At 31.5% G+C, this 118,266-nt stretch overlaps 3 protein-coding genes across 3 annotated transcripts; all 3 read right to left on the bottom strand.

Moving 5' to 3' along the window:
- Positions 1-52,692: 52,692 nt before the first annotated feature.
- Positions 52,693-57,879, bottom strand: LOC142320599 (uncharacterized). The gene is made up of 4 exons (XM_075358575.1): positions 57,564-57,879; positions 56,841-57,239; positions 55,489-55,580; positions 52,693-52,991 (listed from the first exon to the last, which is right to left on the bottom strand). Exons 1-4 carry the CDS (start codon positions 57,600-57,602, stop codon positions 52,859-52,861), a joined length of 663 nt encoding a protein of 220 aa, XP_075214690.1. The 5' UTR covers positions 57,603-57,879; the 3' UTR covers positions 52,693-52,858.
- Positions 57,880-65,168: 7,289 nt separating this feature from the next.
- On the bottom strand, positions 65,169-87,326 carry LOC142320600 (putative defense protein 2). The gene is made up of 4 exons (XM_075358576.1): positions 87,121-87,326; positions 86,398-86,796; positions 79,262-79,353; positions 65,169-65,563 (listed from the first exon to the last, which is right to left on the bottom strand). The coding sequence occupies exons 1-4, from the start codon at positions 87,157-87,159 to the stop codon at positions 65,443-65,445; spliced, it is 651 nt and encodes a 216-aa protein (XP_075214691.1). The 5' UTR covers positions 87,160-87,326; the 3' UTR covers positions 65,169-65,442.
- A 2,429-nt stretch (positions 87,327-89,755) lies between these two features.
- On the bottom strand, positions 89,756-114,582 carry LOC142320598 (uncharacterized). The gene is made up of 4 exons (XM_075358574.1): positions 114,360-114,582; positions 111,971-112,333; positions 103,002-103,093; positions 89,756-91,031 (listed from the first exon to the last, which is right to left on the bottom strand). Exons 1-4 carry the CDS (start codon positions 114,396-114,398, stop codon positions 90,737-90,739), a joined length of 789 nt encoding a protein of 262 aa, XP_075214689.1. The 5' UTR covers positions 114,399-114,582; the 3' UTR covers positions 89,756-90,736.
- Positions 114,583-118,266: the final 3,684 nt, after the last annotated feature.

Below are 118,266 nucleotides of genomic sequence, written 5' to 3'. Positions count from 1 at the left end.
TGACAATATTTTCTTTGTTTTATACTGATGTTTTCGCTTTCTTCTAGAACATCTTTTTTATCAAATCTTCACCAAAAAATATTAAATAAAATTGATGGTAGGCAGAACTCTTCCTTATTCCAATTTTGAAATCAAAACACTAAATTTGAGCACACTTTTTTCAGATTAATTAAAGAATTATACCTGAATCAGAAAATGAATCTTCTATTTTTCTATTACACTGTTTGACTTTTTAATAGTTCCATTAATTTTTGCGCTACTTGATATGATTAAATCCTTTTCCAATATCTACAAAACTTATACTTATTTTTTTAATTCTATAGATACCTCTCACCAAAAGTTAATCCCCAAGAGAAGAGCTCAATTCTCCTGCTCCTTGTGGCTCTCCTACTTAAACCCCATAATGTTCTTTCATTATCATTTGATCTAATTGTTTTATTCAGTTTTCTGTTTAAAATTCTCAGAAGGAACTTTACTGAATGCAAAACTGATTTACTGATCTCTATCTTGATGCTTTGCTGTAGCATGATTTTTGAGGTTTGAAATCATAAATGTTTTTTAAAAAAGATTTTCTGCCCGCATCCAACTACTATAGATCACATTACACAATTCCATTTACTCCTGTAATCCTTCTTCTTTGAAACTTAATCACTTTAAGTTAAGAAGGACTGACGCAATAAAAAAAAACCATTCAAGCATCATTAGCTTATAATTCCTTCATTGTTTTCTAACTACAATAAGATCAGATGACAATTTTTATAGCATCACATTTATCTTTCCTAAGACAAGCCCTCACACCATGATTGTCTTCATTCTCCCTTATTCCTAACTAAACTTACAAGTTATTGTGTTTACCACTTACAAGTGGTTTGTTCAACCACTACAAGTGGTTGTGTTTTTAGTAGCTGTTTATCTTAGGAAAGATAAGTTAATTTTATATTGTTATGTCTTAAATATTTTATAGCTCTGTATATTAACGAATTAAACATAGATATTTTTTGATTCCAAGGATGAAACAAATTATAATGACTTACGGTATCCTGTTTAGTGGATGGAAAATATGTTTACATACTTTAATGTTGGAACTGATATCTTTTTTAATTTTTTAAGTAGGATCCTTAATTTCCTTAAACTTATTTATTATCTTGTATAAATTTATTAGTTTTTTCTGTATATAGAAGATTATTGTTAATTATTACAGGTGTATTAGTTTTGTCTAACTTGACAATACATGAATTACTTTCTTTTAATTTATTTTTTATATATATGATAATTTTTACTTGTATGTTTAAAATAGTGATTAAAATTATTATTATACTTAATATTATGAATGACACTAACAAAGTGATTTCTTAATTTATTTTGATTTCAATATTATTATCGATTTTAAACATTATTCTCCACATCTATGATGGTATTTTTAATAATTTTATTTTTATTAAGGTAGGAATTATTTTAATTAAGGGGTAGATTAAGCTTATATATCTGTTTAATGATGTTGGTTTCCTTGTCATTAAATTCACTGTTAGTAGTGTTGATTACGTCTGATCCAAAATTATGTCCTGATTAAACGCATTATCGTGAATTATATTCTTATTATATTTAATATTTTCACTCATCAAATCTATCAAATTTCTTATTCATATTGGAATAATTAGTATTCATTAATTTTTTAATATTACAATCAAATATATATTACACAAAAAATCACATAACCCAACTCAAAGATCAAATCCGCATGTAAGATGTAGTTGTATAACTGTTTTAAAAAAAAATAAGTTTTATTTTTTGTTACATTATGTTTTAATTTCATTCTTTAACCATTCTATTTCACATTTCTATTTAGTAATAATAGCAGATTTAGTTTTATTTATTTATATAAATATACAATAACATTATAAATGAATTAATAAACCTATTACAATTATGTTGTAAATACAACTATTTCAAAAACAATATGACCAGAAAGAGAAAGGTCTCATTATGGGATCTCTTTCAGCTGTTTTGGCTAGAATTTTCATGAATGAATTAGAGAACAATAATCTACAACATATATTTAATAAACAAAGGATATTAGTATATAAAAGATATGTGGATGATATATTGATCACATATGATCAACAATTTAAAGGTGAAGAAAATACAATAATTGAAGAAATGAACTCCTTAAATAATGACAAATTCACTTTAGATTGAGAAAATAATAATGGCATACATTTTTTTGATATAAAAATTAATAAAAACTATAATACTAATAAACTGGATATCTATATATATATTAACCCACTAAACAGGACACTATAATTCATTATAATTTGTTTCATCCTTCGAATCAAAAGACATAACATAAAATTAAACATTGAATTAAATAATATTAAACATTCAAGTATAACTAATGCATACAATGAAGACTTAATAAATAAATTATATGTTAAAATAAAAAATAAAATGTATATAAAAGATAATATAAAACTAACAAATAATAACGGATACAAATATACTAAGACGGAATACAATATAAATTACAAAAAAATTTAATAAAATATTTAAATTTTTTGAATTAAAAACTGCATATACAATGAAGAATAAAATAATGAACTATATAAATAACAGAGATCCTGCTAGAATAATAGAACATAACAATAAATTTAATTTGGATAACAGGAAGTATATAGTTTAAAATGTGAAAAATTGTAATTTTCACATTTTATTATTCCAAATTGTAATTTTGAATATATATGAATGACAAACCGATCTTTTTCAATCAGAATTAATGAACACATAAAGAAATAAAGAAAATAAGAATAATCCAATTTTGCTAGACATATCTTAGAAAATAATCATAATTACAACCCAGATAATTGTTTTAATATTCTTGAATATTCCAATAACTTTCATAAAACAAATATTATTAAAAAGTATTACATATATTTACAACTTTGATAAACAAATGAAATTTAATAATGATGTATTATTTAAACAAATATTAAACAATAATATTGTTTCTTAGGTTAGTTATACTGATTCATATTAATAACCATAACAATTGAGAGCTTCATACTGACATGACTGACAATATCAATATTATTTTTACCTTTTGACGATCAATTGTTGCAATTATAATTTTAGTTTTTAAAATTCAAAATTCATTTAGTATATCAATTTGTGAAGGAAATAATTGTAATCCACAACACATAAATGTTCCTGATGATGCTTGGACGTAATAATAATAATAGTTTGTAAGTGGAAATTATTATATAATTACTTTATATCAGTACAAACAGGCCATGATTAAAATTAATCTTTTTTGATTTCAGCCCTTTCGTAAACAAAAAGATCCTTTTTATCAAGCCTTTCCAGGACATTTTGGTTTTGGTTCATGCAGTCTATTGTAGGGCCTGACTCTTCTTCACTGGGTAATTTTGTTATCAAACCAGGATAGTGTTTTCCTGTATATCTGACTATAACAAAGTCACCTTCTAAATTACTTTTTACAGATTCTGGTTCCAGCAGATCTTTGTTAGGCCCACTGCTATCAACATCTCCAAAATCTTCAGATTCATTTTCATAAAAGTTGGACATCATCAGAACAACTACAATCATGGAGACTGTAAAAACTGGGTTGTTCAGATTCAGTTTCTGGTGTTTGATTTCTATGTGGGCACCCTCTTTTCTGCTTAGGCATAGACATTGGTACTCCTTCCAAGTCCATGTCATGTGCACTCGATTGATCAAGCAATTTTGAAGAGACACTTTTGCCAGCTGTTACATCCAATTTCTTTCGTTTCTTACTAGGCCCTTTTTTGGTCAAATCCTGCATTTTTCTGCAAGGTTTTGCAAGAAACTGTCTCCTATCAATTGTTTTAGAGGCCTGCTTACATCCTTTTTGAGGCAAGTGCTCCAGAACTTTGGGTCTGTCAAGAGGTATGATACCTGTTTTTTTGAACCCAGATATCATATTTTTCTTCTTGTCTGCATTCAAATAATCAACCAGCTGTTTTAAGAGTTTAGGGAAGCGATCCTTGTGCAAGTTTGTCATTGACTTATTTTTTCTTTCCACCAAGTCAGTATTTTATGCCACTCTCTTTTCAAAGGACCATAGTAGGCAATATCCAATCGCTGGGGTGAGGTGAGTAGGATTTGGAGTTAGGCACACAAATCTTTTATTGTTTTTTCACATGCTTTTAAAACTTCTGGGTTGATATGAGACATTAAATTTTCTCCTATCACAATCTTGAAGTCAGGCAGCTTTTTCAATTGAGGAAGATGGGTTACATTATTTTTTGAATGTCCTCATTGAGGTAAACCAATCTTCAAATGTCTCCATATCAAACCCACTACTTTTGGTTCTATTATACCTACATTCCACAGGTCCACCCGTGTTCAGACTTGTAAACCACATAAGGTGATGATAATATGTCTCCAGTACAATTTCCACAAAACATTAGCGAGGTAAAAGATTTTGTAGACTCCATAATGCATTGTACATATGTCAGTCCTCTTTTACAAATAATCTTACTTGACTCTGGGTTTTCTTGTAGTTTTGTCTCATCATAGTTCCAAATATTTTCATCTGGCACACAACTGAGGACAGTTCTAAGTTGTCAAAATAATCATTGACTATTTTTTCATCAATAGCAGCTCTTACTCTTATGAACAAGTTTTGCATTTTCAATCAATATATTTGAGAAAATTTGAGTAATTTTTTATTATATAATTGTTTATCTCCCATTATTTCTCGATTTCGTTTTTGTATTATGTTAAAAAAAGTTGTATCATTTAGTTATAATATCAGTATAGCAAGAAGAAAATATTTAACGGTGTATATTTTTGTGTTTGAGTAAATGAAGTAGGAAAAATATATAACAATTATCTCGCCTTTCATACATATCTATACTTTTTTGATTTGGACAATGTCTTTTTAAAGAACTATAAATAAATTGTTGAATTTTGATGTTCGATTTTTAATGTTTTCAATGACGGCAAACTCTCGCCGAAACCTTAACAATTTTATTGTTTTTGGAGATTAGATATCATCTGTTTTTTTGTTTTCTGTTTATTCGTTAAATTGAAACTGGCTTTATTTTTATATCAATGCTTCAATGAGAATCTGCCGAAAATCTCTGAGAATTGATTGTTATGCTTCAACAAGAATTCGTATACGAAACCGAGAAGTTTTACGACCGCTTTGCGGAATACGTATACGAAATACCTGAGGCAAAAATTTAGCTAATACTGCGACCTGAAAAAAATGAAAAGTATTGAAATCAAAATATAATTTTCACGATGAAGTAACGCTTTTCTAATTTCAAAATTAGTCTTTATTGTATTTATTTGACAATGCTTAAGATATACCAGAAAAGTCAATTCATCTTCAATAAAGTTTTGAGGAAGATTAAATTTTTATAGTGTTCTCTATTATACAATATATCATGAAAGTGTTCCGAAATTGTTACAAAAGTTATCAAACGTTTACGAAGTTATCCAACTTTATTAAAAATAAAACCATTACAATTGTACAATTTACAACGTCTGAATATGATTATATTCAGACGTTTTTAAACCACGATATATAATGATGACTAAAAACGTGTTAAAATTATGTTATTTGCTAGAATGTATTTCATTTTATAATTAATTATGTTATTTTAAGAATTTGTTTTAGTTTAGCCTTATATCACTTAATTAATTTTTAAAATTATAATAAAGGTTTTACTTGGAAAATATGAATTGGACGAAATTACTTGAAAAAATATTCGTCCAATTCATATTTTTTCAACCTAATTCATGTACAATAGCAACCTAATAAAGACCTAATTAAAAAACATTAAATATCACTCATAGTTAATTACTTATTTATTCAAAGGTAAAAACTTCAAATGAGGTATTATTATGAGTATTATTTTGTTTTAATATTGTTAAGAATGATAGCATCAGAATTATAATTCAAATTTAATACATGTAGCTGATGATCTATCTGAAAAGATTTTCCCAAATGCACTGAATTTAACCTAAATTAAAGAGAAAGATTCAACTCAGTACACCAGGAAGAATATACTAAATCTGAAAACATTCAATTGGTTGATTGGACGACATATAAAGTCCAGCCAACAACTAGTCATCTGTTAATAATAAGGTTCTTCTTATTTTTATGAAAAAACAACTTCAAAATTCTCATCAAATAAAGCACTTGATCGTCATGAATGAAAATGTCTTTTTTTCATTTTTTTGCAAAAATATGTCTTTTCACATAACTAACATATATTCAGAATATGAGCTAAATCGGACCATACATACAAATTTCGAAATATCACGACCCCAGCGCCACCTAACAGTTTTGATTGTAGAATAAAAATTTTAACATTTTATTTCTGTTTTATTTATTCTATTTTTATTAAAACAAGTATAATGTCTTTTAAATTTTATTATTTGAAGTATACACTACCTAGTACTATCCAGTAGTGCTGTCTAGCAACGTAATTTGTAAACGGATTAGGAAAAAAAAATCAGGTTAAAAGAACAAAGACTTAACATTTTCTAATTAAAAAACATGAAATTACGAAGATTATCACATATTTAACGAAAAACCCTATATCCATTAAGAACATTATTTCTACGATGTGTAACTTTATTTCATGAAAATTATTAATTTTTTAATATTTTAAACAGTCGATTTGCGAGTTGGTCAGAGTATATGTCTTCGGTGTTTTCGCCGTCGGACAAAATCTCAAAGGTGTCATTCTACCGAACGACTTGATAAAATCTTTCTCAACTTCATCTGGGTCTTCGACACCAATTACACTTTCCTTCCACTGCCGTATCTGTTACTGATCACGTTCTGACATTTTCAATACAAGTTATACTAGGCCCAGCCAATATACGAGCTTGTGACGTCACGAGCAGACTGCGTATTACTACTCGGCCTGAAAACATCAACTCCGCGTATGATATCAAAGTATTACTTATCATATTGTACGTGGTAATAACTACCATATTTACATTTACTAATTATAAACAATACGTAATTAATTCTTTTATAACATTTATTTGTACTAAATTATTCATTTTTAATAATAAACAAAAGATTACTTGAATTTCCTTCATGCATCTAATTCAAACTTCTAGCAAGTTCACCATCCTCCCTAAACGAATTACTATCACTGTCATTTTCATTTTCACTTTCATATTAGAGTCAATGGGTATAATATAACGTTCTGTCATTTCATCTATCAGTGGTTCCAGTTTTTCATATTCTTTTGTAATATTTTTTTATTTTTCCACAATAGGGATTCCTGTCATCTTCATTCATGGAATTAATTTTTCAACATCTGTGAACGAAAATGTTCTTTTATGAATCACCACATGTCTTTTTACAGCTGACCATACCATGTCGATCGGATTCAAATTAGGGTAGTAGGGTGGGAGTCTAAGAAAACGATGCACTTGTTTTTTCAAAAGTTCATCCAAGTGTTATTTTTGTACTTTAGTTTTATACAGCTTTACTAATTCATATAACTGTGGTATCAGCATTATTGAACTATACGGAATATGGGTTTTCTCCAGTCGGTCATATCTTTTCTTCTGGAGTTAGAATTTGGCCCTTTAACATTGCCTACATTGCGATAAGGGGCGTTGTCAACAACTACTACTAACATTGGTAGAAGATTTAGAATAAATTTTTCACGCCCCCATTTCATGAAATTGTTTGTGTATTCATGTTGTCATGGTAGTCGCCACTTTTCGAACTGACTTTCCAAGTTACTAATGCGTTCAGAATAAAACCGATTTATCCTCCAGCATAAATTACTATTAAACGGTCACCTTTATTAATCAGCACATGAAGTCCCTCAACAATGAACAATAGACCACGACTTTGTCGAACTATGCGAACTTAAAACATACGTTTCATCCAAATAAACAATTGTATCATTGCTTTGTCTATTTAGCTATTGTCTGCAATTCAATTCTGTTCCACCTGATATTGTATTTCTCAAGTAAAGGTTTTCTGTTATTTCAGTTTTACTCCATTTGAAACCTAACTCTTTCAAAATAACAAATAAAGTTGATTCACTGCCTTTAAAATGAATAGATGACTGAAGTTCTTGTCTTATTTTTTTATAGTAGGCTAATTCATTTTTCTTTGAATAAAATTAACTCTTCTTTTAACTACACCTAAATCAAAACTGTCCAGTCTACTGATAGGTTTCGAACGTCATTTATACTTTTTCGGCGTGTTGAAAGAACACGATTGGGAAGTTGATTGAAAAATCATATCTTTTTACTCTTCTGATTTTTTGAACCTCTGCTCTTGATATCCCGCAAGCAGCAACAGTTCTTTCTTCACATTTTTGAATGTCAATTATATATTTGTCGTCAGTTAATCTACATACTTTTAGAGCTTCTTTTTTCATGGAATCATAAACATTACTGATAAATTCACGTGCTTGACTCCTAAGTTTTTTTCTTAATTACGGATTTAAATTTTCCCATAACAAACCGCACTAATAAATAACACACGAACAAAAATTAAACAAAAAATAATAGATTAAAAAAAAAATTGCGAATAATTATAAAATAATATGACCACATAAAAACGCTATCCGAATACCTTCACTGAACACTATGTAAACTGGTCTAAAGTTTATTTTTATACACACATTGTGTACTACGAATGACGAATCTAAGTATAATCGTGACGAAAGACATCTGTTAACGTTTTGAATGTCATATGTTAATAAAATGTAAATAATATGTATTAATATGTTTAATACATATGTTTCTATTTCATTGTTGTGCCAGTTGACTAACGACAGAGGTTTCGCACAGCTGTGTGTAAACGTTGTGTTAAACTTATGTTAAAACTTATATTTTTCTGTTAAACCTATACATTATGTTAAACTTTTATACTTAAGCTGTATACTTTATACTGTCATCTCAACCTTAAATAAACTGTGGAATTTAAACTGTGGATCTTATTACATATTTGCCTATTTTACTAACAACATCATTTCTAACTGGATGTATAAATTTTTATAGGCAAATATGTAGGAATTGTTAAAGTTTACAAGATTGAGTGATTAAGCATTTTTATACAGTAATCAACTCAAGTGGAAAGAATTGAACACACAACAATTTAAATGTATTGTTTGGGCGCCTGTATTATTTGTAAGTCGAAAAATGAAATAAAAACAATAATTATGCGCAAAAATGTTTTTGAAAACAGTAATATGAGATGTCACACATGATGTCACAAGCTCTTAGATTCGCTTGGGGAACACGGATTTGAATACTAGATCGTGGATACCGTTGTTCTTTGGTGGTTGGATTTCAATTAACCACATATCTCAGGAATGGTCAAACTGATACTGTACAAGACTACACATCACTGAATGGTAATTACCGTTGACTCGCTGGGTCAACTATACAACACTGTTTATACAAAAATAATGAAAAATAACTGAGATTCGGTTATTACGTAATTAGTTACGTAATGTACAATGGTAATCAATTGGCAAACAAAAACACTCAGCACTATGTGAGCAAAAACAATGAAATTGCACTGACATACCCAGTGGATACCGAAGGAAAGGTAGATTACTTCTCATGGTCATACATACATCAATTGCTCATGGTGACGAAAACAACACTCATGGATTACAACAGAATCCGTGCGACCACACCAATGTTAAAAGCAATAGGCTAACAAAGCCAACAAGCTTTATGTTGTTTTGAATTGTATCGACATGATGAAGCTTGTTCATATACCCCACAAGATAAGATATCATAACAAGATATCATAATATATATGATATAAGATATCATAAGGTAAGATATCATAACATGTGATGTTTGTATTATCACTTTAGTTATTGTTTTATAGAGTTAAAAAAATGTACTAAGCACATAAACATAAGTAAAAGTATAAAATAAAAAACATATATAATCATAATCATATAATGGCATCAATTTTCAAAATATAAATCTGAAATTTTTCAAAAACATAGTGATGGAAAAAAATTCTGACTTAGGTTAATTTTCAGCAATAAAGAAAATACTCTTGTATCACATGTTATAAACAAAAATTGTGTTTATCATTCTTGAGTGCAGGAATTACTTGTATTACCTTCCTCAGGAAATTTATAGAAGATTAACACAAACTCTGTAATGCATGAGCTTCAAAATTACTTATGAATGAGAAGTTCTAAATGATGAAAAGTTCTTACAAAGAGGTAAACACAAATTAAAAACAAAATTTATTTTTTACATTTTTCATTTACAAAAATAATACAATTAAAATTTTACTTCATTTAGATGAGGTACTACTTAACATTAAAATTACTGTAGAAATTATATTTGAATAACCATATAAAAATAACGTTTGTACATGTTAGTCATCAACAACTTATCTTGGATTTTTATGTTTTTTATGAAATTTAGCATACTATCGTCTTCTAAGTAAAGTTGACGAGTATATGTAACTGTAACAAAAGATGTTGCTGTAGTCGGAACTGCCAATACATGTGATTTTCTTTGTAAACAGTGAAACGGAAATATAAAAATGATGAATTATTATAAACTAAAAAGTCAATAAATAATCACTGTTATTACAATATAAATAAATACATTAACTAAATACAGAAAAATGATTCATACACCTCAATTTGAAATTGTTTACTGACAATAAAGTACAGAATTATGTTTTTGGTTAATCTAGTAGACATATTCTAGTAGAATATGTTCTTAAAAAACATTATATAGTCATTTGATAATAAATAAAGTTTACATAGATATTTTTATGCTTGTATTGTAATATAAAGCTACATATAGAAAAAGATGTTTAATTACGCATACATATATAAAAATGATGTCACACCCTTTTTATATATACACCCTTTTTTAAATGTTATTACAGCATATAGCCACATTTTAAAGTTGATCAACTAACAAATTTGAGAGATATGTTGACAACTCAAAAAACAACCCCACTGCATTCTCAATAAAGATTGTAGTATAAATTCAAATCAGAATCTACTGCCTCATAACATGTGAACAAAATTGGAAACCTGTCAAAAGAAACTTTAGCTTAATGCAGATATAAAATGTGTAACACCCCTTATTGATTAATGTAATAAATAATTTCAGAAAAAAATTTCAACACGGACACAATTTTGAGTTATTTTTATTAAACTTAGAGTACTTAAGTCATTTTAAAATTAATAGAAATGGAAACTTAAAAATGGATATAAAAAAATTTACAGATCTGTTTCAATGTATTTTAGTTTCCTCACTTTATATATTCTTGGAATCAATAAAGCTAATGAATTATGAAATACATTTTATTTATCAGAAGCTCAAGCCTGAATGAAATTGCAAAAATATTTCTTCTAGTATTACTAAATATTTTTTGGGATTTTGTTTGTATAGTTTTAATTAATCTTGAATTCACCCAAAGTAAAAAAATCTTTAAAAATGCATACTTATTGCTACTGCTTAGTAGAGAATCAAGAAGATGTACATCAAGATAGAATCAAGAAGTACATCTTCAAGATTACTTGCATTGTTGTTGCTTTATGAATAAAATATTAACTGATCAAAATGAAATTACAGGTTTATTTGCAAAAGTTTCTAAACATTAAGGTATAAAAAATTATATTGTAAATGTGTAAATAAAAATTAGATTTCACAGATGCAGCTATATATGGCATTACAGATATCGCAGGTATCGCTATATGGCTATGTAAAACCACTCTTGATACTTTTTCTTTACCTATTTCATTTTCAGCACAGAATTGTTGATAAAATAAATACAACTTAAATCAGGACTTAAAAATGGTTTCTTAGTTTTCAAGTGTGAATAATGGCTCTCATTTTTCAGGATAACATTTGTGTGTTGAATAACATTTTGAATTATCTCCTCGGGTGTTTCATAGCAGGTGTATGCCATTTTCTTTTTTCTATTTCTACAATTCCTCTAGGTTCTTGTTTTTTAATTGCATTAACTATGTATTAGATATGTTTAAAATATAATGAAAAGAATTTTATTTTGGTTTTGTACATCCGTACCTCTATATCTTTCTTATAGTGTTACTTCAATGTAGGACGTAATGAACTGTGATTTTAAACTGTGACCCTTTCTTGAATCCCAGTAAGCCTTAAAAATGTCATTCTGTTGTAATTCAGTAATTTTTTGGTAACAGTTAGTTATACACATATATGGAGGCATAATTTCTTTTGTAGTCACTTTGCTCTTTTTATTTGATTGCTTTCACCAGAAAAGTACTTCTGTTTGCTAATATTACAAGTCTCTGTTAAATATTTCTCTGTCATTTTTGACCTTGGTGTTCAATAACTGTTTTACTTATACTTTTCAAATAGATTAATGTGTTTCATTTTCTGATTCAGAACTTACATCTGAAGATGGTACATAAGCTTCATCCACTTAAGTCACCTAAATACAAGTCTTTTCTAACAAATATGACTCTGTAACTTAAAATTTTGAGAGCAACTGGGAGAAGCTGACGTTCCTTCATGGGCTTGTTAATTTGAAAATAAAGGATAAGGTTCATTTACATTAATTTTCTACAGCAATGTTTTTACCTGTTTTTCCACAATTACAGTTTCAATAAACCGAAACCTTGATAATTGTGCAGCTAGCCGAAAAATTGAGTATTTTAACATGTTTGTTAATTAAAATTAACAATTTCAAAATACACAATATTGAAAGCCTTCAAAAAACAAGAATAATCAATAAGATTGAACAGCATTTACAGTAAGATTCTTCCCAAATGCCAGGATAAAATTACCCACATTAAAGCAAGAATATATATTATTATAACCAGCTGTGACCACAGTATGGATAATGTGGATGTTATAATATAATTTCTATAAAAAAATTTCCTTTGATTTCTTTATTTACTTAACAATAATTCTGAGCATATATTTAATATTTTGTTTAAAAGCTGATTTTTCAATTTCATTTATTCAACAATCAATTTCATGATAAGCTGCATATTACTGGCCTTGTAATTAGCCATATTACTTTGGCCCTTGTAACAGGTCAAAGCTGGAACAGAGGACCTAATCTTTGAGTGTAAGCCAAAGTACAGTTGCAATTAGCACATAAAACATCATGTTGAGCAGTCCAGTGGAACTCTGACATCATCAAAACTACTTAAATTATTCTAGTGAAAAAATATGAGCATTAGGAAAAATTAGCACATTTAAGAGTTTCTTTGAACAGCTATTGAAATATTTATAACTAAAGACTAAACCTAAGAGTAGAAAAATGTTACTTTCATCCTGATTTGATGTTACTTCATTTATTATTAACCAGGGGCATAACTTTTTCAGCCCGTGATGTTTCAACTGTTTTATCTTTTAACATATTTTAAACACTAATTAAAAACTATTTTAACAAAACATATCCCATTCAAGAAAATAAATATAATTATTACTAATAATAATAATAATAATTAATAAATAATAATAATAGAGAAATGTTTATTTAGAAAAAAGTCTATAAAATTATTATTGTGAATGTTAGAAAGTTTAGATAGGCACTAATATGAAATGAATACCATTATAGTTGACTTAAATTAATTACTTTATTTAATTTGAAATACAACAATATTGTATGTTATAAAATTCATTCTTCTATCATATGTCACACCTTGTGACTCATCTCACACTAGCCACATCAAAATTATAGATACAAATTAGAGGTATAATACACCATGTGCACATGATGTAATTAGACTAATTGTTCTAAGAGGTATATATATAATGATATCTGCATTTGGTGTTTACCTCAGTAAAATTTGTACTTTTAGTCATTTTAAAAGTAACAATCTCATTTATTATTCGCAACTGGAAATAGTGTTGTATACCTCTGGAAAGAGTGCCAAAAATACTATATGAATCATTGAAACCCATTTTCAACAAAAATGGCAATGGTGTCCTTTACCTCCAGGCTACAAAGCTGGTAAACCTGGTATTTTTTTGTACACCTGTCATAAATGGAATGAGAACCTGCTTTATCCCAAGTATATCTTCTCTTCTGCAATCATTAAACGTAGCGAACTGTAGCGTATTTGAACTTTGGTACATATTTTGTTGTGATAATTTGAATCCATCAATTTTTTATAAGTGATGACATTAATTCTTTCTTCTGGTTCACTATTGTATTTTAACTACAAATGGATTCTAACTATTTCATGAGATTTTTATTTTATTTCTCACACTGAGTTGAGGTAGTATGTACCAGGCATTGTTTCACAGAAAAAATGTTACAAAATGAGATAGATTTGCTTACTTTGAGAATAATGATGCCCATTTTACAACCATTCCCACTGGTGAACAAACTGGTAAGAGCTGAATATTCACTTTATTTTGGTGGATTTATGAAGAGTGAATCGGAGAAGAGAGAAGTTTACAGCAAAGTAAACAAGACTCCACAAGTCTTGTGGAGTCAACCAAGGATGGTTGGTTGGCCTATTAGTTAATTTAGTAATACAGGGAAATGTAGAAGATAAAGGCCATAGAGGAAGTCAGACTAAAATGTATAAAGCAGATAATTGAGGAGGTAATTTGCTAAATTTTCTAAAAAAGCAACATAGTTAAGTTAGTTTTAAAATCAGCAAATAACAAAACAAAAGAGAGAATAGCATCAAACTAATTGATTAACTCCAAAAAAATTATGTAGGCTTGTACATTTTGGTTGGAAACACCATTTTACTATTAATTTTGTCTACTAAGATTAACTCTGATACTTCCTTTGAAATTATTTGCTCTGTCATTCAGCAAAAAAAACCCACAATATACTATATTATTATTATACTATATTCTATATACTATATATAGATAAAAAACTTAGATCTCATAAGAATAATTATAGTAGGTTGGTGACCTGACAGGACTACAAAAACAGCATAGACAGTTTTTTTGCTACAATATTTTTTTCTCAAGAATAAGATACTTCCCATGTCTGGCTTAGTACAGAATTATTAAATATTTCAGTATACAATTAAATTTTATTGTAAAATTCTAACAGTTTTCTTTTCAATATTTCAGGACAGGCTTGCCCTATTCTGTTTTATCAGACTGTGGTAAAAGTTCCTGGTATGATTCCAAGTACACTTAAATTTACAATTCCTCTCTACAACAATAATCCAGGAGTTGCTGTCACTGCAGATTGTTACCACAGGTACTATTTATTTTTGAAAAAAAATTAAGAAATAGATATGATTACATAAAACAACTCAATGGGGTAAGTAAAATCAGATGGGGATAACATTTTTTTTATTACAGGTCTTTATTTTAGTGAAGAGTAGAAATTAATCATTTCATCGAGCAAAATAAAAATAAGATCTTTGTGGTTATATTTGAGAGATTCATTTTCATATGTAAAAAAAAAAACAAATACTGATTTCTTTAAAAACAGATTATTCAGATTTCAGCAACTGTTATTAGAAACAATTTAATTTCTTAAACATATTTGATTTTTTAAATATTTCCACGTCATCCTCATCGCATTGTGAGATTGTGGGAGGGGGGGAGGGTCTGCTTATTGTTTGTTCCCTAGTTTAACAGATTGCAACATACACACTTTGAAATAAAAGATCAGTATTATAAACTTATATAACATTCTCATTACCCTGAAGTTTCTGGTTCAAATGTGGCTGCCTTTTCAGTATATTTTGTAATATCTTTGTAGAATACTGAAATAAATATATATATCAGAAAATTTTGTTTTGTGACTGTGTACTTTTTTATCTGATTAATGATTTTAGAAAAATGAAAAAAATGTTTTGGTAATGAAATCATGTCTGGACCTTCTATAATACATAGTCTAGACAATCATTTCCATTTTTTTTAAATTTTATTTATTTTTTTTTTGGAGCTTATTTATAACACTTTTTTTTATTCAGCCTTACTAATAGGAAATGATATAGATTGATCCAAATGCTGATCTTTTTTTTGTGGACTTTTCAAAATTTTATTCTCCTAGAATTTCATTTTATGAATATTTATTTAGGTAGATGGTATTTCTCAGCTCCCATAGTTACTAAAAGGAATAAATAAGCAAAATAAAATTGTTTTAAATTAAAATGTTTTTAAGATCATAATATATCATGAAATTGACATGTGATTTAATGTTTCTTTTACAATTTAATTGTGTTCATTTCATAAGTGAGAAGATCAAAAAATTACATCTTAAGTAATAAAGGTGATAAAATAAATTTTTAAGTGAGATCATACTTAAAAAGAAGGCTTTTAAATGAGTGAACTAGAGAATGATTGTTCAAAATGAATGAATGAATGAATGATTGAGCAAAAAAGAGTATCAATGAATGCCAGGAATCAGAGCAGCCAGTCAGTCATACTTTTTTATTAATTTTTTTTTAATGATATAAGTAATGGGCATCAAGAAAAAAAGATTTAGTGGTGTCTTTCAATAAATTAATGTGTGTGGATATATATATATATATATTAAATGTTAGAATAGCATCAAAATTTAAATACAACTACCTTTTTTTTATTTTAATTTTCTAATACAAAATAAATTATAATACGATTTAACTAATGTGTGAATAATTTTCCATATCGCTTGTTTTCGTTTTTTCAGGTATTAATGATACTATATTTGTGAATTAAAATTGGTAATCTCTATAGTAGTATGCTGGAATGGAGAATAATAATAATAATAACAACAATAATATTACATCAAATTTTAACAATAATATTAACCTTAAAGATCTTGTCTGCTGGATCGGATCCTCTGCACGCCTAATCTAGTCTTCACAATCAAAGTTCCTAAAGTTAGCTGAGTCAATTCGGTGGGTCAATTCGGTATGTCATGTTCGGTGGTTCAATACGCCTAATCAAGTTCTGTTGTCGGTCTATTTCGGTGGGTCAATTCGGTATGTCATGTTCGGTGGTTCAGTAAGCCTAATCAAGTTCTGTTTGTCGGTCTAGTTCGGTGAGTAAAGTCCAGTGGGTCGAATTCGGTGGGTAAATTCCGTTGGGTAAAGTCCGGTGGGGAAAGTTCGGTGAGTAAAGTTCGGTGGGTCAAGTCCGGTAAATCACTTTGCGTCTTGAGTCGATCAGGTCCTCTCCAAAAGACAAAACTGAAAATAAAACATAAGAGGTCAGTATTCCGTTATCAGTTTGTATAAAAAGTTATTCTTAATTTGTATTTCATATCACATAGGTTAAAATAAACGTTTCAGTTGTTTTGATGGTATTTTAACATTTCATACTGCTTATGTACAGAGTGATTCAAAGAAACGGGAAATTTTGGAAGTTGTGTTGGTAGCCGTGGGCGATTGGTACCACTTGATGTGGCACCAGCCTCTCTAACCTAACCTGCCATTTAGTTGTCATGGATCCTTGGGAGTGGTGCGCAACGTGCATTTGCTATCAAAGCGTTTTACAAAAACAATGACAGTCTGGAGGGAGCGCGTAGAGAATTTCGCCGTCATTTTAATCTGGGACGGCACGACCGTGTTCCACCAGCACATGCAATTAAAATATGGATATCTAATTTTGAGGAAACTGGTTTGACAATGAAAAAGAAACCTCCAGGCCGTGAGCGAACCGTCCGTACACCACAGAATGTTCAAGCTTTACAAGATACTGTCACACGAAGTCCACATCGGTCAATCCGTAGTCTCTCAGCATCTTTACATCTGCATAGTTCAAGTGTTCGAAGAATGTTAGTGAAGAACTTGCAATACCATCCATACAAGTTGCAGATCGTCCAGGAACTGAAACCGAACGATGCAGTTGTGCGAGCACAATTGTGTAACGTAATGCTTCATAAGATAAATGATAACGAAGAGTTTGTTCACGAACTGTGGGTGTCAGACGAAGCGCATTTCCACTTCAGTGGATTTGTTAACAAGCAACATTTCAGATACTGGGCACAAGAAAATCCTACGCAGCTACACCAGCGTCCGTTGCACAGCCAGAAAGTGACCGTGTGGTGTGCTATGTTATCTTACGGTGTTATAGGCCCTTATTTTTTTTTGAGGATGACAACGGTCTTGCGATTACAGTGACGTCGGCTCGTTACGTAGCCATGCTTGAAACCTTTGTTGTGGAACAACAAAAGAGATTTCCACCAATTCTTAACACAGCCTACTTTCAACAATACGGAGCAAACTGCTTCAGAAGTCTTGATTCTTGCATCCTTGTGATATGTCCAAAGAATCCTAGTCTCCTCTTATGGGTGACATCAGTGATTGTTTCTAACTTTTTGTACATAACTTTGTTGGACACAATCCATCACTGCCTGTCTTTCTGGTATTTTTATTGATGCAAGTTGTTCCAATTCTTCCAATTTTTTGGAATCTTTCTGTCTGTTTGTCTGATTGTTGGTTCAGGTGGATGAGTGTTTCTGCTGCATGTGACTTCTGGTTTTATAAGTGTATTTTAGTGTCGTATTTTTGCATTTATTGATAGGCAATTTTTATTGTAGATGTACCAGGTTAATCTTTGAGCTTGGTTCTTCTTATTTAGATGGAGGTTTTTTCGTTGTATTATTTCTCTTTGATATTTAAACTAGGTTATTATTTTGATTTTATTACCGTTTATGTTTACTTCTTTTAATTGTTTGTTTTTGGGGCATAATTTCTGTCTTTTTGAACGATATTTTGTGACCAATTTTATTTGCAATGTTTTGATAGTCTAATATCTGTGATTTAGTTTTGTTGTTGTCGTTTGCTGGCAGTGCCAAGTCGTCGGGAAAACCAAGATAATTAGTTTTGATTTTTCAGCCTATTTTTACTCTGGGGGCGGCATTTTTTGAGCCATTTCCTCATTACCACTTCTGGAGCACGGTTGAATAATAACAATGGTAGCCCATCGCCTTGGCTTTGATCTCAAATTGTTTCGAGAGCTCGCCTCTGAATTTTACCTTCAACTTAGTGTTTGTGAGGTCAATTTTGTCATGTTTATTAATTTGGTAAGTGTTACTGGTATGTTAGTAATTTGCTATATCAGAGGTGTCTTAGAATTTTTAGTAGGGATTCTCTGTGGATGCAGTTATAAGCTTTCTTGCAATCTACAAATGTCATTACCTTGTCTGTTTCTTTTCCTATTGTAATCCATTATTAGCTAATTATTAGGATCTGTATATGTCTCATTTGTGTAGCAGATAAATTAGAGCTGTCATATAGTGTTCTGGTAGTTCTCTTTGATCCAGATGTTGACAAGCTAAGGAAAGTTTTTGCTGATCTTCCTGCATGTTCCCAGATCTCTACAAAAGTCTTATCTTCTTCCGCTGCTATGTAATTTTTCATGGTGGACTCCTTTTATTGTGGAGGGTTGATGTTTTCTGATGGTGTTATTGGGGTGTTTGGTGTGTGAAATTTAGGTATTCAGTCGGTTCTTCGCAATTTAGAAGTTTGTTGGAATATTTAGCTAGGATTACCATGTTGTCTTTATTGTTATGGGCCAGTTTACTGCTTCATTTTTTATTAGCATGGTTGGGGTTCGAATTTTTTGAGCCAATTTTTGAAGGTTTTGTAATAGTCTCTCAACTGTGTTTTATTGAATTCTTCTATTGACTACTGTGTTTCTTTATGGTGTCTTTTTATTCTCGTTGGTTCAGGTGTAAGTTTATGTATGCTTTGTTTAAATAACAGTTATTTTTTTTGTTATACTGAATATTTGGAATATGAGCAGAATATTATTCTGCACACACACGCGCTCGCGCGCGCGCACTTCTGGAGTTTTGGTGCGTGTATTCTTCACATGAATAACTAATATGAGATTTCTAGATTTTTTGAAAGTCAACCTTAAAAGTGATGAAGAAAGGTAAAATAAATTGCACCTGCCTCTGGTTACTTGGCTAAAAAAAGAAATAAAAAAATTCTTTAAATGTGAAACGAAGTACTGTCACCTCCTATTGGTGTTTGTAGTGTAACGCTAAGAACCGGTCAAAATACGTTTTTACCTGTATGAAGGACGGATAACCAGCTATAACCACTACTTTTAAAATAAGGCTGTTATTTTCAAACCCGCATTCTAAAGATCATTCAAAATTTTCGGCTCCTGTTGCTCTGAAGAAATTACAATACACTAATTTGTTTTTATTGAAAACTATAATTGAAAAACAAATGTTTGCTAGTATTGAATATTAAAAACTTGATATCAAAATTATATAAAAGAATTAATATTTAAATTAGCCAGGCATGGCACATTTTCATACGCTACCAAATTTCACCGAGCTAATGTCCATAGATGTTAATGCCCACTCTTTCATTAGAAATTAAACTATTACAATTAAATCAATTTTAATAAAATTAACACAAATATTTTAACTATTTATTTTTTATATAACAATACTATATTATATTTCTTTTACGTATCCAAAGGGGTTTATACATAATAAGGTAATAATTTTCTTAAATCTATTTTCCATGACATTTTTAAAATTATACATAAATAAATTATATATATTTGAATGTTAAAATACCATCAAAACTTAACTTCAATGTTTCTTCCTTATTTATGCATGTTCAATAAAGTAAGTCACTGCTGTCTATATTAATTAACACGTACAAATAGAGCAATAAAAAACGTTTCTTACCTTTTTTAAGTTTAAATTCATTCGTCATCACCAAATATTATAGCTATAACTCTTATGGCGATGATGACACCTACAAACATCCCGACCTGGGTCAGGATGTTTTGAGCCTTTTTTTCAAAAAAAGTTCCTGGGTCAGGACCTTTGCCTTTTTTTTCGCGTGGACTCTTCTGTTTTGGCATGTGGATGAATTTTCACTTTAAGTTTACGAGCCGCGTCCCTGGTTCGACAAACCCACAATCATCTTTGTGAAGTGAACTTTTTTTTAACGCCGATTTCGGCATATTAATTTTTTTTTTAAATCAAAGATTTGAAATTCCACAGGGTAGCCATTGTATTTATTTTTTTCGCTGTAAAAAGAATTTAAATCAAGGAATATCTTTTAAAAATTATGACTGAACTTTAAGTATTTACGTACATAAACTAAATTGCAATTACCACAACAAATATTAAGTTTAGCTGACCAGACTTATATTAAGCACAGAGTCAATCTAGTTATAACGGTAGAAACATTATAAACCAAAAAAAAAGTTACAAACACAGTATCGATTAGATATATTAAATGACCTCAATCTAAAGTTTTTTCTGATCACATCAAAACAGACATTGTAAGTTATCAGGCAACTACAGTTACTAGTGATGGAGGTAAATATAAACTTTTAAAAAACTTTTTTAAATGGTCTTTTCGATATATTTTTTATTTGATCCTTTTTTCACATTCTTTCCCATTCATTTCTTTTTATGTGGGAACATTATTTTAATAAAAAATTTTAATTTTTAACAAAATTTACAGCTTGTAAAATTTACTCACACTTTCGTTTCAGCCTTTTTAAATTTTGACCTAGTCCTCCACCTCTCTATTTCTTAATAAAAATGTCTTTTTTTATGAAATATACTATATATCTAAGAGAGGCGAAGATGGTAATAAAGTAAATTCTGCGACCGGTAAAGAATTATAACAGTTAAAAATTTAGATGATCTGAAATGAGACAACAAATTTCCAAAAACTACAAAAACGCTCAAGATCAAGTATACCGAACTAAAGATTTCTACCAAGAAAAGAGAAAAGTGATGTGGCTTCCCATTTGCTTCTTTTACTGAACCAATTATATCATTTACATCAATTTGGCAAGTGAAGTTAAGTCCAGATGACGTTCAACTTTATAAATTAACCTTCATTGTATTCAAAACAGGAACTAGCTTTTTAATAAACACTTATTCTAAACGAATGCAGCTCTCACTATTGCATCTTACACATGAGATGTTTATAAGCTTAAAGCCCATTATGGTAAATCCATAATGAGACATGCACAAATAGCGTGAAGTAATCAACTGTAAGTGACTTACTGACAGACGGATAGCAGTCCAATAGATCACCTTCCAAATAATCAATAATCTGTTTAATGTCAACACTAATTGGCAATAAACGTGGGAAAAAAATTTTCCCAAAACGAGTTAAGTACAAAGAGAAGAGCCGAAAAGACAAGGCATCCAAGATTAAGTACAAAGTGGCTGATGAGATTTTGTAAAAAAATTTTATATTGTCTAATAAGATAAATAAGGTGTCAAAAAAAGCTGAGTCCAAGGTATAAGGGACCATTTATAATCGCTAAGATTTATGACAAGAGTTATTTTGAAGTTGTAGATAGTAAAACTGGTAAATCTGTTAAAGTTAATCGAGCTATATTATTAAAAGGTTCAATGTGTAATTTTTGTTTTAAGAAAGGCAATCCTCAAGGTCAGGTTGTGTGTTTATGTGCCAACTTTTGAGATGGCTGATGAGAGCGCACCCACCCCATAAAAATGTATTTTCCAAATTTGATGAGCCATGTGTGTTTTGACAGAGTTTTTTGTAGAATCATTTTTGTTTTATGTATCACAGTTTGGTTGATTACCAGCTAAGAGATAGCTGTTTATCAAACTGAGTTTTGTAAAGTTTTAGATACCACTATTGATTATAAAGAATGCAGTAATAATAATTCGATTAACGGAAGTATTTTGCCTTTTTATGTAAATTTTTACTTTTGCAATTTGTACCACTGTAAATTAAATGAAATAATATTAAGATTTAAAGATTTTAAAATAAGTTTTAAAATATATTGTATAGAAAAATTAATCTTAAGTTGTACTAGTAAAAGTAAGATGGATTGATATTCAGACGTGTTGAAACACGAACGTAAAATATTGCCACAATATATATAAAAAATTGAGACAGACTGGTGAGACATGTATTGTTAACGTGTTGCGAAATCGTTACTAATAACTGCTGTCTGTAAATAACTAAATTCATTTAATTTAACTAAACTGATGTGCATGATAATTGAATCTTTGTATTTGTCGAATAAGTTAAATATTTTTCTGATATTATTTTTCTAAAAATCATTCATACTATTATGAATTAAAATGTTGCATTTCAGGTAAAATAAAATAAATATTTTAAAGGAATTCTGTAGTAAGATAAATAATGAGATATTAATTTTTAAAGATCTTAGAAAATAATATATTGCTTATAAAGTTCTGTAGTTTGAATAAAACTATTTTTTTTTTTTTAAAGTTATGAACATGAAATCAATAAAAAACAAAAGTAATAATAGATGATATTAAAGGTGTATTGTGAGATTGATTATTGTAATTAAAATTAAGATTCTGTAAGCTAATTAAGATTCTATAAAAGATGGAGAATGATGATAAGGTGTTGGAGAAAATTTTATAGAAACTGGTTCAGTAGTAAGCTAGAATGGAATTGTAAGGTTTTGTGAGGCTTTGAGGCAAGCATGATGCAAAATGAATAATTTTTATATATATGTATATGTATATAAATATGGTATTGAAGAACATGGAAATGAAGTGTTTGATATTTTAGCCCAAAGTTGGCGTATCGACGATTTTATTGTTGTTTTGTAATTGTGCGTAAGAAACCAAATGTTTTTTTTTTAAATTTAATATTGCATTGGAGATAAACACAGACTCACAGGTTGCTTAAAATCATGTAAAGAGATGAAAGAAGGATCGGGTAGGTTAGGATAAGATATGAGTAGAATTCAATGTGGGTTATATAATGTAATAAGATTGGTTAGATGTAGTTTGATCAGATGAAAGATTAAAAAAAAATATATTATTACAATGATCTATGAATAAGTTTGAATAATTATTATGAATTTATGAATCTGAAAAATAATAAAGGTTAGATGTATTTTGATCAAATGACGGATTGGAAAAAAATATTATTACAATGATCTATGAATAAATGTATTGATTTCAGTGGAGAAAATGTAAGTTTAAATAATTGTTACGAATTTATGAATCTGGAAAATAATATTGGTTAGATGTAATTTGATCAAATGTTAGTCATTTGTGGCATTATGAAAGGCTAAAGGTTTTGAGTAATATAAAAAAAAATTGAAATAGTATATGAGGAACGTGTTAATTTGAAAAAACCTTTATTCAGTGAATGTAGGGAAATAAATCATATATGAAAGGTTAAAGGTTTTGAGTAATATAAAAAGTTAAAATAGGGTATAAGAAACGTGTTAATATGAAAAAGAACCTTTTGTGAAACAAATCATATTAGTTTTAAGAAAAAACGTTGGCTGTCGGGTAGTAGTAGGACTCAGGTCATGTGCTGGTGTTATGGTTGCTTGTGCAGCTGTTGACCATTTATTTTAATGTGTTTTACTGTTGAAAATTTTAGTTTTTTGTGTCAACAAATAGGCATTTTTTTTTATTTATCGTGTTTTATAATTCATCAGTGTTATTTTGAAATCTTAGGTAGACATCCACATTAGTTATTTAAAAATAGGTTAGGGTAGGTTACTAAGGCTAGAGGTTACTAAGGTCACTTACTATAAGAGGGAGCCAAATTCCCGGATATTCTGTTGCTTGACAGCAACATAACGAGATATATATTTGTTTTTTTTGTTGTTCTTTTTTTCCTCACTGTTTGTTGATTTAAGAGCCTAATAAATGTTATCATAAATTATAATGACTTGCTATACTATAATTTTCTTAATAGTTTCTTTTTTTGTTATTGTATCTTTTATAGTTTCAGAAAGTAAATTAGAATACTAAATTGTAAATTTGAAATGAATGTTTAAAAAACTTTGTTGTTATTTTTACTAATGTAATAGTTTGAAAAAGTGAATCAGAATACTAAACTGTAAATTTGAAATGAATGTTGTTATTTTTATAAATAAAGCCGTGTTACTTGACTTACCTTGAAATTCTAACATTTTCATGCAAAATTTCAATGAGCTAGAAATGGAGGAATTTGAGGTGTGTCAAACCTCATGAATAAAAAGTAAAGCTGACATTGTAACTTCTATTGTATGTAATTGTATGACATTGTAGAGATTTAATATAAGTAACTTTTTTTTCACATTGTAACTTGAATGTAATTATGTGACATTGTATTAATTAGTGTTAAGATGTTGGAGTTCTCGCGTATGCGAGCTGTAACGTAAGAAACTTTGTTGGAAGGGGAAGGTGATTATATTTTCTCTCCAGCCGGCTAGTAAGCGTTTGGAAATGGCACTGGCACTCTCACTCTGGATTTGGAAGGAGCAGGATCCAGACATTAAGATCGGCGACCGGGTATGCTGTGAACGGCGGAAGGCGAACGACACAGTGAAGAGTCGAATGCATATGAAGATGACTTTTAACTACCTTTCATGATGTAGCGAGCGTCCGGCCGGCATCAAAGGGTGAATCCCAACATAAAAATTATTAATTCTAAGACAAATTATGTCAATAAAATTTAACTTTATTCAAACATTCAAATTTCTTAGCGGTATTTCAGTTCATATAAAAAAAGATCCTTCAAAAAACCAAACAAAATCAGAATTTTAGTAATCATTTCGTAAAACATTTTCAATTTTCATTTTTTTTTTTGTCGTTTTGGCACATCATCGGTGCAGGGCGAAGCGTGGTCGGCCGAGGACGGCGCATAATATAGCATTAATAAGTTACCTGCTCATTCTGTTGTGAAACAGCGGTCAATCACGAGAATGGAAAAAAGTAATGTTCATAAAATTATCAATGGCTGTAAGAAGAGTTTATTATTCTTTTTCTATGAAACATTTTTATTTATTTGGTTATCTTATATTTTTATAAAATAATGTAACAAAGCTACTTGGTAATTAGAAAAAAATGGAGTTCCTTCTTGTGTCATTTGTTTCTCAGATGAAAATTTTATCAAAACCAAACATACATTGAAACCAGGTGAATTCTCTTATAGCTTATATTATTTAAGAATTGCTGGCTATTATAACCTAATTTGAATGCACCGTTAAGTAAATAACAGATATAGTTTTTTAAATGTTCTTACATTTCTGACATTTAACGATTAAAAAAAAATTACTTAAAAAATTAAATAATTTTTTCGTGTATGCTATATTTTTTTAATGTTCGTTTATGTTTTTGTTGAGTATTATTTTTTTTTAAACAATAAAAAGAAACATTTATACGTTATTTCGTTTGTATATAAGATTTAAAAAAAATAATATCCTATTATAGCTATCGGTAAATTTGGGAAATATTTTTTTACAATGTTTTAGAAATATTGATTCAGTACACCGTACAATTTCAAAATTTACAAAGAATTGGAAAAGGAGATTTGAATGAACGAATAATTTAAAATTATTGAAGTAAAAATGAACGGAAAACATATAGTAAGGAATAATTAAGGGTCACTGAGAATCATTACTTTATTATATTTTTTAACTTTAACAAAAAATAATTCGATGTTTGAATCCCGGTTAGGTATGGCATCTTTTCATACGCTACCAGTTTCCAACCGGCTAATGATCATTACTGTCTGCTCTTTCATACAAAAAATACGTATTTTTTTCAAATCTAAATTAAATATAAAATTCATAATCTAATTTCTCAAAAATTTATGATTTTATTTTATTTTTTTCGCTTAACCACATTCCTGAAAAACGTATTTTTTTAGAAATTTTTAATTTCTTGCATATTTTGATATTAAAAAAAGCAGATGTGTACACCACATGACTTGCTTATACGCCTATTAAAATTTCATATACACATTTTCACAGGTTACCAAAATTCATTCATCTCACCCTCTGAAGCAATACCTAACAGTGGTCAGCCACCGGGAGAGTTAATGATGGCTATACTCACGAGTTAGTGGAACCCGTACTGTATTTCACCATGAGAGAGGAGTACGAGTTGTATTCGGTTGAGATGAGTAGAAGGGAGGCGTTAGAGAAGTTCTTCGCACGGGTAGGCATTGTTCATTTCTGTCATGTTTGCCCGTTATATGAAAGCGAGTACGGGACGGTGGAATCAGCAATTCCCTATAATAGTTTCCGCTTACGTCCAAGTCCGGTGGAGAGGTTCGAAATTGTTCAGTTTTCATTGTTTTTATGTTCGTTTCATATTCGTTTTATGTTATTCATATTCGTTTACGTTGTTTTTTTTTTGTGGTCCACTTGAAGCATCAGGGGTAGTCTGTAACTTATGCACACATAACGTAATTATATTTATTTTCCTTATTTATTATATTACTTTTCACCATTAGTACTTACAGGCTTTCTACATACCGTATTAAGGATCAAGACATTTACTTTATTAAGATGATGCTTTCAATAATGTAACGGAAAGTAACTGTGGGAGGGGAAACGTTGAATCAATTCTTAAAAACTGTATATGTGTGTTTACGGAATGCGCGTGATCGATAATTGGATGTAATAACATTATAAGTGATAACAGTATCTCTCGCTTGACTACTGTAGAACGGATAGCTTTCAGTCGCTCGCTGTTATAGTTTTTATTAAATATTTATTTTTAAGAGGCTTTACTATTTTACCAGGATTCAAACCCGAGACTTCCGGATTATAACCGGTTATATCCAGTTTTGGTTAGGGGGTATAAGTAAGCTCAAAACCTCCTACCATACATAAACAACGAATATCTATAGTTTGACCTTGATGTCACGATTAATAGGAACACAACTGCCTAAAGTGCCACACCCAAACCGACGTTGAAGCCACGTGCCTGGTGTCTACAGTAGTGGTATCAATTACGAGCAATCTTGAACAGAAATCAAAAAGTTCTCTATTTTTAAAGATTGTGTATTCCCCCCTAAAAAAAATAAATAATTTATTAAACACTCTTCCTCACCATTTGTCACATAACCTGATAGTAGATAAATCTATTACCAGATCATGTAACGGGCCTTGGAACCACTACAAATAGCAATTCTGAAAACTATAATTTTAAATAAAACAATAGTTTGTATAACATTTGCTGTATGGGAGTTTAAAGTGTTTTTTGTTTTGTGTATAATAAATTGAATGTGTGTTGAAGTTTATGTTGTACGTGTTGTGTTGTAGTCCTGAAAAGGACTATTTTCCTATACCTCTACCATCTCCACCTTTTGAATTAAATACCTATTCGAAAACGACATTGTAGGTTTTTCCTGCAATCCCCTTGAATATTAATTTTGTCTTATTTGCCACCAGCTGGTTAATCTCATCGTTGTCTAGACGATTGGCGAACCGTTTTGGTAAAAAGGGTGCACATTATAAAAGTACCGTATTTAGTAGTCCATCGATTCATTGATAAAATCTCATATTTCTTCTCGATAATTAATTCACACATATATACACACACACATATGCATGCCCACACCCACCCACCCTCACACACATGCCCACACCCACCCACCCTCACACACATGCCCACACCCACACCCACACACCCACACCCACACACCCTCACACCCATACACCTACACACACACAGATATTTTATTTTTTATATACAGGTATCATATAAACAATGTCTTAATGCTGAATGAATGTGTGGATGGGTGGATTTAGGTGGGTGTGGGTGTGGGTGTGGGTGTGGGTGTGGGTGTGGGTGTGTTATGTAGGTAGGTAGAACAGCTTATGTAGAACATTTTTCACTCATTACATCAAGGAGCCACTGCAGCCCATTGGTTTAAGGCGTCAGTCAGTCGCGTATCGTCATGACCGGGTTCGAGTCCTTGCCGACCAAGTTGTTTTCACTTCAAATAATATTCATTTAATTCAAACCGACCGCTACAGAACAGCTGTTCGCCAGCGGTACCGAATTAATTATTATAAATAATATTCAAAGTTGGAATCCCTGCAGAATTTCAAACATCCCGCTAAGGGAAAAGGGAAATTCCCATAGGGAAAAAGGGAAACTCCAATTTGGCGCTGACGGGCTACTAGCACCAATGACGTCACAATCCAATATGGCTGACCATATTGAATTCGTGACGTCATTCTAAGATTGTGGATGCCGCCATCTTGGATTTTCATGCAGTACTCCTATTTCCGTACTACTCATGGCCTTTGATAATGCACCCGTAGCATATTATTTGCACTGAATATTTATAGAAACCCTTAACATAAAGTGTTTCCCTTTAACAAACATAAAGTGAAAACTTTTAACATAAACAGTGTCACCCGAAGTCAGGTGACATTTATTAAGTTTATTTATTCTTATTTTTATACTCTGTCAATGAGACCTTATTACACACATAAATATTATCCTGCCCGATAAGAGGACCATATGTTGATGATTCTTAAACCTTAAAATCTAAGTTCTATTAAGCGGACTGTAAATCCAACGGGTGGTTCATCCGTCGGGAGAATAAATAAATAAAAGGTAACACACAAGTACATATTAAAGCATTATATTCCGAATGTGTATCGTTCGGAATCATGGAAAGGTTAACTCCGTTCGAGCAACGACTTGCCGCTAGCACATCCCGCAGCCGAGTGTTGAGTAAGCACTCTCCAACCAAGCGGCCAAACTTAGAACTAGCAGGATGCGAACTACGCTTCAAAAAATATAAAGGGAAAATGTAGTTAAAATCTGTAAAATTAATAATTTTGCATGGCCATACCTGTGTTGGATGATCTCACTGATTCTTTTCTTTTATAAATAGTCTCAAGTCACATCCGGAACTAATGTCAAAGATTAATCGGCTAGCATGTTAGTATTCACTGTGAGGTACGGGCCTGATTGCAGATTGCAATGAAGGATATTTTACACTGTGTTTAGATTACACTTTAGATTTTTTAGAAATTCCAGATGCACTTGTTAAACAAAAGAAACAATCGGTTACACGATCCTTGGGTTCAAGCCAAACCATAGGTATACCAAATGGCAAAGCCTTCCGTGTACCTTTCAGCCATCCTCTTAAATATACAAAATAATTAGCGCATACTATACGAGGAGCCGGTGTTTTATCCTGATCACCAATTTTACATTAAAACTACAAATGATATGCTTTTTTAAGTAAAGATGTAATGTATTTTCTGTTTTATTTTACGGTAAACTCACCACATACATGTGGAAGGAATCCACATTATTTACATAATTTCAAGTCATTATGACATTGCACTGTTAATAAACTTAAGACAGCAATAATACCAAACAAAATTAATTCATTCCTAAATTAAGTGCTTTAGACATGATTTATCTTGTCAATGAAGGCTCACTCTTCAGTATATGATGTCTAAATATGAGACTACATAATTTAATTCTTTGTCTAATATTGTTTATTTATAGCTTACAAATTATGGTAACAAAGTTAAACAATAAAAAATGAGCTAACAAAATTCAATATAGCAGCTTAAAATGATAACTATACGTTGAAAATGAAAAAAATTAATTAAAATTTAAAATTTTTCAAAAATGGTGAACGATAGAAAGATTATGAGTTCATATTAATTTTCAGCATAAAAAAAAAAAAAAGATTAAAATCATGTATTGCATGTTAGGAAACAAAAATTATGTTTATTGTGTTATTAATAAAATATTAATTTTTAAATGGCCCCCAAAAACTTTTCAATGGTATTTTAGGCGTTTTTGGCAAGTTATTTTAAAATCCAAGAAAGTTTTGTCGCTGAACTGTAGACTGCGAGGGATTCGAATCTTTTTGACTTCTTAAAAAACATACCTATTCTCCAAAATAATATTTCTAGTACCTCGTGTACTAGAAGAGTAATGCGTGACTTTCCAGTTACCTTAATCGTCGAGCCGAATACGGAATCGATTATTTTTAGATAATATATCTGGTTTTTTGAGGCCTTTCTGTAGTTAACAACAGAAACAAAACAACAAACGACGATCTACTCAAACTATTTATAAACATTCACACCCAGGGTTTACTTGAAGCTGCAATAATTATTCTAGCAATGGAGCCAAAAGATTCTTTATAACATAAAATAACCCTCTGAAAGTCAGTATTAAAAATAATAAAAGTGTTTATAAGTCAGAAATAACACTAAAATATTCACAAGATATTGGGAAACAAAAATCCACATACTGTATTTTATCTATCCCAAAGCTGTAATTTAGGTCTTTCCTGAAAAATTATTCTTGATTTAAGGGGGGAAAATGATAATGAAAATAAATTACTAAATTTTGTGTACCACCTCCACTTAAACCACTATCAATTATTTTCAAGCACAAGGTATATTTGAAAGGATACATTGGTTAAACTTTAAGCAGTATAACTTTTTTTTAATCTTCAGATATTTGACTGATTTGATGCAGCTCTCAAAGATTCCCCTATCTAGTGCTAGTCGTTTCATTTCGGTATACCCCCTATATCCTACATCCCTAACAATTTGTTTTACATATTCTAAAAGTTGCCTACCTGCACAATTTTTCTCTTCTACCTGTCCCTCCAATATCAAAGCGATTATTCTTATTCCAGTCTAAGTTATCGAATACCTTTTCTAGGTCTATAAATGCCAAGTATGTTTGTTTGTTTTTCTTTAATCTTCCTTCTTTTAACTATATTTTTCCAAATGCTTCTTTCTTCATCAATTTACTGCAACACCTCTTTATTTGTTACTTTATCCACCAATCTGATTTTTAATATTCTCCTGTAGCACCACATTTCAAAAGCTTCTAATCTTTTCTTGTCAGGTACTCCGATCGTCCAAGTTTCACTTTCATATAAAGCTATAGTCTAAACACATATGTTTTCTGACGTTTAAATTTTAAATTACTTTTTGATGTAAACAAATTATATTTCTGACTGAAGGCTTGTTTCACCTGTACTATTGGGCATTTTATATCGCTCCTGCTTCGTCCATTTTTAGTAATTCTACTTCCGTAATCTTTTCTCTTCTTATTTTTACATTCAGTGGTTCATCTTCATTATTTCTACTACATTTCATTACTTTCCTTTTATTCTTGTTTATTTTCACGCGGTAGTTCTTGCGTAGGACATCATCCATGCATATCTTTAATTTGTCACATCGTTATACCTTTAATTTCTTCCGTTTTTTACTAGGTCCTTTTTTGGTCAAATCCTGCATTTTTTCTGCAAAGTTGTTTTAAATCAGTTGTTTTAGAGGCCTGCTTACATCCTTTTTGAGGCAAGCGCTCCAGAACTTTGGGTCTGTCAAGTGGTATGATAGCTGTTTTTTGAACCCAGATATCATATTTTTCTTCTTGCCTGCATTCAAATAATCAACCAGCTGTCATTGACTTATTTTTTCTTTCCACCAAATCAGTATGTTATGCCACTCTCTTTTCAAAGGACCACAGTAGGCAATATCCAACGGCTGGGGTGAGGTGAGTAGGGTTTGTTTTTTCACATGCTTTTAAAACTTCTGGGTTGATATGAGACATTAAATTATCTCCTATCACAACCTTGAATTCAGACAGCTTTTTCAATTGAGGAAGATGGGTTACATTAATCTTTGCATGTCCTCATTGAGGTAAACCAACCTTCAAATGTCTCCGTATCAAACCCACCACTTTTGGTTCTATTATACCTACATTCCACAGGTCCACCCGTGTTTAGACTTGTACACCACATAAGGTGATGATAATATGTCTCCAGTTCAATTTTTAACGAAACATTAGCGAGGTAAAAGATTTTGTAGACTCCATAATGCATTGTACATATGTCAGTCCTCTTTTACAAATAATCTTACTTGACTCTGGGTTTTCTTGTAGTTTTGTCTCATCATAGTTCCAAATATTTTCATCTGGCACACAACTGAGGACAGTTCTAAGTTGTCAAAATAATCATTGACTATTTTTTCATCAATAGCAGCTCTTACTCTTATGAACAAGTTTTGCATTTTCAATCAATATATTTGAGAAAATTTGAGTAATTTTTTATTATATAATTGTTTATCTCCCATTATTTCTCGATTTCGTTTTTGTATTATGTTAAAAAAAGTTGTATCATTTAGTTATAATATCAGTATAGCAAGAAGAAAATATTTAACGGTGTATATTTTTGTGTTTGAGAAAATGAAGTAGGAAAAATATATAACAATTATCTCGCCTTTCATACATATCTATACTTTTTTGATTTGGACAATGTCTTTTTAAAGAACTATAAATAAATTGTTGAATTTTGATGTTCGATTTTTAATGTTTTCAATGACGGCAAACTCTCGCCGAAACCTTAACAATTTTATTGTTTTTGGAGATTAGATATCATCTGTTTTTTTGTTTTCTGTTTATTCGTTAAATTGAAACTGGCTTTATTTTTATATCAATGCTTCAATGAGAATCTGCTGAAAATCTCTGAGAATTGATTGTTATGCTTCAACAAGAATTCGTATACGAAACCGAGAAGTTTTACGACCGCTTTGCGGAATACGTATACGAAATACCTGAGGCAAAAATTTAGCTAATACTGCGACCTGAAAAAAATGAAAAGTATTGAAATCAAAATATAATTTTCACGATGAAGTAACGCTTTTCTAATTTCAAAATTAGTCTTTTTGTATTTATTTGACAATGCTTAAGATATACCAGAAAAGTCAATTCATCTTCAATAAAGTTTTGAGGAAGATTAAATTTTTATAGTGTTCTCTATTATACAATATATCATGAAAGTGTTCCGAAATTGTTACAAAAGTTATCAAACGTTTACGAAGTTATCCAACTTTATTAAAAATAAAACCATTACAATTGTACAATTTACAACGTCTGAATATGATTATATTCAGACGTTTTTAAACCACGATATATAATGATGACTAAAAACGTGTTAAAATTATGTTATTTGCTAGAATGTATTTCATTTTATAATTAATTATGTTATTTTAAGAATTTGTTTTAGTTTAGCCTTATATCACTTAATTAATTTTTAAAATTATAATAAAGGTTTTACTTGGAAAATATGAATTGGACGAAATTACTTGAAAAAATATTCGTCCAATTCATATTTTTTCAACCTAATTCATGTACAATAGCAACCTAATAAAGACCTAATTAAAAAACATTAAATATCACTCATAGTTAATTACTTATTTATTCAAAGGTAAAAACTTCAAATGAGGTATTATTATGAGTATTATTTTGTTTTAATATTGTTAAGAATGATAGCATCAGAATTATAATTCAAATTTAATACATGTAGCTGATGATCTATCTGAAAAGATTTTCCCAAATGCACTGAATTTAACCTAAATTAAAGAGAAAGATTCAACTCAGTACACCAGGAAGAATATACTAAATCTGAAAACATTCAATTGGTTGATTGGACGACATATAAAGTCCAGCCAACAACTAGTCATCTGTTAATAATAAGGTTCTTCTTATTTTTATGAAAAAACAACTTCAAAATTCTCATCAAATAAAGCACTTGATCGTCATGAATGAAAATGTCTTTTTTTCATTTTTTTGCAAAAATATGTCTTTTCACATAACTAACATATATTCAGAATATGAGCTAAATCGGACCATACATACAAATTTCGAAATATCACGACCCCAGCGCCACCTAACAGTTTTGATTGTAGAATAAAAATTTTAACATTTTATTTCTGTTTTATTTATTCTATTTTTATTAAAACAAGTATAATGTCTTTTAAATTTTATTATTTGAAGTATACACTACCTAGTACTATCCAGTAGTGCTGTCTAGCAACGTAATTTGTAAACGGATTAGGAAAAAAAAATCAGGTTAAAAGAACAAAGACTTAACATTTTCTAATTAAAAAACATGAAATTACGAAGATTATCACATATTTAATGAAAAACCCTATATCCATTAAGAACATTATTTCTACGATGTGTAACTTTATTTCATGAAAATTATTATTTTTTTAATATTTTAAACAGTCGATTTGCGAGTTGGTCAGAGTATATGTCTTCGGTGTTTTCGCCGTCGGACAAAATCTCAAAGGTGTCATTCTACCGAACGACTTGATAAAATCTTTCTCAACTTCATCTGGGTCTTCGACACCAATTACACTTTCCTTCCACTGCCGTATCTGTTACTGATCACGTTCTGACATTTTCAATACAAGTTATACTAGGCCCAGCCAATATACGAGCTTGTGACGTCACGAGCAGACTGCGTATTACTACTCGGCCTGAAAACATCAACTCCGCGTATGATATCAAAGTATTACTTATCATATTGTACGTGGTAATAACTACCATATTTACATTTACTAATTATAAACAATACGTAATTAATTCTTTTATAACATTTATTTGTACTAAATTATTCATTTTTAATAATAAACAAAAGATTACTTGAATTTCCTTCATGCATCTAATTCAAACTTCTAGCAAGTTCACCATCCTCCCTAAACGAATTACTATCACTGTCATTTTCACTTTCATATTAGAGTCAATGGGTATAATATAACGTTCTGTCATTTCATCTATCAGTGGTTCCAGTTTTTCATATTCTTTTGTAATATTTTTTTATTTTTCCACAATAGGGATTCCTGTCATCTTCATTCATGGAATTAATTTTTCAACATCTGTGAACGAAAATGTTCTTTTATGAATCACCACATGTCTTTTTACGGCTGACCATACCATGTCGATCGGATTCAAATTAGGGTAGTAGGGTGGGAGTCTAAGAAAACGATGCACATGTTTTTTCAAAAGTTCATCCAAGTGTTATTTTTGTACTTTAGTTTTATACAGCTTTACTAATTCATATAACTGTGGTATCAGCATTATTGAACTATACGGAATATGGGTTTTCTCCAGCCAGTCGGTCATATCTTTTCTTCTGGAGTTGGAATTTGGCCCTTTAACATTGCCTACATTGCGATAAGGGGCGTTGTCAACAACTACTACTAACATTGGTAGAAGATTTAGAATAACTTTTTCACGCCCCCATTTCATGAAATTGTTTGTGTATTCATGTTGTCATGGTAGTCGCCACTTTTCGAACTGACTTTCCAAGTTACTAATGCGTTCAGAATAAAACCGATTTATCCTCCAGCATAAATTACTATTAAACGGTCACCTTTATTAATCAGCACATGAAGTCCCTCAACAATCAACAATAGACCACGACTTTGTCGAACTATGCGAACTTAAAACATACGTTTCATCCAAATAAACAATTGTATCATTGCTTTGTCTATTTAGCTATTGTCTGCAATTCAATTCTGTTCCACCTGATATTGTATTTCTCAAGTAAAGGTTTTCTGTTATTTCAAATTTACTCCATTTGAAACCTAACTCTTTCAAAATAAAAAATAAAGTTGATTCACTGCCTTTAAAATGAATAGATGACTGAAGTTCTTGTCTTATTTTTTTATAGTAGGCTAATTCATTTTTCTTTGAATAAAATTAACTGTTCTTTTAACTACACCTAAATCAAAACTGTCCAGCTGATTTTTCAATTTCATTTATTCAACAATCAATTTCATGATAAGCTGCATATTACTGGCCTTGTAATTAGCCATATTACTTTGGCCCTTGTAACAGGTCAAAGCTGGAACAGAGGACCTAATCTTTGAGTGTAAGCCAAAGTACAGTTGCAATTAGCACATAAAACATCATGTTGAGCAGTCCAGTGGAACTCTGACATCATCAAAACTACTTAAATTATTCTAGTGAAAAAATATGAGCATTAGGAAAAATTAGCACATTTAAGAGTTTCTTTGAACAGCTATTGAAATATTTATAACTAAAGACTAAACCTAAGAGTAGAAAAATGTTACTTTCATCCTGATTTGATGTTACTTCATTTATTATTAACCAGGGGCATAACTTTTTCAGCCCGTGATGTTTCAACTGTTTTATCTTTTAACATATTTTAAACACTAATTAAAAACTATTTTAACAAAACATATCCCATTCAAGAAAATAAATATAATTATTACTAATAACAATAATAATAAATAAATAATAATAATAGAGAAATGTTTATTTAGAAAAAAGTCTATAAAATTATTATTATTGTGAATGTTAGAAAGTTTATATAGGCACTAATATGAAATGAATACCATTATAGTTGACTTAAATTAATTACTTTATTTAATTTGAAATACAACAATATTGTATGTTATAAAATTCATTCTTCTATCATATGTCACATCTTGTGACTCATCTCACACTAGCCACATCAAAATTATAGATACAAATTAGAGGTATAATACACCATGTGCACATGATGTAATTAGACTAATTGTTCTAAGAGGTATATATATAATGATATCTGCATTTGGTGTTTACCTCAGTAAAATTTGTACTTTTAGTCATTTTAAAAGTAACAATCTCATTTATTATTCGCAACTGGAAATAGTGTTGTATACCTCTGGAAAGAGTACCAAAAATACTATATGAATCATTGAAACCCATTTTCAACAAAAATGGCAATGGTGTCCTTTACCTCCAGGCTACAAAGCTGGTAAACCTGGTATTTTTTTGTACACCTGTCATAAATGGAATGAGAACCTGCTTTATCCCAAGTATATCTTCTCTTCTGCAATCATTAAACGTAGCGAACTGTAGCGTATTTGAACTTTGGTACATATTTTGTTGTGTTATTCTTATTTTTATACTCTTAACACTGTCAATGAGACCTTATTACGCACATAAATATTAATTATCCTGCCCGATAAGAGGACCATATGTTGATTCTTAAACCTTAAAATCTAAGTTCTATTAAGCGGACTGTAAATCCAACGGGTGGTTCATCCGTCGGGAGAATAAATAAATAAAAGGCGTAATTGCTCAAAAATCTGGCTGAATAAAAGAATTAATAAAGGTAACACACAAGTACATATTAAAGCATTATATTCCGAATGTGTATCGTTCGGAATCATGGAAAGGTTAACTACGTTCGAGCAACGACTTGCCGCTAGCACATCCCGCTTGAGTAAGCACTCTCCAACCAAGCGGCCAAACTTAGAACTAGCAGGATGCGAACTACGCTTCAAAAAATATAGGGAAAATGTAGTTAAAATCTGTAAAATTTATAATTTTGCATGGCCATACCTGTGTTGGATGATCTCACTGATTCTTTTCTTTTATAAATAGTCTCAAGTCACATCCGGAACTAATGTCAAAGATTAATCGGCTAGCATGTTAGTATTCACTGTGAGGTACAGGCCTGATTGCAGATTGCAATGAAGGATATTTTACACTGTGTTTAGATTACACTTTAGATTTTTTAGAAATTCCAGATGCACTTGTTAAACAAAAGAAACAATCGGTTACACGATCCTTGGGTTCAAGCCAAACCATAGGTATACCAAATGGCAAAGCCTTCCGTGTACCTTTCAGCCATCCTCTTAAATATGCAAAATAATTAGCGCATACTATACGAGGAGCCGATGTTTTATCCTGATCACCAATTTTACATTAAAACTACAAATGATATGCTTTTTTAAGTAAAGATGTAATGTATTTTCTGTTTTATTTTACGGTAAACTCACCACATACATGACAGAAGGAATCCACATTATTTACATAATTTCAAGTCATTATGACATTGCACTGTTAATAAACTTAAGACAGCAATAATACCAAACAAAATTAATTCATTCCTAAATTAAGTGCTTTAGACATGATTTATCTTGTCAATGAAGGCAGTGAGCCTTCATACTGAAGAGTGACTTCAGTATAAGATATGTCTAAATATGTGACTACATAATTTAATTCTTTGTCTAATATTGTTTATTTATAGCTTACAAATTATGGTAACAAAGTTAAACAATAAAAAATGAGCTAATAAAATTCAATATAGCAGCTTAAAATGATAACTATACGTTGAAAATGAAAAATATTAATTAAAATTTAAAATTTTTCAAAAATGGTGAACGATAGAAAGATTATGAGTTCATATTAATTTTCAGCATAAAAAAAACAGATTAAAATCATGTATTGCATGTTAGGAAACAAAAATTATGTTTATTGTGTTATTAATAAAATATTAATTTTTAAATGGCCCCCAAAAACTTTTCAATGGTATTTTAGGCGTTTTTGGCAAGTTATTTTAAAATCCAAGAAAGTTTTGTCGCTGAACTGTAGACTGCGAGGGATTCGAATCTTTTTGACTTCTTAAAAAACATACCTATTCTCCAAAATAATATTTCTAGTACCTCGTGTACTAGAAGAGTAATGCGTGACTTTCCAGTTACCTTAATCGTCGAGCCGAATACGGAATCGATTATTTTTAGACAATATATCTGGTTTTTTGAGGCCTATCTGTAGTTAACAACAGAAACAAAACAACAAACGACGATCAACTCAAACTATTTATAAACATTCACACCCAGGGTTTACTTGAAGCTGCAATAATTATTCTAGCAATGGAGCCAAAAGATTCTTTATAACATAAAATATCCCTCTGAAAGTCAGTATTAAAAATAATAAAAGTGTTTATAAGTCAGAAATAACACTAAAATATTCACAAGATATTGGGAAACAAAAATCCACATACTGTATTTTATCTATCCCAAAGCTGTAATTTAGGTCTTTCCTGAAAAATTATTCTTGATTTAAGGGGGGAAAATGATAATGAAAATAAATTACTAAATTTTGTGTACCACCTCCACTTAAACCACTATCAATTATTTTCAAGCACAAGATATATTTGAAAGGATACATTGGTTAAACTGCTTGACTTATTACTAAGCAGTATAACTTTTTTTTAATCTTCAGATATTTGACTGATTTGATGCAGCTCTCAAAGATTCCCCTATCTAGTGCTAGTCGTTTCATTTCGGTATACCCCCTATATCCTACATCCCTAACAATTTGTTTTACATATTCTAAAAGTTGCCTACCTGCACAATTTTTCTCTTCTACCTGTCCCTCCAATATCAAAGCGATTATTCTTATTCCAGTCTAAGTTATCGAATACCTTTTCTAGGTCTATAAATGCCAAGTATGTTTGTTTTTCTTTAATCTTCCTTCTTTTAACTATATTTTTCCAAATGCTTCTTTCTTCATCAATTTACTGCAACACCTCTTTATTTGTTACTTTATCCACCAATCTGATTTTTAATATTCTCCTGTAGCACCACATTTCAAAAGCTTCTAATCTTTTCTTGTCAGGTACTCCGATCATCCAAGTTTCACTTTCATATAAAGCTATGCTCTAAACATATATGTTTTCTGAAGTTTAAATTTTAAATTACTTTTTGATGTAAACAAATTATATTTCTGACTGAAGGCTTGTTTCACCTGTACTATTGGGCATTTTATATCGCTCCTGCTTCGTCCATTTTTAGTAATTCTACTTCCGTAATCTTTTCTCTTCCTATTTTTACATTCAGTGGTTCATCTTCATTATTTCTACTACATTTCATTACTTTCCTTTTATTCTTGTTTATTTTCACGCGGTAGTTCTTGCGTAGGTCATCATCCATGCATATCTTTAATTTGTCACATCGTTATACCTTTAATTTCTTCCGTTTTTTACTACGTCTTTTTTGGTCAAATCCTGCATTTTTTCTGCAAAGTTGTTTTAAATCAGTTGTTTTAGAGGCCTGCTTACATCCTTTTTGAGGCAAGCGCTCCAGAACTTTGGGTCTGTCAAGTGGTATGATAGCTGTTTTTTGAACCCAGATATCATATTTTTCTTCTTGCCTGCATTCAAATAATCAACCAGCTGTCATTGACTTATTTTTTCTTTCCACCAAATCAGTATGTTATGCCACTCTCTTTTCAAAGGACCACAGTAGGCAATATCCAACGGCTGGGGTGAGGTGAGTAGGGTTTGTTTTTTCACATGCTTTTAAAACTTCTGGGTTGATATGAGACATTAAATTATCTCCTATCACAACCTTGAATTCAGACAGCTTTTTCAATTGAGGAAGATGGGTTACATTAATCTTTGCATGTCCTCATTGAGGTAAACCAATCTTCAAATGTCTCCGTATCAAACCCACCACTTTTGGTTCTATTATACCTACATTCCACAGGTCCACCCGTGTTTAGACTTGTACACCACATAAGGTGATGATAATATGTCTCCAGTTCAATTTCCACAAAACATTAGCGAGGTAAAAGATTTTGTAGACTCCATAATGCATTGTACATATGTCAGTCCTCTTTTACAAATAATCTTACTTGACTCTGGGTTTTCTTGTAGTTTTGTCTCATCATAGTTCCAAATATTTTCATCTGGCACACAACTGAGGACAGTTCTAAGTTGTCAAAATAATCATTGACTATTTTTTCATCAATAGCAGCTCTTACTCTTATGAACAAGTTTTGCATTTTCAATCAATATATTTGAGAAAATTTGAGTAATTTTTTATTATATAATTGTTTATCTCCCATTATTTCTCGATTTCGTTTTTGTATTATGTTAAAAAAAGTTGTATCATTTAGTTATAATATCAGTATAGCAAGAAGAAAATATTTAACGGTGTATATTTTTGTGTTTGAGAAAATGAAGTAGGAAAAATATATAACAATTATCTCGCCTTTCATACATATCTATACTTTTTTGATTTGGACAATGTCTTTTTAAAGAACTATAAATAAATTGTTGAATTTTGATGTTCGATTTTTAATGTTTTCAATGACGGCAAACTCTCGCCGAAACCATAACAATTTTATTGTTTTTGGAGATTAGATATCATCTGTTTTTTTGTTTTCTGTTTATTCGTTAAATTGAAACTGGCTTTATTTTTATATCAATGCTTCAATGAGAATCTGCTGAAAATCTCTGAGAATTGATTGTTATGCTTCAACAAGAATTCGTATACGAAACCGAGAAGTTTTACGACCGCTTTGCGGAATACGTATACGAAATACCTGAGGCAAAAATTTAGCTAATACTGCGACCTGAAAAAAATCAAAAGTATTGAAATCAAAATATAATTTTCACGATGAAGTAACGCTTTTCTAATTTCAAAATTAGTCTTTATTGTATTTATTTGACAATGCTTAAGATATACCAGAAAAGTCAATTCATCTTCAATAAAGTGAGGAAGATTAAATTTTTATAGTGTTCTCTATTATACAATATATCATGAAAGTGTTCCGAAATTGTTACAAAATTATCAAACGTTTACGAAGTTATCCAACTTTATTAAAAATAAAACCATTACAATTGTACAATTTACAACGTCTGAATATGATTATATTCAGACGTTTTTAAACCACGATATATAATGATGACTAAAAACGTGTTAAAATTATGTTATTTGCTAGAATGTATTTCATTTTATAATTAATTATGTTATTTTAAGAATTTGTTTTAGTTTAGCCTTATATCACTTAATTAATTTTTAAAATTATAATAAAGGTTTTACTTGGAAAATATGAATTGGACGAAATTACTTGAAAAAATATTCGTCCAATTCATATTTTTTCAACCTAATTCATGTACAATAGCAACCTAATAAAGACCTAATTAAAAAACATTAAATATCACTCATAGTTAATTACTTATTTATTCAAAGGTAAAAACTTCAAATGAGGTATTATTATGAGTATTATTTTGTTTTAATATTGTTAAGAATGATAGCATCAGAATTATAATTCAAATTTAATACATGTAGCTGATGATCTATCTGAAAAGATTTTCCCAAATGCACTGAATTTAACCTAAATTAAAGAGAAAGATTCAACTCAGTACACCAGGAAGAATATACTAAATCTGAAAACATTCAATTGGTTGATTGGACGACATATAAAGTCCAGCCAACAACTAGTCATCTGTTAATAATAAGGTTCTTCTTATTTTTATGAAAAAACAACTTCAAAATTCTCATCAAATAAAGCACTTGATCGTCATGAATGAAAATGTCTTTTTTTCATTTTTTTGCAAAAATATGTCTTTTCACATAACTAACATATATTCAGAATATGAGCTAAATCGGACCATACATACAAATTTCGAAATATCACGACCCCAGCGCCACCTAACAGTTTTGATTGTAGAATAAAAATTTTAACATTTTATTTCTGTTTTATTTATTCTATTTTTATTAAAACAAGTATAATGTCTTTTAAATTTTATTATTTGAAGTATACACTGCCTAGTACTATCCAGTAGTGCTGTCTAGCAACGTAATTTGTAAACGGATTAGGAAAAAAAATCAGGTTAAAAGAACAAAGACTTAACATTTTCTAATTAAAAAACATGAAATTACGAAGATTATCACATATTTAACGAAAAACCCTATATCCATTAAGAACATTATTTCTACGATGTGTAACTTTATTTCATGAAAATTATTAATTTTTTAATATTTTAAACAGTCGATTTGCGAGTTGGTCAGAGTATATGTCTTCGGTGTTTTCGCCGTCGGACAAAATCTCAAAGGTGTCATTCTACCGAACGACTTGATAAAATCTTTCTCAACTTCATCTGGGTCTTCGACACCAATTACACTTTCCTTCCACTGCCGTATCTGTTACTGATCACGTTCTGACATTTTCAATACAAGTTATACTAGGCCCAGCCAATATACGAGCTTGTGACGTCACGAGCAGACTGCGTATTACTACTCGGCCTGAAAACATCAACTCCGCGTATGATATCAAAGTATTACTTATCATATTGTACGTGGTAATAACTACCATATTTACATTTACTAATTATAAACAATACGTAATTAATTCTTTTATAACATTTATTTGTACTAAATTATTCATTTTTAATAATAAACAAAAGATTACTTGAATTTCCTTCATGCATCTAATTCAAACGTCTAGCAAGTTCACCATCCTCCCTAAACGAATTACTATCACTGTCATTTTCACTTTCATATTAGAGTCAATGGGTATAATATAACGTTCTGTCATTTCATCTATCAGTGGTTCCAGTTTTTCATATTCTTTTGTAATATTTTTTTATTTTTCCACAATAGGGATTCCTGTCATCTTCATTCATGGAATTAATTTTTCAACATCTGTGAACGAAAATGTTCTTTTATGAATCACCACATGTCTTTTTACGGCTGACCATACCATGTCGATCGGATTCAAATTAGGGTAGTAGGGTGGGAGTCTAAGAAAACGATGCACATGTTTTTTTCAAAAGTTCATCCAAGTGTTATTTTTGTACTTTAGTTTTATACAGCTTTACTAATTCATATAACTGTGGTATCAGCATTATTGAACTATACGGAATATGGGTTTTCTCCAGCCAGTCGGTCATATCTTTTCTTCTGGAGTTAGAATTTGGCCCTTTAACATTGCCTACATTGCGATAAGGGGCGTTGTCAACAACTACTACTAACATTGGTAGAAGATTTAGAATAAATTTTTCACGCCCCCATTTCATGAAATTGTTTGTGTATTCATGTTATCATGGTAGTCGCCACTTTTCGAACTGACTTTCCAAGTTACTAATGCGTTCAGAATAAAACCGATTTATCCTCCAGCATAAATTACTATTAAACGGTCACCTTTATTAATCAGCACATGAAGTCCCTCAACAATGAACAATAGACCACGACTTTGTCGAACTATGCGAACTTAAAACATACGTTTCATCCAAATAAACAATTGTATCATTGCTTTGTCTATTTAGCTATTGTCTGCAATTCAATTCTGTTCCACCTGATATCGGATTTCTCAAGTAAAGGTTTTCTGTTATTTCAAATTTACTCCATTTGAAACCTAACTCTTTCAAAATAACAAATAAAGTTGATTCACTGCCTTTAAAATGAATAGATGACTGAAGTTCTTGTCTTATTTTTTTATAGTAGGCTAATTCATTTTTCTTTGAATAAAATTAACTGTTCTTTTAACTACACCTAAATCAAAACTGTCCAGTCTACTGATAGGTTTCGAACGTCATTTATACTTTTTCGGCGTGTTGAAAGAACACGATTGGGAAGTTGATTGAAAAATCATATCTTTTTACTCTTCTGATTTTTTGAACCTCTGCTCTTGATATCACGCAAGCAGCAACAGTTCTTTCTTCACATTTTTGAATGTCAATTATATATTTGTCGTCAGTTAATCTACATACTTTTAGAGCTTCTTTTTTCATGGAATCATAAACATTACTGATAAATTCAAAACTTATACTTATTTTTTTAATTCTATAGATACCTCTCACCAAAAGTTAATCCCCAAGAGAAGAGCTCAATTCTCCTGCTCCTTGTGGCTCTCCTACTTAAACCCCATAATGTTCTTTCATTATCATTTGATCTAATTGTTTTATTCAGTTTTCTGTTTAAAATTCTCAGAAGGAACTTTACTGAATGCAAAACTGATTTACTGATCTCTTTCTTGATGCTTCTGTAGCATGATTTTTGAGGTTTGAAATCATAAATGTTTTTTAAAAAAGTTTTTCTGCCCGCATCCAACTACTATAGATCACATTACACAATTCCATTTACTCCTGTAATCCTTCTTCTTTGAAACTTAATCACTTTAAGTTAAGAAGGACTGACGCAATAAAAAAAAACCATTCAAGCATCATTAGCTTATAATTCCTTCATTGTTTTCTAACTACAATAAGATCAGATGACAATTTTTATAGCATCACATTTATCTTTCCTAAGACAAGCCCTCACACCATGATTGTCTTCATTCTCCCTTATTCCTAACTAAACTTACAAGTTATTGTGTTTACCACTTACAAGTGGTTTGTTCAACCACTACAAGTGGTTGTGTTTTTAGTAGCTGTTTATCTTAGGAAAGATAAGTTAATTTTATATTGTTATGTCTTAAATATTTTATAGCTCTGTATATTAACGAATTAAACATAGATATTTTTTGATTCCAAGGATGAAACAAATTATAATGACTTACGGTATCCTGTTTAGTGGATGGAAAATATGTTTACATACTTTAATGTTGGAACTGATATCTTTTTTAATTTTTTAAGTAGGATCCTTAATTTCCTTAAACTTATTTATTATCTTGTATAAATTTATTAGTTTTTTCTGTATATAGAAGATTATTGTTAATTATTACAGGTGTATTAGTTTTGTCTAACTTGACAATACATGAATTACTTTCTTTTAATTTATTTTTTATATATATGATAATTTTTACTTGTATGTTTAAAATGGTGATTAAAATTATTATTATACTTAATATTATGAATGACACTAACAAAGTGATTTCTTAATTTATTTTGATTTCAATATTATTATCGATTTTAAACATTATTCTCCACATCTATGATGGTATTTTTAATAATTTTATTTTTATTAAGGTAGGAATTATTTTAATTAAGGGGTAGATTAAGCTTATATATCTGTTTAATGATGTTGGTTTCCTTGTCATTAAATTCACTGTTAGTAGTGTTGATTACGTCTGATCCAAAATTATGTTCCTGATTAAACGCATTATCGTGAATTATATTCTTATTATATTTTATATTTTCACTCATCAAATCTATCAAATTTCTTATTCATATTGGAATAATTAGTATTCATCAATTTTTTAATATTACAATCAAATATATATTACACAAAAAATCACATAACCCAACTCAAAGATCAAATCCGCATGTAAGATGTAGTTGTATAACTGTTTTAAAAAAAAATAAGTTTTATTTTTTGTTACATTATGTTTTAATTTCATTCTTTAACCATTCTATTTCACATTTCTATTTAGTAATAATAGCAGATTTAGTTTTATTTATTTATATAAATATACAATAACATTATAAATGAATTAATAAACCTATTACAATTATGTTGTAAATACAACTATTTCAAAAACAATATGACCAGAAAGAGAAAGGTCTCATTATGGGATCTCTTTCAGCTGTTTTGGCTAGAATTTTCATGAATGAATTAGAGAACAATAATCTACAACATGTATTTAATAAACAAAGGATATTAGTATATAAAAGATATGTGGATGATATATTGATCACATATGATCAACAATTTAAAGGTGAAGAAAATACAATAATTGAAGAAATGAACTCCTTAAATAATGACAAATTCACTTTAGATTGAGAAAATAATAATGGCATACATTTTTTTGATATAAAAATTAATAAAAACTATAATACTAATAAACTGGATATCTATATATATATTAACCCACTAAACAGGACACTATAATTCATTATAATTTGTTTCATCCTTCGAATCAAAAGACATAACATAAAATTAAACATTGAATTAAATAATATTAAACATTCAAGTATAACTAATGCATACAATGAAGACTTAATAAATAAATTATATGTTAAAATAAAAAATAAAATGTATATAAAAGATAATATAAAACTAACAAATAATAACGGATACAAATATACTAAGCCGGAATACAATATAAATTACAAAAAAATTTAATAAAATATTTAAATTTTTTGAATTAAAAACTGCATATACAACGAAGAATAAAATAATTAACTATATAAATAACAGAGATCCTGCTAGAATAATAGAACATAACAATAAATTTAATTTGGATAACAGGAAGTATATAGTTTAAAATGTGAAAAATTGTAATTTTCACATTTTATTATTCCAAATTGTAATTTTGAATATATATGAATGACAAACCGATCTTTTTCAATCAGAATTAATGAACACATAAAGAAATAAAGAAAATAAGAATAATCCAATTTTGCTAGACATATCTTAGAAAATAATCATAATTACAACCCAGATAATTGTTTTAATATTCTTGAATATTCCAACAACTTTCATAAAACAAATATTATTAAAAAGTATTACATATATTTAAAACTTTGATAAACAAATGAAATTTAATAATGATGTATTATTTAAACAAATATTAAACAATAATATTGTTTCTTAGGTTAGTTATACTGATTCATATTAATAACCATAACAATTGAGAGCTTCATACTGACATGACTGACAATATCAATATTATTTTTACCTTTTGACAATCAATTGTTGCAATTATAATTTTAGTTTTTAAAATTCAAAATTCATTTAGTATATCAATTTGTGAAGGAAATAATTGTAATCCACAACACATAAATGTTCCTGATGATGCTTGGACGTAATAATAAAAATAGTTTGTAAGTGGAAATTATTATATAATTACTTTATATCACTACAAACAGGCCATGATTAAAATTAATCTTTTTTGATTTCAGCTCTTTCGTAAACAAAAAGATCCTTTTTATCAAGCCTTTCCAGGACATTTTGGTTTTGGTTCATGCAGTCTATTGTAGGGCCTGACTCTTCTTCACTGGGTAATTTTGTTATCAAACCAGGATAGTGTTTTCCTGTATATCTGACTATAACAAAGTCACCTTCTAAATTACTTTTTACAGATTCTGGTTCCAGCAGATCTTTGTTAGGCCCACTGCTATCAACATCTCCAAAATCTTCAGATTCATTTTCATAAAAGTTGGACATCATCAGAACAACTACAATCATGGAGACTGTAAAAACTGGGTTGTTCAGATTCAGTTTCTGGTGTTTGATTTCTATGTGGGCACCCTCTTTTCTGCTTAGGCATAGACATTGGTACTCCTTCCAAGTCCATGTCATGTGCACTCGATTGATCAAGCAATTTTGAAGAGACACTTTTGCCAGCTGTTACATCCAATTTCTTTCGTTTCTTACTAGGTCCTTTTTTGGTCAAATCCTGCATTTTTTCTGCAAAGTTGTTTTAAATCAGTTGTTTTAGAGGCCTGCTTACATCCTTTTTGAGGCAAGCGCTCCAGAACTTTGGGTCTGTCAAGAGGTATGATAGCTGTTTTTTGAACCCAGATATCATATTTTTCTTCTTGCCTGCATTCAAATAATCAACCAGCTGTTTTAAGAGTTTAGGAAACCGATCCTTGGGCAAGTTTGTCATTGACTTATTTTTTCTTTCCACCAAATCAGTATGTTATGCCACTCTCTTTTCAAAGGACCACAGTAGGCAATATCCAACGGCTGGGGTGAGGTGAGTAGGGTTTGTTTTTTCACATGCTTTTAAAACTTCTGGGTTGATATGAGACATTAAATTATCTCCTATCACAACCTTGAATTCAGACAGCTTTTTCAATTGAGGAAGATGGGTTACATTAATCTTTGCATGTCCTCATTGAGATAAACCAATCTTCAAATGTCTCCGTATCAAACCCACCACTTTTGGTTCTATTATACCTACATTCCACAGGTCCACCCGTGTTTAGACTTGTACACCACATAAGGTGATGATAATATGTCTCCAGTTCAATTTTTCACGAAACATTAGCGAGGTAAAAGATTTTGTAGACTCCATAATGCATTGTACATATGTCAGTCCTCTTTTACAAATAATCTTACTTGACTCTGGGTTTTCTTGTAGTTTTGTCTCATCATAGTTCCAAATATTTTCATCTGGCACACAACTGAGGACAGTTCTAAGTTGTCAAAATAATCATTGGCTATTTTTTCATCAATAGCAGCTCTTACTCTTATGAACAAGTTTTGCATTTTCAATCAATATATTTGAGAAAATTTGAGTAATTTTTTATTATATAATTGTTTATCTCCCATTATTTCTCGATTTCGTTTTTGTATTATGTTAAAAATGTTGTATCATTTAGTTATAATATCAGTATAGCAAGAAGAAAATATTTATCGGTGTATATTTTTGTGTTTGAGTAAATGAAGTAGGAAAAATATATAACAATTATCTCGCCTTTCATACATATCTATACTTTTTTGATTTGGACAATGTCTTTTTAAAGAACTATAAATAAATTGTTGAATTTTGATGTTCGATTTTTAATGTTTTCAATGACGGCAAACTCTCGCCGAAACCTTAACAATTTTATTGTTTTTGGAGATTAGATATCATCTGTTTTTTTGTTTTCTGTTTATTCGTTAAATTGAAACTGGCTTTATTTTTATATCAATGCTTCAATGAGAATCTGCTGAAAATCTCTGAGAATTGATTGTTATGCTTCAACAAGAATTCGTATACGAAACCGAGAAGTTTTACGACCGCTTTGCGGAATACGTATACGAAATACCTGAGGCAAAAATTTAGCTAATACTGCGACCTGAAAAAAATGAAAAGTATTGAAATCAAAATATAATTTTCACGATGAAGTAACGCTTTTCTAATTTCAAAATTAGTCTTTATTGTATTTATTTGACAATGCTTAAGATATACCAGAAAAGTCAATTCATCTTCAATAAAGTTTTGAGGAAGATTAAATTTTTATAGTGTTCTCTATTATACAATATATCATGAAAGTGTTCCGAAATTGTTACAAAAGTTATCAAACGTTTACGAAGTTATCCAACTTTATTAAAAATAAAACCATTACAATTGTACAATTTACAACGTCTGAATATGATTATATTCAGACGTTTTTAAACCACGATATATAATGATGACTAAAAACGTGTTAAAATTATGTTATTTGCTAGAATGTATTTCATTTTATAATTAATTATGTTATTTTAAGAATTTGTTTTAGTTTAGCCTTATATCACTTAATTAATTTTTAAAATTATAATAAAGGTTTTACTTGGAAAATATGAATTGGACGAAATTACTTGAAAAAATATTCGTCCAATTCATATTTTTTCAACCTAATTCATGTACAATAGCAACCTAATAAAGACCTAATTAAAAAACATTAAATATCACTCATAGTTAATTACTTATTTATTCAAAGGTAAAAACTTCAAATGAGGTATTATTATGAGTATTATTTTGTTTTAATATTGTTAAGAATGATAGCATCAGAATTATAATTCAAATTTAATACATGTAGCTGATGATCTATCTGAAAAGATTTTCCCAAATGCACTGAATTTAACCTAAATTAAAGAGAAAGATTCAACTCAGTACACCAGGAAGAATATACTAAATCTGAAAACATTCAATTGGTTGATTGGACGACATATAAAGTCCAGCCAACAACTAGTCATCTGTTAATAATAAGATTCTTCTTATTTTTATGAAAAAACAACTTCAAAATTCTCATCAAATAAAGCACTTGATCGTCATGAATGAAAATGTATTTTTTTAATTTTTTTGCAAAAATATGTTTTTTCACATAACTATTATAAATTCCGAATTTTATTTTTTCACAATAGGGATTCCTGTCATCTTCATTCATGGAATTAATTTTCACGGAAGTTAATTTTCACGGAAATTAATTTTTCAACATCTGTGAACTTTTATGACTCACCATATGTCTTTTTACGGCTGACCATACCGTATCGATGTCCATGTTTTTTTTGAAAAGTTCATCCAAGTGTTATTTTTGTCCTTTAGTTTTATACAGCTTTACTAATTCAAAACTGTGGTTACAGCATTATTGAACTATACGGAATATGGGTTTTCTCCAGTCAATCGGTCATATCTTTACTTCTGGAGTTAGAATTAACAATGTCTGCATTGTGATAAGAGGCGTTGTCAACAACTACTATTAACATTGGTAGAAGATTTGGAATCAATTTTTCACGCCCCCATTTCATGAAATTGTTTGTATTCATGTTGTCATGGTAGTCACCACTTTTCGAACTGGCATTCCACGTTAGTAATGCTTTCGGAATAAAACCGATTTATCCTCTAGCATAAATTACTATTAAACGGTCACCTTTATTAATCAGCACACGAAATCCATCAACAATAGACCACGACTTTGTCGAACTATGCGAACTTAAAACATACGTTTCATTCAAATAAACAATTGTATCATTGCTTTGTCTGAATTTAGCCATTGTCTGCAATTCAATTCTCTTCCACCTGATATCGGATTTCTCAAGTAAAGGTTTTCTGTTATTTCAGTTTTATTCCATTTGAAACCTAACTCTTTCAAAATAAAAAATAAAGTTGATTCACTGCCTTTAAAATGAATAGCTGACTGAAGTTCTTGTCTTATTTTTTTATAGTAGGCTAATTCATTTTTCTTTGAATAAAATTAACTGTTCTTTTAACTACACCTAAATCAAAACTGTCCAGTCCACTGATAGGTTTCGAACGTCATTTATACTTTTTTGGCGTGCTGAAAGAACACGATTGGGAAGTTGATTGAAAAATCATATCTTTTTACTCTTCTGATTTTTTGAACCTCTGCTCTTGATATCCCGCAAGCAGCAGCAGCTCTTTCTTCACATTTTTGAATGTCAGTTATATGTTTGTCGTCAGTTAATCTACATACTTTTAGAGCTTCTTTTTTCATGGAATCATAAACATTACTGATAAATTCACGTGTTTGACTCCTAAGTTTTTTTCTTAATTACGGATTTAAATTTTCCTATAATAAACCCCACTAACAAATAACACACGAACAAACATAAAACAAAAAACAATATATTACAAAAAAATTGCGAATAATTATAAAATAATATGACCACACAAAAACGCTATCCGAATACCTTCACTGAGCACTATATAAACTGGACTAAAGTTTATTTTTATGCACACATTGTGTACTACAAATGACGAATCTAAATATAATCTTGACGAAAGACATCATTTCTAACTGGATGTCTAACTGACTTTGTTGGCTAACAAAGCCAACAAGCTTTATGTTTTGAATTGTATCGACATGATGAAGCTTGTTCATATACCCCACAATAGAAAGGTAAGATACCATAACATGTGATGTTTGTATTATCACTTTAGTTATTGTTTCATGGTTAACAACTAATTATAGAGTTAAAAAAATGTAAGCACATAAACATAAAGTAAACGTATAAAATAAAAAACATATATAATCATACATCATATAATATGGCATCAATTTTCAAAATATAAATCTGACATTTTTCAAAAACATAGAGTGATGGAAAAAAATTCTGACTTAGGTTCATTTTCAGCAATAAAGAAAAAATCGGTCTCTTGTATCACATGCTAATAAACAAAAATTTTGTTTATCATTGTTGAGTTCAGCTTTTACTTGTATTACCTTCCTCAGAAAATTTATAGAAGATTGACACAAACTCTGTAATGCATGATAAGTTCTTAATGATGAAAAGTTCTTACAAAGAGGCAAACACGAATTAAAAACAAACTTTATTTTTCATTTACAAAAATAATACAATTAAAATTTTACTTCCCTTATATGAGTTACTATTTAACGTTAAATTTACTCTTGAAATTATATTTGAATAACCATATAAAAATAACATTTGTACATGTTAGTCATCAATAACTTATCTTGGATTTTTATGATTTTTTATGAAATTTAGAATACTTATCATCTTCTAAGTAAAGTCGATGAGTATATGTAACTGTAACAAAAGATTTTGCTGTAGTCTGAAACTTCCAATACATGTGATTATCTCTGTAAACAGTGAAACTGAAACATAAAAATTATGAATTATTATACAGTATTTAAAAGCGTAATACACAGATACTTAAAATACTACAAACTAAATACAGAAAAATGATTCACACACTTCAATTTGAAATTGTTTTCTGACAATAAAGTACAGAATTAATGTTTTTGGTTCATCTAGTAGACAGAGTGACTAGTGGATATGTTCTTAAAAGCATTATATAGTCATTTGATAATAAATAAAGTTTACATAGATATTTTTATGCTTGTATTGTAATATAAAACTATATATAGAAAAAGATGTTCAATTGTGCATACATATATAAAAAGATGTATCACTCACATCCTTTTTATATATATACACTAATCACAAAAACATTTCCAGGAACACTTTTTTAATGTTATTACAGCATATAGCCACATTTTAAGTTGATCAACTAAAAAATTTGAGAGATATGTTGACAACTCAAAAAACAACCCCACTGCATTCTCAATAAAGATTGTAGCATAAATTCAAATCAGAATCTACTGCCTCATAACATGTGAACAAAATTGGAAACCTGTCAAAAGAAACTTTAGCTTAATGCAGATATAAAACGTGTAACACCCCTTATTGATTAATGTAATAAATAATTTCAGAAAAATATTTCAACAGACTCAATTTTGAGTTATTTTTTGTTAAACTTAGGGTACTTACAATTTTTTTTTTTAAATTACCCATCAAAGTCATTTTAAAATTAATACAAATGGAAAATTAAAAATGCATATAAAAAAATATTTACAGATCTGTTTCTATTTATTTCTGTTTCCTCACTCTATACAATCTAGGAATCAATAAAGCTAATGAATTATGAAATGCATTTTTTTAACAGAAGCTCAAGCCTGAATGAAATTTCACAAATATTTCTCCTAGTGTTACTAAATATTTTTTGGGATTTTTTTTATATAGTTTTAATTAATCTTGAATTCACCCAGAGTAAAAAATATCTTTAAAAATGTATACTTATAAGAAACAAGAATTGCTGACCACTGTAGTAGAAAATCAAGATGTACATCAAGATAGAATCAAGAAGTACATCTTCAAGATAGAATATATTTTAATTGTGGTTACTTAACTCTATGTATTACTTGCATTGTTGTTGCATGATGTATAAAATATTAAATGATCAAAATGAAATTATAGGCTCATTTACAACAGTTTCTAAACATTAAGGTATAAAAAAATTGTATTGTAAATAGTGTAAATAAAAATTAGATTCCACAGATGCAGCTATACTAATACTAATTTTATCTGGTATTAATATTTTACATATAATTCTGTTTTAACTGTGAGCCTAATCAGATTTTTGTAATTGAAGTGAACTTAGCTGCCAAAGTTAATCTAGTCTCTTATGAAACCATTGAATTATTCCACTTACCTCCAAAAACAAAAGATTTTTGAAAACAAGATTAAATTACAATAATATTTATATTTTTGTTAATTAAAGAAGTAACTTAAAAGCCCAGGGTGACAAGGTTTCCCACAACTATTTAATATCAGTTTTACTTTCCTTTTTAAAGGAAGAATATTTTATGAAAAATGATTGTCATATTTTTTATTTTATTTTTACTTAATTTTACTACAACTTCAGACATGCTATGCATATATTTTAATATAGTGGACGAAATGTATGATGAAAAAATACTTGGCCCTTGTGGAAATTGAACCAACATCAATTGATCTAGAAGCTAGCATACTAACCACCACACCAACTGGGTAGTCAGTCATTCATTCAAAGAAGATAGATATCAAAGTAAGGATATCTGTCTTAGAAATCCGAGTAAGAAAAGCTTAAATATCATAAACAGAATCATTTCTTTTATTATCTCTTAAAAAATGTATAATGTTTGTTAATTTAAAGGGGCCATGGGATGCCTAACAGTGTAAGTTAAAGACATAATTTATGCCATTTTTGCTGCACGTCAAAAACAGAGGACTTTATCAAAAAAATTGTTTTATTAGTCAAATAATACAATTTCTGTCAATTAAAGAGGGTGAGGGTGTTACTGTAGCTGAGAGGAGAAGGTAGCAAAAATCCTATGACACCAATGAGTTTTCTATAGCCCAACTTGATAACAATTAAATTTTCTTTCAGCATTAACAAAAGAAAAAATAGTATCATACAGCTACACTCCCAAACTTATTTTGAAAATCACAGTTACTTCATCTCCTCACTACTTTTTCTTTTGTATTATATCAATTTAATAAGTATAACTAAATAACACAGGTGTTACATTTTTTTTTCAAAAACAGGCAAGGACCCGTCTACATTAACATTTTGAAGTGTAGATGCAATATGATCCATATTAGGTGAGTAGTATTAGTTAATCACTCATGGCACTACAAAAATAAATAAATTATTATTGTTCAGTATAATGTAACCCTTTTCTTAGCTATTAATAATCTGCTACCAAAATAACTTTGTAATTAATCTTCTAGTGAAATAAATGTTGGAGATGAAACTCAAAAATAACTTACTATAAATTCACATCTCCTACTATGTAGTCTGGCGCCTCCCATATTAATGAATAACTGTCAATAAGCTCATCACCATTGTAGAGAACTGTGTTCTAAAACAATAAAATAAAACTGTGTAATATAAAATATCTTAACTCATATTCTAGTAGTAGTGAACTATCCTCATAGTTTTGGTGTGAGTTGAAAAGTTTGGTTTTTATTTCAAATCTTTTATTTTTAATAATTATTTTAGAGAATTTAGCTTCCAAGTTTTATGGAATAATCAAATGATTAGTTGTAGAAAATTACCGCAAAAATTACATCAGCTGTGCAGATGTAAGATATAATAGATAGATAATATAAAATACTTTTTAGATGGTTAATTTTCCTTCAGCTTAGAATGTTAGATCAAGGAACACTTAAGACTAAAACTTTAACTGATATGGGAAATATGAGACACCCATTTAAGAGCTGTAAAAGCCTAGTTCTTCAATCCCTCATATATATATATATATGCGACGGTTATTTTTTTCAAGGTCCGATCGGTCACGAAATTAAAACCACAGTGAAAATAAAAAAGTTTTTATTTGTAACAAGTACTTACATAGTTATGCTGTTTCTCAACATAGTTGCCACTCCGATTTAGACATTTGTCGTAGCGTGGTACCAACTTTCCAATACCCTCATCATAGAACGGAGCCGCCTGTGTTCCCAAGCATCTTAGGAACCATCTCGCACACAGTTTGCGGTACAGAAGACTCTAACTCACAATGGTGTAGAGAGCCGACCTTGAAATTTAAGGAAAGGAATCACTCGATACAGAAATTGTGAATCGACGATTTTCTCGAATTGCCTCATCCACTCGCTCAACGAGATCATCGGTTGTCACTCGCTTCCTTCCCTGACCGCCTGCATCATGAACATCTGTACGTCTCGCTTTAAAGTTCCTGCACAATTGTCGCACTTTGCTGTCACTCATTGAAGTTTCATCGTACACATTACTTATTCGTCAAGGAAATTCAGCTGCATTACACCCCTCAGCCTGAAGAAATCGAATTACTGCACGCACTTCACACTTGGCGGGAGATGCTATTGTTGTAGACATGTTTACGTGCTAGCTGCGTGTTCAGAACTAATCGAAGTGACGCGGCATTATTGAAGGCCATACTAGAGACGTTGCGCAACACATATGCGCAAAGGTTCATCCGATTTTTGTGCGGGTTTTTATTTCGCGACCGATCGGACCTTGAAAAAAAATAACCCTCGTATTATGTACAATCTATTTATGACCTAGTATTGCATTGTTTCTACTTACATCAAAGAAATATTTTAATTAGTATTTAACATAAACAGAAAAAAACAGCATTACCAACCTTTTTACCTACTTTTCCTTCATAACCCAAATAATTTTCTATTTCAATATCGGTTATTTTTAATCCGTATTCATAACAGTCATACAATGTAATGTTAGGGTCTTCTGAAAATATACCAACTAACATATCGTGATATCTTGATTGTAAGATGAAACCTTTAAATTTATGTAATTCATTACTAGTTAAAGTTAACTGCACAGTGTTATCAATTTCAACTTCAGTAGAATTACTTTTAATGAAGAATGGGCACGTTGTTTGTGGTTCAGAGAAATTTTTCTCTCGGAAAAACACCTCTCTTGGGTCCAGGTCTACACAAAAATCTGCAAAATTTTGTATCGTGTTTGCATTAACTAATAGAGTAGATATATAGAAGAGGAATGTTGCAGAAAATGCTTGTACCTGTAAAAGAAAAATTTATTTACGTCTTACAGAAATTTTATTTGAATAAATATTAATTTAGTATTTTTCCTAATTTGAATTATTTTTTGTCATTGTTTTTACATTATATGCAAAATTATTTATAACCGAATATGTGTTTTATGCTTCCGTACTGAATAAATCAGTTTATTTGTAAAATTTAAGGCTTGTCAGCAGTAGAAATGATTGATTTTTATGTACAAATAAGCAATAATTCGCTATATTTTTGAACCTGGATAGCCATGTGTAAACAATTGATTAAATGAATTATCTCTTTAGTTTTAGAATAACAAAACTACTACTTACAGGAAAAGAATCCTGATTTTTATTAATGTTGTATTTCATCACTATTCAGTCTTGATTTTCAGCATCCATTAAATGTTACTGGGAGTTTGATTAGTTCATATAGACTATTTAAACAGGATTACATCAAACAAAAATAATTTCAGATATTTGGTATTAAAAGTCAAATATGACTATACTTAATAATTTTATTACTGTTTATAAAATTTATTCATTCTTATAAATTACATTTCTTACTATTTACATTCATAAATTTTCAAAATATAGTGAACAATAAAAATATGAAACCATCGTTAATTAATATTACTGATTAACTCAAGTGAGATTTTCTTAATACTATATAAAAATTCAAAATTAGTTTACATACATACATTGCACACATTGATGAGATAAGGTGGAATTGATAAAAGATAATCAACTAAACAAATTCACAAAAAAGATTTATATAATTTATATCAAACAACTTGTCATGAGTGACTCATAATCAATGCCCAGCAAAAACTACTGAAAAAAAAATTGGTAAAAATTTGTATACACCTTCTCTTACAATGTAAGTGCACATAAAGAAAAGATATTTTGAAATTCCGAGATTAAAGTGGAATAACAATGAAATTTACAGTTTTTAGAATTTATCAGTAACAAATGAATATATCAGCTTGATTTTTGGTGTTTGTAATCTTAGACTATCTAAAATCCAACTTCTAGATTTTTGGAAAATTCAAATTTAAAGAGTTAAAATGGATTTTTGAGTTTTTTTTAAACTATTTTGTAAAAAAAATAGTTAGCCAATACTGTTAGTATTTATTTTAAAATCCAAAATTCTCAGAAATGTCCGATTCTATAATTATTAAATTATTTCAAAGGCAATTAATCAGAGGAAAATTGATGTATTTAAAGTATATTAAAAAAAAACTCATTATAATTATTCATTGTTCATTTTAAGAAGGCTTCATCGACATCAAATTGATAAACTAAGTTGGTTTAGCATTACTGATGTTCTAATTTCCCTTTTATATCAATAAGTGTTTACTTTTAAATTCCTTAAATACGTATTATCACTATATTTAAAAATTATTAATTATTGTTAATTAAGATATTATTGTAAATTTATTTAATAATTTAATTCGTTTGGTAGTTATCCTTTAATAAAATTAGAGAGCGTTTTGTTGCCAAAATTTGTTATTTTTAATTACTTTAAATTGGTTTAACAGATATTAAAAAAAGTGTTAGAAGGTCATTGATAAGAGCTGTGCTTCTGAACCCTATTAGTATGAAGATACCCTAGACAAGCACCTGACTGCAAGGTTTATTAAAATAATAACTGATAATCTGATTGTACACTTAGTTTGATTAAAAAGTAATTGTAATAGTACGACCAGAAAGTTATTATGCACTGGAATTATGTAAGTGTCATGATGAAACTTTCTTAATTTATTACTTTGCATTTTTATTTCATTATTTTATAGAAATGGATATTACAATAACTTGAATAGTTTATTAAAGGTGTTGAAAATTACCTCCTCCAAAATCAGTACAATCTTGCACACGTTTACATTTGTTTTCAAACACTTTAACCAGCTGATGTACTGAAATGCCTCGTTCACATGCCGTTATTGCGGTATTTAGTTCGTCAATCACGCGTGGTCTGCTGCGATACCTTGCTTGTTTCGCTGCCTCCTCACCCCCCCCCCCCACACTATAGACAATAATCTGTGGGAGTCAGATCGTGCAGACCACAAACCTTCGAAATGATTCATTCACCAAAAACATTTCGTAAAAAAGTCACTGACCTGTAAGCTGTGTGTGCTCTGGCGCCATGTTGTTGGAACCAATTGATTGATTTCTACGTCTGTTAAATGACTAATAAAATTGTTAAATCAGCACAATAACGATCACTATCAACTGAATTTTCAAAAAAAGATTAGACCCATAATGCGCGTTTAATTCACACCGACCAAGACTCTAATTTTCGCTAAAACTTTTTCATGTAATTCATGGGGTTAGTTGTTGACCACAGTCGTGTATTTTGTGAATTTGAATTAATATACCCTCTCAGATGAAGTTTGGTTTCATCTCAAAAAAACGTAATGTCGAGGACACCTACGGAATTTAAGTAAATTAAAGGTTTGGTTTAAACTTTTAAACATCAATGGTTTATTGACAATAATTTGTGTTTGGTCTCAGTTCTTGAACACAAATTATATTGGAGGGGAAAACTTTAAGTTATTTTCTTACAGCTTTATACGTGATAGCAGTCCGATATCTTGCTGCTGTGCTAACTTACGTATTGACTTTGAAGGACTTCCGGCCATAGCATCCTAAATATAAAGCAGCTTCTGTTTCTTTAGTTTAGGTGTTCTACTTCGAACAGCTTCTTCAACAGAGTCGGTTGCCCAACATTTTTTCATAAGAGTTTGAACTGCATTGCAGTAAGGAACAGGCACATGGAAACTTTTCAGAAAACTTGTACTTCACTAAATCGGTGTACTTGCCACTTTCACAAAAGATTAGTTCAACGAGAAATGGTTCCCCTACCGAAAGAACCATTATGTTTCTCGCAGCTGATTCCAATAAACGAAACAAAGCACGTTCAATCATACCTCAACAACTGACATCTTGGTTTATTACTGAGCAACATCCAACGAACCCACAGGATAACCAACCTAAAGCCTAAAGAACAGAATGCACAACATAATTCTAAAGTATACTGCACAGCGACTTTCCGAATGCAGTGTAGTTCTAACGTGTCAATCGGCACAATAGCTTTTTTCCTGTCTAGCCTCCTGGAATTACCGTTCAAGTATTACTTCAGAGGCTGAATGAGGATGACATGTATGAGTGTAAATGAAGTGTAGTCTTGTACAGTCTCAGTTCGACCATTCCTGAGATGTGTGGTTAATTGAAACCCAACCACCAAAGAACACCGGTATCCACGATATAGTATTCAAATCTGTATAAAAGTAACTGCCTTTACTAGGACTTGAATAATGGAACTCTCAACCTCCAAAATGGCACAATAGCTAAAGTACTCGGAAAAAAACACAAACACTGCCTGCACAAGTCTGCTGTACTTTATGCTATAGTTAACGGTGATTAAGACAGAAGTCGTGAATTTTTTAACTGAAAATTCAGCTATAACTCTAGTTTCTGTTTAACATCATCTGAACAGACGAAACCAATTTTTCAAACAATGGATTGTTTAACAGAAAAAATAATGTCTATTTACGACACAAAATCTTCTATTTATGAGAAGACTAATAAACAGATGAAAATTGTCTGTTAATAGTTAATGAAACAACTAAATAACAACTCCTTCAATGGAAGTTTGATGGAAGCATGCATCATATTGGTTTGCTTGGCATTTCTCCCACCACCACCCCATTCGGTCGCCCTAAAGCATAAGACCTAATGTCTGTGCCACAAACGGCTACTGAGCCTCGACACAGTTTAGCAACCAGTGTCCTAACTAGCTCCTAGAGCTAACCTAAAAGCGTGAGCGGAATAAGCATGGTGCCATACACCACTCGCTTGTGAGTCCCACAACTTGTCATATATCACTAAAATGGGTAGGCACACCCGGTCAACTACTAAAACATATATGACTATCAATAATTAAATTTATCTCAATATTTAAAGACAGTAACGCCACGTCACGGCTACCACTCCTAGGCCGCTGAAAGCCAGAAAGCTGCCTGTCCACCATTAAAAGGCTTGGATCCTTAATTTGGCTGGTAGCCAGTCATATCTTTCAGCAAGGCGGTAGGAGTCTTTTCCCTTAGGTAAAACTACTGATGTTGGTCGAACAAAGCAACTGCATCAAAAACTCCTGCACGGTCCGATAATGCGGCTCTCGCCAAACTGACTTGCCGCTTGTGAGTGGCAATTTTCCCCTAGACCTCTAAGTTCCAAGGTCGCCTGAGTTCTGGCCATCCCAAGAGCTGGACATTCGAACATCATGTGTTCGTTCGACTGGACCTCCTCGCAGATGCACAGCTCATCAGCTGCCAGGTGATACCGAAATAAATATTGGTTTAAATTTACATAGTTAGAGAGCACTCGGGCTCCCGTTGCCCTTAAAAACGAAGGAGAGTCATACAATCCTGTATAAATTTATGCAAGGACCTTTCCTTAGTCGTGGCATGCTATTATTGCTGCCATGCTTCCATCGCCAGGCTGTAAAGCCTTCTCCGCAGATGGGAGATGGGCAACTGTGCCCGAAATTTAGAACCGGTGCATTGAGATCACCTTTCCGCTCCAGTACAAGCCCGGCTCGAAACCGCATCCCAAATACCTCGGCCTCCCTGCCTCTTCGCAATTTTCACATGGTCGCCCGAACTTTCGCCACTAAAACGATTGGGAGAGCCTGTCCCAATACAGTGGTAGCCTCGTAGGAGGTTGTTTTAAGAACACCAGTGCATAAAATAAGGCTCTGCGCTGGGCACTCCTTCAATTTTGAATATGTGCTTGATTTCTTTCCAACCTATGCACCCAGACGGACGCTGCGTAAGAGGTCATACTTTCGAAGACACCTGGGTACCATGTACAAATGACGGTCCGACAGCCCGTAATCCTTTCGAGCAATCCTCCTATGCTTGTGGATTACAGAGACGGCGTCCGCTGCTATTTGCCTAATGTAGTTGCTAAACAGCAACTTCTCATCAAATAAAACAACTAGGTACTTATAAACTCGAACTCGGCAGCCTTTATACTTAATACAGGGGTTACGTCTGTATGATAATTTTTCTGCACCCTTGAGAAGCATAAACTTTGTATTGGGCACAGAAATCTTTAAATTTTGAATGTCCATCAGTCCTCTGCGGTTGACAAAGCAGCCTGCGCTCGGTCTTATAGCTGCGGTCGTGAGTTACCACGAACTAACAGGAGACAGTCATCGGCGAAAGCCTGGGCCGTGACCCCTTCTGGGAATATCAATCCCAGAAATCCATCAAATACCAGTTTCCACAGCAGGGGATCGAGAACGGAAGCCTGCGGGCTTCCCCTGGTTACCGATTTTTCAACAACTAGGTGCGCTTAAATGTTACCTCAGTCGACTCACTCGCCATAGAGCGTATTGGAGAGCCTGCTGGCTCCTAGTAATTTTCACCATTTTCCAAGAATAGAATATCTCCAAACCAACTCTAACCTCCAGTAACGGTTAGAAGACACAAAAACACGGAGTTTTACACCCCACACGCCTTAGAAGGGGGTCACAAAAACTCAAAATCTTCAGAACCTCACATTAGAAATTGTTCCGCACCTGGACGGGGGGGTGGTTAGAGGGAAACAAAACTATCTGCCCAAAAAATACAACAATAATTTTGGGAGGGGGAGGACAAAGGTTAGAGCCCAAAAGGAATAGCCTTTATGATGGGTAGGGAAGGAAAGAAGAGTAGAAAGGTAAAAGGGTAAAGAAGGGAGAAGGATGATGAAAACCGGGTCCAAATCGAACCATGAGGGAGTTAGAAATCCGTGATTTAAAATTTCCGGCTCAAGTCTCAACTCCAGTCCTAATGTAGTCTACACTGACAATTGTCTTCACCACACATATTGACTACAGAAAAATTTTATATTAAATAAAATAATCTCTTCTCTTATCTACAATAACTTACTAATAAACAAGATAAATAAATTCAGAAAAAAATTAATTAAATAACTCTTCACACACTCACACAACACTATTATAGTACAAACTTACACTTGTAGATCCATACTAAACACTATGTAAAAATCTTTGAAAACACTATAGCAAAATACAATAGCACAGAGAGAGAACAACATGTCCTCACACTATAACCACCAAGATAACATTATACATATTAGAACTAAGATTGAACAACCTACCTTCTTGGGTATCTTATCTTCTACAGGTAAGATTATTTACACCATCCAGAATATAAGAACTGTATTCTATTAAAATTCAGACTGAAATGCTTGCCTGCCTTTGATACAATTTTGTATCAGAGATATCACTTTAGCAACACTGAGATGGGAGGAGGATAGAGTACAAAGGAACACTAACAATTACATTCCATCAGCTGTTCAACTTTAAAAAATTTACTTTAATTATTTGTATCTAGTGGAATCAACTGCAAAGCTGAGTCTCTACTAGGTTTCTTAGTATCTAGTGGACTGAAAGTTAACCCACTTTGGATAGGAGGAAAAGTTAGGTATTTGACATCAATTTGTTGATGACCCATGTAAATGAACTTATTATTGGATTTCTAGTTTAAAAGGATTTTTCAACTTTCTCTTCAGGTATACTCTCATTGAAATCAAAAGTAATGAAATTTTATGTAGAAATCTTAAGAGAACAGATTATAACTCCTGTTACAGAAATTGAAGTTGGGAAACTTGAGTAGGAGGATTCAGTATATTACTAACATTAGTCTTAGACCATTGTTTTGTAAGTGATTTATCACTTGCAAATCACATTGATGGTTATCATTAAAATTGCCATCTGTTAAATACCAAATCTTTCACTTTAAATTGTGAACCTAGAACTGAATGAGACTTAAGTATCTTTATCTGCAGTTTCTGTTCTTAATCTTTATATGCTGTTACATCAGCTCTGTATGATGCAAGAGAACCCATATGTTCCTATATTGCTAACACATTCCTAGTGTAGCAGTTTAATTAAGAGACATTCCAGTCTGAGAGCCTGAAACAGGAAAATCTCAGTACTGAATTTTGATTAGTTTTGGTTAAAGCGTTTGTAAGACAGAATAAATTTCACTTAAAAATAAAGTTATATTAAAAACATTATGTATTAATTAAACTCATATATATGGATTTGTTATAATTTATATGTATTTGTATTACAATAATGTAATAATTTTCTTTTCCACTAAAATTCCATTAACACAAATTTATTTTTATATCACTTTATCAATACAAAGATAAATGCAGTTACTTATTTGTAGCATTTCTTTTTAAAATTAATTATCTGTGTGCGTTTTATATTTATTTTAATCAGGTAGAAGTGATAAATATCATATTATTATAAACTTTTATAAGAGAACAAAGATAATGCTACAAAAGAAAACAAAATCAACCATACAGATAAATGGTGTGGTTAAATGCTCTCTCTGATTGTTCCCCTAATATTATGTAATATTATGTAAAATTAGGTAATATATATTATTATGTTACATATATTATTACGTAATATCTTTGCAAGAAAAGATGTTCAATCGATGAAGGCATTTGCCTTCACATCATAATGAAATCAGTCTTAAAAAAAAATTACTCAGTTAAGGAAGTAGATTTCTACTGCCTATCTGGCATTTCTGTTTTTTAAATAATTTCAATTTCTTTAAGCGATTAAAAATCTTACCATTTACTATCAGCATTCTTCTTGACAAACAAATGCATTCCAATCTGGTGTTGAGCATTTTCAGTATTCTATTCTGTTAGTGGAGTATGTATAACAGAATTGTATTGGAATCAGCCTAGAGTTACACAAAAGGTACACATATATAACTGTTGTTTTGTCTCATAAAACTTTCCAGCAAATTATTGTATCTAGAGAGTTTTCTTCTTTTTCCTTTTTTTCCTATAAGTTGCATATCAATTTTTTTGTTTTTAAATTCAATAACTGGAATAAAAGTATTAATTCCCTTCATCAGATATATTTTTGAAAATTAAATAAAATTTCTGACTAATGAATTTAAAAATGATGTAATGAACAATTTTTAACAATCAAGTGTGTTCTGGAAATTCAGCAAAAACTTAATAACTAAACTGTTTTTATTTATAAAAATTAAGTAGACTACTTCGTTGGTTTTGATAGTTAAGTTTAAATATGTATTAGTTATTAAAATTCCATCTATTTAAAATATACACATTTGAACATGTTACTGTTATGAAAATTTAATCTTTCATCTTAATATTTCACATTTATTTGTTTAATGCGGTGCAATGAGGAATTATATGTTACTCTCACATATGATGAATTTGTTGTCTGAGGCATCCAATATGTATTGTTATCTTTGTAAATCATAAAACTGAAATATGAAAAATAAATTAATAGAGCTTTTTAAAAATTTACAAGTGCATAAAAATTCCTGATACCTTAACTAACAACAATTTAAATAATTAGTAATTACTGTAATAAATTATTGCAATTTTTTTTTTTTTTTTTGGTCATGGCAATGAGTTCCTATAGTGAACCTTTGTTCAGTCCTTCTGTGAAGGTATCACCTGAAGGGTTAAATATCATTTACATTTCAATATCTTGGAATCTTTATAATGGAGTATTCAATTCGTTGAAGAAAGTAATAGAATACCTACTTTACTAGACACTTTTTTTGTAACTGTAATATACTTGTTCTTCTTGAGAAATTCTATGTACTTTTCAAAATGATTGATGACTTGTATTAAGTGAGGTTGTTTGTAGCTAATAAACAAATTTGTTTGTGGCATCTAATAAACATAAATTTAATTTTTAAATTTTAAATTTTGCAATGAAAAAGTTTTTTTTTTAAATTAAGAAGTATATCCTAGTTAAATTTTGTACTACTCATATACAAAAAAGGGGACTGTATTTTAACATCCATGAAAATCATAAAATTTATAAGCATACAGAATCGCACAACAATGATTTATAGTAAATGAACCGAAATAATTCAATCCACTTTCAACATACCTGTCTGCCTAATTAAAGTCACCAGCAATAATCTTAGCTGATCCCAGCATGAAAACAATAGCACAAGTCAATGATGGCACAGATGACTGAAAATGTTTTGTAATAAGCTTTTAAACCATTCTATTTTAATATTTAGTGCAGTTTTTTGTTGGAAAAGTTTATATTTTTAAATTAATACCATTTTTAAGGTATTCTAGTGATACCTTTACAAAAGAGCTGAGCATAAGTTCACTTCAGGAACTGACTAAATAATGAACATTACTTTGACAGAAATTAACTCTTCTACCACAGATACTTTACACATATCACAAGCATAAAAATATAAAAACAAGTAACATAAAACATCAAATTGATGTTCATCTTTCCACTGGAAACACAAAAAGATATATGTGTACATTTTTTCCATTCAGTAGACAAATATTTAAATGCATATAAATATTTAGATTTAATATAATTTTGTTTATGACTATATTAATATAATAAACCAATATTTTGGTACCTCAATAAATTTATTGCTGTGATAAAAAAATAAATTTATATACTTATGGTTTATGAATGCTACCAGTTATATTATATATATATATATATATATATATATATATATATATATATATATATAACAAGCTTAATATGAACTTACCAATTTATATAAAAAATTATAAAATACTTCAACAAGCATGTTATAAAATTTTACATGTTCTGTAATGCATTTTGGGGTAAAGGTTTTTACTATTAAATTTATCTTGTGATTTAATTTTAGCATGAATTAAATATTCTGTTAGTTTATTTTTTTGTTTTTAAAAAAAAAATATTATAATTTCCTTCATTGGAGACATTAACCATTTTATTTATATTTTTATTAACATAGTAATATGTAAAATATCTCCTGGGTAGATATATTTTTTATTTTCAAATTGAATTTATGGTATATTTTTTTATTCTTTTTAATGTTAATTTTTAATTTATATTCTTTATAAAATTACCATTATATTCATTTTAGTTCTGTTTGAATTAAATTTGTTTTATCTGTCTAATTCTGTTCAAAAAAAATAAATAATTCTGTTTTGTTATTGTGTTAAATTTGTATATTTTGTGCATTCTAGCAAATAATGTTTTACGTATATTATGTAATACAAAATATTATACGAGGTCTGTAAATAAAGTAATGAGACTAGCTTTTTTTGCAGCTAAAGTGGCAACACTGTAAAGCTGATTTAGATTAGGTGTTAATATTTTTAGTACATTGTTGCCACGTGAAACGAAAACAAAATTTCGTGAAACGATTTTTTTCTGTGCGTTACAAAAATGAGTGATACTAATTATTAGCAACCTTGTGCACTGAAGTTTCGTGTTAAACTCGGTGAGAATGGTACTGAAACTTTTTAAAAATTAAAAAAGGCGTATGTGGATGACGCTCTGGTACGAGCCAAAGTTTTTCGGGAGTTTAAAGCATTTTCAGATGGCCGGGAATCAGATGCGGACGATCCACGCTCTGGAGGACCGTTAACGTCAAAAAGTGACGACAATGTTGAGCGAATGAGAGACTTGATACGGTACGACTGGCGATTAACTGTCAGAATGATTGCAGAACAATTGAATTTGAACCATACTAAACCCATAAAATTTTGCCAAACGAATTGGACATGAAAAAACTATGTGCAAAATTAGTCCCAAAAAACCTCACTGTTGAACAGAAAAACAACAGGGTGGAAGTGTGCCACGATCTTTTAGGACGAATTGAAGCTGATCCTGATTTTCTAAAAAATGTTATTACTGGTGATGAATCTTGAATGTATGAGTACTATCCAGAAACAAAACGCCAGAGCAAGGAGTGGCACAATTCAAACTCACCATGTCCAAAAGAAGCAAATATGAGCAAATCAAAAATCAAAACCGTGCTAATTTGTTTCTTCGATAGCACTCACATTGTCTATAAGGAGGTTTTGCCTACAGGGCAAGCTGTAAATCAATAGGTTTACCAATAAATTCTTGAAAAACTGCCAGCCATCAAAAGCAACTGGATGCTGCATCATGACAATGCACCTTGTCACATTGCACTCTCAATTAATTAATTTTTGGCAAAAAAAAACATTCCTGTAGTTCCTCAACCACGTTATTCGCCTAGCTTGAGTCCCTGCGACTTTTTCCTCTTCATGACTTTAAAAAACACCGCAAAGGACACCATTTTGGAGCAACAGAAAACATAAAAAATGTAATCCACCATCTGAAGGATATTCCGGTTTCTGAATTCCAACACTGCTATGAAGAGTGGGAAAACCGGTTTGAAGCGTTGCGTAATCACCTTCGAAATAGTTCCCAAGGGTTCCCAAGGGAACTATTTCGAAGGTGATATAGTCCCTATATAATTGGATTGTAAATAAAAACTTTTCTGAACCAGCCTCATTACTTTACTCGTATTATTATGTGTTATTATTATATTACATTAATTATTATATGATGTATTTTCTGAAATCTAAAAAAATGTTTATTATTCTCATTAATATTTGTTCTTACTAACCGGTCAGGGCTTGCTTCGCCTGCCCGACCGTCTAGCCAGGGGACTTCGCCCCTGAACCCTCGATGCGTTCGTATCCTCATGTTTGTGAGAATATTAAGTATTTTACGGATATTCATTAAAGAAAAAATCTGACAACACAGTTGTAGGACTTTCCTATCACGCGGCTTTTTTCTGATGCTCGGCTTACACACACAACTTAATTTAAAATATTTATCGCTTTATTTAAACATAATATTTTTTTTTTTTTTAATTTAAGGAAAGTGTGACCACCTGTGATGTTAATTTAGCAATATTTATGTTCCTTTTTCTTCTGAACGGTTGGACAGATTTCCTTGAAATATTTACCGATGAATCTAAATAGTTTTATATCAATTCCCTACCAAATTCACTAAGTTTGGAAAAATATTTACAGATTTAAAATTTTTTGTGAAAGTTCTATGAAAATTTAAATTTTTTAATTGAAAAATAATTTTTAACCTTTTTTTTTAATGAAGTTATATTCATAAATTTGGTACCATGCAAGTAAAATAGACTCTGTAAAGTCCTGTAAAAATTTCAGTTACTTAGCCGTGATATTGGAGGAAACAAAATAGTAATTAGTGTTTAGATAGGCTTAGAAAAACATGGAACTATGGTTTCGTAATTGTAAGATGAAATTAACGACGGAACGACAAACGCAAAACGACAAAAAAAAGGATACAAATTCAAGAGGAAAGAATGGAAACTAGTGATTACGTCAGCGTAACATAAACATAACCTGGATTGCAAAAATACTTTTCATTAATAAAACGTTTTTGTTTACTGGAAAAAAAATAGGACCAACAACTAACTATCAGAATAAAATTTATTTTAAACTATATTGCATATAGCGAGATTAGAAAACTGAGTCAAAGATAGAATTTTTAAAAAAGGGATAACATTTTTGGGATAAGCGACAAGTCACACATTATAGTAATCCATTTGTTCCAACCACATCTCGAGAACAGTCATCATACATTACAAACTATTCATCATGGAGTTTTACGTGTAAAAATTATAAAAGAAGAAATTAAATAACCAAACAAGTTAGAAAGATTATCTTAACCTTTTTAGATCTCTATTAAGCAATAGTGCAGGCTAGTCCAAAGTTTGGAAATAATAAAGTTACTCGATTTTCCGTTTACGTAAGATGAAAAATTTGTTTCATCTCATTTTATTTATATTATCGATGCATTTTTCATACTTCGCAGATTTTATACTGTTTTGTTATGGTTATTATCATTATTCGTTATCTTTATCATTTATTCTTGTTTCTACTGTTTTTCATAATACAAGCTTTTTAATGTCACTTATTATTATATTTTGTCGGCCTGACGAACAATAATAGCCATAATGGTTTTTTTTAATAAATCTGTTAAGTAGTTTCTTTGTTGGAAGCTTTTTTTTTGGTAGTAATATTTTTTATAAGTTAATATTTTTTTCCTTATTTTTTCTCAAATTTACTAATAATTATGTTTTAAGCTAATTAAAAAACAAAAGTAGTCGTAAAAAAAGAATATTCATTACTCAATGGATTATTGATCTTCCGTACAGAATAACTGAGAGAGAGTGGAAGTAGTGTTTGGACAAGACCAATTTGGTTTCAGGAAAAGCATAGGGACAATGGAAGCAATTTTAGCGCTCAAATTAATGACGATTAAAGAAAAATAAACCAACATACATGGCATTTACAGACTTAGAAAAGGCATTTGATAACGTAGACTGGAATAAAATGTTCAGCATTTTAAAAAATGTAGGGTTCAAGTATAAAGACAGAACAACTGGTAACATTTACAGGAACCAAACTGCAACAGTAACAAATGAAGAACATAAAAAAGAAGCCGTAATAAAAACGGAGTCCGACAAGGGTGTTCCCTATCCTCGTTACTTTTTAATCTTTGCATAGAACAAGCATTTAAAGAACAATTTAGATCCGAGGTAACAGTGCAACGTGAAAAGATAAAGATGCTACAATTTGTTGATGATATAGTAATTCTAACTAAGAGTAAAAAATATTTAGAAGAACAATGAATGGCATGGATGAAATCCTACGCAAGAACTACCGAATGAAAATAAAGAAGAACAAAACCAAAGTAATGAAATGTAGTAGAAATAATGTAGATGGACCACTGAATATAAAAATAGGAAGAGAAAAGATTATGAAGGTAGGGAGAAGAATTTTGTTATTTGGGAAGAAGAATTACTAAAGATGGACAAAGCATAAGCGATATAAAATGTCGAAAAGCACAGGCGAAATGAGCTTTCACTCAGAAATACAATTTTCTTATATCAAAAATTAATTTAAACATCAGGAAAACGTTTTTGAAATTATATGTTTGGAGCATAGATTTATATGGACGTGAAACTTGGACGATCGGAACACGTGAGAAGAAATTATTAGAGGCTTTTGAAATATGGTGCTACAGGAGAATGTTGAAAATCAGATGGGTGGATAAAATGACAAATGAAGAGGTGCTGAGACAAATCGATGAAAAGAGAAGCATTTGGAAAAATATAGTTAAAAGAAGAGACAGACTTATTAAGGCATCCACATATTAAGGCATCTTAGAATAGTTATTTTGATGTTGGAGGGACAGGTAGATTGAAAAAAATTGTGCAGGCAGGCAACGTTTGGATTATGTAAAACAAATTGTTAGGGATGTAGGGTGTAGGATGTAGGGTGTATACCGAAATGAAACGACTGGCACTAGATAGGGCATCTTGGAGAGCTGCATCAAACCAGTCAAATGACTTAAGACAAAAAAAAAATTGTACAGTGTGAGAAATGAAAATAAAAGCTTAGCTGTAAAAAGTAGGCGCTTTTGATATACATTTTACTATTCTCTCTATAACATTATACTTCTGCATCAAGTGTGATTTTCATGTGTAAATAAAAATATTTGAATAAATGAAGATAATTCTTTTTGTTCAGCTATGACTGTTTATTATATCATTAGTAAAGAAGAAATTTTATCTCAAGTTTACTGTAAATTTATTTTTTTATATATATTACATATTTACATATTTTACATATCGGTGTAAATGCAATTAATATATTAGTGCAATTTTATTATTTTCTTTAAAAATTGTTTTGTTTACTGGTTTTTGTCTCTTGAAAAAAAACAAATTATTATTGTGAGGGATACGTTCATTCCTTCCTGCTAAAACACACATGGTATCTACGTTCATTTGACAGGAGAGCCCCTTCATGTGTTCCCACTTTTGCAACTGTTACTGTACATCATAATGTACATCAGTATGTACGATAATCTCCCGTCTCGTGTCCCTGTAATACTTTAGTGTAATCTTAAGGGATTTATTAGGAAAATATGTTAATCTACGTGTACAAGACGAGCGAGGCGCAATGCTACCTTAAGATATACAAAGTAGTACAAAGATATGCAGAGCATATCTTTTTTTCTGTCCCTCCCTCCACTTCCAAAGTACACATGCTTAAAATGATCAATCTCTGATCTAGATAAAAACCCCACCCATCGACGCGAATCTATATCAGTGTACATAGAAATGTCTGTTGTAGATCTAGATCTACCTACAACAAAAATGTGAGATAACGCGAGCTTATATACGGGCACTTCTTAAAAAGATCAGACTTATAAAGCGTGAAACATCCCCACCTGTCTTTACGAAACTAACTTCTTTGTGTTATGTTTTTGGCATAATAATCGGAGGGGAGGTACCGTCTGTAAAATCAATTAAAAATTTATTCCAAAAACAAAAGCAGTTGTGCGTGTGTCATCTGTAACACCTATTATACAAATGAGAATTTATTAACAACGTTTCTGTAGCATTAATCTTTTTTTATTTAGGTTTTTTATTGTTGAGGAAATATTTTAATTATTTTATTTCGATGTTATGTAAGAATTAGAATTTAGTAATTAGTCAGTCCAACATGTTCTTTTCTCAAACCAAAATCAGAATTAGTATTAACTTATTAACAGTAATGATCTTTTAAATTTTATATATTTAAGTAAAAGTACACAAACGCTATTCCCCTCAATTTTAGAACAGATGGCTTCTAAGGGTACCGACATTATCACCGTACATTTGTGTTAATCGCGGTCTACTAATAATTAAAAATAATAACTTATTTGCAAATAACTTTTTTTTAATCGTTAGCAAATGTGCCTAAGAAAAATAAGACCTTAATTAGGCGAAATCTCAAGATACTGATAGTTGAAAACTTAAAAGGTCAATGACATTATTGCCCCAACAAATGACATTAATATGTAGAAGTAATCTGACCGAGTTTTGTCAAAATCGGTCCAGTACTGCTGGAGATGCGACGCCGAACACAGAGACGTACATACGAACATCCGGAAAGTTTCCATCCAGTTTTTTGGGTTCCTAGGTGCCAAAACGTCAAGATTCGGTGAAATCCGTATGTGCCCAAATTGAACCGATTACAATACTTTCCCTTCTATAGCTATAGCTTTGCTACAGCGCTAGACGGGAAAGTACAAATCAACGCACCATCATTTTTACTGAAGAGATAATAAATGCCTTCCTGTTATATATATATAAATATATAATACTGAAATAATTCTTTTTAAAATTTATATTATTCCTTTGTACTGTTAAATTATACTTAAATTCTATTAAAATAAACCACCTAGTACAGAAATATTGAGATAAGACATATCTTACCTCAATTTTACCGTAAAATTACTTTTTCATAAAAAATAATTTACCATAAAAGTACTTTTTCAGGATCCCACATCCTCAGCCATGATTGAAATAATTCCGATATTGCATTTTAAAAATTAAAAATAATGAAAATTGTGTATTAATTTATACGACTGCTGCAATCTTGCAGCTTTTATAAGACAGTTATAAAGTTTCTTTAGTATGGCAATTTTTGTATTATGTATTTTGTATTTTCGTATCATAATTTTCATTATGTTAGTATTTTTACTGTACAGTAACGGAATTTCAATCGTGACTAAGGGGATGCAGGATCCTATGAAAGTAATTTCATGGTAATTAAGGTAAAATATAGCTTACTCAATATTCTCTGCTAGGTGGTTTATTTTAATAAAATTTAAATATATATATATACACACATACACACAAAACGGGAACTTTTGAGGTGCATAGCGGCAGCCATGTACAGTTGGAAGCACTACGTTATACAGAAGAAACCTTGCAACTAAGTTATCGTAATGTAGCACTGGAACGGTCAACAGCGTTCTTTCACCATAAAAATGTTTTACAACACCAACGATAGTTTGGAAGATGCACACAGAAAATTCAAAATTCCCGTTTCTTTTGTCAGTGTATTTATTTATATATATTATACAGAGAGTATCACAAAGTTTTCCGGGACTTTCATAACCTCTTCTACTCTTGAAAATAATTCGAAAAAGTTCACATGCACACGTCTTAAAATGCTTTGTTTGCGAGTAGCGGCTAGTGGAAAATTTCTCTCGGATTTCAGAAACCTCAGTTAATTAAGGGGCAGAATTAGTAATTTCTTATGGTTTTTGACCTGAAATTTCGAATAAAATAGGACCCAGAATCGTATAGTAGTTTTTGAAAAATCTGGGGTAAAAATCAATAATTGGGGGTACCCCTGTTTTTTATGTTTGACGTACAATATCTTTGTTAAATAGGTAATAAACACATGAAACTTGAACAGAATTTAATCTTCAACAAAATGGTGTAACAGAAGTTGAATAAAACAGAAAAGTTAGAAAAATTCGAACTTTGTTTTACAGTACACTAGACCGAGATGCATTATACGTACCAGTTCTTAATAAATGTTCAAAAATGAGCCCGCCATTTTTAACGCTTTTCTTGGCACGCTTCTGTATTCCTTTTGTTGCTCTTTTTAGTTCTTCAGGGCTGTCCTTAAGTTGTTCATCTGCATCCATTATGCGGACAATTAATTCCTCACGAAAACATATTTTTGTTTTGTATATAATATTTTTCATCTATCTCCAGACGCAAAAATATAAATATGTTCGACCGGCGATCTTGTCGGCCAGGAATGTGGATCTCCACAAACGATCCATTTCTCAGGGAAATTATGATTTAAATGAATGGGGACAGCACAAGAGGAGACGTGCCGTAAAGCTGGAAGTATACTTTGCGTCTCAGCGCTAGAGGAAAATCTTCAAGCAGTTGTGGAATTTCTTCTTGAAGAAAGTGCAAGTAGACCTCAGTATTTAAGTCAGGTAATATGAACGAACCAAACAGCTGATTGGGAAGAAGGCCCCATCACATATTGACACTAAATCGTTGTTGAAAATTGTCTTCCATCATTTCATGAGGATTTACTTCTGTTCATGTATGCTCACTGCGTAAGTTGTTGACGCCATTTCTTGTAAATGTTTAACTGGCTGTCTATGATAAGGGTAAAACTTGTTTTGTTTAAGCGATCCCCAAGCCATCCCATGCGAAACTCCGATCCGCTTAGAAAGACGTCGTATACAGGCTCTTGAACTGCGTTGAATTGCATCGATAATAATTGTATCAATAACAGCGTTGTTTTGGACAGATCTTTCGTAGTTGATACGAATACTACGTAGTGAACCTGTTTCCCAAAGATTGGTGAATCTTCGATTTCCCAATTTTCTATTTTCGATTTTTTTAGATCAAAAACCCTAACAACCACTAATTCTGCCCCTTAATTAAAGTCCTAAAATTTCAATACGAAATCATTTCACCGGCGTAAATGAAATCCAAGCGATATCTTTCATTAGCCGTAACTCGCAAACGAAGCATTTTAGGATATATGTTTTAGAACTTTCTCCCATTATTTTCACGAGTAGAATCGTTTATGAACGTCCCGAGATAACTGCATATATATATACACCGCTAGATTCTAGGAAACTTCCTCTATCCCGCAGACAGAAGAAGATACACACTAATGAAGGAGATGGAGTACAAATGGCAAGAACGGTGGGACGGCAAAGGCAGATGGACAAACCGCCTGGTGATAGATGTTAGGCGCTGGCGAGGGTGAGGTCATGGCTCGCTGGATTACTGACTTACCCAGTTTATGGCGGGCCATGGGGGATACAGAGTACACCTTCATAAGTACGGTCTCGACGATGAACAGAACTGCCCGGTATGCGAGGAGGAGGAAACGCCATACCACGTGTTCTTCCACTGTCCGAGATACGAAGGACCTAGAACAGAGCTATTTGACATACTAGGCAGGAAAGTGATGTTCCAGGCGGAGGAGCTGATAGACATAATGATAGAAAAGAAAGAAAACTGGAAGGCGATCACTACGTATGTGAAAATCACGATGAGAGGCCTCCAAGCATGGGAGGAGTCACGAAACAATAGCGGCGTCGGAGAGTGCGGGGACGGACAGGTTCGCGAGTGAGCGACTAGGGGTCCCCCGTACATGTGGAGGTGCATTGACGTGAAGATCTGTTGCCGTCTGGTTTCAAAGATTCTGAATTAAAATCCTCCACTACGGTTATTAGTCTTCCTTCCGTCCTGATCGTGTCTTCCAAGACAGTTAAAAATTCATCATATCTATCTTCGTCGCAATTGGAAGAAATATATCCGCAGATGACGACACTAGATGTCAATTGCATTGCTAGAATGCCCCTACCGGATTTGAGGTCGGTTATCGCGTAACGGTTTGATACATTTTTGATAGCTACATCTTGTAAATCATCAATAAACTAATCGTCAGAAGTTGTTATTCTAAGATTTGGTTCAACAACTAAACTGAAATCTACATCTTGATTTAAGGCCGTTTTCATTCTGTTCATGCTTATTTGTAGACATTTCATTGTTTAGTTACGTTACATAACCGGCCTCCGGTCCGGTGTCCTACTTTCCACAATCCAGACATTCTTTCGCCCTGTGTCCGGTGCCTCCGCAATTGAAACATAGCAAGACACGGTTGGGGCCTTTGCATTTCCTTGACAGATCCCCGGAACTCCAGCATTTATAGCACTTCACTTCTTCTTTGTTCATCTCAGTACGACAACAGTGCCAGTCGACTTTTATTCTAGTGTTATTCTCTAAGAGCTTCGCATCTCTCGTCATTAATAATAATAATACTTCTTTGTATACCCGAATGCCGGTTTTAGTGCGGCAATTTGTAGTGGGATATCCGTTCCTATTTCTTCTTTAATTGTCTGAGTAACTTCTTCAGCCGTAGCATCTTCATATAGGTCTTTGACATAAAACGCCGACTTCCTTCCACCATACGATCTTTCCACTACCAATGCGTCTGAAACGTTGGACCTAGTCTCATTTTGACGTCATTACGCTTCTCAGGGGAGTCGACAACCCGGATTTCTGATGACTCTGATCTCCCATTTTTGACCGAGAGTATACCTGCGCCATGCCGGTCCCGATAGTTCCTTTAACTTGCTTTAGCAAGTCAGCATACATCGTGCCCGCCTTCTTGACAGTAACGATCGTTGAAGTTGATTCTTGTATCGTCTTTCATTTCTTCGCCTCTTTCTCGACCCGGAAAAGCGGCCATTTATCTACAGTTTTGTCTAGTCTCCGGATTAGATATTCCAGAAACTTGCAAGTTTTGTCTCCCATGCCATCATTCGGTACATAAAATATAAGTTTGCCACGCTGGGTGTTGTGGATTCGACGTATTGCTTTAATTAGGTGTCTAATCATTTGAGCACTTTTGTCGTCGATCATTACTACGAAAATTGTAAGGTTGTCCGTGTTCATCTTCGGGGTAGAATATATCTGTACTCCTTGTGTCTCTAAGCAAAGTGCCGCTAGGCATCACTTTATCCGAGTCTAGTCGTTTCGATATCCCGGAAGCTGATTCTCGAATTGTTTTCGCAAATAAACCGTTAGCTCAACGTTCGTTCGTCAGTAAATATACACGGGCTCCTTCAACATTCTCAGTGGGGGAACCGTACTTGACATCAACTCTTTTAAATATGTCCTTCGACCAACGGGTGTTTTATAATTTCCTCTAAATCTCCAATGTCTCCTGATTCCTTAACGTTCTCTACCTTATCGCGGCACTCTTATCTATTCTGTTTTCTTCTATATTCGAGGCTTAAGCCATTATTCGTCTGTGTACGTGAGTCAGTAATTAGGCTAAACATCTTATATGATAATTCATAGAGTGTGTGTATCGTAGTTTTACATCTGTGGCAATATCTTCTATTCGGTATGCACAATCTTTGATTTCCCGTTTCGTCTTCGTGTTTTGTCTAACATACGAAATCAACTTTTCTATTTCATGTATTAAATGGTCCATATCTGTACCATCGGTAAGGTCCCCATCACTACAATCGTCAATAACTTATATTTTTCTCTTTGGTGGCCTTGCCTCTGTCGTCTCCATCCTTTTTTCTTTAGAATCACCTTGATCACCGTAATTATTTTCTCCGTTGTCTTCTGCCACCTGGGTTTTACCTTGTTCCCTTTGTCTCCTTTCCTCGAGAATGGTCCGGAACGTTGGTTCGTCTCGCTCTTCTTTGGTTCTCACCAAACGCTGGAGAGTGGGCCAGGCTCTTCGAAGCTTTGAAAGGTTGATCTGCCATTATCTCGTTACTAGGTTATTATAGTCGAAAAATAACCTCAGATTCTTATTCAGAATCAAAAAATCTTCGAAATCGACACATCATTCGATTTTTTTGAGGGAGGCAAGGGTGGTCAAAATTTTGGAGGGTTGGAGGAAGTGATTTTTATCTTTCCAAATTTGGGGTTGGATTTTTTTGGGGGGGGGGTTATTTTGGGTCCAAGGTCCAATGGGTCGGGAATGGTGTGAAACGCCGACGGAAAAGACTGGGAACGGATTTTTTTTTGAGGGGTTTGGAGTATTTTGGGGGTGGGAGTCAGGAGATAGAGGAGACCCGGATCGGTGGTGATCCGTGGAGGGTTTGGATCTGAGGGGAACGAGAAGCCAGAAATATGAGAAAAAAGATTCCTCCTTATAATTGTCTCACTGGGACTTATAATATTTTCACTAAAACAGTGAAAAATATTCCAATTTCTTGTTTATGACTAATAAATGACATCACTTTCTTGTATCGTCTTGTCTTCGACTTAGAAAAAATTTTAACTAATTTGTAGGTTAAATATGCCCCACCACTATACTAAAGTATAGTAAAAAACAATAATCTAATTAACTAAGTTGTTCGTTGTACAAAACTCACCAAAGTTTGTGTTCATATGTGCTTATTATTCTCCAACAAAATCCAATCCACAGTTCCAGACAAAACACTGAAAACCCAACCCAAAAACACTTATAACAGCGAAGCAAAACCACACACGTCTGTAATCCCACACTTGTGCAATCCCAACTCGATTATGACCAGTGCCACCAAATCTTTTTAAGTATATATGTACTTACTATTAGTATAATGTGTACTACACTAATACTTCAGTTATACTTTATAGTTAAAGTATAAATTAGTTAACCTTACAATATAATAAAAACAATTATTATTGAATTATTATTCACTTTTTAATTATTTGTTACCATCCATAATGAATGAGAATAAATCATTCAAGAAATATGTGTTGAGGATGAAACTTAGAATTACTTACTAGAAAAACATTCTTCCTTTCATATAGTCTGGTGCCTCCCATATTAATGAATAACTATCTATGAGTTCATCGCCATTGTAGACAACTGTATTCTGTAACCATACAGTGAAATCCAATATGAAATGTTCTTACATAATCATGTATTATGTTTATAATTATTATGAGCTGATATAAAAATATGAACTTATATTTTTATTAAGTTATTAATACATTATATTAAATATTGGGCATGTTATGGACATTGAGAATTCAATAGATGAACTAATCTATAACTGCACAATCAGAAATATTAAGACCTCTAATTTAGTCTAAACATAGATTATTGTGGTTGTCTTTAATTCAACTTTGTTTCTAAAAACATTTCTGCTTTTAAAACCAGAAAGTAAACAGAAAGAAAAGAGACTCATTGCATTCTACTTTGGCTATCCATTTAACACAGAATGTTCTTCCCACCAGTTACAACAGAAAGAAACAATGGCTTTCATTTCCTAAAATGAAAAAAACGTGAACAGAAAGGCTGAGATGCAGATCTCCATCATAAATTATAGGGATTGAAAAATTTCAACTACACTAGTGAGCCAATTCTTTATAATTTACCAGTTACCTACAAAATTTAAATATGAGAAAAACTTACTTCCATTGGTAGCATAAGATTTATTTCAGAAATCACTTTCTCAGTAACCTTGGTTAGAAAATGTACATCAAGTTAAGCGTTCATCAAGAGCCATCTAACTTAATCTTAAGTTCATTCACTTTTTGACGAAAGGAACCTGAAACAAGCTACTGTTATGATAGAAACCTAGGAAGATAGAAACTTAAAAGATCTATCACTTTAGCTTGCAGTTTGTTATAGGAATTCCTTATCCTACTGACACATTGGTGCTTTAGCTTCTCACAGCAGTTAGCATCAATGCTAACCTGAATCAATAAAGAGCAGCCGTAGCTATCCTGCATCAAATCTTACATCCTTTCATTCAAAATGGAGGATTGGAACCTCAAAAAAAAAAAGAATAGTTTGATTGCGGCTTCTTAAATGAGAAAATATTTGGTTACTGGTAGGAATCAGGCCTTTTCAGACCAATACAGAAAGGTTCATAAGCACAAAAGGACTCCTCACCTGATATTCTTTTCCACCAATAGGGTAAGTGACCACAATTAGTGTGTTTACAAAAGATTGGAAGGAAATCCATTAAACTAGAAAAAGATCCCTACCCTCCAAATTGTAACTAGGCTGTTGGCCAATCCCAACAGAGAAGGGTTTTAGAAGTAAGGTTATAGAGATAACCAAACTCTTCTTATATGGAGTAAAGACAAAAATTACTATTTCAGTAATAACTTTATATATCCATGGATGATGTTTTCAAGAGAGCTTAGGAATCAACCAAGAGAAAGTGTGTTTTCCTTTACTTGAAAGGATATATTAAACCAGATAGCATTTTGAAGCCTTCAGGTGAGAACAGAACATGAGTGATCAAATAATTTTTGACTCGCCCAGAATAAACACCTAGTCAAAATTAATAAAAAAGCCAGAGTATCTATTACCTGTAAATCCTGTTGGGTAAAGACTGGGAGCACAATAATATATCGTCTTTAATGGAGACTGTAAGAATCCACAGTTGTGCTTTAGCTTCAGAAATAAACCATAAATGTTATGATTAATACAAAGTTCTCTTTTTCTCAAAATGAAGGTAGACCAGAAAAAATAGCATAGAATAATAACTAATAATCACCCATTTAACATTTGACTGCAAGGGACCAGATTAGGCCTACATACAAACTAAAGACCATTTAATGTCTACATGATAATTCTTGAAAGGTGACAGATAAATAAGCCATTGTCTACATTTTGTTTATAGTTGTTACTACTAGAAAATTAATATTTTTTAGAATTTAATATCATGTTGCTTTTAAATTGTATATTTACCGATTCCTCTTTGATTATCATGTTGCTGCAATTATTTAAAAACAGATACAAGATTGTGAATTTGACATCTACCCATTAAGATAATTCTGCTTAAAGTAAGACAGAGATTTTTTTCATATTGTCAGTAGATGAAGAAAACTTCATTGTATCTGAATTTAATTTTCAGTTTAATTCTGTTGCTTTGTGAATAACCCACACTGTTTTATAACATTTATATTGTTATTCTTAATCATTCGTTGTATTTGTAGAAGGTTAACTAAAAAGCAAATGTAAAATATATTTATAATTTTAACAATATTTATAATTAGTTTCCTGCACTTGGATACTAATCAAAATTCTTTGTTGGTTGAATGCTAAGTGCCCATTACCAACCATCTCTAAAAACAATTGTTCTATGATGCCAATTTGGAATTGTTCAGATCTACCTAAAAGTCATGCTCCTGTGTTAGAAACATAACAGTAGTTATCATAGATGTTCTATCATGAGAGAAAACTGCTCAAAAAAAGTTATAACAGATAATCAATGATATTACAATAGCAATTTCAAATGAAGTATACCAGGGAAACAAATAAAGGTTTTCTTGTAGCCTTCTTCCATGAGGTGAATGTACTATTCACAGAAGTACCGTCTAAATGCAGGAAACAATCAGCACTATGAAAGATAATTTTAACTTAAAAATGGTCATACATGATCCTTTAAACCAGGCTCTTACTTTCCAAACTGATTTTTTGTTTTTATATAGTATGACACCATCTTAAGAACCTCTATAGAAAAACCTAAAGGTAAGCTGACCATAGAAATTTACTGCCTGTTCAGATGCCTTTTTGTGCATGCAGTATAGCATCCTAACACCAAACCTTGCATGTTTTCTAATGTTTCTTGAATATCTATTGTATGTCCCTTTGAGAATCTTCCACGTAACATACTCGTATTTATGTTGTACACTATGAAAGTGTACTCTTTTTATGAAATGTGTGAAAATATTAAGTGATTTTTTTTTTTTTTAATATACAAATATATATATATATATATATAATAAAAAATACCTAGTAGAGAATATTGAGATAGAATATTTCTTATAACAAAATAATTTAATCGTGACTGAGGATGCAGGATCTCCCAAAAAACTTTCACGATAAAATTAAGGTAAGGTACATCTTCAAACCTACTAATCCTTATTAACATGTTTATATTAGGATACATACATATAAAAGATATGTATTGTTACCAGATATATGCCTAATTTAATATCGGCGTACGACAACGCTAGCAGCTCAGATGTCAGCGGGAGCATAGCATACGTACCCCGCTACTACGCGTTACTCCCGCCGCTCAGATGACCGCGCAGTTCTCCCACAATAGCGGTGCTGCGGCTCCACCATTCTTAGGCTCCAATAAAAGAGCGTGCACGAGAATGAATTTTTAATTCATCGTCGACCACCACTTGGAGAAGACAGAAGAAGTTCCCCAACCGTCTCAATGTGGGACCTCCCGGCGGATGCCAACATCCCCGCCGGAGCAGCAGGCCTGCCGGTCCCACGTGGGATCGCTCGGGGAGAACCGCCTCGGCCACGCTGGCGAAAGACAACCGACGCCGACCCGACACTGCGGGGCTATGGGGGCCATCACTGCCGCGCTGTAATGGGGACCCAACTGCCGCTGAGAGGAAGCCCGGTCTGATTTCAATGGACGAGCCGCAATTCTCCGACTACAGCTAAGTCGACTTCGCCGGAGACCAGCTTCCGGACCCAACAGCACTTTTCAGAATTAACTACAAAAACGGCCCCTTTCAGAGCTACCACGAGGTTATAAATTACAACGAGCTGTCGAAGTCAATCGACGACGACAACAACAGTCCTTCTCAGGGGTACTATAAGGTTATTAATTGTCACGTGCCGTCGAAGCCATTCGCCGATAGTATATATATATATATATATATATATATATATATAGTTATTTATAAATATGGTTTTGTATTGGTTTTCTGAAATTATAATTATTAAAAGTTAATTATTAGATTACATTAAAGAAAATAAATAACTTTTTAAACGAAATTGTAGAGCTATTGTCCAATCACTTCGAGAAGGCCAGCAAAACGGCCAACTACGAGGAAGATTTTCGAACCAAAAAAGAAGAACTTGAAGGTCTACTAAATTTTAGAACTGAGTATAATTACTCGTATAATGTACCATTTAAAATGGAAGAATTCGTGAAAGCGTTGGAAAAAGCAGGCAACACAGCTGCTGGTCCGGATGAAATCCATTATAATATGATCAGGCAGCTGAATACCACTGCAATAGTAGATTATTAGAATTGTATAATCAAATATGGCGGGATGGAATGTACCCGCAGCATGCGCTATGGGAAAATTTTTCGAAAAAATGATTAATAATCGACTCGTTTGGGCTCTGGAAAAAGAAACCCTGATATCACCATATCAAGCAGGTTTTCGGCAATACCATTCTACCACTGATCAAATGATCAACTTAGAGAACGTTATATATAACAGCTTTATTACAAGGAAACATTGTGTCGGAGTCTTCTTTGATCTTCAGAAGACTTTCGATATGACCTGGCGTCATGGTATAATGCTCCAGATACATGAATGAATCGGGCATTCGTGGCAAACTGCCAATCTTATTGAGCAACTATATGAATGACCGTACTTTCCAAGTACGTGTCAACAGCGAATATTCATCTATAAAAATCTTGGAAAATGGCATACCACAAGGTTCGCCGTTGAGCTGTACCTTGTTTATGATCGCCATTAATAAATTGATATTAGCCATTCCAGTAGAAATCAGCAAAAGCGTCTATGTTGATGATTTGGGAATTGTGTATGCCAGCAACAAGACTGCTATGGTGAAATACAAATTGCAACGAGCGATCAACGCTCTAAATGAAGTTGCGAGGAATAATGGATTCCAATTTTCACCAGAAAAAACGTGCTGTGTACACTTCTGTAGGAAGAGAATTCCTCATCAAAGTCCTACGTTGACAATCGGCAATGATCCAATACAATATAAAGACAACGTGAGATTTTTAGGATTGTATTGGACAAATCCCTTACACGGGGATTACACATACAGGACTTGAGTGTTAGATGCAAAAAAGCCCTAAACGTTATCAAATGTTTATTGAATATTAATTGGGGCTCAGATAAAGAGCTATTGTTGAGACTGTATAAGGCATTGGTTCAATCGAAACTAGACTACAGATGTATTGTATATTCATCCGCTAGGAAGTCGCATTTAAGAAAGTTAGACATAATTCATAATAGCGGAATTAGATATGCGACAGTCGCTTACCGCATAAGTCCGGCAACAAGTCTAATTTCCGAAGCCGAAATAATGCCACTACAATAATGCCACTACATAGAAGAGAGATCCTCTTGTTAAGATATGCAGCAAATATATGGGCTTTCCCTGCCCATATAAATAATAAATTGTTTATGAATCATCCCATGGCTGCATTATACGAACGTCGTGCTACCTATTCCAGACCAGCCGGAATTAGGTACCACGAATTAAGAAGAAAATACGAAATTGCTATTCCAGATACAATAGCAATTTCCACAAGAGAAATACTGCCATGGCTTTTGCCAGCGGTAAATACAAGGTTGGATCTTTCTCAGGGAGAAATAAAAAAGAAGCCAGGAGTGATCATCCAACAGGAAGTTTTGACAACCGTCAGTAGTTACGAAGAACATATTAGAATTTATACTGACGGTTCTAAAACCGAACATGGTGTCGGATGCTCCATATATGTAAATGAAGAAGCCCACTTTTGTAGACTGCCAGATGTGGCCAGTGTCTACACGGCAGAACTCACTGCAATTCAGCAAGCTCTTCGCTACACTGAACACTATTGCGAAGAGAGAGTGCTAATTTGTTCCGATTCCCTAAGTGCACTTGTTGCAATTCGGAACAAAAACATTAAGGATGTCCTAATTTCAAACATCCTGTCTATTTTATACGTTTTAAATCAACGAGGACAGCGATGCGTATTTGTATGGACTCCAGGGCATGCTGTTATTACAGGTAATGAGAGCGCAGACGAAGCTGCCAGAAAGGCAACAGTCTGCGATGATTTGGATGCATTTCCTGTGAGAGTGGCAGATGTTAAAAACTGTCTAACTAACGTAGTTAAAAACAAATGGAATACTGAATGGAGGAGTTCAAATACAAAATTAAACTCAGTTAAAACTTCTCCATATAAATAGAAAAGCGACTTTAAGTTGACTCGCCGAGAACAAGTAGCTGTGACCAGACTTAGAATCGGTCTCACGCGATTAACAAATTCATATTTGTTAACCGGCGAAGAGAGACCAATGTGTGGTGTTTGTAATAAAACACTGACAGTCAAGCATCCAATAGAAGAGTGTACCATATATGAGGACCTCAGAAAGAGGTTCCGTCTTAGAAATGATATTACTGCTGATCTGGATAATGGAAATGAAGAAAAGATAGTTGCATTTTTAAACGCCAGTGGACTCCTTAAAAGTTTATAAAAATGAAAATAAAGCTGTGATAAAATAATCTCTAAGCGGTAGTTTTATATATATATATATGAGTCTCGAAGCGTAGCACGTATAGTGACGGGAGGTAGCCCTCTTGCCTAGGCCATCCTGGCTCGTCTGCATTCAAGAGCAGTGAGTCGGAGTGTGTCCAATGATGGCATGGGGGACCCTCAAGGGTAAACTGAGGGCACGAGGCTATGGGTAAGTCCAATGGGTGCCTGTAGCATTTTTATAAGGAGGAGTCAACTGCCACGGGACCCTGGCGCGACTGATATACTGCTCAATGGCGGTCTGGTCGCCCCGATGGTGCTTAAACAAACTATAAACGAGACACGTAGAAAAAAGGAAATGGTATTGATATCTTGTATTTTTAATTTCATGATCTTTTGAGAACCTTATCTCAAATTTTAATATCGGGGCCCTTTACACCACGTAAGTGTTGTGTTTGTCCTTGTCTTTTGTGTCTTAATGTTTCTGTGTAGTTTGTGCTTTTAAGTTAAATGTAAGGGCCCTTTACACCCTTACATATGACAATCCTGATGGTGATACTAATTTCTTTCTAAGAACGTGACAAGGGCTAATGACCTTAGTAATCGATGCCCATAAAAAATTCAAGAAAAAAAAAATAAATAACTTTTTCATAATAGAATATTTAAAGTAATCAGAAAAATAAAAACAAATAGCATACTAACCCTTTTATTAACTTTTCCCGTGTCACCCAATTCCTTTTGTAAATCAAAACCAGGTATATATACTCCATCTTGATCGCAGTCAAATAATGTAATATTAGGTTCTTTATTAAATGTACCGACTAAAAGATCACTGTACCTTGATTGTAAGATAAAACCTTTAAATTTTTGCAGGGGTTTACTGGTTAATGTTAATTTCACGGATTTATCAATTTCAATTTCAGAAACATTACTTCTAACAAAAAATGGACACTTTTCTTGAGGTGCAGCAATAGGTTGGTTTAGAAAAAACACTTCTGTTGGGTCCAGATCCTCACAAAACTTTGGTATATTTTGTATCATGTTCACATGAATTGGTAAAGCAGTTACATAAATAATGAATATTACAGAAAATGTTACAACCTGTAAAAGAAAGTTATTTTCACTTTAAAGAAACTTCACTTAAATTCTATTTTAGTTTTTTTTTAAATTAATTTTTAGAAAAAAAAATCTAATCATTACTATATTACATAATGTTCTAATTATTTTAAAATTGTTCAAATATGAGATGTATATTCATGATTAAATATGCTAATCATTAAAATGGACACATGTTCACAATGGAAGTCATTGATTTTTGCGCATAATTTGTTCTCTTTCATTGTTGATATTCTTTCCATCTGTACAGTTCATAAGTTAAAAACTGGTTAAATTGTTTAGTTTTATTGTAAGAAAATATCTACTTACAGGAAGACATTCCTGTTTTATTTTGTTATATGTCATCATTCTTCAATCTTGATTTTCCGTATCAATTAAATGTTACTGATCTAACCGTCACAGTTTTATTAGCCCTTAAAAAATTATTGTTGTTTGTAAATTTAAAAAGTTGTAGCAAATAATGCATAAATAATAATAGCATATCATCATCAATTATTGTGGTTTAAACTCATGAGAAATTTGTTGATATTATCTAATAATGAAGTAGTAATTAATCAGTGTGTATTTATTAATGAGATAAGGAGAAATGATAAAAGATAAAAAATTAAACAAATTCAGAAAAATAAATACACACATTTTTAATTGAATGTATAATTATTTCTGTGATTAATTTTTATTTAAATCTTAATTAAGACTTGCTTTTTCTCTCTCTCTATCCATCTATCTTATCAGTATTGGTTGTTACAGAACCCTATCCTCAGTTAAATGCTGATTTATTTGTACTCTCTATACATATGAACAGATTTAAAAAAACCCCAAGCCTACAAGAACACCTACCTAACCCTAAGTTTAATCATTTATTTCCATGGCTGTTCAAATATCATGAAAATATCTTCAAATTATCAGACTTTGAAAGTAATTGTTTACTTATAATATTGTTTGACTGACAATTAATTTTTAGGAAAATGGGCGAGAAAGTAATATTATTTTTCCCTTACTTTTTGCATCATAATAACAAATTCGAACAATTCCCTAAAGAACAATTACCTTTCTAACTTATTCAGTATGAGAATTTTTGTCTTGTCTTTTACTTCATGCATATTAAATTCATTTAATAACATTAATCACAATTTTATTATTTCTTTCTTATTTAATAGGAATATAAATGACATTTTTCTATAGTTAATAAAACATTTGTAAGCGATATTTTGTCTTTACTTATATTAAAATATTTTCATATAGTTTTCCTGTTGGAAGCAACTGACTTATCATAGGCAAGTCAGCATTACAGACCCCAAAGATAATAATTACAATTTTGTTAGACTATTTATTTTTTTATTGTTATGTTCAGAATATCAGACTGTTTTTAGTACCCGAGTTGCTAACAAATAATATCCATTCTAATACGGAAATGGGAATTTCAAATGTAATATCAAGAATGGTTTTAATATAGAAATCCTCAGTTAAGGGATACATCACAACATTTTCTTTTAAGTTTAAAAAAACAAAAAAAACCACTGCAGTTTGATGTTATGGAAATACACTGTATTTTAACACAGTAATTTGTGCTATTCATTAATGGGATAATTGGCTTTCAGGGACAATAATTCAAAACCATACAAATTCCTCCCAAAAGACTAATTTACTTATATCACCAGTACATGCAAAACTAGAAAAATAAAAAATCACACACTTACACTGTAGGAAAATACTCAATTGCATAAAGTTTTGGGGGGCAGCATGTGGCCAAAAAGTCCCTATGTATTATTGTATTACACTTGCATACACTGTATTATTCTTACAACTAGTAAGTGTTTTAAGACACACATTTTTCTGGAAAGATTGTTGTAAAATGAATAATAAATTTTAATGGATGACTTTTAAAAATCTGAAGAGCTTTAAACAGGATGAAATTATTTCCTTTTTAATAATAAATGTTGTTGAGAGTTGACACAATGTTCAGAGTATGCATTGTCACAACTGTTCCAAACTGTGTATTGTGTTTTGAAACCCACATTCTTTGATTCTATCTTTTATGCTTTAATTGGAAATTTAAAATTCAGTACACTTAAACCCCCTAGCATTCATAATCATTATAGTAACTTTTCTCTTGTGATCGCAAAAAAGTTTGGTTTTCAGATTTCAGTGGAAATATCCATTACGATCATCCCTGAATCCATTTTGACTAGTTTCAGCATGATATCAGTACATGCATACATATGTATCTTGCATAATTCAAAAAACAAATAGCCATAGGATGTTGAAATTTTGGATTTAGGACTGTTGTAACATCTAGTTGTGCACCTCCCCTTTTTGTTCCAATCGACTTGACCAAAAATGTCCAAAAAAGTCCAAAATTTTGATTTTGGACTTTTTCTTACCTGCAGAAATAAGCCCTCATTGAGAACTTTTCAGTGATATAATGTAAGTGGTACTTATTGTCATTCGTTCTGGAATTATAGCCAAATGAAATTTTAATTAATGGAATATTTATAACTTACAAAGGGAAGGCACACATTGGTTCAAATTTGACTTCATTTCCTTTTTTTTAACTTTTTTTTTAATTTAAATATATTGATTTATTAATAATTATTAATCTCTGATTGTAAAAAAATTACAATAAATAATAATTTAATAATAACAATAAAAATAAAATATATGTAAAAAAATCAAAAGTTATTAGTGAAATAAAATTTTATGTCCTTTAAAAATGTGATGTGTAATTTAATAGGTGTACAAGAAAGTCATGTGGTATCCACATCAGCTTTTTTATTTTTAGTATCAGAACTCAAAATATTGAAAAATACAAAATACCACATATCCAAAGTTATAATACTTTTACTTATTGTAATATTCTATACTATAATGACCTGGCATGAGTAAATTTTAATAAAAGCACTTTTTTTATAGTAATGAGCAAATGCACACATATGTTGTTTTCTGATATTGAGAAATTACATCATTTTATTGTATTAACAGTCTTTATTTTAAAATAGTATGATATGTATGAATTGACCACTGTAGCAGGAAGGACATAATCTCCCAATTTTATAATAGAGATGGAAGAGAAAAAGAATCAGAAGAAATTTTTTAACCTCATGACTCTATCATGTATCCATGACTGTATCATGACAAAGAGGATGCATAATTTAAATTGTCACTAACCATTAAGAATTTTGTCACTTTTTACATGAGTGTGTTAGTACATAACAAATTGTTCTAATTTATCAAATATTGACTTTTATGTTTTTTTTTTAATATCATTTTACATGAGGCATATCATAGGTAGGAATAGTTTTCAACAAATGTAAAAATTCATAAGCGTAAACATAATGTTCATCATTTTCCTTAGTAGAGCTCATGCAAATGCCAGGGAAGTTCAGTAAATACCATGTCCAGTAATTTTTTTTATTATTTTTTAAGTTTATTACATAAGGGAAAGCAGGCTGTCATGGTTATGTGTTTTATTACTAATTTATACTACATTACATTTCCATTCTTTACAGAAATATTTTAAATAAAAATTTAATTATTTTATGTTTATTTAACTAATTCATTTACACATAAAGCCAATCATCTGTTTAATTTACAGAACAGTAAATCAAACTAACAAAACATAGAATCAGTCACTTCCATTATTTTTACTGCATAAAGCTTTTTAAGATCCTTTATTAGTAACAAGAAAGAAGCACATTACAAAAGCATAAATTGTAATAAATAAGTCACATTAATAGACAAATGAATAGAGTGGAATTTATTTATTTGTATTTTTTTTGCTAATGCTAATAAAAATTAAAAAATACAAAATCAACAGTCATGAATAATAAAAATTAGCTTTAGTATGTTTTCATGAGTAAAAGTGACACAGTTTTATTGAAATAATATTAATGCTTAAAATTCTGCTAATTAGTTGTAGGAAAAAATTTTACAAGTCTTCCTCTTCCTTATCCAGCTTTTTCTGGAGCCTTAGTCTTCGCTTCTTGCTTAAAAACTTCTTCTTCTTCTTCTTCTTTCTCCTCTTTTTCTTTTTAGCTCCGGCTTCTCCACTTTTTTGTACTTCAGAACTACTACTGCTGCTACTCTTAGAACTACTAGCTTGAAGCTTAAACGGACCTTTCTTTAGTAAAAACGCTTGTTTAGGATACCATTCGCTCACTACAGTTACATAATCTGTTTTTCTGAACTGCCAGTATGTATTATTATCCCTGACAATAGTAACACTGAAACAAACATATGATTATTGCTAATTTACTTTGGTAAAATAATTGATTTATTTTCACTTAAGTAAATAAAAAAAATTTATTTATATTAACCTATATTATTGTTATTAAGTTAAAATAATAGAATCTATGTTATTTTATATATGCAAACTAAAAATTAATCAGTAGGTTTGGTACTACATAATTATAACCCAAAAATGTATTTATTTATAATAATGTAAATATCTCAAAAAATTAAATGAGATGGCCTAAAATGTTTCTCATTTCAAATCAATATTCAATCTCATTTAAAACTGATATAAAAATGTTTCTTTTAAGAAACATTTTATATCAGTAAGTGTGTGAATACAATATAGCACATACCTAAACTAAATCAAACTTGCAAATTCTTGTTAGGTTACGATAAATAAAATTAATATTTCTAGTCATTGAAGTATTGAAAATTATGATTAGAAATGACAAAACCCATGCCACAGAAAAATTTAGAATTAGAAAAATAGAATAATCATAAATTAATTACATAAGATAATATAGTGGTTTTGTTATTGATTTTTTTTTTTTTCAGAGAAGAAACACCGAATGAATAAATGGAATCATTCCAGTGGTCTTTTGTAACAACCAACCAAACCAAATTTTATAAATAGGACAATTTTTACAACTTGCTTCAAAACATTTTTAATCTTCTACTTTTCATTTTCAGAGACTGAATACAGTAACAGTAATGATTTTAAACATTTTGAATAAATGATTAAAATATTTTATTTACAAAATTTGGTTCGGTTTGACTTTTAAGAAGTTTACAGTTTTAAATAATTTTTGTTACCAACTGTCATGTTCAAAACATGGCAAACAACATCGGTTGATTCAAAAAGGACCTCACAACTTTAAAAGCACATAACAATTTATTGAGTTAATATACAGATTCAATTGAGGTCTTATTTCATAGAAAAAACATGAAGTTTGTCATACAAATTCTTTGGTTCAATATAGCTTCCATTTGTAGTGCAATATATATCCCATCTTTAGATGATTTCATTCCAGACTGTAGCCAGCAAGTCAAGCACCTCTGCAGCGTTAATTAGTTAGACATATAACACGAACTAGGGCGGTTGAGTTTGTGTAGGTGCTGACAATTTATCTATAGTTCGGTTTTCTTTGTTTGTTTTTGAAAACGTATCTTTACAGTATACATTAGTAAGGGATTGGGTTTTGTTTTTGTATAGTTTTACGTGATTGGTGCATATATGTTATTTATTTGTGATTTTTTGGTTGTATGGGTAGCCTTTATGGTTATCTAGGCCACTCGTATAAGTAGTAGTTGTGACTAGGGCTGACTTGTACAGTCAGTCTTATTTATGTTTAGTTCAGTTTAAATCGTTCAGTTTAATTATTACTTATTTTGGTGTTTATTATAAGTTGTTGTTGTTGTTGTTGTTGTTGTTTATTAGCAACTACTTGGCAACTGTTCTGTTTAGTTGTTTCTTATTGGTTGCCATCTTTGTTTACTTGCGTTTCTATTGGTAGTTATTTTGTTAAGGTGTTTCGCCATTGGTTGTTGTTTATTTACGAACATCAGTGTGCGTTTTGTGTTTAGGATACGATTTATGTTGTGTTTGTGATTTCAGAAATGTCTGAGACTGAAGGGAAGGGAGACTGAAGGTAAGTACAGGCGAGCTGAACCTCACAAGGAGATTACGGAAACGCTTAAGGTTAGGCTCGACGACTTTTTATCCTCTTCTGGGGATGAGAAGTCACGAGCAAGTGCTTCTGGTCCTTCGTGGGCTGGAAAGAATAAAGATCACTTAATGATTGAGAAGTTTTCTGAAGGTAATGGGAGGGCTGAAGGTTCAGTTCCATTAGTACAGGTATTTGAAGAGAAATACGACTTCTTAATTCAATTTTTGGAAAACCCAAGAAATACTAAGGCTAATGTGCGAGATAAGATTCTCCCTAAGATCAGGAAACTCAAACCAAACCCATTGTTGAGGCCTTGGCTCAAGGGAATATAAAATTGGCTGAGGTGGGAGAGGTTGTGTGGGAGATAGTTTCTGCCCTCCCATGGTTCCACAGCAGGGGTTGCTTCAGCATAAACAGTACACAGAGGTGCTGAAAGAGAGGTGTGAGGCTAGTCCGTCCTGAAAGCTGCCAGAGGTTGTGTTCATCAACCTAATGGAAGAGGCAACTACCAAGACAACTAAGGAGGTGAAGGACGAGTTTCAGGTTGTTCTTTGACAAAAGAGGCAGAACCTGGAATTTGTAATATTAGAGAGAGGACAAAGGGTTTAGTCGTCATTGCTGATGACAAAGAAACTGTACAGGTCATTTCTGACTGCTTTAAAGTCAGGAAGTCTGACATGAAAATCAACCCTAAAGGCAAGAGGCGTCCTAAAGTGATTCTCTAAGACATAGATCGACAACTGTCTGAGGAAGAATTAATGGGTCTCATTAGGGAGCAGAATACTCAGATGGATGAGGCTACATTCAAGTCTGAGTGTTGATTATTATTTAAATCAGGTAGGTGTGGATGGTGGAGTTTGATTTTCTTCTGTGGCTGAGGTTGCCCAGCAGGAATTGCATCGTGGGTTATGCTGACGATGGACTCTGCTGGTGGAAAGAAGCACACGGACGGAGGTTGAACTTCTAGCCAGTTAAGCTTGCAGGGTGCTTGAGCTGTGGGGTCAACAACACAAGATGATGTTTAGCCCGGAAAAGACCACGATAATGCTCCTCAAAGACCTTTTGGCAGTGCGTCGGCGAGTCCGTATTTTGATGACAGGCCAGTGTATAAAGTATGTTCAGGTTCAAAAGCACCTCGGGGTGTTTCTTGATGGGAAACTGCAATTTAAAAATGAATGTGCTGCAAACTTTCATGAGGATTTTCACCACCCCATATTTGGCAGTTGAGGTGTTCACCTTGTCATTGATGTGAAATGGTGGCTCAACACTAAAAATTACATTGTCTAATAATCTATCGTTGTCTGCAACCTCCTCTATGAATCATGAGACCTTGCCGTTGGTGAGGGGGCTTGAGTGCTCAGGGATACAGAGTAGCTGGACCGAAGGTGCAACCATATCGGAGAGGTATCTGTTGAGAGCCAGACTAAGGAATGATTCCTGAAAGAGGGCAGCAGCTCTTTCAGTAGTTGTTAGGGGCGTGAGTCACAATGACTTAAACGGCCATATCAACATCACTCAGTCCTCTGAGTACTGCGCAGCTGAAAGCAATGGAAAACTACAGCTGTTTTTTTTTTTCCAAGAAAATGTGGCTCTCTGCATTTTCAAAAGCAATAATGGAGGCGCCTTCCTTGGTAAAATATTCCGGAGGTAAAATAGTCCCCCGTTCGGATCTCCGGGTGGGGACTACTAAGGAAGGGGTCACCAGAAAAGTAAAAAACAACATTCTACGAGTCGGAGCGTGGAATGTTAGAAGCTTAAAAAAGGTTGGTAGGCTAGAGAATTTAAAAAGGGAAATGGATAGAGTAAACGTGGATATAGTAGGAATTAGTGAAGTTCGGTGGGAAGAGGAAGGCGACTTTTGGTCGGGTGACTTTAGAGTAATTAACTCAGCGTCAAATAATGGGCAGGCAGGAGTAGGTTTCGTGATGAACAAGAAAATAGGGAGGAGAGTGGAGTATTTCAAGACGCATAGCGATAGAGTCATTGTAATAAGGATAAATTCAAAACCTAAACCGACAACGATTGTTAACGTCTATATGCCTACAAGCGCCCATGATGATGATGAGATAGAATGTGTATACGAAGAGATTGATGAAGCAATTAAACACGTAAAAGGAGATGAAAATTTAATAATAGTTGGAGATTGGAATGCAAGCATTGGAAAAGGCAAGGAAGGAAATATAGTGGGTGAATACGGGCTGGGCAAAAGGAATGAAAGAGGGGACCGACTTATAGAGTTTTGCACGAAGTATAATTTAGTAATTGCCAACACCCAATTTAAAAATCATAATAGAAGAATATACACTTGGAAAAAGCCAGGCGATACTGCAAGGTATCAGATAGATTATGTCATGGTTAAGCAAAGATTTAGAAATCAACTCGTGGACTGCAAAACTTACCCTGGAGCAGACATTGATAGCGACCATAATTTGGTGATAATGAAATGTAGATTGGGGTTTAAAAACCTGAAGAAAAGGTGTCAGATGAATCGGTGGAATTTAGAGAAGCTTGAGGAAGAGGAGGTAAAGAAGATTTTTGAGGAGGACATCGCAAGAGGTCTGAGTAAAAAAGATAAGGTAGAAAATGTAGAAGAAGAATGGGAGAATGTTAAAAAGGAAATTCTTAAATCAGCAGAAGCAAACTTAGGCGGAATAAAGAGAACTGGTAGAAAACCGTGGGTTTCAGACGATATATTGCAGCTGATGGATGAACGTAGAAAATATAAGAATGCTAGTGATGAAGAAAGTAAAAGGAACTATCGGCAATTAAGAAATGCTATAAATAGGAAGTGCAAACTGGCGAAAGAAGAGTGGATTAAAGAAAAGTGTTCAGAAGTGGAAAGAGAAATGAACATTGGTAAAATAGACGGAGCATACAGGAAAGTTAAGGAAAATTTTGGGGTACATAAATTAAAATCTAATAATGTGTTAAACAAAGATGGTACACCTATATATAATACGAAAGGTAAAGTCGATAGATGGGTGGAATATATTGAAGAGTTATACGGAGGAAATGAATTAGAAAATGGTTTTATAGAGGAAGAAGAGGAAGTTGAGGAGGATGAAATGGGAGAAACAATACTGAGATCTGAATTTAAGAGAGCATTAAAAGATTTAAATGGCAGAAAGGCTCCTGGAATAGACGGAATACCTGTAGAATTACTGCGCAGTGCAGGGGAGGAGGCGATTGATAGATTATACAAACTGGTGTGTAATATTTATGAAAAAGGGGAATTTCCATCAGACTTCAAAAAAAGTGTTATAGTAATGATACCAAAGAAATCAGGGGCAGATAAATGTGAAGAATACAGAACAATTAGTTTAACTAGTCATGCATCAAAAATCTTAACTAGAATTCTATACAGAAGAATTGAGAGGAGAGTGGAGGAAGTGTTAGGAGAAGACCAATTTGGTTTCAGGAAAAGTATAGGGACAAGGGAAGCAATTTTAGGCCTCAGATTAATAGTAGAAGGAAGATTAAAGAAAAACAAACCAACATACTTGGCGTTTATAGACCTAGAAAAGGCATTCGATAACGTAGACTGGAATAAAATGTTCAGCATTTAAAAAAAATTAGGGTTCAAATACAGAGATAGAAGAACAATTGCTAACATGTACAGGAACCAAACAGCAACAGTAGCAATTGAAGAACATAAGAAAGAAGCCATAATAAGAAAGGGAGTCCGACAAGGATGTTCCCTATCTCCGTTACTTTTTAATCTTTACATGGAACTAGCAGTTAATGATGTTAAAGAACAATTTAGATTCGGAGTAACAGTACAAGGTGAAAAGATAAAGATGCTACGATTTGCTGATGATATAGTATTTCTAGCCGAGAATAAAAAGGATTTAGAAGAAACAATGAACGGCATAGATGAAGTCCTATGCAAGAACTATCACATGAAAATAAACAAGAACAAAACAAAAGTAATGAAATGTAGTAGAAATAACAAAGATGGACCACTGAATGTGAAAATAGGAGGAGAAAAGATTATGGAGGTAGAAGAATTTTGTTATTTGGGAAGTAGAATTACTAAAGATGGACGAAGCAGGAGCGATATAAAATGCCGAATAGCACAAGCTAAACGAGCCTTCAGTAAGAAATATAAGTTCTTTACATCAAAAATTAATTTAAATGTCAGGAAAAGATTTTTGAAAGTGTATGTTTGGAGTGTCGCTTTATATGGAAGTGAAACTTGGACAATCGGAGTATCTGAGAAGAAAAGATTAGAAGCTTTTGAAATGTGGTGAGGTATTGCGGCAAATAGATGAAGAAAGAAGCATTTGGAAAAATATACTTAAAAGAAGAGACAGACTTATAGGCCACATACTAAGGCATCCTGGAATAGTCGCTTTAATTTTGGAAGGACAGGTAGAAGGGAAAAATTGTGTAGGCAGGCCACGTTTGGAATATGTAAAACAAATTGTTAGGGATGTAGGATGTAGAGGGTATACTGAAATGAAACGAGTAGCACTAGATAGGGAATCTTGGAGAGCTGCATCAAACCAGTCAAATGACTGAAGACAAAAAAAAAAAAAAGTCTGCAATTCTCTCCATCATTTCCACACAAAACTGCAGCCAAGCAACTTGACTGTCATCTGTAGTGTGTTAAACCACAGTTACTTTGTATGGCTTTCAAGTACAATTGCTTATATAATACACATCAAACAGTTGTTTGTGAAATGCCAGTCTCATTTGACAGAGTTGATTTTGTCAGACTACGTGCAATGCTTTCTTTGAGTTGTTCCATAGGCGTCCTGGTGATTTTGTATATTAAACAGAACAACTTGTTTTAACGAAACAAAGGTTTGCTGTCTTTAGGTATATTATGTTTTTTTTAATAGGTATACTTTAAATATTCTTAGGAATACCAAGAGTAAATTTTATTCCTACTATGAGACTCCCTACCATACTCTCTATGAAAATTATGTTTAACTGCAGTTGCTGACTGTTAATCATGAAACCAAAACACACAGCAAGCATGTCCTACACTAATAAATGTATCCAATTTTAACAACACTATTGACAGTGCGAATTTGGTACTAATGAACTATGTGAGTCAAAACTTGATGTATTTTGTTATGAAATGAGACCTCAACTGAATCTGTAAGTTATCTAAATCAATTTTTATATCCTTTTAAAGTTCAGAAGTTCTCTTTGAATCACCCATTATAATAAACAATATTTCTATATAATAAAATGCTGTGTTTGCCATCTGCATTTACATAGATGCAACTTAGAAATTAAACTAAGTTTTCTCTTGATAGGTGTAAAATAAAGGACATTACACAAAAATGAGTTTGAACCATTTAGAGTACATAACTCTAGTTATGTACTCTAAATGGTTACTCTAGTTACTCTAAATGGTTCATAACTAGTACATCTAGTACATACTAGTAACAGCAAAGTACATAACTAGAGTTATGTACTCTAAATGTCCATTTATAGAACAACTTAGAGTAATAACTGGAAACTAACAAACAAATATTAAGTTTGAAACATCTCAAGATAATGAAAAAAAGTAAGGAATCTAGAAATATTAGTAAAAAAGAGTTGCAGTGAATAGAATTTCTTATTATAAATTTTATGAGCAGATTTGGTACAGTGCATCAAGTTCAATTTTAACTTTTTTTGACAATCCTCATGTAGAGTAGCCAGAATAAAACTTGATTAATCCACAATTTTTATTTTATTTTCTAACACTTTAAACCAATTTCTACACTTCATTAAAATCATTTAGAATCCACATACTACTCACTTGTGATAAACTAATTTTAGAGTAAAATTCTGTATATCACCATTATAATGAATTCCAAAAATTTTTTTATTAATTTTTCTTGAAATAATAATTATATATATATATATATATATATATATATATATATACATAATTAAAAATGGAAAATGTGTATATCCTTTCATTGATTTAATATTAATATTATTAATTAATGTATTACTAATACTATTATTGAAGAATTATTTTTAAAATAAAAACTGTATATAACTAAAATAACAAAATATTAAATGACTGGATAATTCAATCTTTATTTAATGTGATTTTACAGTGCAATAAAAATAGTGAAGAATAAGTGTTCAATTAGTTTATTATGAAGATAGTGAAGTTTATTCATCAAAAACAATTTAATATGTAACACCGTTTTAATTGTACATGATTTTGTCAAATTATGATAAAAAATTTGTTTTTCTACCATTTTTTTCTTTGCTCATTCAAATTCTGATATTTTCATATTCACAAACTTGTATGCATTAACAAAAAAATACTTTTTTTTTATAAAAATGAGGTCAGAAACTAAAAATCAGTTAATTTTTTTCAACATTTATTGCAAACCTCAACAATTTTTGTAACTAATAAAATCTTTTCATTTTCTTGAATTAACATTTTATTTATTTATGTACATTAGGATTAATCCATCACCTTTTATAAAATGTGTTTTATTTTTTTATTTGTTACTTTTTTGTTTGTTTTTACTTCATTTGAACCAAAACAAATTGTTATGCATAAAAAAGAAAAATTTTTTTTAATAGTGCACATATATCCATATTTTTATACACACTAATGTATGTATGTATGCATCTTATTTATTATAAATTACAATATACATATATATATATATATATATATATATATATATATATATATATATCATAATGTGCATTTTCCAACTTTCTACTATTTTTCCCATTTCTTAGCTGAGTTAAATTTCCATTTTAAATTCTTTGTGTGTAATATTTATCATGAAGACATCATCATTCAAAAGTAAATTTTTTATCTTGTGCCCATCTAAGATATTTAGACAATGAAAGTGCAATTTTAACAGATTTAGCTCAGAGCTAAAACTTAACTAGCAAGCACTACAACCTTCCCAACTGAAAAAATTTATATGAAGAAAAAAAATTTATTTCTGATAAGAATATATTCTCCTATAAAAAATATTCCCTGAAAATGTATATAAACTAACTAAATACCCTTATTTTTTTAACAAACTACTTAATCCACATGTAAGACAAATGTTAGATGAGATATTTTTACTTGAATGACCAGTTTAAATGTGTGAAATTCTCTTTGTCTGTAAATCAATTGTAATTATCATATAATAACTAAAACCAAATATTACTTCAGAAATAAAATTAAAACAGCTGTTATTTTGATCTTCAAACATTTAAGAGTATTAGAAGAATACACTTTAAAATAGCAAATAGTTTTATACTGTCTGTTTTTACTTAGAATACATTCACAAATCACACAAAAAAAATTTTTTTTTAAATAGTTAAGCAGCCAGTTTGAGTTGAGTGGGAGTTTCCATTGTGATCAGACGTACTTTTGTGCGCTCTGTGTTATACTGGTTATTTTTCAGGTCAACGGTTTTTATATTGATTTGCAGAAATGGGAATCTCTGGTGGAGAATTTTCGGAACTGTTATAATATATTTTTAATTTTTTGGATACGGACTGACCTTTTTGCCAAGTTATTTGAAAGACTTCTGGTAGCACATCTTGCAGAAGAAGTGGTGTGAAGCTAGCCTCAGTCCGAATCAGTTCGGCTTTAGGAAAGGGATCTCCACTGCTAGTGCGATCGCACGGGTAATGAAGCTGGTGGAACGTGGCGCATGCAGAAGATTCCGCGGTGGTGATGTTGGACGTAAAAATTGCATTCAACTCACTGCCATTTCCATGTGCACTAGTGGCCCTTGAGAGGAGAGAAGTGAGGCCTTTTTAAGAGTAGTGCAAGATTATTTCACCAACAGGATGTTCGTAACTGGAGAGGGTGCTGGTAGAGTGACAGTGCTGGTCAAATGTAGAGTACTGCAGGGGTCAGTGATCGGACCTCTATTATGTAATGTAGCGTATGATAAGGTGCTAAATTTTGAGTATCTGGAGGGGGTGTCAATCACTGGCTTTGCTGATGATCTGTCGTTGGTGGTGGCTGCTAAGACGAAGGAGGAGGTTGTTAAGAAAGGTGATGTGGCAATTGGGCTTGTCGATCGGAAGGGGTCTCTCTTTGGCTGCAGAGAAAACCAAGGTCGTAGTTATGGCTGGTAGACGGAAGTTGCAACCTACTGGATTTACAGTGAGAGGGTTGTCTATCGAGCCGGTTAGTCAATCCAAGTACTTAGGTGTTTGGCTTGACAGAAGGCGCTCTTTCAGACCACACCAAGAGGAAGTGCTTTTTCAAGGCCGAGCGAACAGTGGCTGCAGTCCTTCGGCTTATGAGTAGGATGGGCAGGTTGCACACATCTAAAAGAAGAGTACTTGTTTCGGTGGTGCAGTTTGTGGTGTTATATGCTATTCCCGTGTGGTTTATGTACGGGAACAGCAAAATTTTGAGGTAGCAAAAATTGGAGCATCTGCAGCGTAAACTAGCTGTAGGCGTGTAGTGCTTATCGGACTGTGGCTAGACAGGCGATTTTGTGGTTGTGTCTATTCCTCCAATGCAGTTGTTGGCAGAGGAGGCCGTGGAGAGAGTCGCAGGGAAAGCCAAGGGTCTTGCTCGCATGGATTGGCTGAACAAGTGGCAGCGGGGGTGGGATGGTGTCAGGCCGGACAGTTGGACTAAAAGGTTGATCCCTCAGGTGGAACCATGGGTCGGAAGGAAATATGATGAGTTGAGCTTTGAGCTCACACATTTTCTTACCGGCTACGATAGTTAGAATGAGAATCTGAACCGGATGCTTAGGCGTGCTTCTGACCGGTGCATTTATTGTGAAGAGGTAGATTCTGTGAAGGTGTACAAGGTGAGATTGGGACATAATAAGCGCTATGGTGAGCAGAATGTGTCGTAAATTCACGGAGGAGGAAGATGATCGCGATTTGGGGTAGATTAGGATGGGTGGACAGCCTTGTTCAGGAGGGGTGGTGATGCTCTGGATCCCACTTCGATGAGTGATCGGGGGACTTCTGCGGTCAATAGGATAAAAAGAAAATACTAGAGTCCCGGGTGAAGAGACCTCTAAGGGGCCTGCCACTTGGAGGAAAGGCAATGAAGAGAAGACCCAGTCCCAGCTGACCAGGTGGTACCCTGTGCTTGGAACGGCATAACCGGGCCCAGCATGGTCGCCCAGGAAGTTTGAGGATATGGCACTCCTAGAAGTGAGTAATACTATCAGATCAGAGTGCCGGTCCTAGGGGAAGAGTAGAAAAAAAAGAAAAAAAAAAGTTAAGCAGCCAGTTTGGACCGACTAAAAAAGACGTGCCTAAGAGAGAAGCACTCACAGCCAGGGAGAAAAATGTTTGACTTCTGTAAATCCAAAGCTTGTATACTTTTCGCCATTCTGCATAAAACTTTGTTTGATGAAAAATTTTTCAAAGCAATGGATTGTGAAGGCCAAGCATTTTCATAGCTTAAGAGCAAGTTTCCCCAGGATAAGTGAGGCAAAAAATCAAAAGCTAATGAAGGATTTGAACATTGAGAGGAGTTTAAATGGATCTGAGAAAGAAGCTTGGGCATCATTTCAAAATATTGTTAAATCATTCCTGGGCAAAAAGAACTTGTAGAATTTGTAATGAACTTGATGAAAACTATAAAAAAAACTGGGATGCAATATATTTTTAAAAATACTCATGTTATATTCACATTTGATCTTTTTTTTTTTACCTAACCTTGATGATATAAGTGATACAAGATGAATGCTTTCATCAGAATATAATAATGATGAAAACCCTACCCGGGAAAACAGAGCTTGAATATGGTTGCCAGTTTCTGCTTGAGACTATAAAGGGACATTTCAGAGGCTGAACACGGAAGAAAAAAAGAAATGTAGGTATTAGGTAAGATAATATCTTACTCTAGGCTATGTAATTCTTTAAAAAAATAGATTTTCTTTAAATCTATTTTTCTAATAAAACCCTGTCCTCCATTCAGTTTTGGTTTGCAGATTTCATATCAGCACAAAAAATACCTTACTGAACAGATAATTTTTTTTTTTATGTTTTATATTATTCTAATTAATTAATTCTGTTTTATTTACTGTAGAAATCATCTTCAAAAGTATTTTTGTTTTTTTGGTTAGCCCACAGTTATTTCAACTGCATTTCATGCGGCTATATTTTATTTGAAGTTGACTAAGTATTCTTGTTTTAAAAAGTTGCTACTTTTAACTTGAGTAAAATTATTTTTACATTAAATGAGTGTATACACACACACACGCACACACACACACACACACGCGCGCGCGCGCGCGCGCATATGCACACACACAGAGTTAATCAGGCAAAGAGAAAAATACAGTTCTTTTCTATTTATAAAACTGATAAAAAACATTTAAATTTACTTACAAGAAACTAACATCTCCAATCAAGTGTGTTGGTGCAACCCACTGAACTGTGTAAGAAGTTAAGTTTTCACTACCTTTGTAGACTAATGTGTTCTAAAAGTACATACAAAATTTTATGTAAAAACCAACATGATGAAAATCTATACAATCATTCAGTACAAAAATAAATACTTTTTATAACAATAATATCTATTAATAGTAAAGTTCTGCAGAACTGCATAACATGTATCATTTTCTCATTCTCATTATCTTTGGTTCCACTTTACTGAAGAGCTTAAATCTCATTCGTCCTAGATTAGCAGTTCTTAAATTTATATCCCATGTACTTTTCATTTTTTATATGAGAAAAATCAGTTTTATATGCACCTAAAAATCATGCATGTCTTTCCAGTTTCTAAAACTGCCATCAGAAACTGCAACAACAATGCCTATTGTTGATGAACAATACCTGCACACAAATGAAAATGTTGAGTACTTAAAAAACATCCATTATGTTTTAAATTTCGGTTCAGTTTGACAAAAAAGATTATTTTTATATCTACAAATCACATGGTCTGCCATGTATTTTGAATAACAAAATTTTCAAATAACATTAGTTATGAATCTATTAGGCTCAGTTTCTTCATTAAGAAATGTAACCAGTTGTAAAAAACAACATAATACTTCGTTTAAACAATACTTTATTATTTAGGACTATTTTTTGCAAATAAATTCTGAATAAAATTTATTTATTTTTTAACAATTAGCATTCAACCTCTTATGTAGAATTATTCTTTTATGATAATGAGGATTATAAGGAAATGAAAAATGTTACTGTGTTGATAATTGAAACCAGGTCTAGATGACCCACCGGGTTGGTCTAGTGGTGAATGTGTCTTCCCAAATCAGCTGATTTGGAAGTCGAGAGTTCCAGCGTTCAAGTCCTAGTAAAGCCAGCTATTTTTACACGGACTTGAATACTAGATCGTGGATACCGGTGTTCTTTGGTGGTTGGGTTTCAATTAACCACACATCTCAGGTATGGTCGAACTGAGAATGTACAAGACTACACTTCATTCACACTCATACATATCATCCTAATTTTCAATTAATATTAAATAATCAGATGTTTCACCAAATCTACTACATAAACATTATGTAATACCTATTAAATTACATTCACACATTTTTAAAAGTACATAAAATCTTATTTCACTAATAATTTTTCCATTTTTTTTATTAATATTGCATTATTATTTATTGTAAATTTTTTTTACAATCACAGGTTAATAATTATTAAATCAATTTACTAAAATTAAATAAAAAAAAATTTTAAAAGAAAGCAAAAGGATTAAGATCAAAATATTTCATTAATTACAATTTTAATTTAGATTGCAATCAAAAAAGGAGGTAGACAACAGATGTTACAACAGTGTTAAAACCAAAATTTCAACATCCTATGGCTAATCGTTTTTGAGTTATGCGAGATACATACGTACAGACGTCACGCTGAAACTAGTCAAAATGGATTCAGGGATGGTCAAAATGTATATTTTCGTTGAAATATGAAAACCGAAATGTTTCGTAATCATAATACTTCTTTACTTTGTACAAGGAAGTAAAAAACAAATTAATAATTTAACATAAATTAAAAGGAAATCTGAAGTAAAAAATAATATTCTAAATAGGATGAAACATTGTCAAACACTACTCCTCAAAATTCTACTCACAACAGTTGATCTAGAAACCAACAATTTCATCAAGACACCAACTAATGGTCAGTTATATTACTGAAGAGGAAGTTGAGGAGGATGAAATGGGAGAAACAATACTGAGATCTGAATTTAAGAGAGCATTAAAAGATTTAAATGGCAGAAAAGCTCCTGGAATAGACGGAATACCTGTAGAACTACTGCGCAGTGCAGGTGAGGAAGCGATTGATAGATTATACAAACTGGTGTGTAATATTTATGAAAATGGGGAATTTCCATCAGACTTCAAAAAAAGTGTTATAGTTATGATACCAAAGAAAGCAGGGGCAGATAAATGTGAAGAATACAGAACAATTAGTTTAACTAGTCATGCATCAAAAATCTTAACTAGAATTTTATACAGAAGAATTGAGAGGAGAGTGGAAGAAGTGTTAGGAGAAGACCAATTTGGTTTCAGGAAAAGTATAGGGACAAGGGAAGCAATTTTAGGCCTCAGATTAATAGTAGAAGGAAGATTAAAGAAAAACAAACCAACATACTTGGCGTTTATAGACCTAGAAAAGGCTTTCGATAACGTAGACTGGAATAAAATGTTCAGCATTTTAAAAAAATTAGGGTTCAAATACAGAGATAGAAGAACAATTGCTAACATGTACAGGAACCAAACAGCAACAATAACAATTGAAGAACATAAGAAAGAAGCCCTAATAAGAAAGGGAGTCCGACAAGGATGTTCCCTATCGCCGTTACTTTTTAATCTTTACATGGAACTAGCAGTTAATGAGGTTAAAGAACAATTTAGATTCGGAGTAACAGTACAAGGTGAAAAGATAAAGATGCTACGATTTGCTGATGATATAGTAATTCTAGCCGAGAGTAAAAAGGATTTAGAAGAAACAATGAACGGTATAGATGAAGTCCTACGCAAAAACTATCGCATGAAAATAAACAAGAACAAAACAAAAGTAATGAAATGTAGTAGAAATAACAAAGATGGACCGCTGAATGTGAAAATAGGAGGAGAAAAGATTATGGAGGTAGAAGAATTTTGTTATTTGGGAAGTAAAATTACTAAAGATGGACGAAGCAGGAGCGATATAAAATGCCGAGTAGCACAAGCTAAACGAGCCTTCAGTAAGAAATATAATTTGTTTACATCAAAAATAAATTTAAATGTCAGGAAAAGATTTTTGAAAGTGTATGTTTGGAGTGTCGCTTTATATGGAAGTGAATCTTGGACAATCGGAGTATCTGAGAAAAAAAGATTAGAAGCTTTTGAAATGTGGTGCTATAGGAGAATGTTAAAAATCAGATGGGTGGATAAAGTGACAAATGAAGAGGTATTGCGGCAAATAGGTGAAGAAAGTAGCATTTGGAAAAATATAGCTAAAAGAAGAGACAGACTTATAGGCCACATACTAAGGCATCCTGGAATAGTCGCTTTAATATTGGAAGGACAGGTAGAAGGGAAAAATTGTGTAGGCAGGCCACGTTTGGAGTATGTAAAACAAATTGTTGGGGATGTAGGATGTAGAGGGTATACTGAAATGAAACGACTAGCTCTAGATAGGGAATCTTGGAGAGCTGCATCAAACCAGTCAAATGACTGAAGACAAAAAAAAAAAATATTACTGAACAGTAGACTGTACATTCCAGCTGGCAAATGAATAATAACAAAGCTATAGTTTGAAAATAAACATTTGAAATGTGTTATATGTCAAAGCACATCATTTGGAATAGAGGATGAGCTGATGAGAAAAAAAGTCTTTAAAAGAAAGCTCTTCAAGAACAAAGGTTATCTAGTATTAACAACTTACAAGACTTTAAAAGTAGTGAGCTAAAAAATAAATACAAACTGGAAAACACATATAATCCATGTAACAGGAAGTCTTAAGAAAATATGCATTCTTGTATTTATTTTTTATAATAATCTTTTAATTTCTATAATCTTTTTTTTTTGTAGCTAACTTAACACATTTCATTTCTTTGATTGAAATGGATTCAATGATAATCTTTCCAATCTCATTATCTATAGTAGTAGGACTAAACCTGGTGACAAGTAAGACTTTCTTTTTAGGTTTTACTAGGTGAATGTTTTTGTTACCATTACCAACTATAACCTTTTTCTTATTGATTTTTATTTCTTTATAACCATGTGATATCATTTGATATTACTTATCCAATCCGTATCATGTATTCATTCATTCTATCCATTTCTTATTCATTTCTAAATCATTACTTGCCTCCTTCTACTATATTCAACAGGATCAATCAATTCACCTTCATTATACTCATTAGTTTCCTGTAAAACACTTAGCAAAGAATCAACACTTTGATCAGTCCTGTTTTCTTTCACATCAACCAACTTTTTCTTATTTTCAAAGGATTTTCTTGACCTTGTCCTAGTATTCATTTCACTGTAGCTTCAATATATTATCATTAGTAATTTGTGTCATCAATCTGTGGGAAATCTGTGGCATTTAAGTGGTTAGTTTAGTCTGTTGGTATATTTCCAATCAGTAATTTTTTCAAACTAGATATGTTGTCAAGAAGTAGAGATGTGTTATTTTTCACATCAGTCATTAATTCATATATTCTGTCAACAGACATTTTTGTAAATATAATCGTATTCAGGGTTCTGTGTCAGCCATCTTTGTGTAAAAGTTGGTGTTTTTTTTTTTCATTGTTATTATGAATCCAAGAAGTAGTAAGTTTGAAAGTTTTGTCAAAGATGAATTGGATGAGGAATATGACAATGATGGTAATGCCAGTTATGATGAAGATATTTTAAAAATCCAGTCTGATAGAGAAGATGAAATTTCATGTTCTAGTGATGAGGACAATATTCCAACACCTCGTGGTGCATCAGTATTAGGAAAGGATGGATATAGATGGAGCACCGATCCGCCAGTTCGAAGCCGAACTCCTAAAAGAAACATAGTTGTTTGTCTACCTGGAAATGTTGGTCAGGCAAAAGATATTACCACTGAAGAAGGGGCTTGTGGTGGTTTGCTTCCACCAGATAATAAGTTCCATAGTAAGTTATACATATGATGAAATTAAAAAACAGAAAGAACATTACGCTTGTGTACAGTGGTATATTGGAGAGACTAATGAAAGTGAAATTTATGCATTAATTGGTCTATTGTACATTGCTGGGTCGTTAAAATGTGGTCTCAGTACAAGTGAAATATTGTCGCGTGAGTTCGGTAATCCTATATTTCATTACATTATGACTGAAACGTATTTTCGATTTTTGATGAACTGTTTACGTTTTGATGATAAGGAAACTCGAAACAAAAATGATAATTTTGCTCCATTCAGATCAATTTGGGAAAACTTTAGGTCAAACTGTAAAGCCAATTCGCAACATGAATATTGCACACTACATGAAATGCTTCTTGGTTTTCAGAGGAACTGAAAATTTTGGGTTTATATGAGACCATAACCTGATAAATATGGTTTTAAAATTTTTAGTTGGTGTGATTCAAAAACATTCTACATGGTTGATGCCTTGCCTTATAGGTAAAAATCATCCAACTGAAAAATTAACACCAACCAAAGTTGTTCAAGAATTGACAATGTGTATTCATGTCTCTGATTGTAATATTACCATCAGCAATTATTTTATTCTACAAGTAGCAGAAGAAATGCTAAATCATAATAAAACTGTTGTCAGTACATTATGAGGTAATAAAAGACAGATTCCACAATCGTTTTTACCATCTAGAAAGACTGAAGTTGGATCTTCAAAATTTACTTTTGACTGGCAGAAAACTGTAGTTTCTTACAGCTCAAAAAACGGAAAAGCTGTAATACTGCTGCCAACTTTTCATTCTGACAAAACTGTGCTTGAACCAAGTGGAAAATCAGAAGTAGTTCACTTCTATAATAAAACAAAAACCGGGGTTGATTCTCATGACCAACTGCTTCATACCTATACTGTTTATCGTAAAACTAGAAGATGGCCATTGAGATACTTTTTTGGTATGCTAGATACTGCCGATGTGAATGCTACTTCTATCTCAATAAGGTCATCCCGTTAAAAGAGCAGCATTTTTGAAAAAGCTTGGTAAACAACTGGCTTATGTATATATTAAAGAACGACTAAATAAACCTCTACCAACGGGACTGAAGTCAGGTATAATAAAGTCACTTGTTACCAAAGAAAAAACAGAAGTTTCGGAAACAAGAGAAAAACAAGGAAAATGTTCGATTTGCCCAAGAAATAAAGATAGGAAGACAAAATTGTTCTGTTTCACATGTAAAAATAAAGTCGGTACTGAACATAAAAGAGACGTTTGTATTAAATGTTTAAAAAAATAATTTTTTTTAGTGTCAAATGAAAATTATAAGGTTATAAGTATTTTTAAATAATAGGTAAATTTAAAAATCAATAAGTTTATTAATAAAGTATGTTTTTTTAATAATTTGGGAACTTTCTTTATTAAATGCTTCCAGGGTGCACACGCACCCTGCTTTGCATACATGTATGTCAACTTTACCTTTGCATTCCAGGGTTATAGTGAATTCTGTATTATTGTTACAATGAATAAAATATTTCTTTTATTTATGATATTTTTTCTTTAATTTATTGTAACCTACTTTTTATTGTAAAAAGTTGGTCACCTTAATAACAAGAGAAATTATAAAGTTATTCTTAAAATATTGTCAGACTTGTTTTAAAAAAGCATGTACAGTCTAAAAAGGAAGTTGTTAAGTGGTATTCAACAAGATTAACGTGTGCAGACAGGTTGATCTCATTGACTACCAGACCTGTCCAGATGGAGAGTACAAATTTATCTTGAATTAGCAAGACCACTTAAACAAATTTGTAAGTCTTCATGCACTGAAAAGTAAAACAGCTTCTGTAGTTGCGTCTAGTAGATATCTCTTTCTTTCTTATTTTTCCCTGTTTAGCCTCTGGGAATTACCATTCAGATATTACTTCATAGGATGAATGAGGATGATATGTATGAGTATAAGTGAAGTGTAGTCTTGCACAGTCTCAGGTCGACCATTCCTGAGATGTTTGGTTAATTGAAACCCAACCACCAAAAAACACTGGTATCCATGACCTAGTATTCAAATCCGTACAAAAGTAACTGCCTTTACTAGGACTTGAACGCTGGAACTCTCAACAATTCAGCTGATTTGGGAAGACACATTCACCACTAGACTAACCTGGTGGGTTGTCTAGTAGATACCTAGTATATATCTAGTAGTACCATCTAGTAGATATATTTTGCATTTCTGGGGCACTTTGGTTTTGGAGTCCAACAGCTGAAAAATTGTTAGTAGCATTGTAGAAGAGTTGAAATTTGCCTGGCCAGGAATAAAAATTGTCCATGATAAGCCCTGACATTCCGAAAGCCAAGAAAGTGTAGGGAGCAAATCGTGATGTACGAGTAGATGATTTGATTGTAGCTTGAATGGAGGATAATATAACGAACCACTGGACTGAACGTTTGCAATTTTGTCAACTAAAAACAAATAAAAGGTTTCATGCAGGTGTTAAAAAAACACCATTAGAAGTAATGTTTGGCAAAAAACTAAACTAGGACTGAGTTCTGACTTCAATCTGCATATCACAATTAGGGAGATTGAATATATCTGGCTAACATATATAAAAACTCACAACACAAACTGTTGAAAGTTTAAACAGTGAGGAAGATTTAGAAAAGCATCATTGAATTCCATTGAAATTTTACATGAATCATAGGATGCTACTATTGTAAATGAAGATTTATTTAATGACATGGTAAACAAAAATGATGAAGAACAGTTAAATAAAATACAAAAATTGAAAATAATGAGTTGAATGCGAATGTTGCTTTAGTTGAACAACATAACATAGATTATTATGCTACTGATAATTTTGCAGATACTGAAAAAGACTATTCAAAATTCATTTCTGAAATCAAAGTCAGTATTTAGAGAAATCAAAATTTGGCCGTTCTGGACTACAAAAACAGGCTAACAGAATGAAAATGATATGTGAGAAAAAATTTCCTCCAATACCAGTTGGAACCATTGTTACTGTATATCCTTTATATTCTGTATATCCTTTCTTAGACAAGGGTAAGGGAGACCATAGAAATTTAATTGAAGTAATTATGGAAGTTACTACAGATAATTATTAGAAAATTGGGACGGCAAATAGAATTTCAAAACAATTATTTTCTAAAAATCAAATATCATCCAGCAAATCAAGCCAACTTTTGATTGAAGAGGTTTCACATCACTTAGACATTTAATCAGGATTTGGAGGTCAGGGGTTTACTAGACCTAACTGTTCGATGAAATGTTGTAACAGGTATTAATATCAAAAGTGTTGAAGTGTAACTCAAAATGTCACAAATTTTAGACCGTAGTAATAAATTATTAAATGAGAAATCTAATAATTAGAAATTGTTTAAAAAATATTTTCGCAATTTTTTTTTGTTTTTAAATAAATGAATTTTTTTAATTACTATCTTTTACTGTAATTATAATATTATTAACTTAGCTTAATTAAAAATTATAATAAACATTTATTATTATCACCTCATTTTGTGATATATATTAAAGTTGGTGCTATAAAGCGAAATCCATTTTGAACTTTGTACGAATGGGTATCTACATTGTCAGCATTGCACAGAAATTCCAAAGCCCACAAAAATGAGTAATTTCAGACTTTGTACCAACAGGAACAAAGAAAATGATAGCAGGAACAAAATGATAGTACTACAAGTGCAGTGCTATCATTGACCAAGAGATATTGTGCAATGTCGATATTGTACAATTTCAGGCTTTGCTCATAACATACTCATATGTATTTATATACATATATAATAATATTTATAAGAATGATGATGATGATAATCAAATAAATAATTTATTATTAACAAAAATTAGACATAAACAGCTAATGATAGTTATTAAAATAATGAAATTTTGATACTACTTAAAACGCTAAGGATGTTGTAACAAAGTTGAAAAGAATTTTGTCATAAAAAATTACCATTAACAAGTAAGAGCAAATTTTTAAACATTTAAAAAGTTTCATGAGGTTGATCTTCTATCTTCAGGGAATGTTTGTTCATCTTTAAAAAAATAGTGAATATAATATGCTAATTATGTAGGAATTGGAACACAAGAAAAATATAATCTCAAAAGAAATCTAGTTTTTAGCTATCCATTAAGAAAAGAAGCTCTTTTGTTAATAAGCTCCAATTTATTATATATAATAAAAAAGCAAGATATTCAAAATTTTAATTAGTTAAAAAGTAATTCATACCTCTTCATGTTCATCTTCATCACCACAATCATAAAGAGTAGTATTTTCCTGCTCCACGAATTTGCCAACTATCATAATTTCTGATGGATAACAATACCTTCCCTGCAATATAATTCCAGTAAATTTGTGTAGTTTTTCACTTGTTATTGTTATATTCATTACATCTCCCATATTAACATATGAATCATTTGCATAAGCGTGAATGATACAAAAATCATTTCTAGGTGGAGCTTTCATGTCGTCTGGAAAAAAGATCTCATCTGGATCAAGCTGATAACATAACTGATCTGAACCTTTTAGTGCAGTCACCTGAACTGGTAGAATGATCATAAAATGAATTACTGTCACACTGAATGTAATTATCTGCAACCGAAAAAAAAGTTTTATTTCGGAAATTGAAAACAAACAATATAACATATTAATAAAAATTATTCTGTAATTATGTAAAATATAAAGATAAAATGTTGAATTTTTTATTTACACTGAACATATTTCCAATATGATGTCTTGAATATCTTTGTTTCATGATATCTTGACTGCTATCTTTAGAAAATTATTCTATTGACTAATTCAGTCCACACATCAATTGAAATTGACTGAACCATTAGTTAAATAAATCTGTGTTACGAGTAGTTAAAAAAGGCTTTATTTTATTTTAGGTTCATAATTGTGTATTTTCAGCAAAAAAGACAAGAAACCAAAAAAAAAGGAAAAGCTGTTTCTTATTCAAATGACACAAACCTATAAAAACCTAAAAAAATTAATACTAAATGTTGACTGTATTCCAGTTTTTGATTATATTCTAACCAAAAGACAAGTTTAGTTATTCTAACTAAAAAAAGACAAGTTTGGTTGATTTTGATCAAAGACAATAAAAATATTAAGATAAATTTAATAAGATGGTAATAACTTTTATTTACATGATAATTGTAATTATTCAGATATTCAAGTTGAGAGCGATATTAGATATATTACATTGAAACAATTTGTATTAAGTTACCAAGTTGTTTTCCTGATAAGAGCTCTCAAAAGCATATAGATAAAGCAGTTCTGTTGAGAGTTTATGATGACATTATGTACCTAGATGCATAGAGTCATAATATATGGATCAACTGCTGGAAAAATCATTAGTAAATACAGTGCTTCTCTTACAAAAGCAATGACTAAGAATCAATTTAAGCATAAGGTTTAAAGAATTATGGAGAGAAAGTTTTAAAATAATAATTTGTTTTAATTAATTGACAATTTATTTTGTGCATGTGTATAATGTTATTAATTTTGTCTGAGAAATAAATACCCCTCTGAAATCTAGTTTTAAAAATTGTGGTTCTCTAAATTGCTGTAATAGTAACATAAATTTTTAAAAACAATTTAGAGAACGCTTTCATTAACAACTCACTTTTTTAACAAATTATGACATAATTAAAACGTTTAAAGTAGTAGTAAGAAAGTTTTTGACAGCTGGTACAATATAAACAAATTTAAAAAAAACATTAATGAAGAATAGAAAAATTGTTTAAAAATGTTCTTTTGCAGAGGTTATATTTTTTAAGCAAATGTTAGATCTGTAGTAAATTTGTGTTAGTAAATTTTCATCGCTACATTGAGTAAGTTAATTGCTATAAATTAAGGAAATAGTCATATTTGTTTAACTTCATGTGACATGACTATATGTACATGTATTTTTAGTAAAGATGTCTTTTACACCTTTATTTATAAAGATGTAAACTGTAACACATGCTATAAATTATGTAACTATTTAATGTAGCTTTAAAGTTACATACAACAATAATGAAAACATACTACAATGTAAGTGTTATGTCTTGTCAATATTTGGAAAAACTTGTATGATTTTTAATATTGATAATAAATAAATAGATTTTAATCCTATCAGGACAATCATACTTAATCCTGATTGAAAACTTAGATGTATCATAATATTTACTGAGGTTCAGCAACCTTTTTGTAGCAAAAAGCCATTTTCTCTAGGAATTACTCACTCTAGATGATTTTACCTCAGTAATTAATAGAAAAAATTAAAATTCATAAATTCTGTAGCAATATCTGAGAAAAACATCTTTTAAATTTTGAATAGGTCCTTCAACTTCAATCTGCTCAAAATATTTTTTTCTGATTTTCTTGAGTTTATTTTCACAAAAAATGTTAAAGAATACAAACAAAAAGAAAGAGAATTTTGATGACATTTGCAGGAAATACTTTTCAAAAATTTAATAAAAATCTCTTCCCAGTAGCATACAAGAATTGATGAACAGGTCAGCATCCAGGTAAATCAGCAGGTTATGAATTATTATGTGTTGTATGACATCATAATTCATTGTGTAATACTTTTGTGTTTTATTTTCATCAGTAAAAAATAATTTGTACTTACTGATAGAGGTTTAAAATTTCTTGTAACTTCAAGTTTCATTGCCCATTAATACCTCAAACTTAATAAAGTTTACTGAATTGTGAAATCCAAATTTGTTAGCTAATTAATTTTAATTGGTAATAAGAAAATGAATAAATCATTACTGACTATTAAATTCTTCTGAAAATTATTGAATTGTCATTATTACTTTTAAATTAAATGATTCAAGAAAATATAAATGTATAATTAATCATATTTATAATTGTAAAGGAATGAAAACGTATTTAATCATTAATTTTTGTTATATAACATTGAAATAATAGAAATTAATCAGATTGTTTTGTACTTAAATAAGATAACATGAACAAGATAAAAGATAACCCAGTTGAAATTTAAAAAACTAATCAAACATCTTGTTTCCTACATTTTACAATGAAACTTGTTTTTGGTCAGATATTACATTTACAACTGCAACATTATCTTTCATATCCCATTAAAGGGTTTATATGTATTTGATCATTTGTAGTATTTTACAGTTGCTGCTATTCATTTATAGTTTTATTATTCATTTTATCATTTATTATTATTGCTGTTTATTTAATATTGCAAAATAAAATTCCAGTTTTTGAATACTTCAATTATTTTAAATGATTTTTTTTTATTGTGATGTCATTTATTAATCTGGTTATAACTTTCAAACTTGTTGATGAAAACTCTTCCACATTATTATTGCTTAGTCGGAACCTCTTTCTGAGGTCCTCATGTATGATATACTCTTTCATTAGATGCTTAACTGTAAATGTTTTATTAGAAACATGGCACATTGGTCTTTCTTTGCCAGTTAACAAATATGAATCTATTATTCGCATTTGACCGATTCTAAGTCTGGTCACAGCCAATTGTTCTCGGTGAGTCAACTTCACGTCGCTTTTCCATTTATACGAACAAGTTTTAACCGAGTTTAATTTTGTATTTAATCTTCTCCAATCAGTATTCCATCTGTTTCTTATTCTGTTAGATAATTTTTAACATCTGCCACCCGTACAGGAATTATATTCAAGTTATTGCAGACTGTCACCTTTCTGGCAGCTTCGTCTGCGCTTTCATTTCCTGCAATACCAGCATGCCCTGGAGTCCATACAAATACACATCGCTGTCCTTGTTGTTGTTGTTAAAAACGTACAAAATGGACAGAATGTTTGCAATTAGGACATCCTTAATGTTCTTGTTCTGAACTGCAACAAGTGCACTTAGAGAGTTGGAACATATTAGCACTCTCTCTTCGCAATAGTGTTCCATGTATCGAAGAGCTTGCTGTATGGTGGTAAGTTCTACCGTTTAAACACTGGCCATATCTGACAGTTTCCAAAATGGGCTTCTCCATTTACATATATGGAGCATCCAACACCATGTTCAGTTTTAGAACCATCAGTATAAATCTTAATGTGCTCTTCGTAACTACTGACAGTTGATAAAAATTCCTCTAAAAAAGTGGCATCTTTTTTATTTCTTCCTGAAAGAAATCCAGCCTTGTATGTACCATTGACAAAAGCCATGGTGGTATTTCTCTCGTAGAAATTGCTAATGTCTCGAGTAAAGCAATTTTATATTTTCTTGTTAATTCATGATACCTTATTCCAGCTGGTCTGGTATAGGTAGCATGATGTTTATATAATGCAGCCAAAGGCTAGTTGTTAAAGAGTTTGTTATTTATTGGGTAGGAAAAGCCAATATTTTTACTGCATATTTTAGCAGTAGGATCTCTCATCTATAATGTAGTGGCATTATTCTGGCTTCGGACATTAGATTAGTCATCGGGCTTGTGTATAATGCGCCTGTCACGTATTTTATTCTGCAATTATGAATTACATCTAACTTTCTTAAATGGGACATCCTAGCGGATGAATACACAACACATCTGTAGTTTTTAAGGGCAATGGGTGCCCAGGTGCTCTCCAACCACGCGAACTTGAATCAATATTTGTTTCAGTTTTGCGTGACAGCTGATGAGCTGTGCGTCTGCAGGGAGGTCCAGTCGAACGAACATATGATGTTTGACTGCCCAGCTTTGTGGCGTGAGCCACATTGTCAGATCGTGTGGGTGTTCCTTGATGCTGTTGCTTCATTCAACCGGTATCAGTAGTTTATTTAACACTCTTAGCGCCATGTGTATCAATCTGATACATTTTTAGCAATGTCAAAACGGCCACGTGTATAATTTTGATGCACACGTAATGGTCTAAATAAATAAATAAAAAATGTCTGACCTGGGGGTGAAGTTTTACTGATTTAGGCGTGGCGCTAAGAGTGTTAAGGGAAAAACTCCTACCTCGCTGATATGAGAAGCTACCCGAGAATTATGGCTGGTCATCAGCCAATTAAAGCTCCAAGCGCTTTAATATTGGTGGACAGGTACTTGCTGGCATTTAGAGACCTAGGCGTGACAGCGAATTGCTGTCTTGACGAGATAAATTTAATTTATTGAATGTCATATATATTTTAGTAGTTGACGGGGTGTGCCTACCCATTTTAGAATATATGACAAGTGAGCGGTGGGACACGAAGCAAGTGGTGTGTGGCACCATGCTTAGTTCACTCACACAATTAGGTTAGCTTTAGGAGCTAGTTAGGACACTGGTCGCTAAACTGATTCGAAGCACAGTAGCCATTTGTGGCCCAGATATTTGGTCTTATGCTTTAGGGCGACCGAATGGGGTGGTGGCGGGAGAAACTCCATGCAAATCAATACATCCGTAGTAGAGTTTCGATTGAACCAATGCTTTACACAGCCTCAACAGTACTTCTTTATCTGAGCCCCAATTGATGATGGATAAACATTTAATAATTTTTAGGGCTTTCTTGCATCTACACTCAAGTCCTGTAAATGTAAACCCTATGTAAGGGATTTATCCAATAACAAACCTAAAAATTTTACATTATCTTTATAATCTATTGGATTGTTGTTGATGGTCAGAACAGGACTTTGGTGAGGAATTATTTTCCTGCAGAAGTGTATACAGCACTTTTTTCTGGTGAAAATTGGAATCCATTATTCCTCGCAAGTTCATTAAGAATGTTAATCGCTCGTTGTAATTTGTACTTCACCATAGCTGTCTTGTTGCTGGCATACACAATTGCCAAATCATCAATATAGACACTTTTGCTGATTTCTACTGGAATAGCTAATATTAGTTTATTGATGAAAAAACAAGTTACCGCTCAACGGTGAACCTTGATGTACGCCATTTTCTACGCTTTTTTTAAATGAATATTGATTACTGACGCGTACTTGGAAAATATGATCATTCATGTAGTTGCTGAGTAAAACTGGCAGATTGCCACGAATGCTCCATTCATATATCTGGAGCATTATTCCATGTCGCCAGGTCATATCAAATCCCTTCCAAAGATCAATAAAGACTCCAATACAATGGTTTCTTGTAATAAAGCTGTTATATGTAATGTTCTCTAAGTTGATCATTTGATCAGTAGTAAAGTGGTATTGCCAGAAAGCAGTGGTAAAGTAAGGTTTTCTTTTTCTAAAATCCGAACGAGACGATTATTTATTATTTTTTTCAAATATTTTTCCCATAGCGCACATCAAAGAAATAGGATGGTAACTATTGGGATCTGTCAAATTTTTATCTTTCTTTGGTACTGGTACAATATGTGCTTTTTTCCACTGCTGTGGTACATTCCATCCCACCATCTCTGATTATATAGTTTTAACAACCTACGTTTTGCAGTGGTATTCAGCCTGATCATGTTATAATGAATTTCATCCGGACCAGCAGCTGTGTTGCCTGCTTTCTCCAATGCTTTCACAAATTCTTCTATTTTAGACGGTACATTGTAAGAATAATTTATTTCAGTTCTGAAATTTAATAGACCTTCAAGTTCTGCTTTTTTCGTCCTAAAATCTTCATCC

This window comes from Lycorma delicatula, chromosome 2 (genome assembly GCF_047948215.1).
Source record: "Lycorma delicatula isolate Av1 chromosome 2, ASM4794821v1, whole genome shotgun sequence".
In the NCBI taxonomy this organism is placed as follows: domain Eukaryota; kingdom Metazoa; phylum Arthropoda; class Insecta; order Hemiptera; family Fulgoridae; genus Lycorma; species Lycorma delicatula.
This window is presented reverse-complemented; position numbering and strand designations above follow the sequence as displayed.

What these genes read in the sequence shown, in the direction of transcription:
- LOC142320598 (XM_075358574.1), bottom strand. Translation starts at nt 114,398, where the DNA reads ATGAAACTTGAAGTTACAAGAAATTTTAAACCTCTATCA. An exon ending in GAAATTTTAAACCTCTATCA is followed by an intron (nt 112,334 to 114,359) that starts GTAAGTACAAAT and finishes TTTCGGTTGCAG; the next exon opens with ATAATTACATTCAGTGTGAC. An exon ending in ATTGGAGATGTTAGTTTCTT is followed by an intron (nt 91,032 to 103,001) that starts GTAAGTAAATTT and finishes TGTTTGTTTCAG; the next exon opens with TGTTACTATTGTCAGGGATA.
- LOC142320599 (XM_075358575.1), bottom strand. Translation starts at nt 57,602, where the DNA reads ATGAAATACAACATTAATAAAAATCAGGATTCTTTTCCT. An exon ending in AAGGAAAAGTAGGTAAAAAG is followed by an intron (nt 55,581 to 56,840) that starts GTTGGTAATGCT and finishes TTATTGTTTTAG; the next exon opens with AACACAGTTCTCTACAATGG. An exon ending in GTAGGAGATGTGAATTTATA is followed by an intron (nt 52,992 to 55,488) that starts GTAAGTTATTTT and finishes TTTATGTTTCAG; the next exon opens with TTTCACTGTTTACAGAGATA.
- LOC142320600 (XM_075358576.1), bottom strand. Translation starts at nt 87,159, where the DNA reads ATGATGACATATAACAAAATAAAACAGGAATGTCTTCCT. An exon ending in CGGGAAAAGTTAATAAAAGG is followed by an intron (nt 79,354 to 86,397) that starts GTTAGTATGCTA and finishes GTATGGTTACAG; the next exon opens with AATACAGTTGTCTACAATGG. An exon ending in AAAGGAAGAATGTTTTTCTA is followed by an intron (nt 65,564 to 79,261) that starts GTAAGTAATTCT and finishes TTCATATTTCAG; the next exon opens with TTTTATGATTTACAAAGATA.